The sequence below is a fragment of the Andrographis paniculata genome, unplaced genomic scaffold, assembly GCF_009805555.1.
Source record: "Andrographis paniculata isolate CXL003 unplaced genomic scaffold, ASM980555v1 Contig11END, whole genome shotgun sequence".
Lineage (NCBI taxonomy): Eukaryota > Viridiplantae > Streptophyta > Magnoliopsida > Lamiales > Acanthaceae > Andrographis > Andrographis paniculata.
In genome coordinates, this window is record NW_026137391.1 from 1,496,481 (window position 1) to 1,618,376 (window position 121,896).

The following is a 121,896-nucleotide window of genomic DNA, read 5'->3' on the forward strand; positions in this document are numbered from 1 at the left end:
GCTTCGGTCTCTGTGAAGCTTGAGATTCCGGCTACTTTCATAGTGTTTGAGGGATTCAGGTGAGGTCCAGCGAGTCATAAATGTGAGTGCTGTCTCCATCGTTTCTTTTGGGTTTTCTGTTGTTTTCTCAAGTCTGCGTTTGTTTGGTGTGTAAATAACACGATAAATCGAGTAAGCAAATTGTGGTTTCCTTGTTAAGGGTTTTAGGGTTCGGTTTTGAGTGTTTGCTTGTTTTGTTTGTGGCAGGTTGTGAGGTTTTCGGGTTGGATTGTTTGTGTTTGGGTGATTTTGGGCTTGAAGCCGATTGATTAACAAAGGTTTCACTAAGAAAACCAAAGTTTTTTCGATCCTAAAATCATACCAATACTTGTATGTTGTTTTTAGATTAAGGAACATGTCTGTTTACTTGTTCAAAAGTCATAGGACATAACAGATGCTTAACAAACTTGGCTGAAGACTTCCTTTGCAAATTAAACATGAACACAGATTTGGAATTTTAATCAATGAGAATGGAGAAACAAGTGTTTTATTAGTAAATAACCTTATGTATGTTGGAACATGTATGTTTGTTCCCTTAAACCCCCTCAGTTATGTTGGTATCGGCATTACTTTTGGCACTTGAACAGGAAATTTGTGAATCTCATCCATCCATACATTCTTCTCCTTGGCAGGATCAACCGTCTTTAATGCTCGCCAGACACCGGTGTTACACTTGAATCCAGAACCAAATGCTATTTGCCAGACACGATGACCCTTTTTAACCCGCCCTTTGGCCTCAGCATATGCAAGTTCATACCACACCGAACTGCTAGAGGTGTTGCCAAACCTATAGAGAGTCATTCTAGAAGGCTCCATGTCCCATTCGGTGAGCTGGAGGGTCTTCTCCAGCTCATCCAACACTGCTCTCCCACCCGTGTGAATGCAGAAGTGATCGAAAGCAAGCTTGAAGTCCGGAACATACGCCTTGATTTTCATCTTGAACATCTTTTTTGCAGCCAAAGTGGCTACAAATAGGAGCTGCTCTGACATTGGAAGTACCAAAGGTCCGAGTGTTGTGATATGTGCCTGTAAGGCCTGTCCGGCGACATTAATTATGTCTTTGGACAATGACATCCCGAGATATCCTTCTTCATCCTCCACTTGGCTCACACAATTGTATGCTTTGTCGTCAGCACCTTTGTGGGTACGTAGTGTGCGAGTGAGTTCATATTTTGAACGCCTTCGATCAGAAAACCTATTCGATAACAGAATCGCTGCCCCTCCCAGTCTAAAGAGGCAGTTCGACAGCAGCTTTGAGCGCTCTTTACCTGCATAATAATTGCTTGCTACGCTCTCCAAACTCATAATTAGAGCGTAAGTGTTCGGTTGCACCTGTAGAAGTTGAAAATTTGATGTCAGTTACAGTTGCAAAGACATATATAGTTTACTTGTTGAATGTACATCTCTTAATATTTGATGTGTATAGCTCACTTTCTGTTATGTTCTTGCAGATACACATTCGGAATTCATAAATGCTGAACGCAATTACCTGTAGAAGCTGCTTTGCCAGGTCTAGAGCTATTAATCCAGCACTGCAGCCCATTCCACCTAAGTTGCAGCTCACCACATCACCTCGTAGCTTGTAACGGTTGACAACGGTGGCCGAAAGAGAAGGTGTTGGATTAAAAGCAGTAATGTTTACTATCACAATGCCTATATCTCTTGGCTTCACTTTGGTTTTGGCAAAAAGTTCGTCAATAGCTCCAAATATAATCGTCTCAGCTTCCTCCCTGGCATCCTCGAAGGGGCGTTTTAGGGGGAAATTATCGAGACAAGTCATGTAGGTATTGTCCCCCAATCCTGATCTCTCCATAATTTTCTTTATAAACTCACCACTTTCTTTGCTGATAAGATCAGATGCCACTTTCACAAGCTTCTCTCGGGGGCACACGAGGGGGGACTGATCATCAGGCTTGTAGCAGGCGAAATCCACCAGGTAAACTTTTCTTGGCCTACTCATTATATAATACGTTGCTAAGGTGAACATTAGAGATGTGCTTATGATTACTGCGAAAACATTATTGTATTTGAGATGATAATTGCATAATTGAAATATCTCGAATATGTGCTTTGTTGATATGTTTGCTGCAGCTGTAAGGAGGAGGATAATGATAAACAGATACGCGACATTCGAAATCACATAATGAACACCAAGCTTTACGTATTTTAGCCTGATCGAGGCCTGGAAACTGGCTTTGTTTTTCCCAACTTCAGGAATCGGGGAAGATGCTGTTTTGCCATCAGGTATTCTCTCTTCTCCCATGGCTTTAATTTCCTCAAGTTTAAGTTACATGCAAAAATAGATGCTTTATATAAGTTTAGGAGCACATGCTTTATGCCACCCTATTTGTCATAATTTTAAAAAAGTGAATATTGCTCTTGCCAACCCTATGGATGGCCAAGACATTCAAATTATCGGCAGTACATATAAATTTTCTAATTACCTTTCTGTCAAGTTATCTGTGGAATTGATGTCTACTTTAGACTGAAATAGGATTAATTGCTGAAAATGTAGGTTGTGTTCTTCCAAGCCAAAAAAACTCATACAAAAAAATACTACCACAGTCCGCCAAGTTTATTCACTTTCATTTTTAGTCCGTCTCTAAATTTATTCTTGGTTCAATACTTATTTAACAATAAATGTCACTACCTTTGTTTATATTATTTCTCTTCACTTTCTAAATTATTATGTTTCATTCAATATTTTATTTAATAACAAATGTCACTACCTTTATTCATATTATTTCTCTTCATTTTTTAAATTATTACCTTCTATTGTTTGGTTGGCTTCCCAACTTAAGTTAACACTATGTTTCCAATTTTCTTTTTTCAAAATATGTCATATGGGATCCACTAAAGTCCATTTAAAATTTTTTATTTTTATTTCTTTCTTCAATAAAAAGTATATTAAAATACCTTCATAACCTTTCATTTATTTGTAAAATTAATGTATGTTAATTATAAATAAATATTTATATTTTTTTATTTATTCCATATTATATATTTTATAAAAATATAGTCATTAAAATAATTAAACACATATTTTTAAATTTTTTAATATTTTATATATTACATCATAAATTAAATATTAATAAAATAAATTACTTCCAACTCATTAATCGAATTGGTAACCAAATGCACCCAATTTCCAAAAATACTCCTAACTATGTTTTTAATTTTATAACTATTTTCATAAAATATTCAGTTGCAGTGAGTATGTTATCCAACAAATACATTACATATAGGGTGTTTTTGTTTGTACAAGATTTACAAATTTCTACTATTCACTAAAATTTTACCTAAAAGAAATATAAAATCAAATATCTATTTTTTATTTTCTATATTATACTCCATCCGCCTCATATCTATCTATTCGTTTGCATTTTGCACGAAGTTTTAGAAATATTAGTATTATATTGGGATGTAGTAGAAATAAAGGTAAAAAAACTAAACTAACCTTATTAGTATTGTATGATATATAGGTAATGACATTTGTGTAATATTTTGTAAATTGAAACGATATTTGCAATGTTAGGTAGATTGAAATGGAAATGAATTTTTTGTTATGGACGAACCAAAATGAAAAAATGGATAGTTTGTTAAGGGACGGAGGGAGTACTAAAAATTAATTTGACATTCAAAATATTACATCAATACCTATTTATATCACATCATACAACTATTCAAATTCAAAATTTTTTATATTCAAATCCAAAATCAAAATCCAAACCCCCAAACAAACACACCCTTAATAAAAGTGAACAACTACACATATACAATCGAGGTCAACAATTCAAACGCTAACACCTTTACAATTTTTCATATTTAATAATAAAAAAGCACTAAAGCTATAAAGTATAAACAACTTAAACACCAAACAAAGATTTTGAATTTTAAATAGTAGTAATATTTTGAATCGAAATAGTTGTTTGATATGATATAAATATGCGTTGATGTAATATTTTCATTGTAAAATTAATTTTTAGTTCAATATAAAAATATAAATATTTAATTTAATATTTTTTAAAAGAAAAATATTAGTGAGTAGTAAAGTTTCAGCTGAGAACCCACAAACACAGAGAGCCATACGAGTTAACAATCCTATTTGAATATGAATTTGCACATAATTCTAATTTCCAACAAATTTTTATCCTTTGTTCGAGTAATTTACTAATCTGTAATTTATAATACTTCATGTTCTTAAAATAATACTCCCTAGGTCCGTCAAACTTATGGAAAATTTCTTTTGTAATAAGTTTGGCAGACGGAAAGAGTAGTTAATATTTAGTTTTATAATCTTGTGTGATTATTTAAAAATTTTACATGTGATTATTTATCATGATGGAATGAATGGTTTTATAATGATGTGTATTAAACACATTCTAAATAGTGTTAAATATGACATGATAATTGTGATTTAGTGTTTGTTCTTTCCGTGTTTGGTTTAAATGATGGTTGGATATAATATTTTGTGAGATTTCACAGTGGATATTGCGAAGATTGCATAGCAAAGAAATTGAAAGAAACAAAAAAACTTGTCTAAACATAAAAAGGTACTATATTACTGGTGTTTCTAGTTGGTGATTATTTCATAATCATGTTTGTCCATAAAAAACTAGTAAACATTTGATTACTGAAGAAAATATATTCTACACTTGATCAACTTTATCTAGCTGAGTAGGTTAGGCAATTGATTATGAAGTCTATGATATACTATGCAATTTATCAACTCTGAATAACATCAATCAAATTTACCAAGTCAACATGTATATTAAACCTAAGGTAAGTCTCTACTATGTTTTTTTTTAAGATTTGGTTATGATTTCTCACTATTCATAAAAATTTCCCCCACCCCACCTCCAAAATCAACTCGAACATCTATTTTTCATTTAATACATCACATGAAAATAATTTTTCATAAAAAACATTACATCAAATACCTATTTACATTTGTTTCAACATAAAATTTTACTATGCTCAAACACTAAGCCCATATCCAAACTTTAAAGGAAAATATGTGTTTGTTTGTGGGTTTGGATTTTTGAATAGTAAAAAATTGAATTTGAATCGTTATTTGATGTGATATAAATAGATGTTGATGTGATGTTTTGAATGTAAAATAAATTTGTAGTATAATATAAAAAAGAAAAGAAATTGTTTGATTTGATATTTTTTTAGAAAGAAAAGAATTTGAATAATAAAAAGAACACAACCTAGAGTACTTCTTTTGACTTCTTAGAGAACACTTTAGTAGACTTTAGTTCAATGAATTAGCCGACCTATATATATACTCTTTGTTTTAAAAGTCATCTATGTTTGAACATAATTAATACTTCATTTATCTCATAAGATAAGTAGGTTTATAGCTTGTTGCAAATAATATGTTGGTTAGGGAATTTTAAGATATATATTTTCTCTTAGAGAAATACATAACTGTTAGTACTTTTAGGGTCATATGGAACAGTATGTAGCTTGTTGATGTTATAATTTTTCACATAATGCACCTTGGATTCTATTGAGAACATTTTGGGATTTAGCACTAAACTACTATTGGTATATGTGTCTCGTCATAACCCGAATTGATTTGACCTGATTTCCGCATGTTCTTGTCCAAAACATGTTTGACTCAATTTGTTTCTATCATCCATTCTCCATCCGACTGCGTTTGTTGTCCCCATTGTCGTCGGATTTGTTCCAACCATTCAACCCTCCGTGTTTTCTCTTGGTTCTATCCCGCCTCTTTGTGTGTTTGTCTACCTCTTTGTTGATATTTTGGGTTTGGGTTGAGTTGAGTTGAGTTGGAAACCCATAAATAGGCACTTGTGGGTGTAGGTCATGTAGACGACTTGGAGTACATGTGATATGAGCTTACGTGTTTTTTAATATCTTTTTAGCGTTATTTTTTATTCTTATTTTCTATTAACTATTTTGATCTGTTTATTTTGTTTCTCTTTATGAGTTTATTGACTGAAAATAGCCGAATGAGAACCCAACAATGGTATTAGAGCTTTGAGTGCAAGAAGGCTAAGATGGATGAATATGCTTATTCATCTATTATTTAGATCTTATATGATTTTGTGCTAAGAAAGTTTGAAAACTTAACTCCGTTAAAGAACTTAGAGGAATTATATACTAAACAAATTTTGCCTAGCAAATTGTTTTATACTTGATTTCTTTTTGAAGATTTCAAGACTTTTAATATTTAGATGACTTAATCTTCAATACCATAATTTAGTTTTATCATTAAAAAAAAAAAAGTATTCACATTTGACACAATCAAATTTAACAAAAACAAACATATAGGTTATTTCATTTGATAGCTATGAAAGTAACTAATAACTATTTATCACCAATTGCAACAACTTTGCACAAATTTTCATTAGCCATGAAAATAGTAGCATATGGCACAGACTTATAGAGTACAAATTTCTTATGGGAAACATATGAAAGATATATACAGAATATTATGGGGTCGGGTAAGGTCAAGATCTATACTAGAAGGGGGAAGAAGGACCCTATTCACCTAGGACTGATTGTGGCACAAAATTGAAGAATTCATCATTAATTATTATTTCTCTTATTATTATTTTTTTTCTATTTAGTTCTTGAATTATGAATCTTAGATTTGTTCATGAGCTCATGCATCTAGGTTATGTTACGATAGATTTGTTCATGAGCCCATAAATTGATTTTTTTTTTTTTTTTTCTGTGGTTCTCTATTTCAATTTATTCGAATAAAGTAAAGTTCTTTTTTCGATTATAACTAAGTTATAACACAAAATTATTTATTTATTTATTTTTTATGTGGACATTGCTTAATAAAGTGATCTCGGTTCCAACTATTTTTTTAATTCTTAGTCCCAAACTTAAATCTAATTTTCCTCTGCCCTTATTTACTTACAAATATAATTTTTTATTTTTTTAATCTATTCAAGATTGTTTCAAAGCATAAATACTAAATAACATATTTCACATAAAACAAAAAGATAAAGGAATAAAAGTTAATAGCACAATAGGGTATGTTCATCAATATATTTATATAACTTTTTTAATATCTTGAACAAATTTTGTAGATACATTAAGATTTTTTTCTAATAAGTTTAGGATAATATAGGAACAAGAACATTCATCCATTTCATCCTTGTTTTCATCAATTGAAAAAGGACTGTTAGTACCATTAATAGCTTTGAATTTTTTTTGTACTACTAAAATTCTTTTTATTTTTTGTTGCCCAAAAAAAAAAAAAAATTGTTTATCTATCAAAATGTGTCATATTATATATGCATAAACAAAAGTCATATTGACAAATATCATGTAGAGTTGGCTATCATGGTCAGCTATTTACTCACTTTTAGAGCAGCCAGAATCGTAATACTACATTTGTCCGGCTCTAAAGTCTCATTTACTTTTTGCATATTGAAACTATTTTTGAATATTAATTATTATATAAAAAACGTAGTACAAATTAATAAAAAATTGCAAAAATACTTTCATTAGTATCTTATAAAACTAATAGAAGAATATTTGGACAAAAAGTTATACAAATATAAAGATATTTTTAATGTTTAATACAATGACACAAAAGATAAATGTAACTTTAGAGGCGGAAGGAGGAAGTAGTTAATATCACATTACACCGGTAGATCACACAAAATATCATTTTCAGTAGTCTGTTACTTATATGCTCTTGGAGCAACCAAATTATTTGATAGCAGTGTCACGCAATTTCAAGAAAATTTGAAAAGTTTATTTTGATTTCGGATCGAATTGAGTAGAAGATCGTCTGGTTTGTTACATGCTACCTATTTGTTACCGTTCTTGATTCGACCGTTGGTGATTCGCCATCCTTGTTGATGTTGCCGCTACTAAGTTGCCTTCATCTGCTCTGAACCGTTGCCGAAATGCCGTCACGGCCACTTGAGTGGCCGGAGTCTATTCTTGTTTGCGGTTTATTTTGTTATGTTTTGGCTACGTACCATTCCCTTTAGATAAGTGTGAGGAAAACACATGAATGAGAAATTTGATCTATACAATCCCAATCATAAGGTGCGACTAGTCGTTCCAAAGTTACTCATCGTTGAAGAATGAGTAATTTTATCGATTCATGTGAGGGTTTGCCCCGGAGGCTTTGGTTGAAGAATGAGTCAATGGATCCATAAGATCCCCGAAAATTGGTAAAGCTTCACTTAACTTCATTCCATTCAAAGGTATAATTTTGGCCTATATCTATATCTTCTTAAAGTGTGTTTTTTTGTTCGATCTTTGTTGATTAATTATCGCCATCTTTCAACAACCAAAAAAAACATATTAACCACCTTTGTTTCCTTGTAGGCCTGTAGGTGCAATGCATCGCAATAAATAGGATGTGGTTTGCCGCGGAAAATTCAAAACTTGAAAGCATATGAGGAAGGTACATTCTTACCTTATTCTTGATGACCAACTCTCTTATATAGACACCCTAATGCAATCTTTGAATCTAGCTCAACCATGTTTACTAAATGCTATTAAATAAACAAGACATAATTGCGTAGTGTTTCTCTCTAAATTATAGAAACTGCGCAACCCTCCTCTCTGTATTTTAAAAAATATTGCATAAATTTTTTAAACTGTAGTGCTCGAATAACAACGGCCTCTACCAATCTATCAAGTTTAGACTTTTAGATGATTTTATCTAATATTTTTTAAAACACGAGAGAAAATTACCAACCTAGTTTCTAAACCATGAGAGGAATTATAAGGACTTTTCAAATATGGGTTGAATTATAAAGAAAGACAACCTCTCCCATGGAGGAACTTTTTTCTACTTAAACATAAGATAGGTAAGAAAAAATGTTTGTCTATTCTAGTTACATATAATTTGATGAAATTTTGGGCAAGAATGAAATGCAAATACTTTTACAATTAAATGCACAAGAGAGTGGACTATTCAGTATGGTAGCAACTTGCAATGTTCAATTAAATGCTAGATAGGTGAACTAACCTGTCAATCTTTATATATATATATATATATATATATATATATGATCAATATGTTGAGAGTAGGCATGTGGCCTCATTCCCACCTATGTTCTTCATTTAATTAATTATCACCTACTTTTCTCTATTAAAATTAATGCTTGTTTTTTAAGTTTTGAAAAAATTTAGAAATAATAAATTAAATATTTTTATATGACATTTTGTGAATGAACATAAATATTTTATGTGATATTGTTTTAAATTCTTACTTTTTTTTTTCTTTAATGAATAGTATCGCGTTTTGTTAAAAATGTAAACGTTTTTATCATTTGAATATAATACTAATAATAGAACAACTGGTTCCATCTTTCCTATCAAGTAGGATATGCAAGTTGATGACATGAATGAAAGGTTTAAGATTTTGCACTATTTATTGTTAAAAAAAATATCGTGTAAGTACATTTTTTTTCTCACAAAATATTAAATCAAATACTACCTCCGAAAGAAGAATGATATTTACTTTTTGCACGTAGATTTTTGAATATTAGTATTATATTGGTTTATAGTAAAAAAAGTAATATATTTGTGTAATATATTGGAAGTTGTAAGGGTATTAATTATGTTAGTAAGTAATGCAATTACTAAATAAGGAAATAGTAACCATGTTTTAGGACATACAAAAATAGAAAATGATATCCTTTATGGGACGGAGGTAATACTATTTTTTTTACTTTTTTTCAAACTTTAAAAATTTCAGAAATTTTTGAAAGACTCTTGTCTAAACAAACTTTGTACTTTTAGACAAATTTTTGTAAATTTTTAGAAATTTTGAAATAATAAAAAGTTAGTATTTGATACTATATTTTATAAGAAAAAACATATGTGATGTAATGTTTTTAAAAATTTATAGGGTATCAAAAATTTTAAATTTGTTGTTTAAATTGTAATTTGTATTGTTTTATTATATATTTATATGAGTTAGCTTTATTAAATTAGAAAATGACGAAAAGGCTATGCTAGTAGCTAGTCCATGATACTGAAAAAGTTAATTTACTGATTGAATCAAATCAATATGATATTGATTTTTCCCGTCAATACTTCATAAATAGGCATACGACACATTGTTTCAATTAATACAATATATGTTGTGGTAATTGAAATCATGTGTGACAACTCTATATACAGGGGTATTGTATAAATATATTTTATATACTGAAATTAATAATAGTATGTGTTGTATTGACAATTGTTAGATATTGTCGGTTCATATATAATGTATTTGTAACATACATGTTAACATAAATGATATGTTATTTCATGTACTATTTGGAAATATTAGGGTTTTGAAAATAATAAAATTGAACGTAAATATTTATTTAATTTGATGTAAATAGAGGTGCTGAAAATAGGTATGGTTCGAAATTTCGATCCGAATTTGTGTTTGGAATTCTAAAATAGACTCAAAATTTTTGGGTCGTGCTCGGCTCATGAGACTCAGGCCGTGCCTGCCCCGCCCAGTTGATTATAATTAATTTTACGAACAAATTAATAACACAAGTCAAGTTAGAGCTTGGTGGTAAACCATTTTAATAGCATTTTTATTAAATTTATATAAAAATTTTAAAAAGAAAAAAAAAATAATTTGAAGTTAAATAAAAAAAAAAATGAGCCGACACAACTCGATTTGAAATTGGATTGTGCTCGGGCTTAGCCTTCAAGGCCCAATTTTAAACTGTTGGGCCGGCCCAAATGTTGTATAGGTACTAGATAGACGTGATGCTTTGTATATGATATAAATTTTTAATGTAATATTTTAAATAAAAATATGTATTTAATGTAATATTTTAAAAAGTATATATATGTTATTGATAAATAATGTCAAAAACTGATTTGAAAATATATTTAATAAGAAATTCTCTAAATAAGATGTCAATTGAGGTGTAGTGAAGTGAGATTTTATGTAAAATTTAGATTTTACATTTTTTTTCTTTCTTTAATTATAAGTAACCACATTAGATATAATGAAATTCATATAATTCTTAAATTAACATATGTATTAAATTCGTTATATTTTCTATTTTGTTAAGTTAATACAAACATCGCTCAATTGAATATATTGTTACACCGACATTTATAGTACTTTCTCCGTCATTCAAATCTATTCTCACTTTTTTTTTTTTTTTTTTTTATTGTCATCCAAATTTATTCATGTTTGCTCTTTTAGTAAAAAATACCACTTTTTTTTACCAAAAAAAAAAAAGTAAAAATTTTTATTTTTACATATTTTTCTTAAAATCCGTGCTCGGTCAAATGAGCACAGAATTGAATGACGGAGGGAGTATATGAGATACTCCATCGATCATATATATTGTCTTATTTTACTATTTTCGTTACTCCTAAATCAGTTGTCCCATTATTATAGAAGTAAACATATGGTTATGTTTGGTTGAGGATTTTGATAGATTCTTGCTATTCATTCATTTTTATTTTTAGTTTTTACAAAAAATATCAAAGATATATATTTATTTTTTATATTATATTAAAAATTGATCTTATATTTAAGGTATTATATCAATACTTATTTATATCAAATTATACAATTATTTTAATTTTTTTTTATTATTATTCAAAATTCTAATTTTCAACCCAAACACTCTCACATCATTATAAAACTTTATTAATACATAAATGTAACATTTATAATATTAATACATAAATGTTACTTTATTTGTTATCTAAATATATGCTATTTTTTTTTATTATCATTAATAATATTCCTGTTTTATTTTTATAGTAAAAAGAAAACATTAATTTTCTATTTTTTACTATAAAAGAAACAATTTCTATATTTACCGAATTGACATAAATATTGATGATGAAAAAAAGTCTTGTTTTTTTTTTTTATATCCAAATTACACACATTCACTAATTTAACAACAAAAATGAATAATTTAACATTATACAACACAACTATCATTAAATTATCAATATATATATTAAAAAATACTGATATTAGAACTTAGGGCGTGTTTGGCAATTAGCTGATAGCTGATTCAATTAGCTGATAGCTGTTAGCTGATTCAATTAGCTGATAGCTGTTAGCTGATTCAATTAGCTGGTTTGACTAGCTGATTTAATTAGTTGTTTGTATTAAAATGTTTGGTAAAACAACTGTTTGATATTAGTTGTTTATACGTAAAATGAGAATCGAAGACATTAATATTTTATTTTTGTTTCTAATATATTCAGTTATGTTCTTTTGAATTTAGAATGTTTAAAATTTTTTGTTATTAGTTATTGAAAATTATAAAAGTGTTATAAAAGTATTTATTTTTATTACAGTTAGATTTAAAAAAATAATATATTTTTATTAAAATATATAAATAGTTTTTTCTATTGAAAATGATGTAAAATATAAAATAATAAATTTTTCGTGTATATATTTATTGTGTTAGTTATCGATTAGTTCATTATATTTATAATTTTCAATAAATTTAATTTATTTAATTTATTTTTAGTATAAAATTTATATAATGTAATTTTAATATAAAAATAAATTATTAGTATTTATATTTTCTATTTTATGTTGATTTTAATAAATTTATATATTTTACAATTAAAATAATTTTTATATAAACATTAATTATTTTAAATTTATAAAAGTAAAACTATATTATAATAAAATATTCTAATATAATTAATAAATAATCAAAATATATTTATTCATGTAAAATGCATAATAAATTTTTAAGGGTATACAATGAATAAAATTTTTTTTTACAGAAAAAGCTATTTCAAAAGGTTGGGTAAGTTAGCTATTCAAAAATTAGTTTTTTTGTCCAAAAAGCTATTTCAAAAAGCTAATTTACCAAACACCTAAATTAGATTTTTGACTGGTCAAATAGCTAAAAGATCTTCAAAAAGCTATTTGCCAAACACCCCCTTAATCTGATTGTGTTTAGTACGAGATTTAAGAAATATTGATATTATATTGGTAGTGGGTAAAAAGTACGTGTAAAAGACTTTTTTGTCCTTGTGAGTGTATTAGTGTAAAAAGTAATTGTAATTGTGTAATAATTATGAAAAAGTAAGGATAATTTTATAGTGATATAATTATTTATAAAAATGAGACTATTGTTTTGGAACAAAATAAAAATGGTAAACATAACTATTGTATTGGAACGAAGGGAGTAGTATATTTGTGTATTATGTGATATTTTCCAATAAATTTACATGTAATATTTTTTTGGGTACTTCTATTAATTAATAGTAGTTGTTAGACTATTTTGACTTGGTAAAAATTAAATAAATAATTAATAAAAACCGAATTTATTTTGGTCAGTTTATGCATATGTTTGGAGTGGTTTCTTGGTGCACTTTAAATGGCCGACTTCATTGTGTGTACACATTCACACACATATTATATATATATATATATATATCGGTTTGGTTTTCGTAGTGCATATTTTCACGGTATATAATAATACAATATATAATACATATTCTTACAGTATATACTGTAATTATTATATATTTTTATATGATACAATATTGTGGTACGTTATATAAAAGAATTTGCAGACTGTCTTGATTATATGTATTGATCGGATCAAATTGACACTCTAACTAGAATTATATGTACGGTGGCGGCTACAGTGCTGTTTGACAGTACATAATATTACTATGTACAAACACTGCATATTTTAATATAATACAAGTACATCATATGAACAAAGAACACATGTTTTAGTCTCAACAGCACATTATATGTTGTCTGACATTGTACAATATTATTACAGACAACACATTGTATATGTTAATATAATACAAATACAACACATGAACTAGCAGCACTCTCATACAACACACACAATAATTGATTTTAGTACATGACGTATTCTTATATAACATACTTGTTATTATAAAAAACACCACATACCTTAATGTAACGATGTTTACAGTTGTTTGATTCAATTGAATATTACCACCAAATCTTATAAATATATATATATATATATGTATATAAATATGTATCCTAATAACTAATGATTAATGATAAACTCAAAATTAATTAAGAAGTTAAGATGTTCTTCTCAGCTGTAGTAATAATGCAAGGTGTATAGGGGGCTGTTAATTAGTCGTAATCAGTCTATCAATTTACTTTTTGCATTTTAATTTTTTAATATTAATTATTATATCAAAATATATTACAAATTAAGAAAAAATGATAAAATACTTTTATTAATGTCTTAGAATATTAATGTAATGATATTTGTACAAAAAAAAATATACAAATATAAAATTATTTTTAATTTTAAAAAATAATAACACTAAATGCAAATTAATAAATTAACAATGAATAGAGATAGTATAACTTTTAGTATAATCTAAATTGTAACATATACAATGCTACCATATATTCCTTCCATCATATTTTGTTTACTATTTTCACTTTTATTTAAAATACTATAAATATTAACATTTTGATAAGAGTGTTGAATACGTGAAAAACTACAGATACGATATATGAAAATATAAAAGACAATATATATTGTATAAGTATTAATATGTAGTGTTACTTCTATTTTATATGTATATTGTAAATTTATATTTAATATGTTGTCTGGTATACATTACGTGCTATCAGCCTAATATTAAAAAGAAAAAAAATTGAATATGAAAAATAAAATAAAATAAAAAATCTCAAAAAGAGAATAAAAAGTCCTATAGCCCTTCAACAATTAACGACATTGAAGTAAAAACTAATAAGTACAATATATTGTACAAGGTGATAGATGATTACATCCTTAATAAAACCACCTCTACAACCAATGTGTAATAGTAAGCCACCACAACTTGTCCAAAACACATAAAAACATAATCTTGAATTTGTCCAAAAATCATCTTAGATCCAAAATGACACCAAAAGTTACTCTCAAAGATCTAGATCTAATCAATCAATCTTTGTAACTCTTGGCACTTCAATAGGGAACTCATCAATCTCATCCATCCATGGATTCTTCACCTTCTCCGCCGTCGGATCGATGCGCCGGAGCGCTCTCCACACGGCGCTGTTACACTTAAACCCCGACCCGAATGCAATTTGCCATGTCCGATCGCCTTTTCGAATTCTCCCCTTAGCCTCGGCGTACGCCAACTCGTACCACAACGAGCTACTCGACGTGTTCCCAAATCTGTAGAGCGTCATTCTAGAAGGTTCCATATGCCACTGACTCAGATCGAGATTTTTCTCTAGCTCGTCCAACACGGCGCGCCCGCCCGCGTGGATGCAAAAATGTTCGAATGCGAGCTTGAAATCCGGGATGTAAGGTTTGATCTTCATGTTGAACACTTTTCTTGCGACGAGGGTGAAGAGGAAGAGGAGTTGTTCGGACATCGGGAGGACCAACGGTCCTAACGTCGTGATGTTTGTCTTTAGGGCTTCCCCGGCTACGGCCATTAGGTCCTTGGAGAGGGCGACGCCGACCTGTTTGGCGTCGTCCTCTTCTTGGAATACGCAACCGTAGCTTTTGTTGTCCGCGCCCTTGTGGGTCCGGACTGTGTGGATGAGCTGGTATTTTGATCGTTTTTTGTCAGAGGGTTTGTTTGAGAGGAGAATTGCGGCGCCCCCCATTCTGAAGATACAGTTGGAAACGAGCATCGATCGATTGTTTCCGAAGTACCAATTGAGAGTTATGTTCTCCATGCTTACTACAAGAGCGTAGGAGTTTGGTTGCACCTGCAAGAAATATTTCGATTTTATTTAAAATATCACATCTAAATTACTAGTTATGATTAAAAAATATACTCCTTTAGTCTCAAAACATATGAACATTTATGATGGACACAAGAATTAAAGAATAATAATATTATATTGATAGTTGGTGTAAAAATATTTTTAAAAGATCAAAATCCATATTTTATATAATTATGGTTAAAAAGTGAGGATAATTTTGTAAAAAAGTGAAAAGTTAGTTAATAAAAATTAGAAATAAGATCATGGAACGAAGAAATGACAAAATAAAAATATTATTTTTGAAAGGAAAGAAGTATTTATCTATTCAAAATTTTTCAAAGGAGGGAAAGTAGTATTTAATGCTTTTATGGGTATGGATGGATGATAAAATAAAAAATATTGCCAAAAAGTAAAATTGGTAGGTAATAATGAAATGACAAGAAGTGCCTTTTTAGGTCAACACTTTTGTTCTAAAATTAAAATTGCCTAGAAAAAAAAAGGATAAAATAAATTTGGTGTATTTTTGTCTTTTCCTATTATGTAATGTCTAATAAATTAATATTTATTTTAGAAATATATAAGTTTGTGTGTGTATATATATATATATACATAATTCAATAGTTATATTTTATACAAACGATTATATTTCAAAAACATCATTTTCTTTAGGAAATATTATGTTAAGAAAAACTCAAAATTAAAATATAAAACTAAATTGCAAGTTAATAAACCCTAATTATTGCAAGATACTCTAATTATAGAAGTAACATATACTCCGGACAGTCTTGTTTATCATTTTTTCCCGTCTTAAAATAATAGTCTTATTTCTATAAAACTACCCCTACTTTTTCATTTTTATTACACAATTGCCACTATTTTTTTACACTAATACACTAAGAAGGACAAAAAAATCTTTGTATCCATACTTTTTACCGACTACCAATATAATATAAATATTCCTTAAATCTCAAATCCAATCCAATTAAAACTATATTTATGAGACGGAGGGAGTATAATTTTCAAAGTTATTAAGTAAACATAGCCATTGCAATAAATGATGTCACCATTTTCACCAATTAGTTCCAGCAATAAAATCGACTTGAAGGTAACCAAATATGGAATAGAAAACAACAAAAAACTAAAGCAAAAGAACTTGTAGCACAATTCTATTTGAAAAGTCTACACAATTTTTCTTAATTTAAAACTTATATATAATTATTATTTTTATATATTTTAAAGAATATTACATAAAATCATTAAAACATTTAAACTTAAAATATTTTAGAGATTATTGTTGCTTGAACACTAAAATTTAGTGAGTGTTGTACAATATTTATAATAACTAGACTATTCATTAATTAATTAATTTTTTTTTTAAAAAAAAGATTAAATCAAATATTTATTTTTATTTTTTATATTATACTAAAAATTAATTTTATATTTAAAATATCAAATCATGTACTATTATTAAGCCCTAAACACAAAATTCAAACCCTCGTAATACACGACATGTTTGTGTGGATTTTGAAATTGAAGGTTAGAATAATAAATTTTGAAATTTATATAATATTGTATATAATATTTTAAATTTCAAAATAATATCTAAACATAAAATAAAAATTGATTCAGTATTTCTAGTGAACTCCATCCCGCATAAACTATTCATATGTTGTATTTTCATCCGTCTTTATATAATTTGTAGTTTTTTTAAAATATAATTATACAATTTAAATTTCATAATTTATAATTTTTTTTAATCTTAATTATACTCTCTCCGTCCAATTTTTCATATTGACAAGTATCTTATAACACTAATATAATAACATTTATAAAAAAAATAAAAAAATAAAAAAAATTATATAAATCTAAGAATATTTTTAATATTAAAAACAATGACGTCAAATATAAATAAAAAGTTTAGTCTCAAAAGGAAATACTATTATTTAATTAATTTTAATTTATAATTATTTTTATTATATCATAATTATTTTTACTAATAATATCAATTTGTCTGTTTGAGGAAGTAGTAAAATCCAAATAAAAATAAAAAGAATCAAAACATATAAATATATACCTGCAAGAGCTGCTTGGCCAAATCAATGGAGATCAGCCCTGCACTGCAACCCATCCCTCCCAAATTATAGCTCAGAATATTCCCTCTAAGCTTGTAATGGTTGACGACCATGGCGGACAGCGACGGCGTCGGGCAGAACAGGCTGCAATTCACCACCAGTATCCCAATATCCTTCGCCCTCACCCCCGTCTTCTCCAGCAGATCGTCAATCGCGCCGAACATCACCATCTCCGCCTCCTTCCTCGCCTCCGCCATACACGGATTCGCCGGAACCCTAAGCAGCGCCTCCGGAAAATACGTCTTCTGCCCTAACCCCGACCGCTCCAAAATCCGCTTCTGAAACTCCAAATTCTCCGCCGTAAACGTCTCCGCCGCCCTCGACCGCTCCATAAACACCTCCTTGCTGCACATCGCCGCCGCCGCCGGCCGGTAGCAGGCGAAGTCCACCAGGTAGACGCGGCGCGGCCGCGTCATGAAATACAGCGTCGCCACGAACGCCGCCAGCGCCGCCGCCGCCGCCGCCACCGCCACCAGATTGAACCGCAGGTGGTTCCAGAGCTGCGCCGCCCCGTCGCCGGAGATGTTGACGGAGAGAGCGCCGACGGCGGGGACGAGGAGGAGATACATCGCGTTGGAGATGAGGTAATGGTAGCCGAGCTTCACGTACTTGAGGCGTACGGATTGGAGGAAGTTTGGAAGCTTTTTATAATGGCCGGCGCCGCCGTCGACGGAGATTCTCGCCGCCGTGGATGAGCCGCCGGAATCCGCCATTGGTTAGGGGAAATATGATAATTTGAAAAATTAACTGATTATTTAATAAATATTGAAATTTGAATATATATATTTATATTTATATAAAAATAAATATTGGAAAATGGTATGTATGAATGTATGTAGTAAGAAGGGAAGTATTATGTGTATATATATATATATAAAGGGAAGGGGAGTAAGTTAGTAAGTAAGTTCAACTACCCCAACGAACTTTTAATGCTGAGAGAGCATTGAATTTTGACAGACAAATATTAGCTTGCCCTGCCTTCGGACAACCTCCCCACGCGTTATCTACTATTTATTTATTTATTTTATTTATTAGGGTTTATGGGATAAATAGTAGGACATTTATTACTCCATCCATCATCGTCGGAAACATCGTGGTTGTATTGTATGGTAAGAGATGATCCGGTGGTGTAAGGAGTGAACTTGTGATCATGAGGTTATGAGTTTAAATTCGGACGCTTTTAGATTTACTTATTACACCTGGTTCTCCCAGTGTGACTTGTCTTATCGGACTTAGTTTGCAGGGTATTAGGTTCAGCCAAAAGTTTACTTAGTGCGTAGAGGCTGTTAGTAAAAAATTTGAATTTGAATAGTAATATAATTTTATATAAATAACTAATGTTTTAGGTATTTGATACGATGTTTTTGTAAGAAAAATTTTGTATGAATAATAAAAATTCCTCCAAATCCTTGAAACAAACACACCCTATAATTAATGACACGGACATTAAGAAATAATTACATATATATATTTTTTATTTTTTTAATAAATTATCTATTTTTCTTATTTTAGTTTGTATCAAAATAAGATGTTCATTTTTCTTTTAGTAACTTCAATACCTACTTACCGCTAAAAATATTTTTAAACTCAAACTATATATATTACGAAAATATCATTACAATATTTATAACTAATTACAAAATTAAAAGCATAATTACTAACTAATCAACCTATTACCTTGAACATCCCCCACACTCGACTACTCAATTTAGAGTTTTTGAAACCCTTTCATATTCGCTTACCGACTCTCCTCCTTCTTTCGCTTTCTTCATTGTCGTTGTCTTCTTTTCCGGAACCTCCACCAACGATGTCCCTCGCCCCCTCGGTCTCTGGCGCCGGCCGAAGGGTGTTCCTCATTTTAGATGGTTAAAGCTCCTTTCAATCGTAGTGTGACTTTCTAAACACTTTCATTCTCTTTTTAGTAACATTACTTAAAATTTTTTTGTTAAAATTAAAGATTTTGAGGCTTCATTGAAAATTTGTCGAGTGTTAATGTTGGGCTTTGATTATGTTTTTTATAAGCACCATCACTACACGTTCTGATTAATGATTGAGAGTCCCTCAACACTAGAAGTCAAGCTGGATGGTTGAGATATATTTTCAACTTATTGTATGCTTTAGCTAACTTGAAATCGATTTTCATGTGTGTGTGGCAAATATTTGTTATTAGTTGGAATAGACAACCTTAGATAATGATATATGTTTCCTCTACAATAAATCTTAACGTGCCTCGCATTAATTTGAGATTTAGAGACTTACACTAAGTATAATGCAATCATTATATTTTGTAAGCATTATCCTTTAATGAATTTATTAAATTGCATAATAATTTAGTAAATTCTAATAGTCGGTGATCTTTATTATGTGAAAGTATTTTTCCTTTGTTCCATACTCAATGATGATATTACAATCTAAAAGTCAAGTGTCCCAATTCTCAAAAAAATTGTTTCTCACTTAATATTTTACAATGCAGTGTCGTCCATACTATATGATGAAAATACAATTTGAGAACGATTGCTCCTCTAATGTTACATAAATACTATATCAAAAGTGAAATCAGGAACATTTAGTTGAGGATGATGGACTTTCTTTATGTGTTGTCACTACAAATGTTAATGACTTTGTGCTACAACTACGTTTATATTATTTGCTAACAACATATTATTAGTTGTTATCAAACTCATTTACAGAAGGATATCTACTTACAAACATTTTATAAAGTTCCACAATTACTTACAAAATGTGAAATTTGGACAAAATAAAGATTTTTTTGGTCATCTATATCATTCCCTCAACGTACGTAATAAGATCTCTCAAATCTCGAGCCTCATTTGCTTTAATAAATGTGTCACAATACTGAATTTAAACAACTCTCAATCAATCTCCAAGATTGTAGGCAAGTTATTATTTCTTGTCATAGCCGCTTTACCAATGTGAGAAGGTTTGTAATTATTTTTACCATTGCATGCCATGATTTCTCCAAGACATGCCTGCAAATTTTAAAAATATTATTCAATGTTGTGTGGTAAATTCTTCAAAGGATTTTGTAACAACATCTAGCAATTCATCCACAGTTCATGTTGTTGTTGTAACCTGTAATGATTGTATTGTCCGAAACCACTCAAAATTATTTATGTTAGTTTTCAGGCTGAAAAAAAAAAAGGTAAGACTTGTTTGGGCCATCATCCAATAATTGTTTAGCTTACATATAATTCATTTTAACCACACTTCGGTATGAATAAACCACATATGTTTATTTGTTGATTTTATTTTTTTATGTCTAAATTATAAGTTGGATATATATTTATATAAGACTAAGTATATTATTTTTATAATGAAATAGTAAGAGATGTATAAAAAGAAATAACAATAATAAATATTTTAAGTAAACTTAATTAATATAAAAGAAAAAAAAATTATAATTTTTTTATTAACAGAAAATTAAAAAATCATTAATTGGCTCATAAATATGTTTATTTTAGGAAATGTAAAAAAGTGATCGTTGTTTTGTTTTGAAATTTTTTGAAGTAATAACAGTATATTGATATGATAATTTGTCGACAAAAAATAAAAATCGGGTGCATGTGTTTTAATAATAATAATAATAATAATAATAAGAGAATAAAAATAAAAATACAAAAAGTGTATTTGGTTGGGGTTACTAAATTTTTTTTTTACTATTCATTAATTTAATTTTATTTTTTTAAAAAAATAGTATTGAACTAAACATATAATTTTTATTTTTTTTTATATACATTAATAATCAATTTATATTTAAAATATTAAATCAAAATTTATTTATATTATATTGAATAAATATTCATAATTAAAATTTTATTATTTAAAACTCAAATTCAAACTTAAATTCCTAATACACACACAAGAGAATATAATTTAAATTTTCGTAATAGCCTGAATAGTATGAGGGTGGACTCGTGATCGTAAAATATGAGTTCATACTTTCGACGTTTTCAAATATTGTCTGTCGCATATGATTCTACTTGTGTGACTTGTTTTGTCATGTTTGTTATTGCAAAGATTTGGGCAAAGAAAAGAAAACTAGAAAGAAGTACGTGTGGGTTTTGTAATAATCTTGAACGAAATATTAATAAATGGATATAATTGGTAGTTGGTGTACCAAATTTGAACTGTACAAAATTTTGGGACAAGTAATTTGAGTTTGATTAGCTATTTAATTTAATTTAATTTAATTAATACTTTCTGTAAATGCATTATAATGGGATACATTTGGTAAGAAATTCCGGTGTGTGTGTTTTCTTTTTATAGATATCTTTTTTTAAAAAAAAATTAATATATTATACATATTTATTATTTTTATATTTTTACACAGTTTTTTATACTTGATATGAATTTTTTTTTCAACCATTTAAAAAAAAAAAGGAAAAAAAGACACCCTAGATTCGGGGTATATTCCATTATTTTGTAGTTTAAGTGTGTTTGTTAGTTTTAGGGTTTGTTTTCTTTACATTTTTGTTTTAAAATTTTTACTTACTATTTATTATTTTAGTTATTAATAAAATATATTATTATTTTTTGACAAAATTTTATATCAAATAACTATATAAATACCAAATACAAACACACACAAAAGTTTTAGTATGGGATAATTATACCATTTTTTTTTAGATATCTGCAAAATATATACATAATTTATTTATAGTAAATAATTTTATTATTCTTACTTTAACAAATAATAATCAATTTGCTTTGAGGGAGGGAGTACATGATAATAGAATTAAGAAGGAACCTAAAGTTTCATCTTAAAACTAATTGGTGATAAAATAAATTGTCATTCACTTTTATAAACTAAGAGAACTTTCAATATAATTTCTACATGGAACAACTTAACACTCCTCATTCGAAATGATATCATCTCGAAATCCTAACTAAAATCCATATCCATATCATCTCGAAATCCTAACTAGAATTCATATCCAATATATGTAGTATAACTCTGATATCATATTAAGAAGAGATTCAAAGCTTTATCTTATAACTAGTCGTTGATAAAAAGGAGTTTCTCTTAATTCTTATAAACTATGAGAGCTCCCAACACATTTTTATGTGGGACAACTTAACACCCGTCACTCGAGATGATATTATCTCAAAATTATAATCAGGATCAATACCTAATATGAACATTCATAATTATGATATCATCTTAAGAAGGGATCCAAAATTTTGAAATGGAATCCCAGATTGCCTCTTAACAAATAGTTCACAAAATATATATAACAATTGATATCAGCGGAAATGTTATTGTTAATATAATATAAATACATGATATAAAATACATGATATAAACCGACAATATATAATAATAGTTTATATAATATATCTCATAATTGATCTTAATACAATATACATATTAGCTGTTGGAATCAAATTTTGCGAGGTTCTAAGTCCTCTTACGATTTTCAGTATTGCGCTCTTTGATCAAGCGATCATCGTCGACTCGAAGATGGAAGTCGGCTTAGGGTTCCAGCAAGTATTTCAGAAGCCTTTATGATAGTTGACGTTTGACATCCTTAGGCTCGGGAGGTCTCGAATTATTGGATACGGTGTGTGTACGGTCCCTAATCGGAAGGCCAACGGATGATTGTGGTCCTTAGCCTTAGAGGGCCTCGAACGGCTTGAAAGTAATAAGTGTGCGGCCCTGAATCGTGAGGCGAATAAATTGAGTGATTCCTATGGATCCAAGCTTGAAATAGGATTCAAAATTTTTTTACTGATTGCACAATATATAAACTTAAAAATAAAATAAATTATAAGACTCAATTTATTAAAAAATAATAATAATATAATATTATTTTGTATATTTATGTTTTAAAATATAAATAAATTATTTTTAATTGGATTAAATTTTAATTATTTGGTATAGATGATATTTTAAAATTAAATTTTAAATAATTCACCTAATTTGTTTTGGATAATAATGCAATTTTAAATTTTAAGTGGGAACACTAAAATTTTTCAGTGATAGCACATTTATTAAATCATACAAAATTTCTTTTGATATAATAAAATAACAGGTGACACGGGCCACCATTCCACCAATGGTGGATCCGCCCCTAGCTTATGCATTGGAATGAAATAAACTAAAATAAATGTAAAAATGGACTAGATTAATGTAAAAGTCTCGAATTAAAATGCCATGAAAGTAAAAAACGGATTGGAATGGTAAATGTGCGAAAAAGGTCAAGTCGCTGTCAGGGCTTACGGCCTGGCTTATATAAAACGTTGTATGATCTAATCTATTTATTAAAAAAATCATATCAAAATATTTTTTAAAACATTTTTTTATTAAAACAGAGTAAGTTTAGATTTTTTTTAAAAAAAACTTTTAAATTAACAAGCTGACTTATTTATTTATTTATTTATTTATTTATTATTATTATTATTATTATTTTATAAAAGTATTTTATTATTATTATTTATTAAGAATAACTTTATATCTAATAATAATATTATTAAATAATTTTAATTATAAAAAATAGAATTATTAACTTTATATATATTAAATAATTGCATTTATTTTATTTTTATTTCTAGTACTAAATTTGCAAAATAAAATAAAAAAAAAAAGGTGTAGTCTTTTAACCAAATTTATAGATTAGATCAGACTTTTAAAAAGGTCAGACTTAGACTGTTACACGTGTCCTTCGGCAAGTCACATGGGTGCCATGTAGGCATCTCCGGCGCCAGATGATTAAAATTATGAAAAAATTTCACGTACGAGACTAGTTTGCGACAAACTACAGTTACGAGATTAAAATAATAAAAAGACCCAATTACAGGACTAAAGAAACAATTTACCCAATTTTTTTTTTCACACTTATATGCCAGGTTTATGCTACATATTTTTAAAACAAATTAGCTTATTTAGTTAAAGTCTGACCTAGCCTAATTATATGTACTAATTATGACTATTCATTTAAATATTAATTAACCCTAATCACCCATTTATATATAGATTTTTAAAAATAGTGAGGTTCCAAATACATGTAAATATGTAATGATACTTGTACAATGTGAATATATTTTTATTATCAATTTTTCTTGACCCTTGCTCCCATTTTATGCACATTTTTGTTTTATTTTATACTCCGTCAGTCCCACCTACCATGTCCATATTGTCGTTTATGTCCGTCCCATATTTCATGTCACTTTTCTTTTCTGGAAAATGATTATGCATTTTAATCTAATTTTAAAATTTTTAATTTTAATTAAACTAATTAGTTATCTTAATCTTAATCTATAATATAATACATTATTAATTATTTACTAATTATACTTATCCTAAATTCTTGTGTCTACCGTAATCAAGACTTCCAACGTGGGACGGAGGGAGTATTATATTTTGAAAATACAAACCAATATATATGCTATCATTGTACGAGAGGAGATAAATATTTGAAATTAAATAAATAAAAAACGAAGCTCAAAATTACTAATTTCTTGAATAGTTGGAAGATAAAATAGTAAGTTTTAGAATTATTAACATTGGATGGTGGTTTTAGAATTTTTTATATAAAATATATTTTTTCCTAGCAAAATTTATCAAATACTTAATTTTATTATTTTCAATTTCTTTTTTAAATACTAATTTGATTAGTTGTTATTTGAAATTGATGAAATAAAGTGTTTATTTGAATTTTCATTTAAATAATATTTTGATATGATATTTTATTAGATAAAATAATATGTATTTATTGAAAATCGTACGAAATAAATGGTCTTAATTTCGATTTAGAATTAGAAAAGAACAAACAAAAACTTCAAAAATATTTATCTAAACAAGCTAAAATAACTAAATACCAATATAATAAGTAAATAAATAAATAATGATATATATATATATATGTATGTAAATCCCTTCAAATACACTCATAAGCACCTAAATTTTAGCACGAAAAGTTTGTTAGAGTGACATCTTATTTTCAATCAAGTCTCACGTGCCTTGCACATGCAAGTTACGATAATAGGAAATTCTCCCGATTTTCTTGTGTAACACAAATCTTATATATTATTGAGTTTTGTATACTAATTTTGTGGCAATTTATTTATGATAAATCAATTCTTTTTCTTTTTCTTTTTCCTTAGATTGGCTAAAAACAATTGTTACAATAATGATCAATTGAAGCAAAATATGCATTTTTTTTTTTAATCGAATAATGGAAGTAGAAAAGCTCGAAACTCGGCAAGTGTATCTTCTACCTTTCATTGATAGTGTTACGAATCACTTCTACATATCGAAGAGGATTGTTGGCTAATAAATGTTACGTTATTACGTCCTTTTTCTTTACCTATTCTCGTTCTAGTAACATAGTTTTTGGGTAAAATAAAAATATAATCTTTGTGGCTTGCGAATGAAAAGATTTTCTAGTCCTAAAATTTTATTTTACTTATTTGTAGTTCATAAGATTGTAAAAAATAAAAATAAAAATACAACACTCATTAATATTTAGTGAAAATTGTAGTAGAAGTGTTTATAAATTCGTAAATAACAAGGGAAGAAGAAAACTAGTTTTAATAATACATAGGAAGATATTTTTGTAACTTTTTGTCTAGTTATCTATGAATTTGTAATAATTTTAAGCGTGTATGTTATAATTTCCATTAAGTACTAATGAGTGAGATATTTTTTTGCTATATTATCTGAACTACAAGTAGGTAAAATGAAATTTTACGATCACGAGTCATTTCATCAAATTTTGTAAACCACATGGAGTTTTTAGTTATTTTACATAGTTTTTGTATTTCTTTAATAGTAGTCAAACAAATTTGTAAAATTTTCGGTATATATATTGAAGCGATCAACACAAGTTGTATTATTATTATTATTATTATTATTAGAGAAAAAAATTATTTTTTGTCTAATTCAATATCATAATTATCAATTTTAGTCACATTCAAAATTTTTTATCAATTTTTGTCCAAATCAAACGAAATTTATCAATTTTGGTCCCAAAATGGTTGAATGAGACTGAACACGACCGTGTTGGCTTGAATACGGCCGTGTTGGATGACTCAGAAGGTGACTGGGCGTCCCAGGTAGCCCAACAAGGTCGTGTTGGATGGTTCAGAAGGTAACTGGGCGTCCCAGGCAGCCCAACAAGGTCGTGTTGGATGGCTCAGAAGGTAACTGGGCGTCCCAGGCAGCCCAACATAGCCGTGTTGATTACCCTGCACTTCTAAACACGGCCGTGTTCCTGCCTGCCCGTGTTCTGAACACAGCCATGTTACTGCCCATATTCTCAACATAGTCATGTTTTAGGCCATGTTCACGACCATGTTCTCAACACAGCCATGTTTTATGCTATGTTCACGACTATGTTTTCAATATAATTATATTGCATATCATGTTTATTATTATTTTCACTTCTTAGTTAAAATTATTTGATATATATATATATATATTTATAATTCAACAAAAATATTTTTTACAATTATTTCATAATATAAAAAATAATCAATTTTTAATATTTTAAAAAAATAATTGCAAAAAAATATATATATAAAAATAATAATATATTAATATATATTTTTACTTTGATATTTTTAATATTCATCATTATATATATTTTTGCAATTATTTTTAAAATATTAAAAAATGACTATTTTTTATATTATGAAATAATTGTAAAAAATATTTTTGTTGAATTATAAATATATATATCAAATAATTTAACTAAGAAGTGAAAATAATAATAAACATGACCTACAATATGATTATATTGAAAATATGGTCGTGAACATGGCCTAAAACATGGCTGTGTTGAAAATATGGTCATGAACATGACCTAGAACATGACTGTGTTGAGAACATGGACAGGAAGATAACTGTGTTGAGAACATGAGCAGGAACATGGTTGTATTCAGAACACGGACAGAAACATGGCCGTGTTTAGAAGTGCAGGGTAATCAACACGGCCGTATTGAGCCCAACACGGCCGTGTTGGTTGCATGGGACGTCCAGTCACCTTCTGAGTCACCCAACACAGCCGTGTTCAGTCCTAGTTAACCATTTTGGAACTAAAATTAATAAAATTTCATTTAAGTGAGACCAAAATTGATAAAAAAATTTTATGGAACTAAAATTGATAATTCTGATATTAAATACGACCAAAAATAATTTTTTCTATTATTATTATTATTATTATTATTATTACTATTATTATCGTGGTCGTCGTCGTCGTTGTTGTGGTTTATATATGCATATTTAGTAATTTTTTAGGTAGGTAATTTGGTCTTATAAGTGGGTGTTTATGGCATTATCGTTTTATTAAAAAGGCATGATTAAAACTTCGAATCCATAATAAAAATTGATAATTAGTACAATGCGTAGTTAGTGGGGTCAAAGTGTGTTGGGCCCTCTTAATTATTTTAATTTTATATTTTTATTATATAATATTTGTATAATTTTTAAATTTTAAGTAATTTATTGTTCCTATATATTTAATAAAAATATTATTATTAAATATTTTTAACTCAAACATCCCAAATATTTAAAAGTATCTGAAAAAGATAAAATGAGAGAAAATCTACTAAAAAGATTATTTGTAATTTTTTTTAAAAAAAATTAATTATGTCATATAATTTTAAATTTATTAGATATTGTTTTATATAAATAAATTTTCGGCCCACCAAAGTTATTTTCTAGCTCACCACTGATCAAATTTTTAATTTTTTTTGATAAAAAAAAAAAAAAAAAATTGCATATATAGGCTCTCTCATAAAGTGATTTTTATCATTTTATTGGTGTTTATTGTTTTTATCAATCAATTGATTCTTTGATCACTTTTTTATTTACCAAGAAAATTTTATAATTTCTTATAAAAATATATTATTTCATAAAATATTATAACCAATTACCTTTTTATTATAAAATTTTATATTTTGGACACAAATTTTAATATAAATGAATAATAATGTTAATTTTTATTTTTCATACAGAAAAAAGTACTTTTTATTTAAAAACATTTCAAAAATAAAACTAAGCATAAACTTAAATAACAAAAAAATACTATTTAAACACAAATATAAATATAAAACACAATAAGGCCAAATTGGCGTTGCAATGTAGGAACGTCATTTTTTGGCATTTTGTTATTTTTATTTTTATTTTTAATTTTTTAATTTTTAAAATTATAAATTTAATTTTATTTTTAAAATTTTTTTAAAAAATTACTATAGAAATTGCATATTAGGAGTTAAAATTGAATAAATAGAGTTGATGGGTTGGAGATGACCTATAAAAGACAAATACATCCTTAGTAATAAAAAAAAAAAAAAAAGAGAGAGAGTAGCAAATAAAATTATTTCAAAATAAATTTTTCTATAAATGCTTTAAATTTTAAATAATTTCATATATTCTTGTAACAATGTGACATGTATTATCTTGGAATTTCATTTTACATTTAAATGCGGATAGTAATTTAAATGTGATATTTTTTATTAAATAAAATAAAATATTTTCATAAAAATTGCAAAACATTAAAAATAAAAACCATACCCTAATACATCATAGACAACAGTTCTAATTTTAATTAAGCATATGAATATTGATACTAATATGTATTGAAAAAATAGTTAGAAGTATTAATTGGAAATATATTATTTCATGATACAAAAATTAGTCAATGGTTGCTTTCTTTTATAATTTTAAAAATAATTATATTTATTTATTAAAAATTGTAAAAGTATTTTAGGAATTGTAATATTATTTGAGTTGAAGTAATTTTTATTATTTTTTTAAATATTTTATCTATCTATCAAATTTATGCATATATATATATTTGTCTAAAATAAATATATGCTTTATATTTATATCTAATATTTCTTAAAGCATTCTTTAATTTATACATATCAATATTGATTTTGTTCATTATTCTTCGTGAATGTTTTTTATTATTATTATTTTTAATGTTATATATGAGAAATTGTCTTGATAATATTAAAAATATATATATTATATTAAATTTTTAATTTTTTATGAAAAATAATATATTATATTTTTTTAATTAATATTTATAAAAAATTGTTCCATCTAAAAATAACTACATTTTTTTGGGATGAGTTTAAATAAATTTGATTTGAATTTAATACTTCTTCCGTCCCGAAACTAAATATCCATTTGCTTTTTACATGTAGTTTTAGAAATATTAGTATTATATTGAGATATAATAGGAATAAAGTAAAAATAATTAAAATAACCTTATTACTATGTGTGATATAAAGGTAATGACATTTGTGTAATATATTATAAGTTGTAAAAGTATTTGTAATGTTAAATAGATAGTACAGTTACTAAAAAAAAATGAATACTTTGTTATGGGACGGACTAAAATGAAAAAATAGATACTTTGTTATGGGACGGAGGAAGTATTAAAATAATATTTTATTAAATATTTTGTAAGAAAAACAAATATTTTTTAAAAAAAAAATTATAAGCTTCAAAGAGTAAAATTTGAAGAATTTTGAAAAAAAAAAATCCTAATATATAATACTTCATCCGTCCACCTCTAAGGGTTACATTTAAATTTTGCCGTCATTGTATTTAACATTAAAAATATTTTTATATTTTTATAATTTTTATACAAATATCATTCTATTAGTATTATAAGACACTAATCGAATATTTTTGTAATTTTTTTAATTTATATTATATTTTGATATAATAATTAATATTTAAAGATAACATGCAAAAATTAAATAAAACCTTAGAGTCAGAAATAATATATATATATTTTGTAATATATTATACGTATATTTGTTTTCTAATTATTTCAAGTTATTTTATCAAAATGTATTGATTGGATGTTAATAATATAGTGTAAGTATATGGACACGTGTTGTTTACATAAAATGTTTTAGTTATTTTATCAATGTGTGCCGACTGAATATTAATAATGCGATTATATATATATATATATTTACAAAAAAATTATATAATTACGAGGATATTTTTAATTAAAATGAAGCAAAAAATAAATGTGACATTAGAGACGGACGATTATATTTATACTTATTTACATAAGAGTAAAATAATTTTTATTGACAAAACTATTATTAGCTGTCGTAGAATTAAAATACAAAATATTATCCAGTGTCCACTTTCAGGTAGCAACTGCGGGTTACCATATCATTATAAAAAAAAAAAAAGAAAAATCCTTTAAATGTCACATAAAAATTAAAAGTGCAAAAGAGAGAATATTATTTTAATTAAATAAATATTAACTTTTAAATTAAAGATAACAGTCATAAATAATTCCAATTATTTAGGGCTAATGAGCAACCGCCCCGAAAGTTATTTGTCACAATCATTAAATGAGCAATAAATGTGATGGAATGGAATGCGTGTAAGCATGCCCCTTTATTACATTTAATTATTTAATTAATTAATATGTAAAATACTCTAAAAATTAATAAGTGGGCATGCAAAACAATCAATAAAATGAAATGAAATGCAACTTCCCAACAGTCATCTCCCAACCGTTTCCAATATTAAAAATTACTCCCCTCCGTACCACATTGGATGTCTGGGTCACGGTAAATACGAGAATTAATGATAAGTATATCTAGTAAAAAATTAAAAATGTATTAGTAAAAATAATTATTTCATAATATACATATTATAAATTAAGATTAAAATAACTAATTATTTTAATTAAAACTTTTTAAAAAATAAATTAAAAAATTTAAAATCAGATTAAACTGTATAATCATTTTGAAAAAAAGAAAATGACATGGGATGTGGAACGGATAGAAACGGTAACGTGAAAATGGTATGTAGGACAATGGAGAATATAATAGACCACATAATATATAATATATATTTTATTTATTAATAAAAAATTAATAATTCAATATAAAATATTATTTAAAATATATCTATCCAAAAACAAATGAACAAACCCTTATGCTACTAGGTAATCCATAATTAGGATCAATTATGTCGAGTTGTGCATGCCAAATCATTATAATAACATTAATATTAGATTTTATTATTTTTAAAATAAAATAATTATTGAAAGTAATATTTTATTAAAAAAAATAAAGGGTTAAAAGATATATGGTTAAATTGCACAAAATTCACGTGTGATTTCACAAAATTGCGTCAAATCTCCTGTACTTTTAAAACTGTGTCAAACTCCTGTGATTTCATAATCTCTGCGTCTAACCTCATATGCGGTCCTTATATAACATTATTTGACATAAATGTGCTCAAACTGCGAATAAATTATAGAATCTCAATTTTAAACTCCTAAAATTACACACATTTTTTTTTTATATTTAGCCTAAAAAAACAGTAAAAATAAATTCTTAAAACCTGATAAAAATAATTATTTTTTAATATATTTACTATTTTTTTATGCTAAATATATATAAAAAATGAATATATTTATAATTTTAAGTGTTTAGAAATTGAGATTAAAAAGCATTTAGGTCAAATACCTTTAGATAAGGACCGTCGAGGAAGTTAGACGCAAAATTTATGAAACCACAAGGGAGTTTGACGCAATTTTAAAAATATAGGGGATTTAACTTAATTTAATGAAATCACATATAAATTTTGTACTCCCTCCGTCCCAGATATCATATCCACGTTGCCGTTTCTGTTCGTCTCACATACCATGTCACTTTACTTTTTTGGAAAATGATTACATACTTTAATCTAATTTTAAATTTTTTAATTTTTTTTAATTTTAATTAAACTAATTAGTTATCTTAATCTTAATTTATAATTATTTATATTATAGAATAATTATTTTCACTAATAGATTTTTAATTATCTACTAATTATACCCCTCTTAAAATACTGTGTCTACAGTGTAGCAGACACGGTATTTAGGACGGAGGAAGTACAATTTAACTAAGAATATATATATATATATTCAAATATTGGGAGATTGAAGTACAAATAGTTACAAGATTGACAAGTAACCTAACTCTAATTAATAATTTAATGTAATAACCCTAATGGGAAATTTATTTATTTATTTATTTTTATATAATGGATAAGGAGAGTGATTTGTGTTTGGAGAGGTAGACAAGAAGCAGAGTAAATTTTTGTTTTTTTGTATATTTTTTTTTCTTGACTTTGACCATCATTTGTCACTTTAATTAGTTGAACGATTTTGGGAATAGTAACTAAAAAGCCAATTATGGGCTTTTTTTTTTTTTTTTTTTTTTTGTTATCATCTAAATAATTTTATCATTATCTCAAACTGCCATTGTACTTTTAGGTTGTCTCTCTAAATAATGATTTGATCAATGCTGATTTGATTCAATTAGTATATATATATATATAGATATATATATTAAAAATATTAATCGAGATGTGACAAAATTCGAAACTACAAATTTGATAATGAAATTAAATACTATTTCTGTTCGGCTCTAAGGGTTTCATTTATTTTTGAAATGTTGATATTTGAATAGTAATTATTATATCTAAACGTAGAATAAATTAAGAAAAAATTACAAAAATACTTCTATCAGTGTCTTATAATAGTAATAGAAAGATATTTGTATGAGCAATTATACAAATATAAGGATATTTTTAATATTAAATACAATGACGTAAAAATGTAAATATAACCCTTAGAAACAGACGGAAGGAGTATCAGATTTAAATAATATCCGAGCTTTGCGTACATGCAATTTTCTTGAAACGAATTTGACCCGACACCGATCGTCTCTCAAAATAGAACGAAATAACGAATTTCGCGAATCCAATTAGGGGTAGAAAATTTTTAGAGGAAAATTTTTGAGAGAGTGAAATTACCTATATATATATCATAAGAAAAAAATAGTTAATTTATTTTGAATGATTGTTTGAGAATTTTTAAACTTGCAAGTTGCAAATCAGTTGCAATAAAATGCAAAATTGGATTTTCTTATAATTGGGCTTAATCCACAAGCCCACGGCCCATCTTAAATATATATATGTAAGAAAAATAATAATATTTCAATAATTTTATTTTTTAATTTTTTGATAACTCACAATATTTATTTTTGGTAAATATGATCTATTTTTGTTTTGTTCCTTCTATAAAAAATAGATATTTTTTTAAAAGTAAATTTATCATCTTAAATATACTTAACAAATATATATCAATTTAATTAAATTTATAATCTCTTATACGTTAGAACTACTTAAAACTCCTTTATTTATATCTCTTAGTGAACAAATGTTTTTATATATTTAAAACTCTTTTTTTTATATAAAATTATTTATTCATAAATAAATAACTATATTTTTTATTTTATTCTTATTATATAAATTTTTATTATTTACCAAATAATATTTATATTGTATATATTTTATTAAAATATACTCCCTCCGTCCCAATACAATAATCTTATTTACTATTTTTATCTGTCCCAAAACAATAGTCTTATTTTCATAAATAATCATATCACCGTAAAACTATCCCTATTTTTTCATTTTATTACACAATTGTCACTATTTTTACACTAATACACTCACAAGGACAAAAAAATCTTTTATTTATATTTTTTATCAACTATCAATATAATATCAATATTCCTTAAATCTCATGTCCAACCTAGTTAAAATTATAATTTTGAGACAAAAAAAAATAATATTTAAAATATTAACCACACTATTTATATAAAAAAATAATAAAATAATATATTGTTAATAACTTATTAATCTATTTTTTTATATAAAAATAACTTATGGGTTTGTACCTTTGAAATTTTTTTCTTTCAATTTTGTTTTCTTTTTAAGTTTAGATCTTTTAATATTTCAAATTAAAATTAATCCTCCGTTCGTGTTATTGAAAATTGTCATTTTTCATATCTGTTTTTGTTCGTCCTAAAATAAGATTATAATTTTATAATTTAACGATTGTATTACTTGCCTAAAATAATAAATACATTTTCAATTTACGATATATCACACAAACAGTATTACTTTTATATTACACAATACTAATATAGGAGTATTTTTATTATTTTTACTAAAACCCAATATAATGCTAGTATTTACATAGTCTACATGTAAAAAATAAATGTCATCATTTCGGTAGGACGGATGGAGCATATTCATTGAGCATAGCTTTTAATAAATTTTTTTTTTTTTTTTTACAAATATTATGTAACCGTTAGGTTATGGTTCAAACCCGACGCCTCAGGTAATTTGTCACACGTGGTTCATCTTATGTGACTTGTCTTACCGGACCCAATTTGCAGAGTTTTAGGTTCAACTGGGTTAAACTCAAGTACGCACTCTCAAGCAACGACTGCGGATTCTCATATGTCTGTAAAAAAAATATAATAAATAAAAAAATTACATAATAATTCAAGGTAATTTAAAAATTAAATATATTACATAATCACTCTTATTTAAACTATTATTATTATTGTTGTTTAAATATAATATTTTAATTGAAAAGATATATTAGCTATAATAATTTCACGAATAAAATATTTTATTATAAAATATATTATTAAAAAAAAAAACCCAACAAATCAATATTCTCATTTTCCGGTCTTATAATTATAATAAAATTGGGCCGGCCCAAATTTGGTAAATCTTGTAGGTATAATGGGCCTTATTTACCATGCAGGGTTAATATATATTTGTGTTAAAATGCAGGATTTTTTATTTTTTTTTAAATCTAAATAATATATAGATAATATATTTTATAAAAAAATATTTTTTTATTGAGAGTTGCATATATTGAATAATGAAAATTTGTATTAATTCATTCATATATTTTTAAAATCATAATTAATCAATATAATGTTATATTCATTTAAGTACGTATCCAATCAAAATGAACATACAAAGGAAATAGGTAAGAGTCAGAAGGAAGCCCAACGAAGTTATCTTAATAAGAATTGGGTTGTCGTTTGAAATGTAAAAAATATGCGGTTATCTATGGATCGATTAAGAATAAATAATTAATTGGATGAAAAAGAGTTTTAACGAGCGATGATTTATCAGAAAAATTTTTTTTTGATCAAATTTAGTGTAATTTTTTAAAAAATAAAAAAATTATATATATAAATATACTGCATAAATATTTATTTCTCTCAATTTCTTTAGATATGGGTGAAAAATAAAAATAGAAGAATAAAAATAATTTATTTCTCAACTTTAATTTTTTTTTACTCAAACAAAGAAAACAAATAAAAAGATTTACATTTCTTTGCTCTCAATTTTTGTACCAAACACACCATTTAATAATTTTCTGTTGAACAATACTTCTTCAATCTCAATTCAAAATATTATTTTTGTCATTTTATTTGTCGCATTCAAAATATTTATGTCACATTTTAGTAAAGATAACTATAAATTAATACATTTTTTTTTTAATTTTTACTTAAAATACAAATATATTATAATATACAATTACTTTATATATAAAGTTCAAAAATAAAAATATCAAAATTTCTTACACATTTTTATTAACCAATAAAATACTATTATCTTTTAATTTACTACAAAATCCTAAAAAATTACATTCGAGTGTGACTAATAGAGTATAACATGTTCATTGAAACTTTAATAAATGATGAAATTAAATAAAAATTATATTGAACTATAAATTAAACACCTATGATATGAATTGACTGGCATACAAATACTATACAAGTCTTTTAAATCACATTATTCACATCATAAATTTTCTTAGGGACGGATAAATTTACCGAACATACCGACTTATTATATCGTATCTTGTCGAAAATATTAAAAATTTCGGTATATCGAAAATTTCAGTACAGTATGGATATCGTACCGAAGTTTTTGTTACAGTATCGGTATGAATTTTCGGAAAGTTCGGTATGATACCGTACCGATATTATTTTTATTAAATAATTTAATTTTTAATATAAATAATTATTATTAATATTTTTTAAAATTATAACAAAAAAATATTTAAACTATTGAAAATTTATTGGTTTTTTTCGTAATATTTTTGTGGCGGAGAATAGTGATATTTATTAATTTTTTTAATTATTTTGAAATTTAAAATCATATTTTCGGTATAATCGGTATATACCGGTATCTACCGAAATCAAAATTTTTCGGTATAAGCGGTATATACCGGTATCGTATCGAAATTAAAATTTTCAGTATAAACGGTATATACTGGTACCATACCGAAAATTTCGGGATACCAAAATTCAATATATTGAAATTTTCGGTACGGTACCGATATGCATTTTAATCTTACCGAAAAATTCAATATAATATCGATATCGAACGGTATTTTCGATACGATACTATATGTCATCCCTAAATTTTCTTACTTGAACACAGAATTTATACCGATATTTGAAGCTTCAATCCTCGACTAAAATATTTATCAAAATCATATTTAAATAAAGGTAAGGAAAAACACATGTTTTGTTTGTGGAACTTTTAAAAGATTTTACTATTTCAAATATATAAAAATTAATTACTTATTTTTTATTTATTATATTACTCTAATATTTAACTTTACATTGAAAATATTATATCAATATATATTTATATATCAGCCTCTATTATCGTGGGATGATAATCTCAAACCGCATAATAACCAAAAGTTTTTCCTTCCGAAGAATTTAGAGTAATTAAATATTTAATTTATAGCAAATGCAATGTCCATACGTTTGATAGTAAATAAACAAAAATGAAAAAAAGTAAAAAACCAAAAAAAAAATAATATAATATAAATTTTGATTCTATTGATAACATGAAATGACGCAACCCTTCAATACATAAATAATAATTAGGAAATTTAATTTATTTTCTAACTTTTCTAATTATATCTAAATTTGAAATATCCAAATACCCAAATTAAACAATTTTGTAATCTTGTAACAAAATTCTAATATTTTGTTAACAAAATTCAAGATATTATTAAGTAATCTAAATTTTAAATTTAAATATTCACAATATAATTTATAATTTAACATGGTATCTAAAATCAAAATTCAATCGTCTATTCGTAATCAAATTAAATTCATTTAATCTGAAATTGTCATCTTTCCCGGACTCATCCTACCTTCATGTATTACTTTCGAGTTATATCTTACATGTCTGCTCCAATTACATGTGACACGCCACACATTCATATGAAAAGTCTAAGGCATCAATCTTAAAAGTCTAATATACCACTCTACCTATCAAACTTTTAAAAGTCTGACATACCATTCCATTGGTCAAACTTTAAGAGTCTGACATGATATTTGTTGCATCCGTGCTTTTTGAAAACGTCCGACACACGACAAAATAAAAGTCCGACATATCCATCTATCCGTCAAACTACAAAGCTTGATACGATATCTGAAATCATTCAGCACGGCAATCGTCTAGCACGTCCGGACATCTTTGTCATATCTATCGAATTTTGGACCTAGATACATCTAATTTTTTTTGCGACTTGTGTCATATTTATTGATATCGAGTCTGGTTAATTTCTGATGGTAACGACATCAAACAATTATTTTCATTCAAAATTTTACCAGTTAAAATCAAAATTCAAAATCAAGAACTTACGAACAAACACAAGTACATGCCTTCATCGCATGTTTTAAATATAGGGAGGATTACCATGCTTATTGGAATAAATCAACATACTATTAATGTATCCCAATCAGTTCATATAAAGCAAACAATATGTTGTTAAATAAAGCATAACACATTATTACAGATGTATTGAATATATCCCATATTGGAAAAGATGTTGTGATTCTTTTGACTTGTAAGGACGAAGAACTATTACAGTTAATATCAATTGATTTTAAGTTTGAAATTCAAATTTCTTTTTAGTGTAGTATCAAATTTATGATGTATATATTGGATATTGATCTTAGTTATGATTTCGTGATGATATAAATCTCGAATGGGAAGTGTTGAATATATTCCACATTGAAAAAATAGAACATTTTTTTTTATTAACGTAGGAATCCGCAACCGCTATCTTTCGGTTGCGTTCTGAATAAACCTCAAGTCAAATTTAATAGCCTGCAAACTAGGTCCGACAAGACAAATCACATTAAGCGAACTACGTGCGGCAGACAAAACCAATTGAGTTTAAATTGTAACTCGGATATATTCTTAGAAATATTGTATGAATATAAATTTTGTATTGAAATAATTACTAGCATGTGTCGTGTGAAATCATATTATTTAGTATATTATATTTATATTATATTAACATAAATTATGTATTGTGATATGAGATGCTACCAGTACTATAATTAACATAGCATAATGTTAGTCAATAAAGAATTAAAGTGTTGTCAAATGATACCAAATATCTATACGACAATTTTCCTAATTTTTTAGATTATTAGGAAGAACCATTTTTAGCCGTGCGCTCAATAAATAATAATGTTCAACAACAACAACAATAATAATAATAATAATAAAAATAATAATAATAATAATAATACTCTCTCCGTCATTTAAATTTATATTTACTTTTTTTTTTGGGTTGTCATTGAAAAAAATTTTCGTTACCTTTTTAAAGTAAAAAATTATTATATTTTTGTATATATTTTTACTATAAAAGAAAAAAAAAATGACAATTATTACTCACTTTTATTAAAACTCATGCCCGATCAAATGAGCACATATTTGCATAACGGAGGAAGTAGTAGTAATCATAATAATAATAATAATAATAATAATAATAATAATAAGAAAGCGATGTGCAACAAATCATATAGTAATAGCAAAAATATCTACAGCTATAGTGGATTCAATAATTCATCTTTTATATTTACCTTTTTAAAAAATTGATTTTGAAGTGATAAGTCCACAATGATTTATTTTTTGAATTAAAAAATACATCGATTAATATACAACATATCAACTCTGTCGTTATTCCACTAATAAACCAATAGGTTGTAGAGTAGTAGTTAATTAAACTGACAAACTATCGTTAAGACCAAAAAAAAATATATATATATATATATATAATAATCAATTAATTACATTTAATTATGAGCATGCTAAAACCTTAATTAGTTGACCGATTGACAAAATTTAATTTTTAATTTGACACTATTTTTTTCTAAAAACAATATTACATCAAATATTTAAATTTTTTTTTAAAAAAAAAAAAAACCTTCAAACTCAAACCAATAATTTTTTATAGAACATTATTTAAAAATTGTTAAGTTATCTTTCTATTGAGAATACAAGAAATTTATCGAATAAGTTCGTAAGGATGATATGGTGGTGTGGAGTGAACTTATGACTGTGGTATTATAAGTTCAGATTTAAGACGTTTTTAGGTTTTGCTTGTCACATATAATTCATTTAGTATGACTTACATTGTCGGATTTAGTTTGTATGTGGAGATTTATATTTCCAGGTCCAGTTTGCATTATAAAAGAAATTAAAGAATAATACTTCCTCCATCCCAATTAATTCATTACAAGAAAATATCATTTTCGTAACGAAGTTTTTTTCTTTCTAAATCTATTTTTTCTGTTACTAATGACATCAGAGACGAAATTAGAGATAAGATTACGTTAGCTACGTGAACTTTAGAGACGAAATATGTTACAAATATACTTTTTTTTTTGTAGTGATTTCTCTCATTTAGTTTAGGTCCATAGTTTTAGGTATTGTGTAATTAATAAATAATTAAAAAATATATTAGTGAAAATAATTATAATTTAATAAAAATAATTATAAATTAAGATTAAGATGACTAAATAATCTAATTAAAATAAAATAATTATAAATTATGAATTTTAAAATACGATTAAAGTGTACAATTATATTTCAAAAAATAAAGGAACAAATTATGTAAGACAAACGAAAATTTAAAAAGCTGACAAATTAAATGAGACGGAGAGAATAACAATATTATCGAACAAGTTGAACTGACTATATAAATTTGTTGAATCGAAGTAATATATTTGTAGAATGTTGATGAGTTGAACCACAATAATAAATCATATAAAAAATTTATTGAATTACATATAAATATGTTATTATTACATTATTTGACACTGTCTATATATAATACAAATTTGGCAGCAAATCCTAATTATTTATTAGGTTGATGAAATAAATTATTCAATAAAATACTTGAGATCTAATAATGTGTAAAGATTGGGACAATTGGGCAGACCTCAACCATCACTTAAATTAATGTGAATTTAAAATTATAAGTATATAATTAGGGCGTGTTTGTTTGGGAGTTTGGATTTTGAGTTGGGATTTGAATGGTAAAAATTTTGAATTTGAATAGTTGTATGATGTGATATAAATAGGTGTTGATGTGATGTTTTGAATGTAAAATTTATTTTTAGTATAATATAAAAAATGAAAAATAAGCGTTTGATCTGATATTTGGAGGGGAAAAAAATTAAATGAATAGTGTAAATCCAATCCAATCCCCAAAACAAACAGCATTCAAGCATATTTTTTAATATATATATATGTTTATTTATAAATAATCAACATCATTTCAGTAGTTAATTATTCTCATGAATCTAATGAATTCATAAAAAAAATAATTACTTGAATAAGTTTTTAGATATTTTTTCAATGTATTTTGACATTGATGGCTTGAAAATAATTAAAAAATTGAATAGAAAATCAATATTTTATAGCATAGAAACTAGTTTTTAATATAATATTTTAAATAAAAATTGAGTATTTGATGTTATTTGAATATTTGGGAAAAATAGAAATATTAAACCTAAGAGAATGCATATATATATTGAGCGAAATGGCAATATATAAAAAATATGCTAATAAATATTTTTTTATTTTTTACATTTTTTTTTTAAAAAAGAACTATTGATAATATTGCGAAAAAAAAAAAAATGGTAACAAGAGCAAAATTGTTTGATTTGTATTTCAAATAATTATTTTTACTATTTATATCGTACGATTTTAATAGAAATACATTATTATTATTTTTCTTTATTAAGTATAACTTCAAAATATTATAATCATGAGTTGTTCTTTTTATATTGTTAATTTTTTTATTATTTAATTATATATTTTTTTAAAATATATGTACATATATATTATATATAATAATTTATTTTATATGTCTTGATTTTTTGTTCTATGTCTGAGGCCGCCCGGAGCAGAACAACGAGTGTCCAAACAAAAGTAAACACATTTATATAAAAGTTGGATGAGTTTGGATATAAATTTTAATAAAAATAGATAATAAGTACATGTTATTTTTTATATTTTATAAAAATATTTAAAATAATATATTTTTAATTAAATTAAAATGTTTTTCTATAAAAATCCATCCGTCAATGAAAAATTGATATACTTTTGAATAATACTCCATCCGGCAATGAAAAATTGATACACTTTTGAATAATACTCCATCTGTTCCACCGCACTATTTTCAATTTTATCTGTTTCATAATAATTGATACATTTTTCTTTTGGATAAAAATTATTAAATCAAAACATATTTAACAAATATAAATCAATTTAATTAACTATATAATATACAATATCAATAATAATATAGATTCACTCAAAACTCCTTTATTTTTATCTCTCTTAAAAAAAATAATTTTTTTATCTATATTTTATAAAATTAATTTATATTAATTATAAATAAATAAAAATATTTTTTATTTATTTGTATTATAAAAAATTTTATTCTCCGTAAAATGATATTCATATCGCATATTTTTTCATTGCTATATAATTTTTAAATATTTATATACATATTTTAATTTTTTAATCATATATATTAAATTTACTTTAAAACTTTAAATATTATATAATAAAATAATATAATAATTCATTATTATTAACTAATTAAATATCATTCTCTTAAATACCGTATCTCCATCCAAATGGTTCAATTTTGGTGAAACGGATGAAGTATATATTTTCTATTTTAATAAATATAATTTTCATATATAAATAAAATATTACTCATTCTGTCATGCAAATGTGTGTTAATTTGAATTGATATTTTTTTTTATAGGAAAAAATACAAAAATTTAATGATTTTTTACTTTAAAAATAAAATAATTTTTTTTTATGACGACCGAAAAAAATAATTTTGAACTATAGAAAAAATATTATAATTCATATAAAATTAAAAATATACTACTCTTTGTGAATTATATTTTAAAAAATATTTTAATCAATAGATTTTTAGACACCATATAAAAATAAATGGATATAATGTTTGGATTACAACGTTATCCTCCCTCATTCAATTGATTTTTTTTTTTAAATTCTATTTCAATAATTTATTTTATTAAAATAAAATATATTTAACAAATATAAATCAATTTAATGAATTTAATAACATATAAAAAAATATTAATCATTTAAAACCTGTTATTATTTTAAAATTTCTTTCTTGTTTTACAAAATTTACTTATCTTAATAAATAAATAAATAATGCTTTTTATTATTTTATGATATTTAAAATTTTAATTTTTACTAAATAATATTAACATTCCATATATTTTACTAAAATATTATATTTAACATATTTTAATTTATTTTAATTATATATATAAATTCTTATTTTAAAACTATCAATAGGACTACTACTCGTATAAAAATATAGTAATAAAATAATATCAATATTCACTGGTATTAACTTGTTAAACCTCATTTCAAATCAAATGAACTACTCCCTCCGTCCTAAATAAATTGGCGTATTACTGTAAATACGATAATTTAGGTAAAATATAATTAGTAAGTAATTAAGAGGTGTATTAGTAGAAATAATTATTATTTAGTAAAAATAATTATAAATTAAGATTAAAATAATTAAATGATTTAATTAAGATTAAAAAAATTGTAAATTGTAAATTTTAAATTTTAAAATTTGATTAAAGTGTATAATTAATTTTTGAAAAAAGGAAATGACAAATTATGTGGGACGGACGAAAATAGAAAATAAGAACAAATTATATGGGACGGAGGGAGTATTTGAAATAAGACGAAGAGAGTATAATATTTTATTTAAAATAAATTTAAAAATTATATTAAGTATTCTAAAATTTTACCTTACTACAAATTTAATATTGATTTGTTTTATAAAAAATAAAATTTTATATTATGTGTAAAAATAAATATATTTTTATATTTTTTTGTTTCGAAACAATTGATGCATTTGATTGGTTAAAATATATATTTAAAGTAATGAATTTAGTAAATTAATAATAATTTATTGTAATATTATTTTTTTTTTGCGAGTGATATTGTTAATATTTTAAAATTATGAATTAATATTATATGATTAAAAATAAGTTTAGAATATGTTTTAAAACATTTTAAATATTATGTCTGAATAAAATATACGCAATGTAGATATAATTTTATAAATAATAAAATTTTATATAATACAATTAAAAAATTAATTTTTTATTTATAATTAAAATAAACTAATTTTATAAATAAATGAAAAACTCTAAATATGAATAAAAATATTTTTTTATTAAAAATATATAAAATCGAAGAAATTTTAAGTGATCACACATATAAAATGTCAGAGATATAATTAAGTTGATTTATATATTTTAAATTTATTTAAAATTCATAAATTTACTAAAAAATATAAATATGTCAATTGTTATAAAACAAAATGAAAACATAATTTATATAAATTAAATTTATAAAACTAAAAATAATTTTATGAACAAATATTTAAAAAATATAGTATATTTTTTAAAAAATAAATAAACATTACATATTATAAATAAATTTTATTTAAAGAATAATTATGACTGTGAAGCTGTAACAAGGTGCATGCATGCATACATCATCTGTGAAGATTCAGAGAAATAGCAGCAGAGGTTTGTCATTTCTTGCAGCCGCTGGACCATTTTGACTGTTTTAGTTTGTTTTCTTTTGCTTTCAATTTCAGTTTTTAATTAATTTTAAAATAAAATAATATTTTACTTCCCTTCATCCCACGTACCATGTCTGCTACACTGTAGATACAATATTTTATTAGGGGTATAATTTGTAAATAATTAAGAATGTATTAGTGAAAATAATTATCCTATAATATTAATAATTATAAATTAAGATTAAAATAACTAATTAATTTAATTAAAATTAAAATTTAAAATGAGATTAAAGTATGTAATCATTTTCTAAAAAAAGAAAATAAATTTGGAAAATGAAATGGTAGGTGAGACGGACAAAAACAGCAACGTTGACATTGTATCTAGGACGGGGGAAGTATTTGATAAAATAATTTAGATATTCTTTCTCCATTCTACGTTAATTGTTCATATATTTTATTTTTATCTATCTTCTATAATTATACTATTTAATCGTATTTTAAATTTTATAATTTTTAAAATTTTAATTAAATTATTTAATTATCTTAATCTATAATTATTTTTATTATATCATAATTACTTTTATTTGAATTACTTACTAATTATTCTTTAAATAAATTTTAACGTTAACAATTTATCCCAGACTGAGGGATATTTAATTTTGATTTAAATAAAATTTTGATATTAATTTTTATAAAAAATAAAATTATTTTCTTAATAAATTGTGTACAAGATAAATAAGGTTAAAAATACATTTGAAATTAAAAATAAACAATTATTAAAAACATATGATTGAATATTGAAAATGTAAATTTGAAATTTAACCCAAACACACTGCTTTTCGAGATTTGTTTGGTTATAGTTTAGGGTTTGTTCATTTATAAATATTACTTAAAAAAATACTCTGTTAGTCTCAAATACTGTGTAATATATATTATCAATTTATAAAAAAGCTAATAATTTAACAAAAAAATATTTTTTTATATTATAATACAATTTTTTATACTTCATAAAAAAAATATATTCATAAAAAAACACGAAATGAACAAACCCAATTGTCTATATTGCAACTCCTTTTTTCCTTTTTTTTTTTTAATCTCAATTAATTTTTCTAAAATTATTTTGAAGTGAATATATATTATTATTTTTATATATTTTCTAAAATATACACAATTTTTAATACTCTTTCCGTCCAGCTACAAAGTATATATATTTCTATTTTGGAACGTCCAATTACAAAGTAACCATTTCATTAAATACCCTATTTTTTTCCACAAATACTCTTATTTTACATCACATCATTACTTTTATACTAAAAAGTAAGGGCAAAAATATCATTTCACTACTTTTACCTACCCACTATAATTAGAATACTATTATTTTTTAAACTTCGTGCCAAAAGTAAATATATACTCTATCCGTGGACGGAGGGAGTATCTTTTTACTTAATTTAAAACCCTTAAAATATTTTTCAATTTTTTTTTGATTAAATATATTACTAGTATATTAAAATTATATCTCAAAAAGTATTATTCAACACTGAAAGTCTGAAACTAATGTGGTGTTTTCAAGGAGATAAAAGACTACTACATATTGACTACAAGTGGCGGCGAGGTTGTAAAAATAAAATAAATTTAAATTTAAATTGTATTTTATATCTTATTAAAAATTACTCGATCCGTTCCACGTACCTTTGCTATACCGTAGACACGATATTTTAAAAGGAGTATAATTAGTAAATAATTAAGAATGTATTAGTAAAAATAATTATCTTATAATATAAATAATTATAAATTAAGATTAAGATAACTAATTAGTTTAATTAAAATTTAAAAAAAAAATTAAAAAGTTTAAAATGTGATTAAAGTGTATAATTATTTTCCAAAAAAAGAAAGTGACATGATATGTGGAACGGACATAAACGGCAACGTAGACATAGTATGTGAGACGGATGGAGTATTTTTTTTATTAAAAATAGTATAAATTAAATATTTGTGTTTGAACATGAGTATTAACAAATCTCATTAAATATTTAATTATATACTCACTCAGTTCACAAACTAACGTCCTACTTTGAAATTATTGTCTTCTTTCTATTTTTATATACAAAATTTACTTTTTTAGTCTTACTTTATTTATTCTTTTATTTTCTATACATAAGATTAAAAGTAAATTTGTCATTTTATAACAAAAATTCTAATTATCTATAAATACGTATAAATATCAAATATTACATTAGAAAATGAACTTTGTGGGAGTATAAAAGATCATATTAAATTATTTATTTATTTATAAAGTAAAATTCAAAATATCTTTGATAAAAAATCTAATAAAGATATATGAGCTGTATAGAAGTAATTAATTTTCGACTTAGTGGGAAATGATGGTTAATATTTAAATAAACGCAATAAGTAGTCTTTGTCGTCTAAGAAATCATTGAGATAGTTATTATTCAAAGTGGCGATTATTTATTTATTTATTTATTTATTTTTATCATATGTGTATTGGGGTCACATCACTATTATCATTGGAGGGTTGGAGTTTATTTGGCAATATAATTATAGTAAATATTTTAATTATTAATTTGCATGGCAATTAATGTAAATTAATTAATTAGGAAAGCTTAATGACAACTTGAAATTGCACCCTTTAGTGGGTTGGGTTGCTCATTAATTACCGCGTGAGTGTGACAACTAATTTATTTATTTATTTATTATTATTACTCTTTGTGAACGGTGACGTTTGCTTTTTGCACGTAGATTTTTAAATATTAGTATTATTTTGGATTATAGGAAAAAATTTAAAATACCCTTATTAGTATAGTGTAATATAAAAGTAATGATATTTGTGTAATATATTGTAAGTTGAAAGTATATTTATTATGTTAAGTAGGTAGTACAATTACTAAATTAAGAAATGATAACCTTGTTTTGGAACGGACGAAAATGAAAAATGGTAACCTTTCAATGAGACGGAGGGAGTATTATTATTATTATTATTATTATGATTATTATTATTATTATATGTGTTTTTTTGTGAAAAGCTACTTACATATTTTTCAAACAAATTAGCATACTATCCATATTCTATAAAAATGATATTAATTATTATTTTTTTATGATATTATACTTAATATTAAAAATATTTTATATTTGTATAATTTATTTTACAAATGTAATTGTATTTGTAATATAAGATACTAATAGAGATATTTTTGTCATTTTTTTTTTATAAATTTGTACTACATATTTATATAATAATTAATATTAAAAAATATACGTACAAAAAACTCATAGTATTCTTTTTATGAGACAGAAGAAGTATTATAATATTTATATTATTTACACAATTTTTTATATTTTACGTAAAAAAATATTTTTTAAAATTATTGCACAAAATATATATATATTTGCATTCTATTCTATCCATTCCAATTCGATATTTTTATACTTCTTTCGTCCCATATTTTGTATCCAATTTACTGTAAATACGATAATTTAGTTAAAGTATAATTAGTGAATAATTAGAAAATATATTAGTTAAAGTGTATAATCAATTTTTCAAAAACATAAAAGAATGTGTGACGGACGAAAATAAAAAATAGAGACAAATTACATAGGACAGACGTAGTATATATACTCCCTTTGTTCTATTTGAGTAAAAATAATTATATACCAATATCAAAATACTTTTAATTTTTATCTAAATTACAAAATACAATTATTTTTTATATATGTTACAAAACTCAAAAGGCTCGTTTGTACCGGAAGAAGGGAATATATATTATTCAAATAAATAAAATCAGACACAAATCAAACATTCTTACCTATAAAAGGAGGTTAGTGTTTCTCCTCCCGTGTCCTAATAAAACACTCCCCCCCCTCTCTTCTCCCACCAACCCCTCCGATGGGCCCCCCACCAGCCGCCGCCACACTCAGAAGATCCGCCACCGCCGGCGGCAGCGGCTCCGTCATACTCAACAAGTACCTCCTTGGCCGCCTCCTCGGCCGCGGCAGCTTCGCAAAAGTATACCTCGCCCGCCTCCTCCAAGACGCCGGCGCCGACGCCGAAGTCGCCGTCAAAGTCATCGACAAGGCCGCCACCGTCGACGCCGCCATGGAGCCGCGCATCCTCCGGGAAGTCTCCGCCATGCGCCGCCTCCACCACCACCCCAACATCCTCAAACTCCATGAAGTCATGGCCACCAAATCCAAGATCTACCTCGTCATGGAACTCGCCGCCGGCGGCGAACTCTTCGCCAGATTGAACCGCTCCGGTGGCCGGTTCTCCGAGCCCACCGCCCGCCGCTACTTCCGGCAGGTCGTTGCCGGCCTCCGATTCTGCCACCAGAACGGCGTCTACCACCGCGACGTCAAACCCCAAAACCTCCTCCTCGACGAAAACGGCGTCGTTAAAATCACCGACTTCGGACTCTCCGCCTTGTCGGAAAACCAGAACAGCAATTCCTTGATCCACACCGCCTGCGGCACCCCGGCGTACACCGCGCCGGAAGTCGTCTGCGGCGGCGCCGGCGGCGGAGGATACGACGGCGAGAAGGCTGACGCCTGGTCCTGCGGCGTCCTCCTCTACGTCTTCCTCGTCGGAAATCTCCCTTTTGACGATTCCAATTTATCGTCTATGTACCGCGCAATGCACCGCCGGGCGTTTGAATTTCCCGGCGGGATTTCGAAGCCGGCGAAGCTCGCCATTTACAGACTCCTTGATCCGAATCCGGCGACGAGATTATCCCTAGACGAATTGACGAAGCTTTCCTGGTTCAAGAAATCGAATTCCCAAATCAATTTGATTCAAAACCCCAACCCTAATTCCGATCCGAATTGGGGATTTAACAATTACGTCCCCAAAGCGACGGCGTTCGACATAATTTCGATGTCGGCGGGGTTGGATCTGTCGGGGCTTTTCGACGGCGGCGGACGGAAGGAGATAAGGTTTACGACAGCGACGGCGGGGATCGAGGAGGTGGTGGCGAGGGCGGGGGAGGAATTGGGGTATGGGGTGGAGAGGGGGGGGAAGGGGGTTGGGTTGAGGATGGTGAAGGGGGGTAGGGTGGTTTTGGAGGTGGAGGTATGGGAGGTGGCGGTGGAGTTGTGGCTGGTGGAGATGCGGGTGGTGGACGGCGGCGGAGTGGAGTTTGGGGAGTTGCAGTGGGCGGAGATGAGGTCGGGGATCGGCGGGGCGGTTGTGACGTGGTGCACTGGGGAAGAAGAAGAAGGCGGTTTGATCTGACGGCTGGGGGGCGACACGTCAGCGGCTGTGGAGGGTTAGGATTAGATTTTATTCAGATGTGATATAATTTTGTAATAATACAAGCATGTAATATACATGATTTTATTTTTATTTTTATTTTTATTTTTTGTAATTTGAGTTTCTTAGTATACTCCATGTTGTGGCTGTCTTTTTTGATGATATGTTGTAATAGGTTTATAGGGCTAGCAATAATAGCTTCTGACAACGTAGTACTAGCTGATCTATCATACTTGACAGTCCAATTGCAAGTTGTGACTTGTATTCAACCTAAAAAAAAAAAAAAAATTTGTTATTGAACCACATTCTAAAATTTAAATTAAATAAATATAAATATGAATTTTATAAAGCAAAATAAATTCAATCTCATTTCAAATAATTTTGTTACATTGAAATGAACCATTCGAATTGATTTATAGTGGTATATTATATTCATTCACGATTATACAAAATTTTGTCATGTGCATTTACTCAATTCAATCGTATTTCAAATAATTCAATGTGAAGTTGAACCTCGAATGGTAAATTTTGTGTACAAAATAGAATAATTTACGAAGCAATTCCACCTTACTCATTTCAATCGAACGGTGTTATTGAAAGCAAGAATCACACAAAAAAAATAAAAAATTGATAAATGCAATGTTGTTAAGTTATAGACTATCCACGTCAAAAATCAAATTATGATGTTAAAATCGCACACCAAAAGAAATAATCTGAATCTGAACCAAGTCAGGAATCTGAGCTTAAAAGAAGCAAGCGAACAAGATTTGAAAAGTCACTTGAAGATGATTATTTCACATATCTTCTTGAAAACGAGTTTCAAACGTATGTTGAGACTATAAGATCTTTTGAAGCACCTTTTTGGAAAGAAGCCGTAAAAAGTGAAATCAATTATATTATTTAGAATCACACTTGTGGATCTCTCACTTGACTCGAAACATCTCGGATCAAACTGGATTTTCAAGAAAAAATTAAAACCAAATGACACAATAAACAAATACAAAACCAAACTTGTAATTAAAGGTTGCAAGCAACAAGAAGACCTAAAGTACTTCGACTCATATTATTCAGTCACGAGAATAACATCTATCACGGTGATTCTGGCGATAGCCGCTCTGCGGAATCTAAAGATACGTCAAATGGATGTGAAGACGACCTTCTTGAATAGAGACCTTGATGAAGAAATTTACCTGGAACAACTATAAGGTTTTATTATTCCAGGAAATGAAAATAAATCTTTAGATTTGTGAAATCAATGTATGAATTGAAATAAACTCTAAAGAAATGACATAAAAAATTTGATTATACCAAGATAAACAATGGTTTCAAAATCAATGAATACGATAAGTGTGTATATGTAAAGATCGCTGACTCGGGTTATGTAATTATATGTTTTTACGTAGACGATATACTTATTATAGGTAGCAACAACAAACTCGTCAAGTCTACCAAAGACATGTTGAATTCTAAATTCGATATGAAAGACATAGTTTTGCTGACGTGATCTTAGGAATCAAGATCGAAAGAACCGAAGATGGTCTAATACTGATCATAACTAAGGTTATTTCCATATAACATGTTGCATCAAAAGATAATCTAGCGGATTCCCTAACCAAAGGGTTAAATCATGATGTAGTTTACAAGCTGACTAGAGGAATAAGTGTTAAATATGCTGAAATATAAGTTTTATAAAGAAAAATTCAACCTAAAAATATTGAAGATCACAAGAATTAGGTTTAATGGTACAACCTACCTACAAGACTTATGCACGTCACTGTGGGGGCTAATAATTTCGACCTATTCTTGTCAACAAATGGTGACAGGTGGATAGCAAATTATTGCTTTAATAATCACTAAGAGAGTGTTGTATAGCCCGAAAACTTAGAGAGATCACCTATGTGAAAGTAGGGCCACTTTAAATGATAATTGGTCAGACTCAGTTCTTTAGAAACTCTTGCAGTATTACGACGAGTTTCATGACTAAAACAAATCAAACGATGAGAACAAACATGAATTCTGTGTCAGAACGTAGTTCAATTACTAAAAAAATTGAACAGTTCAAGGACAACGCCTCCATTAGACAATTGATGAAGACTACGACTATTTTTAAAAAAAAATTCAAAGAAAAATGTAATTATCATATGCAAAATTCATCATTATTTCATTGAATCATCGTTTTTTCTCTTTCATGTGAGAGATTGTTGAATATTGGTGAAAGAGGAAAAGTGTGAAATAGAAGAAATTGTGTCTCGAGAAACAAAACCTTCACTCTTCTTTATATTGAATTGGACCCCTATCAAGACTAGATGGAAAATTGGATTGATGGCTCGGGCTTGGATTGGATTTGACTTAAATTAATCTATATTTATAATCAACACGTGGCTTTCAGGGTTTTTGGGCCAAGCCCAATTGTGTTAAAATTTAATTATTTTAATTTATATTTATCTGATTAATTTATTCTTACATAAAAAAATTCAAAAGAATTATATGAAAAATAATTGTTGTGAATGCGACGTGCTTGAAGTGGATGCGAATTTGATGGAAAGTGACTTCTTTCTCTTCAAAGTGATTAAAATACAAAAAATCCCTAACATGAAAATCAATATATATATAATTTTCTTCCTCCCTTTTAAAACATACGAAAAACTATTCAAAAATACGATTTGCTAATTTTCTCTTCTAAAGACCTCTTAAAATCTTTCTGGTTCCTTAATTCAGTTCGCGGAATTTGTAACTCCATTCGATTTGTTCTATCATGAGAGGCGATTGAAGGTAGGTCGAAATTGTTTCAAGGAACTCTCGTGCAACGCGAGGTTCGGATTCAATTTAAATATGCACATCAAATTTCTTCTAGATCGGATATGTTTCGATCTTTAGATTTCGCTTATTTTGATTTTTCACTATACAATTTGCTAATATTGTTTATCTCACTTTTATATTAAAATATTATTGTTTATTAATCCTCGTATTTGAATATTGTTGCATATTTAGTCCGGACAGAATAAATATTATATTAGTGAATAAGTTAATATAAGATGAAAATTTTCAAATAATTTTAAATTTAGTGAGTGAAATGTAATAGTATTGTATTTGAGTAAATAGAAATAAAAGTGTTTGACAAATTGGTAATTGTATGAGTATCACATAGATTGTACTCCCTTGTCCCAAAAATTATTTTTACTATTTTTGTCTTTCTTATACAAAAGTATTTATTTTTTTATTTAATAAAAATAATCATAACTAATATCAAAATACCTTTAATTTTTACTTAAATTATAAATATTTTATTACACATATAATTACTTTATATATAAAAACAAATAGCAAAAATAACAAAATCACAGTTCCACTAATCAATAAAATAATATTTTATTATAAAATTCCAAATAGTTACATTCGAGTGAGATAGAGAAAATATATAGAAATAAATTATTTAGATGAAATAATTTTGAATAAAGAATGAGCTAGACTATTTAAGTTAGACAAATAAAATCTTATATTTGTGAATAAATTTGTGTAATTTGTTAGATTTCCATTATTATTTAAAATAATTTTCCTCTAAAAACATCAAATCAAATATCTTTTTTTTTATTTTTTTTTATATTATAGTACTAAAAATTAATTTTATATTCAAAATATCACATCAACACCTATTTATATCACATCATATAACTTTTCAATTCAATTTTTATTTTATTCAAATCTCAACTCAAAATTCAAACTCGCCAAACAAACTCACCCTAAGTTGCAAGAGGGAATCCTCTCCGTGTGCTTGGATAGAAAAAAATAAAATATATATACAAAAAAGGGAGCCCTCCAAGTTATTATTATTTTTTTGCCAATTTTTATTTTAAACAAAATATATGTATATATAGTATAAAAATAGCTAAAATAAATAATACTAAAAATCTTAAAGTTTGTTTAGTAACTGTTATATGAATATGATTTTCTAAAATAATACAAAATATATATAACAATAAAAATTAATAAAAAGAAGTGAAACATATTTTTGTATGATACTTTAACAATTATTTGTATCTCACAATAAAAATATATAAAATTAAAAATATCAAACAAACACACTCTTAATTGTGGGAGTGAGACAATTAATAAAAATTTAATTTAATTCATTTTACTTTACTTTTTAATTAAATTTTCAAAAATACCCTCAACTATCTATTATTTTTTTAATAAAATATTCATTTTTCTTAATTTTCATGCCGAATCTAAATGACTAATTTTAATGAATGTAGAGAGTATTATATATCGGTCATAATTGAATTATAATATTGTTTATCAATGGACTTCTACGAAATAATTTTACAGATATTCACTCAAGTATCTTGATTGTCAAATATCATTGAAAAATAAAAATTCCTGAGTGTAATTTCTTTTAAAAAAAAAATACAATTCTTCAAAAATATATTTTCTCCAAAATATTATATTACACACATATTTATTATTTTTATATTACTTACACAATTCTTATACCTTACATAAAAAAAAAAAATATACCAAATTATTTCACTAAACAAACAAACGTGTACATCAATTACAAAATTTTATTATTAGACAAAACTATTAGTTCGAAGATTAAATTTATCGACGTCATTACATGTTATGATGCTAATAAAGTTAGGCGTCTCTGTTAGAGGTGACCTATAGCAATGCGATGAGTAAACTTGTGACCGTGACGTCATGAATTTAAAAATCTTTGATGCCATTTGGTCTTATAATCTACAAGCTATAAGATATGATCGAAGATTTATCCAAAGTGTATCCGAACAGTAGTAGCTTCAGATATATAAAATAAATTGAAACTTAACTCTAAAAGAACACGCTAATTGAATACGACATGACATCACGTCCCTAAGGAAAAAAAAATCATAATTAATATTTGATTTATGATGTACTACCTCCGTCCTGGCTCTAAGGGTTACATTTACTTTTTGCGTGTTGATATTTGAATATTAATTATTATATCAAAACGTAGTACAAATTAATAAAAAATTTTAAAAATACTTTCATTAGTGTCTTATAATACCAATACAAAGACATTTGTATACAAAATTATAAAAATATAAGAATATTTTCAATATTAAGTACAATGACGATAAAAGGTAAATGTGACCCGAGGGAGTAATATATATAAGATTAAAAAAATTAATAATGTGTTTAATTATTTTAATAATTATTTTTAATAAAATATATACATATAGATATTATTTTATAGAGAATAAAATTTTATATAATACAATAAACAAATAATATAGATATTTATTTATGATTAATATAAATTAATTTATAAATAAATGGAAAGTTTTGAATTTATATAAACATATTTTGTTATTAAGAAGAGATATAAAAATAGAAATTTTCGAAGGAATTTTGAGTGAGTCCCATATGATGTAATATTTTGAAAAAAAAATTGGGAGCATAGCGTCAACTTATACCTCATTTCTTATAGTACTTTTTATTTTTAATAAATGTTAAATATAAATATATTGTATTATTTCTCTATTCTACTTAATTTGTCTATTTTTTCAAATCTGTCCCTCATACATAAATTGTCTTTTTTTTAAAAAAAAAAATATATAATTATACACTTAATTACATTTGAAAATTTATAATTTATATTTTTAAATTTTAATTAAAATATTTAGTAATATTAATTTTAAAATATTTATACATATGTTTTGAATTGTAACAGCTTATACACTTATAGCTCAATCGCTTTGGTTACTATGCTGATTATGTCAAATAAGTACGATGCAAACTTGCTGATTCGATCCAATTCACATATATTTAAATTGAAGACAATACATATCCAACATCACATGTTAATACTAACATATTTTGATAGCATATTATATAATTTTATAAAATACAATATATTAGAATTAAGCACAATAAACAAATTATACATCATAGATAATAAATAACTCACGCAACACATTTATGTAGCAACAAATATTGTTTGTCTCGTGGTGAAATGCTAATTGTTTTAAGTTAGTGTATGACTTAATCAAATCAGCACGAGTCAACATCCTAATCCCCGCCTAATTCAGCACGAATTCCTTCGAAGTTTTATTAAATTAAAAAATTCCCAAAATGACCCGATGACATTAAAATTATCAATTCGGATTTCGACGAGGAATTAACTTTGAAAAATCATGAGAACTTGTGGCTCAATCTCGAACCAAAATGTGTAAGTGAGGATTCAAAAGGAGCATCAATGGAATAAACATAAATTTGTAGAAAAAATGGACACTACAAAAAAAAATAGTATATTTGTAATGGAATTCTGTCCATAAAGATCACGTAGTTAACGCAATTCCATCATTAATTCCATCTCTAATATCATTAGTAACGGAAAAAATGAATTTAAAGACGAAAAAATCTCGTTAGAAAAATGATATTTTCTTGTAGTGGGATGACAATAATTGTATTCAAGGCTAATTATTATTCATACATTTGGCCTTATGAGTTATGAAATCATTCATTCAAAAAATATCTATTTCTATATAGGTGAACCACGTGAATTTGGAGGTATAAATTTGAATCTATGACCTCACGATCACAAGTTCATCCCACACGATCATATCATCTTTTGCTAGACACATCAAATATATTTTTCTTGTTATAAAATTTCACATCAAATATTTATTTTTTTATTTATAATTTTAATATTTTTTTAAAACTCTAAAAACTTGTGTATCATAGAACCTAGTTTTTGGCCTTACAGATTAGTTATCACCAACAGACAAAACAAGACTCATTTTCAAGTAGACATGCAGAACAATATTTTTAATTTCGAATATTGCAAAATATTTTAGTCCATAATTTAACGCCCTCGCGAGGCAACGTGCACCCAAAATAATAATAATAATAATAATATAATAATAATAATATAAATAATATTAAAAAAATAATATAAAAATAAATATTGGACGAGAGTTTTAATAAATATATATATATCCATATAATAATTTTATAATTTTGAATATAAGAATATATATTTATTTTATTTTATACTTCAATTTTCTTATATATATTGTTGGGTAAAAGGATTTTAGTTATTTATTATATTTTTCTATATATATATATATATATTTTTTATAGTAATTATACGTCCTACTTAACATTACAAATACCCTCTAATTTATAATATATTACACAAATGTATTACCTTTATATCATACAATAGGTTAATTTAGTCTTTTTATCTTTATTTCTACTTTATCCCAATATAATACTAATAATTTTAAACTCCGTACAAAAGGCAAATGGATATATAGATATAAGACGGATTGAGTATTATTGAATATTTTCTTTATATATATATATATATATATTTTATAAAGTAATATTCCATTTGTCTAATATTTTTTGTCTATCTTGTTGTTTTTATTCACTAATAAATTATAATTATTTGTATTATAATATAATTATTTTTATTAATATATATTTTTTAATTATTTACTGTTTATACTATTTCGATACTCTTCTGCGGTCTACGGTGTGCATGACTAAGCTCCAGTAGTTAAGTATTACCAATGTATGTCTCTTCTTAATCATGATTATGAATAAGTGTGAGATATTTTACAATTGTATTTTTTCATTATTTAGGGTCCAAATCCATTAAAGTTTTATATTAATTACATATATTCTTTGTATTATCTGAAAATTAAGATTGAAAAATATATTAGTAAAAATATTTAAATAATTATTTGATATGATATAAATAAAAATTTATGTAATATTTTAAATATACATTTTGAATTTTAGTATTATATAAAATATAAGAAAAAATGTTTTCTGATTCCCATTAATAAAACTTGTGGTGCTCTTAATATTTATTGGGAAGTATTTTAGTACTCATTTTGTCCCACATATGTTGTCATTTATATTGTAGATACGAGATTTTAAGAGAGATATAATTAGTAAATGGTAAACTGTTTTTTCAGTCCCGTAACAAGACAATTTTATCATTTTAGTCCCGTAAGTGGAGTTTGTCGCAAACTAGTCCCATAAGTGAAAAATTTTCGCTGTTTTAGTCCTCCGACGCCGGAGACGCCCGCATGGCTCGGCGGAGGTGATGTGTTCGCCAGGTCAGCGACACTTGGCGGACACGTGGATTTATTTATTTATTTTTTCATTTTTTTTATTTTTTTAAATTGGACCAAATAAAAAAATACAAATAAAATTAAAAATAAATTAAAAATAAGTTTTAAAAAATGAAAAAAAAATAAAAAAATCTACGTGGCCGCCAGGTCAGCGACACCTGGCGGACACGTCACCTCCGGCGAGCCACGCGGGCGTCTCTGGCGCCGGAGGACTAAAACAGCGAAAATTTTTCACTTATGGGACTTGTTTGCGACAGACTCCAATTACGGGACTAAAATGATAAGGGAGTCCAGTTACGTGACTAAAAAAACAGTTTACCCATTAATAAATAATTACATTGCAATACAAATAATTATACACTAAAATTTAATATAATTAAATAATCTAATTAAAATTAAGAAAATTAATATTAATAAACTTAAAATATAATTAAAATATATAATTTTTTTCCAAATGAATGAAACATGAGATGTGAAACGGATTCAAAGAGCAATATAGTCAAAAAAATGTAGGAAGAAGAGAATATTATTTAAATTGATTTATACTAAAAATAACATTAAATAGGATAAGAGAAATAATTTTTGTTTAAAAAATTTCATTGTTTGTGTCAAAACTAGACAAAAAAAATAAAAAATAAAAAAAATCCAAGATATATATATATATATATATTTATCTGAGGTATATAAAAAATGCATGTAATATAATTTTTATGAGGAAATATGTGTGTTTTGCAAAAAAAAATACACACACATTGTGTGTGTAAATATGTATGGTTTTGATTTGAGATTGTATTTTTTTATTTGATTTGTTTATATAACATTTTATAAAATTAAATAATATACCATATTTTTATTAGAAATAATGCGAGTTGTCATCGAAAATTATGTCTATTTGATTAGTACATATGTTTTTAAAAGTGAATAATAATAGTAAATTATTTTCTTTTATAGTAAAAAAAAATATATATTCTATTCATCTCAATTCAGAGTACTCTTTTTACTATATTATCGTTGATCCTACTTCAAAGTATTTTTTTCTTTTTTAGTAAAAAATAATTATATACTAATATCAAAATATCATTAACTTTTATTAAATCACAAATATATAATTATTTTTTCCAGGATAAAAATATAAAAATCTATTACTCCATTCGTCCTACATACCATGTCCGTGTTGCCGTTTTTGTCCGTCCCACATCGCATGTCATTTTTTTTTAAAAAATGATTACCACTTTAATTTCCTTTTAAACTTTTTAATTTATTTTTTTTAATTTTAATTAAACTAATTAGTTATCTTAATCTTAATTTACAATTATCTATAGGATAATTATTTTCACTAATACATTCTTAATTATATCCATTCTAAAATACCATATCTATAGTGTAGCTGATACGGTATATGGAATAGAGAGAATATTTTTTAATCTATTAAAGAAACCCCAAATGATCCATTTAGTGCGGGACGAAGGGAGTTTTATATATATATATATATATTAAAAGAAATGAAAATATATTTTAATGACAATTCAGAAAATAATATAAAAATAATTTTTAATGATAATTAAAAAAAATGGATATAAATTTAAGTGAACGGAGTTTATTTATTTATTTATTTTTTTGTGTTTGGGGCCAAAACCAAATGGACCCTATAAAAAAAGCAATAGACTCAACTTTAATGTTTTTCATCCTCTATAAATAGAGATGACACTAATTCATTCAAAAACTCGAGCAAGAATATATATAAAAAAATTAAATTAAAATATAAACATGTTGGAAGTAATGATCATAAGCGCCGCCGCGGTCGCCGTCACGGCGGCGGCTGTGTGGTTATGGCAATTTCTCGACTGGGCGTGGCGAAGGCCGAGGAAAATAGAGGCTATGTTTCGGGCACAGGGCATGAAAGGGAATTCTTACAAGTTCCTCGTCGGAGACTCCAACGACACGGCGCGCATGTACCGGAAAGCCTTCTCGAAACCCATCAGAATCGTCGACGACATCGTGCCACGTGTCATGCCTAACATCCACCAAGCTTTACACCAACACGGTACAAGCTATACATACATATATGTGTATATATATAATGTGGAGGGTTCTAGGTGTTTTTTTTTTTTGTCAATTTGGATTGAATTTGGATGTTTGAAGTTTGAATTTTTGGTTAAAATAATGTAAGATGTTTGAATATAACGAGATAAAATGACATTAAAACATTGAAAAAAAAAAACATTTTGAATTGAAGTCGTTTAATTTTTTAATCAGAACTGTCAAAATCGAAATTGAAATAATGCCATGGTGTTCAAATGAACTCTAAAATATAATGAAATATATTTAAAATATACCTTTTTAGTCCTAATTCAACCATTCTTTTTTATTATTTTTGTTTGTTTCAAAATAATATTTTATTTTAAAAAATAATCATATGATTATATAATTATTACCTATATTTATTTATTTATTTATTATTACACAAAATAAGACTACTTTTACATTTAAATTAAAATATATTTACAATGATAAAAAAAATCTTTATATTTTTTACAAACTATCAATATAATATTAATATTTTTAAAATTTTGTATTTCGTACAAATAAACATATTTTTTTGAGACAGAAAGAGTATGATTTTTTGAGGATTTTATTTTAATGAAATATACTCAATATACTATTATTTTGTATAACATAAAATATTATATACATATACAAAATATATATAATTAATTAATATTACGTTTCTTGAAGAGAATAACTTTTGAATTAAAGACAAGCCAAAAGTAGGATATGGTTTTTATCATAAGATCACAACTCAGTGTGTGGACAGAATTTGTTTGGATAGTAGTTATTTGTATTATTTTCAATTTAATTTTTTTAATGAAATAATATATTTGAGTTAATATTTTAAATGAAAATTCTTAAATTAAATTAAATATAATATGTAATTTTTTTAAAAAAGTATGTTTCTTTTGATAGATTTGAGAAAATTTTGACTTGAGTTTGATATTAGAATAATTTATGATGTGATGTTTTGTAATAAAAAAAAAATATATTTTTTTCGAGAAACACATTAAAACTATTAAATGCTATTTCAATTTCAACGCCTTCCTTTGCTTTTGTTTATATAAAGATTATTTTAAGTGATATAATTTTCATAACTTTTAAAATTATATTCTTTTTTTTTATTTTATTTGAATTGTATTTCAAAATTATATTTAGAAAGATTTAACAAAAATATGTAAATAAAGAAATTACAAATTTGAGACTACAGTTTAAAATAATAACAAAATTATGATCCAAGATAGTATAATTTCCTTTGTTTGAATACTAACGAGGGTCAAGACTAAATATACAAAAAAGGATCACAACAAAATTCCTAATAATGTGAAAATATTTGTCTCATTAGATAGTAGTTTTTGGACTTTTCGAACAAATTCGAACCAGCAAAAATTAAAAATTAAGTATTTGATATGATATTTTTTTAAAATACTATTGTTGATTAATACTGTCAAAACTTTCAAAAGTATGTATAAAACGATGACTTTTATAGGGGATTTCTGCTTCACGTGGGCGGGGCCTCGGCCGCGCGTATTCATAATGGATCCCGACATTGCGAGGGATGTGTTGAGCAAGCGCCAAGTCTATCTAAAGCCCTTCACCGCTAACAACAAGACGTTGCAAATGTTGGTGACGGGGCTCGCTATATTCGAGGGCGAACAATGGAGCAAATCACGGTCACGGGTCAACCCCGTCTTCAAGCTCAACAAACTATGGGTACATAGAGATCCCTAAGTTTCAATTATGCGTGTACATTGTAGCTTTCGATTATATACAAAATCACACGTATACATATACTTATTTTTATAGTCAATAGTCCCGAGGATCCAAATATGTGGCGAGGAAACTATGAAGGTGTTGAGGGCATCAGTGGCGAAGGGAGGAGGTAGTGCCGAAGTCGATATTTGCCCTCATACAGCAATCGTGACGAGCGGAGTTTTGGCAAGATTGATGTTCAATTGTCCCTACACTGATGAGATCAAAGAAACTTTTCGACGGCTAGATGAGCTCGCGGAGCTTGCAAGCTTGCACGCGAAAATATGGTCATTTCCCGGTGAAAAGTGTGTCCTAATTCTTTGACTCTAGTTTCTTTTTTTTTTTCGATATGTCAGATGTATAGATATGAATGAATGTAGATATGATTTGACTCGATTAGGTACTTCCCGACCAAAACAAATCGAAGAGCCAATGCGATTGACAAATATGTCCGAGGGATATTTACGACTATGATCAACAAAAGGTTGAAAGATCGAAAGCCCGAGGATGTCGAGAGTGGGTACAAGGACTTGTTGGATGTGTTCTTGGAGGAGTTATACGAAGGGAAGTTTTCGGAGAAAGAGCGTGGAAGACTTATGGAAGAAGTCATCGCGGAGTTAAGGATATTCTTCTTCGCGGGCTTCGAGACAACGTCAAATCTTCTTACATGGTCCCTTGTCTTGTTGGCGCATCACCATGAATGTCAAGATCGCGCTCGGGAAGAGGTTCTACAAATGTTGGGCGACAAGAAAGAGATAACTTCGGACGATGTTTCCAAGCTCAAATACGTAAGTAGTATCATTTTAGTACTTATAATCAACTCCGTACAATCGAATCAACCCTAGTTATGTTTCTATAGGGTACTAATTAACAGCTACAAATTTTATGTTGATCCAGCCAAGTCAGCATGGTGATGATTTGATTGGGTCAACATATGTCATATGGACGACAAACATATGTTTATACATATCTTAACATATGTTATATTATAAGATAACATATGTTGAGTTATAATATAATATATGTTGTATTATAAATATGCTGAAATATTTATAAATATATGTTGATCACCACTATAGTACATGCTAATCCAATCAAATCAGCACCAACACCATGTTGACTTGACCAGATCAGTAGCTGATCCATGCCCCTAATCAACATTTGATCGAATCACTATTTTTGCGACAGATAACAAATGTTGTCAATGAGGCGTTGCGTTTATATTCTCCGGGGATGGAAATCTCGAGGCTTGTGGGCGAAGATATCTCGATCAAAGGGTTCAAAATACCAAAGGACACATTGCTCACATTCCCAATACTAATGTATCATCGAAACACGAAATATTGGGGCGAAGATGCCGGCGAGTTCAAGCCAGATAGATTCTCCGATGGAATGATGAAAGCGACCGGCGGAGAGAATGTGTTCTTTCCTTTCGGTTGGGGGCCTCGCATTTGCATCGGGATGAACTTGTCGTTGATAGAATCGAAAGTGATGTTGGCTATGCTTCTTCGCGAATTCTCGTTCGACCCGTCGCCTTCGTACGTTCATGCCCCGTGTGTCGCCTTCACTGTTCACCCGCAGTTTGGAGCTCCTCTTTTGCTCAAGAAGCTATAGACTTCTACGCACATATTCGTCTGTTGTATCTGACATTTATGCGTGTAATAAGTTCCGCCTATTTGTATTTGCACTTTAAAATAAGCTTAAGTACTAAGTTGTAATTGAAATTTTAATAAAACTTCGATGCAATATAAGTATTAGAAATCTCATGGTTGTGTTCAGTGGCAGAATCAACACTTCAATTTTTTTGGGGAATGCAAATTTATTACCATTGATCCGACACCATCTTCTTTGATTTTGTATGGCACTATAGTAGGAAGAAAAAAATAAAAAGATAATAGAATAATAAATTTATAATCAAGGGACAATTTAAAATAACTATATATATATATATATATTCCTCGTGCTCCACTCAAATTCAAAGTATATATTTGTTTTTTCTTTTTATTGTATATTAAAAAATAATAGAATTTTATTGGTTAGTAAAAGTATGTAAATTGATATTGATATTTTTACTCTTACAAGTATAAAGGAAATAAATAATTTTATAAAAATTAAAAGTATTTTAATTTTAATATATAGATTAGTTTAACTATAAAAAGAATAAATACTTTTGAGTGAAGGAGTATAATAAAAAATATGATGTGAGAGGTATAAAAGTATTTATTTAAATAAGTATTGAAATAAAATTATTTAATAAAATATAATGAAAATTATCATGTGATAGATTTAGGTACAATAAAAAGATTTGTTTACTGGTCATGCTTTTTATTATTTAAATAGTGAATTGAGTATAAACAATATATATCTTCTTATACAATAGTAAAAATTGCATAAAAATAAGCTGAAAAAAGTCACTAAAAGTATATATAAGAATATTTTAAAAATACTCGGATATACTCCATCCGTCCTACAAAATTTATCCCTATTTTCTATTTTTATCCGTTCTACATAACTTGTTTTTTCTATTTTTGAAAATATAATTATGCACTTTAATTGCATTTTAAATTTTAAATTTTATAATTTTCTTAATTTTAATTAAACTATTTATTTATCTTAATCTTAATCTATAATTATTTTTACTAAATAATAATTATTTTTATTAAATACACTTCTTAATTACTTACTAATTATACTTTACCTAAATTTTCGTGTCTACAGTAATACACCCATATTACATTGGACGGAGAGAGTATTATTTTGACCATCAAAATTGTGTCAGTCTGTTTGTCCGTTAAATTCATGTATAATCTTTTTCTTTTTAATAGTAAAACACATCAATTTTTTCACATAATTTCTTTTATGGGGACGATTTCCTATGGATATTATAAAATTTATAATATATATGCATATTAATATAATAATATATAATACTCCATTCGTCCCACATAATTTGTTCCTACTTTCTATTTTCGTTCGTCCTACATAATTTGTCCTTTTCTTTTTTGAAAAATTAACTATATACTTTAATCATATTTTAAAATTTAAAATTTAATTTTTTTTTAATTTTAATTAAACTATTTAGTTATCTTAATATTAATTTATAATTATTTTTACTAAATAATAATAATTTTTACTAATACATTTCTTAATTACTTACTAATTATATTTTACCTAAATTCTCGTGTCTATAGTAATACATCCATATTACATGGGACGGATGAAGTATATATTTTATATACTCACAAAAAGTTAATAATTTAATACAAAATATTATCTTTTTATATTACCAATATGATTCATCATATCTAACATAAAAAATACATTCATAAAAAATAAAATAAAATGAACAAACCCCGTCATATATATATTATCCACTCAATTTAATTACCCCAATTTTAACAAATACTCTTCATTTAGACTCTTTATGCCATATTTGTCCAGACACGGACACTAAAATACTCCCTTCATCCCAAACAAGGTACAACATTTGCTTTTGGCACGAGTTTTTAGGTGAGTAGTATTAAGTAGGATAATTTATAAATTAGGTAATGTGATGGAGAGAGAAATATATATTTTATTATTTTATTTGGATGATATGAGGGGATAAAGTGTGGGGTAGAGATTATGTATAATTAATTATTTCCTATTTTGAAAATATTGCATAGTGTTTGAGACATACCAAAAAAGAAATGTTGCAGGGTGTTTGGGACGGAGGGAGTAATATTCTCTTTGTTACTTACAAAATATATATTTTTATTTTTATTTTATTAATTACAAAGTAATTATTTTTTTTAGTGGTTATAAAATATAATTTTTTTTTACAAATATTTTTATTTTACAATCACATCCGTTATTTTTATACTAAACAAAAAATTGTATTTTCACTATTTAAATACCTATTATAATTAAGATATTATTATTTTTTAAATTTTATATCAAAAATAAATATATATTTTTAAAATAGATAGAGCCACGAAGGAGTATTATTTTAATGTAAAAATAAGATTTGTAAAAAGTAAAATAGGACTAACATGAAAATTTTATTAAATAGTTAATAAAAAAATAATTGGATATGTGAAAAAAATTAGTGACAAATTAGTTATTATTTATTAAAGTATACGTGAATAAAATTATTCAAAATAAATGAACTATTTATAAATTTATTAAAGTATACGTTAATAAAATTATCAAAAAATGAGAATGTGACATAATTATCTTGGATGAGAGAGTAATAACCAAGTTGCTACTACTATTCCTACTTACTAAACTGCTTTTTATTAATTTTTTAATAATTTTTTATAATACCCGAACTTTATTTTTTAACTAATTTTTTATTAAAATATTATTATTATTTTAATTTTGTATCCAATCAAACAAGTATAAATATAGCGGACGAAAAAAAAAAAATTATATATAATAATATTTGAAATAATACAAATATATATATATATACACGTAATTCATATAAAATATACTTAAAAAGAGAATAATTATACTCCCTCCGTTTCATATAAATTGTCTCTATTTTTTATTTTTGTCTGTCTTATATAACTTGTCCTTTTTTAAATTTTATAATTTTCTTAATTTTAATTAAACTATTTACGTATCTTAATCTTAATCTATAATAATTTTTACTAAATAATAATTATTTTTACTAATACACTTCTTAATTACTTACTAATTATACTTTACCTAAATTCTCGTGTCTACGGTAATACACTCATATTACATGGGACGGAGGGAGTATATATCTAAGTAAGAAAGAAAAAAAAAATCATAAATATGAAGAAAAAATTGAGAATATAGTGGAAAATTGTTATTGCCATATTGTTTTAATAATCATCACCATAGACAAATGAGCACTCACTTTTGAAAAAGACATGCACAAAACCGCATTATAATTTTGAAAATTACAAAATATTTTATTTTATAATTTAATGCCCTCGCGAGGCATGCGTTCCCTAAATAATAATATTATATATAAATAGTTTTCGGATAACGTAAAAATTAGTATTTACTATTTTTTAAATTCGCTCTAAATAAATTTTTATTGAATTTTACAAATTAGGTTTCATAAGATAAATTTCAATTAAATGTGACAGACAAAATTTAAGATGTCAGAAATTTAATTTTTATAAAATATCTTTTTAAAGTACTATTTGAATACACAACACAAAATTAATGAAGTAAACACAATCTTAAAATTTCATTGTATATAATTATTTTAAAAAAAAATTGATTATCATATTATCATTTTTTTTTATATTTTTAAAATAAAATAATTGTTTAATGTTAAATTTTACAAAGAGATAAAATTTTAATATTTTTTAAAATAATTATTTCAAATTTTGAGCCACAAGCTCAAGCTGAAAATAGTTTTTAGGTCCGATTGAATTGACTTAAAAAATAAGTGCTAAAAATCTCAATTTTATATTTGGAAAATCATTATAAAAACAGTTTTTTTTTTTTTAATTAAAAATGCTTTTAAACATTAAAATTAGTTAAAATGACATAATGTTAATATAATTGTATTTTTGTATAAAACTTTTATAATTTATTTTTAAATTTTATAACTTATATTTAAAGATTTTAAGTTAAAGTATGATATAATAATATTTCCTCCTTCCCAAAACTATAGTCTTAATTGGGTTGTACACGAAATTTAAGAAATATTGATATTATATTGATAGTTGGTAAGAAGTATGAATAAAAGACTTTTCTGCCCTTTTAAGTGTATTAGTGTAAAAGGTAGTGACATTTGTTTAATAATAATGAAAAAATAAGATAATTTTACAGTGATATGAGTATTTATGAAAATGAGACTATTATTTTGATACGGACAAAAAAGATAAACTAGACTATTGTATTTAGACGGAAAACGTATATAATAACACAAATATAGTATTTGCTTTCTGACGGAATCCTAATTCCATCAAATTAATATACTATATTATCTGTTTTGTAACGAATTTATAATTATTTTGTGCTAATTTAATCAAATCAGCATATAGGGGTGTCAATTCGTATTTTTGGGTCGTATTCGTGTCGGGTTGAGCCATGGTGATAATAAAAAAACTGTCAACCTGAACCCGAAATCTGACCTAAAACCCTAGACCCAAACACGACACGAATTTTTTCAGGTCGGGTTCAGATTGACCTGAATTAGTTTCAGATCACCCGAAACCCGAACAAACCGGATGCAAACCCGACACGAAACAAACCCGAAAATTTTAAGAAAAATTAAATTGACCTAAAAAATATCATTTTTATTTTTATTTTTATATTATTTATAAAATAATATAAATATTATAAATTAAAATAATAATAATAAAAATTTCAGGTTAACCCGAAACACGAAACCCAAAATCTAACCTGATTTTTATATTTCAGGTTATCAGGTCAACCCAAAACACGACACGAATTTTTTTCATTTCGGATTCGGATCGACTTGATTTTTTTCAAATCCGAAATATCCAAATCCAAACCTGAAAAATTTCAGGTCGAACGAGTTCAATTTTTCGGGTCGGATTTACTTTTGACACCCCTATCAACATAGCACTTAAACCGCGGCCTACATTAGGTGATGGGAAATTGTTTTTAAGGTTCTATTGTGGAACGATATTGTGTACTTTTTCATTTGTGTAATTGAGACATTTATTCTTACTTGCTTTGAGCCCATACAACTTTAATTTTCTCAAAAAATATTATTATACAATGTTCAAAATATTCAATTTTAAATTTAGTAAGTCTATATCTGATCTTATTTACTTAGATTTCAGTCTATCGAGTCTGTTTTGTATTAGCTATATATAGACTCTTTATTTTGATGATAAAAAAGACAATTTCATTATTTTCTCCCAAAATTTCTAACTTACAATATTAAAATTTTTCGGGTGAAATTTTGGCATATTTAGTTATTGATTTTTTTTTTTTAATAATAATAAAGACGTGAAATTTTATAAAAATAAAGATATTATTTTTACAATGACCATAGTACGGATGTAATGTAGGGCAAGGGGCTGCAGCCCCCTCACTCCACCCCACCTCCTTATTTATTATTATATATATTTTTTAAATATGTGTATATTTAAAATTGATAAAAAAAAAAATTAAAAATTAAAAATTATATAATTTAAATTAAAATTATTAATATTATTATTTAGTATGTATAATTTTAAATAAAAAATATTATATTAAAATATTATTTAAATAAAAAATTAAATATAATATTTAAATTAAAATTAAAATCAAATAAATTTTTAATTGTGAAAATAAAATAATTTTAATGTTTTTTTATTCAAAGTAAAAATTTCTCTTAACAAATAAATATTTTACTTGTCAATTTCAAATAATAATGAAAAAAAAATATCTACAGTATATAAACACGTTATTATTTATCAATATTTTTAAAAACATTCAACAAATGTATATGATATTGCAATTTACTAAGCAATGATTAGTTCTAACCAATATAATAATTAGCATAATCTTTTTATATATATTTTTATATGTATAAATTAAATAAACTTTATTATTTTGAATATTAGCTCCCTCTTCAGCTAAATTCTGGTTCGTTCTTAAATTTGTTTGTTTAATATTTTAATTTAAAAAATATATTTATGTAAAATGTTAAGTTAATAATATAAAAAATAATATTTTATATTGAAAACTAATTTTTTATGAAAAAAATAAAATATATATTGTACATATATAAAATTGTGTCATTAAATTTTTTTGTGGGACAAACAAACTTGTATTTAAACAATGCCATTCTTTTCAACCCCACCTATTGTTATATTTTAAAAGTATCATACCAAATATATATTTTTATATCTAAAATATTACATTGAATTTGTCTTTTTAAAAAATATATATAATATATATCTTTTATGTTTCAATGTAGTTCGAGCAATATCAAACTATTTATATCATTTTAAAAATTTTATTTTTACTACTTTAAAGAATTCAAAATACCAAACACACCCAACGATATAGCAAAAATAAAATACAAACTTCTGGCAGGTGAACTTATGATTACAAGATCACGAGTTTAAAAATCGATGTTTTCTTGATTTATCTTGTCACATACTAGAATTTATTTAGTTTGCTTTATTCTACCGACATAATTTGTAGATTAATTTTTTTTTCAATATATATTCTAAGAGCAACGATGACAAATTTCGACATAAAAATACTTGAAGCTCGAGGGACACGAGTGAAAGAAAAAATAATTCTCAATACTCCAAACCAAGCCCACATATAGACGTAACATATATAGGACAAATCCACAATAATTGAATAAATTTAAATATCTACATATGTAAGTATATAAATAGAACATATGAAGAGTAGGGACATACACACAAATTCGACTTAAAAAATATCGAAAACAATTATGTGGCAATTTGTAGCAATCTCGATTCTTACAGTGTTCTTGGTATGGCTATGGAAGGTGTTCGACATTTTCTGGCTCGAGCCTCGAAGGATCGAAAAAATATTGCGAAAACAAGGCTTCAACGGGAACCCCTACCGGCCCCCCTTTGGCGACACCACCGAGATTCAAGAGATGTACGCCGATGTACTTTCCCGGCCTCTCGGGCTTCATGAAGATATTATTCCTCGCGTCATGCCTCACGTGCAAAAAACCATAAACCAATACGGTATGGTATAGTTCGCATCAATATACAAAATACTTGAAGATTATATAATACTGACTCTGTCTATTTAATAAGTTTACATTTACCTTTTACATCATTGTATTTAACATCTAGGGTGTGTTTGTTTGGGGGTTTGGATTTTTAGTTGGAATTTGAATAGTAAAAAATTTGAATTGAAATAGTTGTATAATGTGATATAAATAGGTATCGATGTGATGTTTTGAATGTAAAAATTGATTTTTAGTATAGTATAAAAAACGAAAAATAAGTGTTTGATTTGATGTTTTTGGAGGGAAAAAATTGGGTGAATAGTTTAAATCTTTACAAATCTTCCAAACAAACACATTTTATAATATCATTATATTTGTCTAATTTTTTATACAAGTGTCATTATATTTGTATCACAAGACACTAATAAAAATATTTTTATATATATATTTTTTTTATCTTGATTTGTATTATCTTTTGATATAATAATTAATATTTAGAGATTAACATACAAAAAAAGTAAATATAAAGTTTCAAAGTGGATGGAGGTAGTGTATAATTAATAATGCATTTTTCTACGAGATTTGGTTTTTTTTCGACACAAATTTGACAAGCCATATTTTATTATCGTATCTTTCATAAGAAAAAAAATGAAAAAAAAGTCTTGAATGAAATGTTCATTTAACATAATACCAGAGCGGGAGATCCCGTATCCTTTGTAAAAAATTGTCCGCATGCAAGGTTCGCATGGCGTAAATCCACATTGCACGTAAGATGGTCATTTAGCGTAGAAGAACTATGATAGAAAAGTTTTTTATGAAAAAAGAAAAAGTATCGAATATGTTTATCGATCATGGTTGAAGCATGGATGCCTTTTATGTGATAGGTAAGAACTCGTTCACGTGGATGGGGCCGAGGCCACGGATATATGTGACCGATCCCCAATCGATGAGGGAGATTATGTTGAGGCACGTCGTCTTCAACAAGAACTTCAAGGTTTCGAACAAAATGATCAAGCTTCTTGTCCGTGGCGGGCTAATTGAGTTCGAGGAGGAAAAATGGGCGATGCATAGAGCGAAGATGAATCCGGGCTTTCACATGGATAAGCTTAAGGTCGTTCCATTGTTTGTTTGTAAATTATCGTATAAATTACATACATATTAACCGTGTGCTGACATAAATACATTAAATATTGTATGTAAATCGTATTGCATAATTCATCGGCATTTTAGTAAAAATGATTCGATAAATTTACATACGGTTCTCGTATTTATGTATTGAACTTGCTTCATTATTGGACTAAGGTACTTATTTTTCCGTAGAATATGTGCCCAATTTTTGTGGCGCATGCCGAGACCGCTTTTGATAAATGGCGATCGAAACTAAGCAATGGGTCGGGTGTGGTGGACGTGTTCAAGGACATGAAGATCTTCACAGCTTCATCGATCTCCAAAGCATTGTATAGCCGTCCCTTCGACAAAGATATGCAAACGTGTTTCTTCTCGCTTCTTGAGCTATCGCATATGGCGAACAAGAACATCTCCGTCAAATCCCTCGATCTCCCCGGGAAAGAGTGAGATTTTTCTTTAAGCTACAAGTTTTTGCCATGATCGAAATTCATAAATATACTTTAAAGTAGTACTCCCTCCATCCCACATAAATTATCCATATTTTCTATTTTCGTCCGTCTCACATAATTTGTCCTTTCATTTTTTTGAAAATATAATTATACATTTTATTCACATTTTAAATTTCATAATTTATAATTTTCTTACTACTAATTATACTTATCCTAAATTTTCGTATCTACAGTAACCCGGAGAATTTATCCGGAACAGGGACGGAGGGAGTAGTTTTTATGCGAGAGAAACCGAATGAAAACAATAATTGATTCAAATTTTTTTCGATTCCTTCGTAGAACATTAGCCCTTCTCGACTAATATTGTGTCTAACGCTTGAAACATTAGATTGTTGCCTACGCCGATGGTGAAAAAGGGGGAGAAGATGGAAACAGAACTATTTAGTATATTTAGAACGATGATCGTTGAGAGGCTAAAAAAGAGACGGGCCGGATTAAAGGATAAGCAAGATTTAATCGACATATTCATAGATGATCTATACGACGAGAAGAGAGCAAAAGAACTCGATGAAGAAGGAATCATCAACGACGCTGCTGGTAATTGCAAGGTCTTCTCATTTGCCGGATTCGAGACCTCCGCCAATTTGCTTGTCTGGTCTATGATTAGCCTCGCCATCTACCCCGAATGGCAAACTCGCGCCCGAGAAGAGGTCCAAACCGTCCTCTCCGGCCGGAGCAAGCTCGAGTCGGATGATTTGAGCAAGCTCAAACTTGTAAGAAGAATTAGACTCTGTTTATATAGATATTTTTAGAATTTTTTACACTATTCATCTACAGTATATTTTTTTAAAAAATATCGTATCAAATATATATTATTTCTCACCAAATATCATATCAAATGCTTAACTTTTTATCTTAAATTTTCTAAAACCTCAAAACTCCAAAAAAAATTTACGTGTGTACTTGTTGGCGGGGTTTTGGCTTTGCATTTGAGTTTTTAATAGTAAAATTCTGAAATGAAATAGTTGTTTGTTGTGATATAAATATGTATTGATATAGTATTTTGAATGTAAAATTAAAGTTTATTGAGCCTTAATATATGTGTTCGCGAGTTTATTCTTAAAACTTTGTAATAGTCCGTATTGAGCTAAAGTACATCGCCTTTTGGCATTCTACGCATGCAGGTCGGCATGATATTAAACGAGGTGTTGAGGTTCTACCCGCCGGTGTTTGAGCTGTCGAGAGTGGTGGGGGAAGATGCGCAAATCGGGAAGTACGTATTTCCCAAGGGGGTTTTATTACAGCTTCCGCTGATTTTTCTTCATCGGGACAAAAATATTTGGGGACCCGATGCAGATATCTTCAACCCGATGAGGTTCTCGGAAGGTGTCATGAAAGCGGCAAATGGACAAGCCGCGTTCATGCCCTTTGGTTGGGGTCCGAGAATTTGTTTGGGAATGAACTTCTTGTTGATCGAAGCTAAGGTGTTCTTGGCTCAAGCTCTCAATGCGTTTACTTGGGATCTTTCGCCGGAGTACATTCACGCGCCGTTAGCCGCTTTCTCTCTTATGCCGCAACATGGCGCGCCTCTTATGCTCCGTGAAATTTAATTCACTTGGTGCCATCTCGTGGTCTTATGATATCTCCTTTTGGTCGTTGATTGGTTCTGAAACTATGTTGGAATAAAAAAATCTGATTGGTTGTTTTTATTGTTTTTAAAAATACACGAGATGCATATGCTTACTATACTTTGTTCTCTCAATGAAATTGTATGACATTTGTCAAAATAATCAATATTTCAGCATAGTGCTAATAATACATTAAATAATTACAAGCAAATGCAACAAATGAACTACCAGACGGTCATGATAGAGTCTCACATATTATAATCTACCAATTATTTCAGCACAATAAATATATTTATATACTGTATATATTTTATTCAACATATATGTATTGCATTAAATAAAGATGTTTTGTCTTCTTATTTTATATGCTCTGGCTGTAATAAATCATGGTTTACTTGTACAGTAATCATCCTCATATATATATATATATATATATAAACTGTGAGTATGTGACATCTATTTTTTAAATGCCTATTAAATCACACTATAAAAAAATCACACTATAAAAAAATTATAGTGAACTTTTGAAGTGAGTATTAAATCACACTATAAAAAAATTATGGTGTCACATTATAAAAAAATTATTTTTCTACATATTTGTATATACATGTATATATCTACGTATACTCAAATGTACACATGAATGTATACGTACGCATAGATACATTTCTTATACATATATATATATATTTTTTCAATTATTTTTAATTGAGATATTTTAGAATCTATGCAACTTTCCTTCTCTTATGTTTATTTTATTATTATTATTTTATTCACTTTTACCATTTTAATTATAATTTACAAACTAAACCATAGGACTGAATATTAAATAAAAATATCCTACAAATTCAAGAAAATTACAGTTTGGTCCTTAAAAGGATAAGACACGAAACGGTTCTTCATCACTCAATTCATACAGGCCGCGAAAGCACGTAACGAAAGTAACAGCCCAATTGCACGAGACACGTGGCGAAATATAATTGGACGGTCACACACACAAAAAACACACCTCAGTAGCTCAATCATCGTCGCCCCGTTCGGATAAATAACGAAAATCAACCCCACGTTGAACGAACCAATAATGGCGGGCTCATCATCCACAATCGCAGTTCTCCAAACAAATTCAATCCCCAAAAGCTTCTCCCACGACAAATCTTCTGAACTGCACCAAACCAAGAGAAGGAGCTTCACCGCGAGAATCCGGCACTCGACTTCCCCGAGAATCGGAGTACATTTCGGCCGACGTAATCCGACGAAGCTGTCGGCGGGGCTGACGGAGATAGAACCTGACCTTAACGAAGATCCGAGGGACGTTTGGGCGACCAATGGAATCGATGCGGTATTTTCCTTTCTCAATTTCAGCTGAATTTTTACTCTCTCGGCGATTTCAAAATTCTAGGGTTTTTTTTTTTAGGAGGATTTTGTGTACGGGATTTACGACGGGCATCATACCTTCTTCGAAAGCGACGATAAAGGTATGGAAAAGTCAATTTTAATATTGAAGTATGTATACATTGAGTTTTGTGTTCTGTGTTCTGCTAGAAGCTTTAGGATTATCTGTGCTAGTTTCTCATCGATAGGATCTTTCTTACCCTCAGAAAATTTTCTAAGTGTATGGATGTTAGGATATTTGAGCAATCCGAATAAACAACATTGTTATACAAAGTAAGAACTGATTCGAGGAGGTTTTGCAGCTACATGATCGATAAGTTAACTGGATAGCATAAATTGTGTAGCATGAGGTTCTGTTCACGCGTGAGGTTCTGTTCATGCAGCATTTTGAGATGAATTTTTAGATGAATTAATTTTTTATATATGGTACTAGAAATTGTTGCAAAAATATAAAAATATATTATTTTAAGTTGAATATTTAATTTTTTTAATAAGTATTTGAAGGTTTTTTTACTTTTTGATTTTTATGAAAAACAGTTTATTTTACTTATAATTATTTTTTTTGAGAATTGCAATCGAAAAATAGTGTTGTGATCACAGAGCGTCTTAGTTTTTTTTTGGGGTAATTGGTGTTAGAAAATTAGCCACGAAAAGATTAATTCAATGTGGTAAATAGCGGAGTCGAAGATAGATCCTATTTCCACAACATTAATTACTCTTTAACTAACTTATGGTCTGTTTGGTTGGCTTCCCGAACCCGTTTAGCACTATGTTCTCAATTTTCTTTTAAAAATATTACATCATATGAGATCCATTTAAAATTCATTCCAAATTTTATATTTCTTTTTCAACTCAATAAACAAATATATTTATATTCATTCAATTTTTATTTTTTTCTTATCTTTTTCTTCAGTAAACAAATATATTTATATTCATTCAAAACTCTCTATTTATTGTAATTATATAAAATTTTATTCCTTACTGTTAAGTATCCTACATTGGATGTAATGTTGGGATTCTCTTACCTTACAAGGGGTGAAGGGCTACTCCACTTACAGCCAATTGGTTTTAAGTTGGAACCCCGGATCCCTATATCATTGTATTTTATATATTTTATTAAATACACATCTTTTCAATTTTCTTTAATTATATATATATTACATCATGAATTAAATATTAATTAAATAAATCACTCCCAACCCAACTTACAACTCAATAAGTAAGTAAGGGTGCGTTTGGTTACCAAACCATTGTTTAGGCAACTAAAAGTAAGGGATAGTCTGGTGTAGAGGTGGACTCGTGACTTTAAAATCATAGGTTTCGTCTAGGATGATTTGTCCATATACGTTAATAGCCTAGTTTAATATCTCTTATATTGTGCTGAAATCAGAAAAAAAAAAAAAAAAAAAAAAAAAAAAAAAAATCAGTTCGATTCGAGTATTTTCTACATAAGATATGTCGGGGGTTATGCTCTCTATAGTAATGAAACTTGCTGTCCATAGTTTCTTCATGTTTTTATTCATTGATCTTGACACAAAAATTCCGATTGCATTTGATCAGAGATAATCAACATCAATTTCATTTGCAGCGTCGTTTTGGGAATTGGTTTCTAAAGACTACTGGGCAGTCGGACCTCCCACAGGATTTCAGGGTAAAAAGTTATTGTAATTTTCCATAGACAAGTGACACTTATTTTTCTCTTCGTCCGCCTCTAAGGGTCACATTTACCTTTTGCATCGTTTTACTTAACATTAAAAATATCTTGTATAATTTTTTGTATAAATGTCATTCTATTAGTATTATAAGACACTAATTAAAGTATTTTTTGCAATTTTTTCTTAATTTGTACTATATTTTGATATAATAATTAATATTAAAAAATCAACACGCAAAAAGTAAATGAAACCCTTAGAGCCGGACGGAGGTAGTATTTTATCTTAGTAAAATTAATCGTTGTGCTTAGGTGTCATGTCATGGCTATTCCCCCCTGCAATTGCGGCCGGGATGTATTTCAATGCGCCGGTAATGTAGTGAAGATTATTACAATCCTTAAACCTTGTACCTATCTTCGACCATTGTATGTTAAGAATTATCGCTTTTTTTTTTTTTTTTTCGTGATTGTCTGTGCAGGGAGAGTATTTGTACATCGGCGCAGCTGTGTTTACGGTGATTTTCTGTGCGATTGAGATGAACAAGCCGAGCGAGCCGCACAACTTTGAGCCGGAAATATACAACATGGAGCGAGGGGCTCGCGACAAGTTGATCGCGGATTATAACACGATGGATAAATGGGAATTCAACGAGAAGTATGGAGACGTGTGGGATTTCACCGTTCAGAAGGATGACATTGCAAAGAGATAAAAGTATCTATACATGTATATGTATATGTATGTATAGGTTTGTGTATGCTAAATTTTTATATAGAAATGTTTCTTGATAAATCCAAAAGCCAAAATGGTAAGTTGAATCGTTATCTTCTTGCAGGCAGCAGTTACTGTGTTGACGGACAATATATAATATTATAGTCTCAGTACAATACATGCAACAATTAATATTAGTAATATAACATATTTTTATACACCACAACGCTCTAATTATGAACAGACAATGTGAGTTGATTTTCTCGAACTAGCACCACCAAACCATAAATACTAAATTTTATAATTCAATATAATGCTTTACTAAAATAAATAGCTCACGATATAGGTTAATCTCAACAAATTGTACACATCACAAGATATTATTTTATTTAAAACATGTAAATATTATGTTAGTTAAAAGTTTATATTGTCAGTCTATTTATTATATTTCGACTAATTTATCACAATCAACACTTGAACACAAGCATCACAACATACTCTCTTTTTTAGTTGAATTTATTTTAATCAAAAATATTTATCTTTTTAATTGTTATAGTAAAAAAAATGTATTATAATATTAAAATATTTTTAATTTTTATCTAAATTATAGATATACCATTATATAAATACATAAAATATAGAAGGTAAAAATATAAAAATTATCTATACACTCAAATAACTAATAAAATGCTATTATTTTACAATTTACTACAAAAATTTAAAAAAGCACATCGGTCTTGGGATGAAAGGAGTAAAAAATACTCCTTCATTTAATTTTTTCTTTTTTTTTTTTTTAGAAATATAATTTATAATTACTTTTATTAAATTATAATTATTTTTATTAATATATTTCTAAATTATTTATTAATTATCTAATACCCTGTATCTAAGTAATTTAAATGGAACGGAGGGACTATCTCCAATTGTTAGCATATGTCAACTAATTAGATCTATATTATGTAAATTGAAATTATATAGTATTTTATTTATTTTTATGTGAAGATTTGGGTTTTGTTCTTCCAAATTAGATACGTTTATTATTTTTATATTATCTATATATTTATCCCCTAAAAAAAAAATTAGCCTAAAATGGTATTGTCTCGTTAACAATTATTTAATTTTATTTTTGAATTATTATATTTACAACTATCATTAAAAATAAAATATAAAAATCACCATTGAGCAAGTCCAACTGCATTTTGCCATCAACAAACTACACAGGGAAGGAGAGGAGAGGAGAGGGAGAGCAGCCCAAACCCCATGTGAATGTGATGTGCAGTTCAGGCGGCAACCAATGAACCCATCACCAGACCTGCTCTGCTCCTACTAGATTCCTTTCGATTCCAATTAATCCCATCTCATCTATCAAAACATCCAAATCGTGTTGTACAACGACGATGACAACAATGTCGCTTATCGATTATGTTCGAGAGACCAATCTTGTGTTTTCAGGGGTCCCTCCACTTTCCTATGGCTTCTGAGGCATGCGTTTGTCTGGGTGGGTGCGTTTGCTCATTTCATTTCGATACACACAAATTGCCCCACTTTCATTTTCTTCCATTTCTATGTTTGATGTGATATATACGAAAGGAAATCCACCTCCAACGAACAAAGGAACAGTGAGGAGATGCTGCAATTGCACGCCTTGAGGCCGTGGATTTCATCCCCAGGTTCAGAATCGAGTTGGATTTATTATAAGAGGTGAATTCTGTATCTGAAATTCGACAATTGAGCAACTTTCGAACTTTGCGTTGATCAACAATGGCCTTTTTGTCGATAAATTGCCAGTGTGAAGAGAATGCATATATTATGTTTGTGAAAATGTCTTAACCAATTTCGGGTCTGTTTTTAATTGTTTTAGCCTGTATATGTGTATTCCCACACTATATTTCTGTTTTACTACTGAGAATTCCGAGTGTGGAATTGTATTGGCGATAATTATCACTTGTTTGAAGATTTGAAAATTAATGAAGATTCGGGAATTGAATTTCAGATGGTATGTTGGCTCAATAGAGTATCATAACTTTGTTAAATGAAATTGTTTGTGTTGTCAGGCGTGTTGGGCTCGGTTTAGATAAAAGTTTTGAAAAAAAATTGGTAATAGTAAAAAGTTCTGTATTTGATACAATGTTTTGTTGAGTAAAGAAAATATTTTTGAGATTTTTTTTTTTTTTTTAAAAAAAAGTCATTGTTGATGAATAGTGTCAAAAGTTCCAAAGTGTTATTATAAAAGTTTAAATGGGAAATAGTTTTTTGATGTAATATTATTTAGAGGGAAATTTATGTTACTGTAGAGTTAATAGTGAAAATGATTTCGAAAACATTAAGAACCACAATTTTTTTTTTCCCATGGCAATCGTAACTTTTTTTTTTTTATGACAATGGTGATCATAACTTTAGGTGTCTTGCTTTTGTCTTCTTTGCAGTCAGGTGATGTCCCGACACCTGATGAGTTCATTTACAATTTTATTTTTGCTCTAAACTTACAAGAAAAAGATCAATGGTTTATAATCCTTAGTAACAATACTTTTAGGTGCACTCACCTCATTTGTAAGTGTTAACGATAGGGAGATTCTGAGGCTGTATAAATCTTTCCAAGCTGACAATGTTGTAATGGTTTTCAGAAAGTCAAGGCTACTTCCCCATGGATGGATCCCTGTTTCGATCATTCTTGTAGATAATTTGTTAATAAACAATACAGGTGAGTTTGGTTTGCATCGAACTACAAGTTTCCGTTAGGTGACACAGTAACTTTATACGCCAAGAATAACAAACATTAAGGCATTATTACAACTTATGATTGCCTCCACCACAATACCTACTTAATTCACTCACTGAGTATTCATTTATTAATCTATCATGTTTTATTCAAATTTTGGATCTGCTAACTTTGCCAGAAAAATGGAACGCAAGTACGAGAATCTCATGGAAGTTGGACCGTCGAATGAGAGTTAATAGTTTGAGCAAGCTGAATTGTAACCCGACGGAGATTGATTCATGCAATGGTTTTAAGGTACATGTATTTCAATAATTGGTGTCATCACTGAATTTTTTAGTTTTTAGTTGTGTAGAACAATTAGAATGGGTTTGGTATGTTAGTTAGCATTCACATAATGTTCGTGTTTTTGAAAGATTGAATAAATATATTATTCAGAGAGATATCTGTGGGCTTCACCTACATTTTTGTTAAATGGGTGTGCTTGGAGTAGACAATCAATTTTTACTTGGTTTAGTTAGATTATTGTGTTTACTTGTCCTTTGGGATGTTGTGGGTGTTTTGAAAATGCTTGTCGGATGCGACCTTTTGTATAAGGTTTAGTGTTGTATATTATGTACTTTGGTGGGATTTCTACTTCGAGTGTAGCAAAAAGGGTGTTGAAAACACAAAAGGAACAAAGCATAGGTTTCTTCAATGTGATCCCTTGTACCATGGCTTAAATAATTATGTTCTGTTTATATATGTTGTGGAAGTATTTTAGAATTTGGATTTTTGGAATAGTAAAAAGTGAATATAAAATAGGTATTTGATTTGATGTAAATAGGTGTTGAATATGATGTTTTGTATCTAAAATAGGTTTTCATTGTAACATTTAAGATAAAAAATAGTGTGTTTGATTTGATATTGTTAGGAGAAATTTTCATGAATAGTAAAAATCTTGTAGAAAACCCCAATCAATTAGTGTCCATAGTTTTAGAGGTGCTTTTGTTGTAAGGTATGGGAAATCTTGAAAGTATTACAGGGAATGATATTCTATATGTTTATGTTGACTTTTATTATTATGTATATATATATATATTGTATATTATACATTGTATTTTTTGGGTAATATTTTTGAAGAATTGTGTATATTAAAAACACTAATACATAGGTATTTGATATGATCTTTTTTTAAAAAAAAGTACTATTGAGCAATGCCAGAAGTAATTTAGAAATATATTAAACAGAGCCATAAATAATTATTATTGTGCTTTCAAATAATTTTTTTTCATTGTTATTCACTCAATGATTGGGTCTTTGTCTTGCTTTAAAAGTTTGTGAAATAAGCTCATGTTTGGTTACCGGACCCTGTAGTTTTTTCAATGTGATGTAGAATTCCACTTTTTTCCTCCATAATTGCTAGAAAGTATCTGTGCAACTAATGACGGATTAGAATTATAGGCTGCACAGGTTTGTGGAGCTAAATTCATGATGGCATCCCTTTCGTCATGTTTTAGATCAATACTTCCAAATAGTGAAGATACAGTGATGAAAGCACTCCATGAAGCAGTCACCTATGCAATTCGAACAATTACAGCTTCAAATTCACCCTTTGGTTGTATGTCTAATTCCCTTAGTAAGCCGGCGCCACTCCATTTGGATGTTTCTCTTCCTTCATTGCAAGACATCAAATGGAATTTTGCTCGACTAGCTTATTTGTTCAACACGCAACTCGAGAGAAATGTTGCCATGTAAGTGTAACAAAATTCATTTCTCACTTACACTGTTTTCAATTAATTTTGTGTACTGTCACTTGGTTATGCTTTTTTGTTTCTTGAAAAGTGTATACTGCTAATCTCTGGTTGTTCGATTTCTTTAATTTACTTTATGCTTTATATATAACTTACAAAATCACAATGTGGGTTTTCAGGATATTTATCGTGCTCCTCGCTGCATGCTTCTCATTTGTCATTATTGGAGGCTTCCTCTTCTTTAAGTTCAGGTTAAGTTTCTCCATACATTCATAAAACAATGCTAACAATCTTAGGTTATGAATGTTTGTTCCACAGGCAATCTTCTGTTTCCAATCCTTTTAACCTTGGTTGTCGTCAAATCATATTATCTAATACAAAATGTACATTACCTCCCCCCTGTCTTATCATTTAATGCGTAATGATTAATAAGGATAAATACAGGGGTAGCACCCACTCTCTCGAGGATTGCTTTTGGGAGGCTTGGGCTTGCCTGTGTTCATCATCTACTCATCTCAAAGTACGATAACATCTTTCTCAATCTGGTCACCATTACATACAATCTAGCTCGTTTATTGCTAGATGATGAATTAACATAGTAATGTCTACGGCAAAATACCATTGTCTGACTACAACCACAGCAACGGACTCGAATTGAACGTGTGATTGGCTTTGTTCTTGCAATATGGGGCATACTATTCTATTCCCGGCTGTTGAGCACGATGACTGAACAATTGAGGGTAATTTCTTTAGAAAAAAACATTTACGCTTTGCTAGTTCAACAGGATCATACATTCATACTCCTCATAAGCATTTCGATAGAACAATATGCACAGGATCAGAGAAGGGGCACAAATGCAAGTTTTAGAGGCAGATCATATAATTATTTGTGGGGTTAATAGTCGTCTCAGCTTTATATTGAAGCAGCTGAACAAGTATCACGAATTTGCCATTCGCTTGGGCTCTGCTACTGCTAGGTGGTTGCTGCTCTCTGTGATTTATCAAATCTTGGAAATGGTTTCGAGACAGTACTGTGCTTACTGTATTTAAATGCGTGCTTGCAGAAAACAACGTATTCTTCTTTTGTCTGACCTTCCAAGGAAGCAGATGGACAGAGTAGCGGACAACATGGCCAAAGATCTCTATCATATTGATATTTTAACAAAAAGGTATATTCCATTAACCGAAGTAATATTATGCTTATGCTTAGGAATGGTTATATGAATTGGAACTCGTACATCCAAGTATGCACATTTGTGCATATGGCTATACTGTAGGCCAAAGATCTGTAAATCATATTTGACATTCCTTCAGTTTCACGAATGTGGTTTGAAATATGCAACAACAGACGTAAATTTATGTTTATGGATTTCTATACCTTTATCACAAACCTAAACTCCCCTCTTGCAGTTGTAGTCTAAGTTTAACAAAATCCTTCGAGAGAGCCGCAGCCAATAAAGCACGCGCTATAATCATATTACCAACCAAGGAAGATAGGTGCGTATTAGATCGTGATTTCCTTGTTATTTGCAATTATGCTATTCATGTTTCTTGTTTTTTGTGGATAATGTATACATAAATAATAAAGTGAAATAGACTATGATGCAATGCATAAGATGCCGCAATTTATTAGCTATTTTATTCATTCAGGTATGAAGTCGACTCCGATGCATTTCTATCTGTACTTGCTCTTCAACCCCTTGCTCTGATGGGCTCTGTGCCTACTGTAGTCGAGGTAGTTTCTTGATCTTTTTTGTTCTTGTATTACAATGCGCAAGCTTTATTCTATTTTTGTGGTAAGGTTTCTAGTCCAAATACAAGCGAGCTTTTGAAGTCCATCTCCGGCTTGAAAGTGGAACCTGTGGAGAATGTTACGTCTAAGTTATTTGTTCAGTGCTCCCGGCAGAAAGGACTTATAAAGATATACAAACACTTGCTCAATTATCGAAGTATGTCCACTTCTTTAGTTTTATCAAAAACTTATTTGGTCTGATATAATTTTGTGTAGTAATGGATATCTTGAATGTCAGAAAATGTATTCAATCTATGCAATTTTCCTCATTTAGAAGGACTGACTTACAGGCAATTGAGACGCGGGTTTCAAGAGGTAAAACCATAAACCATTACAATTTTCTTTGATGCATTGATGATACGCTAAACTGGCTGTTTTGCAAGTTAATTCTTGGTTTCATTACTTTCAGGCCGTTGTATGTGGTCTTTATCGAGGTGGACAGATTTATTTTCACCCAAAAGACAATGAAGTTCTGAAAGAAACTGACAAGGTACAGAACCGAGTTGTCGTCAGCAATCCCTCTTTCGATCGCCAATGTTTGCAATTCATTTCACTTGCAGGTGTTATTCATTTCGCCTGTGCATGGGAAGAAGAAACCGCAGCTCTCATATCCACAAGACGCCAAAGAATGTATTAGCATAATCAGTAACTCGGAAACTGCTACGAAAAACAGCGAATCTCCCCTGAATAGAGCTCGCGATGTTACAAAAAGGCTGGAAAGTATTGTCAGAAGACCACAAAGATCGCGCTCAAAGGTATACATATGTATCTTCCAACTGATGTTTATGATGGTCCTGATATTTGTCAATTTTCTGCACACAGGCATCCGATTGGAACCTTGGACCGAAAGAGTATGTACTAGTGGTGGGATGGCGCCCCGATGTCGTACAAATGATTGAAGAATACGACAACTATCTTGGACCTGGCAGTGTGTTGGTAAAATTTTTGCCGAAATTTGTCACTGCTAAATATACGCGCATCCCCAAATTAACTGAATTATGTTTAATTGTTATGTATAAGTGCAGGAAATATTGTCGGAGGTTTCGTTGGATGAAAGACGAAAAGCATGCGAGCGTGCTGGTCAAGGAAAGCTGAAAAACATATCCGTGTCGCATAGGGTAAAAGTGCAGTCTTTGTGTTTTCTTGTGCTTTTCTTGTTTGCCGACAAATGAGTTTCTCAGCTTGTGTTTTTCATAGGTCGGAAATTCTATGGACTATGAAACATTGAAGGAAACCATTATTAACATTCAACGGTCCTTCAAGAAAGGCAAAGATTTCCCATTTTCAGTTGCTGTAGTTTCTGCTAAAGAGTGGCAAGTTGGAGGTAGAATCAATTTGCCTTAGGCTTAATTTACGTTTGAAAAATCACTTTTCATGTATTTTAGTGTTTTTTTGGTTTAGATCCATCGAGAGCGGATAAAAACTCCGCGTATTCACTCCTCCTTGTTGAAAATATTTGCGGTAAACTTGGAATAAAGGTGCGCCTTCTTGAACTATTTTGATGGTTGAATTTTAATCTCTTCGCCAGTCGAAGGAGCTCAATCTTTTGCTCATTACTTCTTGGTTATGCATATATATATATATTTCCTTAGGTTTGAGTAACTTTCTTCGATTACTTGTAGGTGCAAAACCTTGTTGCCGAAATTGTGGATTCAAAATTGGGGAAACAGGTAACAAAAAATTTTGAAATAGTAAAAGATTAGTATTTGATGCGTTTGTTTTTTAAAAAGTTACTGGAGATGAATAGGATCAAAAGTTTAAAAAATGTCTTGCAAACAGACCTTCTTGTCGTCATTAATGAATTATATATTTGTTCATACATATCCATATGTCCCGGCTTCTTACATTTTCTTGCGCATCGGTTTCCCTTCGACTTGTCTATGCAGATCACACGGTTCAGACCATCTCTCACGTACATTGCAGCCGAGGAAGTAATGAGCCTCGTGACTGCTCAAGGTCTTGATTTCCATATTAATTCCTAATGAATTTCATACTCCATCGTGTCTCACACCGTCATCTTTCCAATTTGCAGTGGCTGAAAACAGCGAACTAAACGAAGTCTGGAAAGACATCCTAAACGCCGAGGGAGATGAAATATACGTAAAGGTTATAAATATGCTTGCTTAACTTTTCTTTCTTTTTTCATTGATGGTGTGGAAATTCACCACCGTTATTTTTCGAATGCGCTCTGGATAAATTCCTGACTGAACCTAATAGCCTGCAAACTAGGTCGGCAAAGCAAATTACACTAAGGGTGTATTTGTTTGGGGTTTGGATTTTAAATTATGATTTGAATAGTTATAATGTAATAGGTGTTAATGTGATTTTTGAATGTAAAATTGATTTTTAAAATAATATAAAAAATAAAAAATAGGTGTTTGATTTGATATTTTTTAGAGAAAAATTTGATGAATAGTAAATTTTGGGGAAAATCTTATGAACGAACACACCCTAAGTAAATTATGCGTGACAAGCAAGATCTAGACGCGTTAGGGTTTCAACTTTTTTTTTTTTTTTTCTTTTCTGAATAACGCGCACTGGATAAACCTGCAAATTAGGCCCAACAAGACAAGTCACACTGGGATTAGTAAAAATTTTAAATTGTAACAGTGGTATGACCTGACATAAATAAGTATTGATGTGATGTTTTGAAAATATAAAATTAATTTTTAGTATAATATAAAAAAAAAATAAAAAATAGGTGTTTGATTTGATATTTTTGGGGGAAAAAATTTGGATGAATAGGATTTTGGATAGATCTTTTAAACGAACACATCCTAAGCAAACCATGTGTGACATGTTACTTGTGGCGTCGAGGTTTGAACTTTTGAACAGGCGCGCTATGGTTATAGTGTATTTTTTTTTCATGTGAATGTAATATTTTGTGAACAGGACATTGGCCTGTACATGAAACCGGGAGAGAATCCGTCGTTCAACGAGCTATCAGAGCGCGCAAATCTTCGAAGAGAAGTCGCAATTGGGTACATCAGAAACAACAAGAAGGTACCAAATTAAAGGCTTTGTCTCGATTATACCTTCGCCGCAGAGATCGTTTAGCCCCTTTGATGGTTTCAGGTCATAAATCCGGTTCCAAAATCCGAGCCCCTGAGGCTCGACTCGACGGATTCGTTGATCGTGATATCGGAGCTCGAAGGAGAACAACCAGTAGTTGTGTAATGTTCATTTTTCTCCATTTCTGGAATGGGAAGAAGCCTTCATCTACCTCAGTGTGCCTATCTTGTTTCAATATATTTAAATTATATAGTATATTATATCCAAGTAAATACTTTTACTTTTTTGGTCGTCCAATTATATACTCAAATAATTGGATACGAGTTTTAATAAAAATGAACCATCATTTTTTTATTATTTGTAGTAAAAAAGCAGAGAAAAATAATATATATTTTTTTTTTTGTTTAAAAGAAAAACAAGAATATTGTTTTATAATTAAAAATAAGTAAACATAATTTTGAATGAAGGGAGGAATATTAATTAAAATATTAAATATATGGTACTGTCTAATTTAACTTTCGGTCACATATTCAACTATCAATCAAATGCATCGGTTGTTTCCTTGATTTTAATGATGTTTAGTAAAAAAATAATCGATTCGTCTCGAATTAAAGGGGTTTTCTAGAGTATTGTATTAAATTAAAAAATATTATTTTATTAGTTAGTAAAAGTGTATAAAAGATTTTGATATTTTTGTTTTTATCTTTGTATGTTTGTAGTTTACTTAAAAATTAAAAGTATTTTAGTATTAGTGTATGATTATTATTTTTAATAAAGTAGATACATTGATGTGTGACAGACTAAAAAAAATAGTACTATGAAGGACGAGGAGAGTATAATTTATTTCTAAATAATTTATAAATTGCATAATATGTTATTTTAAAAAAGAGGTAAACTGTTTTTTTTGTCTCGTAACTGACCCCTTATCATTTTATCATTTTAGTCTGTCGCAAACTAGTCCCATAAGTGAAAAATTTTCGCTATTTTAGTCCTCCGGCGCCGGAGACGCCGGCGTGGCTCGCCGGAGACGCCGGCGTGGCTCGCCGGAGGTGACGTGTCCGCCAAGTGTCCCGTCAGGTCAGCGACACCTGGCGGAGCCGGAGACGCCCGCGTGGCTCGCTGGAGGTGACGTGTTCGCCAAGTGTCCCGTCAGGTCAGCGACACCTGGCAGACACGTGGATTTATTTATTTTTTTTCATTTTTTATAATTTTTTAATTGGACCAAATAAAAAAATAAAAAAATACAAATAAAATTAAAAATAAATTAAAATAAAGTTTAAAAAATAAAAAATAAAAAATCCACGTGTCGTCACCTCCGGCGAGCCACGCGAGCGTCTCCGGCGCCGGAGGACTAAAACAACGAAAATTTTTAAGACTAGTTTGCGACAGACTCCACTTACAGGATTAAAAATAATAAGGGATCATTTACGAGACTAAAAAAATAATTTACCCTTTTAAAAAATTACCAAAGTAAACAAAACTTCAGATTTATTTGGTAACTTTCCAAACTAATACTCCAGTATTTTCATTACTATTTTTTAAAAATATATAGTACTATAAAAATTCTAGTTAAATTAAAATTTCAATAAAAACTTGGATTTGTTTGTTTGCATGTTTCTTTTTGATGAATTTGGAAAAGTTTTAGTTTAAGTTTGATATTTGTTGAGCACAAAAAACCAATGCGTAGGGTTTTCGAGAATGGACCTCTATTACATTGGGTTAAGGATTGACATAGAGTTTAACGGGCATGTTAACAGTAGCAGGACCTTAAAAAGGGGGTCCGAATATAAGTCCAAGCGCTGTTAGGAGAAATGTTTCCTCGGAAAAGACGAGGTCGGGCACGGAGGTCAGACAAGGTCGTGCACGGATGTCGGGCAAGACGAGGTCGGGCACGGATGTCGGGCAAGACAAGGTCGGGGACAGAGGTCGGACAAGACGAGGTCGGCCATGAAGGTCAAACAAGGTCGGGTACGGAGGTCAGACAAGGTCGGGCACGGAGGTCGGACAAGACAAGGTCAGACATAGAGGTCGGACAAGACGAGGTCGGGCACGGAGGTCGGACAAGACAAGGTCAAACACAGAGGTCAGAGAAGACGAGGTCGGGCACGGATGTCGGGCAAGACAAGGTCGGGCACGGATGTCGGAAAAGACAAGGTCGGGCACAGAGGTCAGACAAGATAAGGTCGGACAAGACAAGGTCAGACACGGAGGTCGGACAGGATAAGGCCAATACAGAGGTCAGTCGAAAGAGGAAGTCGGACGAAGAAGGGTGAGACCGTCAATATGGAGGTCGGTCAAAAGAAAGGTCTATTAGTTGGTCGCCTGATAGATTGGCCGGTCACTTGGTCAGACAGTAGTTCAGTCGCTTGATTGGGCGACCAATGAATCGTCTGGACGAATGGTTGTTCAGCCGATTAAAGAGACTTGATGGTGGTCGCCTGATTGGGGTGACCAATGAATCGTCTGGACGAATGGTTGTTCAGCCGATTGAACAGAGTAGATGATGGTCGATTGATTGGGCGACCAATGAATCGTCTGGACGAATGGTTGTTCAGCCGATTGAACGGACCAGATGGTGGTCGCTTGATTGGGCGACCAATGAGTCGTTTGGTCTAGCGATCAGTTAGTATCTGGATTGGTCGGTTGGTCAATCGTTGAGTTATTCGGTAGGTTTAGTTGGTGGGTGGTCAAGATGATTTCTCAGTCGGATGGTGGTTTATGATCTGTCTCAAAAAGTATTCAGAGGCGGTCGGTCAAGGCAGCTAAGTGCTGTAACTGGCGCGAGCGGTCGGTGAGTCGGTAAAGACACGTGTTGACAGAGGAGGACCTTGTAGGCAGTGGACAGGTGTTTGCTGTAAGTCGGTTGAGAGAAGTTACAACCGGCGAGCGGGTACGAAGGCACGACCTGATTGTGGCGGTTAACATAGGTTTTAAATAGGTATGTTCATGACTTAAAAGAAACCATCTTCAATCGAGAGAATTGCTTTTGAGGATCACCACTTTACTTTTTCATTATGTAGTTTTTTTCTTATTTTACTTATATATCTTACCGTGCCTAGGGATTCCTAATGTCAGACATTTATTTTATCAAGTTCGAAGATAATTTCTATTTTTAGATTTTATTTTTTATTGTTGAAAATCGGCATAACAGTCTTACAATAGTGTATGATAAAATATTTTGTGACAAAAACAAAAATGTATTTTTTCCTTAAAAAATATTTTAGTAGAAACCTAAAATTTGAAGGGTAAAGAAACAAGCGTTTTGATTTAATCTTTTTTAAAATGAAATATAAATATTGTATTATTAGTATAAAAAGAAATTATATTAAATGTTATTTTTATAAAAAAAATAAAATATATTATATATTAGAATCGAATAAAAAATTTGGCAAATAAATTTTTAGATCAAACTCCAACCCACTGCATTTATGCACAGTGGAGTAACAGTGGAGTGGAGTTTTTGTGGTATTTTTTATATTTTTGGTATTTTTTGAGTGTATTGTGTAATTTTAATTTTTTAGTAGATGATATATAATTTTATATTTTAAAAAGTTATATGTAATTTTATTTTTTTGAAAAATAATGTATAATTTTATTTTTTAAAAGTGATATAATTTTAATTTTTGGTAAGTAAGTATAATTTTATTTTTTAAAAAAATAATGTATAATTTTATTTTCTAAATTGATATATAATTTTACGGTTGAAAAGTAATATAAATTATATGTGTATGGATCTAATATAAAAATAAATTAAAATTGAAGTGTAATTTATAAATATGAAAAGTTATATAAAATAATATAAAAAAGGAATATATAAATAATATAATTAAAGTTTATAATTAAAATAAAATTAACGTAGATTAACGTAAATGTAGCAACTGCAAAAAAATGTGGAGGAATGGAGATTGCTTTATAATGGAAACGCAACTCAACAAACCATTAATAACATTTCACAACACACGTCACTATTTATTGCCACTTTAGCCCCATAAACTAAAATTTACTTTTCGCCCCTGAAAGTACACATTCTTATCTATTGATCGCGATACAATTAATTAATATCAATTCGGCCCCATGCCGATTAAGTCGAATTTTTGTTCTTGCCGCAGTCCGAATTCGGAATTCATCTCTCCCCCCCAGACCCGCCTGTCTACTTCACGCGCTGGGAGAGATCGATGGGCGTTCCGAGGAAGAAGTATCTCTGGTTGATTTTGCTAATACTTTCGGAGAAATTTGTGTGCGGTGTTCTTGCGGAAAGTGTCAGTAAAGAGGAAGCTAAGCTGCTTAGAGATGAGGTCTGTGAATTCCCAATTTGTAAAGTTTCAGAGATTTGAATGGTTTTGTGAAGCGTATGGATGAATGTCTGTCCAAATAACTCGTCTTTTTCAATGCAAGATTTGTTTCTTATATTACTGGGCTTGTTGGAAGTTTTATTAGATGTTTATGGAAGAAATGAATGATGAATGAATCGAGTTTTTATTGGTTAGTTATCGAAGAATCAACTATGTTTTGAAGAAGGTATTAAATTCTTGTTGTGATATGACAAAACTTGGAAATTTGATTGTGCAAGTGTTCTTAGATGGTGTGGTTTCATTCATTGAGAAATCTTTTTAATGAATCGAGTTTTTATTCGTTAGTTGTCGAAGAATTGACTATGTTACGAAGAAGGAATTAAATTCTTGTTGTCATATGGCAAAACTTGGAAATTTGAATATGCAAGTGTTCTTAGATGGTTTGGTTTCAGTCATTGAGAAATATTTTTGAATCTGATGAAAGATGAATGAATCTAGTTTTTATTGGTTTTTTTGTCAAAGAATCGACTATGTTTCGAAGAAGGAGTTAAATTCTTGTTGTGATATGACAAAACATGGAAATTTGAATATGCAAGTGTTCTTAGATGGTGTGGTTTCAATCATTGAGAAATACTTTTGAATCTGATTAATTTAGGTGCGCGATATGTTTTATCATGCGTTTGATGGATACATGAAGCATGCTTTTCCGCGGGACGAATTGAAGCCGTTGTCGTGTGGAGGGGAAGATACACTTGGAGGATATGCATTGACATTGGTGAATTCAGCAACCATTTATGTCTATGGCCGATTGTTTCTAGAGTTGATTATAATCAGCTATTCTTTGCTATACTCAGATTGATTCCTTGGACACGCTGGCTTTGCTCGGTGATCGGGAACAGTTCACCTCATCTGTTGAATGGATTGGTAAAAATCTTCGATTTGATATTGTGAGTACAGATTTCATGTTTGTCTAGGAAAAGAACTTTTCGATGACTATCTTGTTTCCTTTATCCTGTTTGAAATTCCAATTCTGTCATTGAATTATGTGAATGACTGATTGCTCTTAGCATATTGTGGATGTGGAATCATAAAATTGGGTGCTACATTTCCGGACATGTAGGGTGTGTCTGTTTGTGGGTTTGGATTTTTTAATAGTAAAAAATTTAATTTAATAGTTGTTTGATATGATATAAAATAGATATTGATGCGATGTTTTGAATGTAAAATAGATTTATAGTCTAATATAAAAAAAAGAAAAGTAATTTTGATTTGATATTTTTAAGGAAAAAGAGAATTTGAATAGTAAAATTTTGTGGTAAAATCTACAAAAGAACACAACCTTAGGGGATGAATGGAGTTTTGAGTTCATTGAAATGGAATTAGGGTCTAGGCATTTCTTTCGTGTTTTCCTTTGCTACGTTAGAAATTATGAATGGAGTTTCAAGTAGATTTAAGTTTCCAGGCCTTTTCTGTTTATGACAACTAAAAAAAAAAAGCCAGCTTATGGTACTTTTGCTGCACATAGAAGCTAATTCTTGGTAAGATAGCTAGATTTGCTGACTCCTATACGAAAATGACATATTAAATTGTAAAAGCTACTAGAGTCTGATGTCTGGTTATGTAAGATGCAGTAAATGTGATCATATATATATATATATATATATATATGTATTCATCTTGGCATGCCATTGACTTTTTTTTTAATTAATTGTAAGTGGTTAAATATATAAGTTATCGTACTGTTCTAATGTAAGTATATTGTTACTCTAGTCAATCAGAAGTTGACTCGTAATATATTTTGATGACATTGCCACATTCATTGCTAGCCGCATTCTGAAAGTCTTATCCTTTTCTTTCAGAATAAAACTGTATCGATCTTTGAAACGACAATAAGGATACTTGGTGGCCTACTCTCCGCACATCTAGTTGCAAGTGACTATAACACGGTATTAATTACTAAATTGACAATTATTCTTCTTGTGTTTATACAGTTCCTAGTATCACATTACATCTACTGTTTGGATCGCAGGCTACCGATCATTTCCACGCCTTTTTGTTCTGTGGTGCCTTTGAGTTCTCTAGAAAACCTTATTACTGGATGTTATTTATTGTTACTTTTTCTAGCATGTATCTAAATCCTGCAATAAATTAGAATAATAGCGACACTGATGTCAAAATTCGCTTTAAAGCGTAGTAATTGTAACTGCTTTAAGTATACTCATCATACGTGGATCCAATATGAAGTAAATAAATTTACCCATACTAATTTTTACTGCTGCAGGGTATGAGGATACCATCATATGACGATGAATTACTTCACTTGGCAGAGGATTTAGCTCGTAGAATGTTACCTGCTTTTGATACTCCTACAGGTATCATCAGTGACATCTCTCTTTCAACATCTGCTTTGGAATGTTTCCTCTCTTATCGTTTTTATACACATTTTTTTACCTGCATGTCCATATGGAACCTAACATTATATTGAAACCATGTATTTCGCCTGTACTTCCCATGGCTAATATAATCTTTCCTTTTTCCCTTCTTTTTTTTTTTTTTTCTTGATGGACTGTTTTGTATTTTATGCTATCTACTCCGTGGCTTATAAGATTTCACATTCTCTTTAACTTTTATATGTCAAACAGACTTAAAATACTGATCCATTAGTAACATCATACTAATGAGTAACAACAGGTATCGCCGAGTATTCTCTTTCTGATATTTATAAATTGCATTTTTCTGCAGGAATTCCTTTTGGGTCAGTGAATCTAATGCATGGAGTAGATGAAAATGAAAGCAAGGCAAAGCCTCTTTGTATTTACTTCACTCTCTCAACATGCTATTCATTTTCTATAATAATTATTATCCACATTAAGAAGAAAGAACACATTACTCTAGTTTATGTTTTTCTATTTAAAAATTTCAGACCCACAGGTTGTGTCTTGATGCCATTTTGCATTAGATTCTTAGGGAGCGTAGTATTATTTCTTACTTCCATTAAATTCAATTGTGTAAAATTGAATTGACAAGATGAAATGGATCCTTTTATTATTCTGTCTAAGAAGTTGTCTTCTTAATGTTCCAAGTTTGTTGATCTTGAAGCCATTTCCTCTGAAGTAGTATATGACACTTCTTAAAGTATGATTATTGAAATATTTCCAAATTACTTCCTTCTTATATCTCATTGAAACTCTGAGAAGTTCAGTTGAAGGTTTATCTTTCTCCATCTCTGATTTGTTTTAAGAAGTGTATGGAGGTATAGCATATGGTGATAGACACTGCACACAATGAATTAGACTTACACTCTGATGACTATGGTCAATTAGCTACATGGTTTGTCAATTGATGCGGGAATTTGGTTCTTTGTTCCTAGATAAAACAATTTGGGATTATGTATTCTCTTTACCATCACTTTTTGGGATATAAAGAATATAAAAGATCTTGTTTGTGTAGATTACATCAACAGCTGGTGGTGGGACCCTGACGTTGGAATTTGGAGTGCTCAGCCGCTTGACAAATGATCCCAGTAAGTATAGTAGAGTGATATAGCATCGCACATTGATTTTTACCTATCTCACTTAGGCTTTATCATCAGAGCCTGAGTTTGTGTGCACATCTTAAAGTTAATATGTATTCTTTGATTATCCCTAAATGTTGGATTGTATGTCAGTATTGTTGCTTCTAATTGCCTGATGTCATTCTTTTGTACACAAGATCACATCATCTTGTGTGTGCCTTCTTTTTTTTCGTTTAGACCTAAGATTTTCCAAGGGCAAGTAGCGTGTTATTGGATGTGATTGACTACAATAAAATCAGCATAAGATATGTGATTTAATTCACTTTCTTCCATTGAATATGTAATCTGGCTAAATTTCTGTGAGATCTATAATACTAAGCTGTAACAAGATATACAACAGATAACTTTGTGTGTGCCTGTACAGTACTAATTGGCCCATTGTCTTCCCTGTGAATGTAGTTTTTGAACAAGTTACAAAGAATGCAGTTCGAGGACTATGGGCTCGGCGTTCAAGGATTAACCTAGTTGGTGCTCATATCGATGTTTTTTCTGGTGAATGGACCCAAAAGGTAATTCGTGCAACATCTTTAAGTGTTTTGAATGAAGATTTCCCCCCCATAGATCTGATACGTAATTCTGTTTCAGTGTTTCGCAATGATGGGTGTAATTTAACATATCTGGATTCTATTGTAAACTCCATGAAATGTTTGTTAGAGATATTTGTGCTTATATTATCATATTCTTTAACCATTGACTTCTATCTGCATGATGAAATCTTTTCCTCGTAAAACATAGTTGAAATTGTGAGATACTTATCTATATGCTTGTTGAATTGCAGGATGCTGGTATAGGAACAAGTATTGACTCTTTTTATGAGTATCTACTAAAGGTATGTTTGTTAAGGGTGTGTTTGTTTGGAGGATTGGATTTAAATTCAACTATTCATCCAATTTTTTCCCCCAAAAAACATCAAATCAAACACCTCTTTTTTATTTTTTATATTATATTAAAAATCAATTTTACATTCAAAACATCACATCAACACCTATTTATATCACATCATACAACTATTCAAATTCAAAATTTTTACTATTCAAATCCCAATCCAAAATCCAAACCCCCAAACAAACACACCTTAAGTTGATTAATGATGCTGCTTTGAGAAAAACATTTTTATTAAGGCGTGCTGTTCTTTATTTTGCTAAGCAGCACAATTGAAGTGCTTACATTCTCTTATCACGGCTCTTATATGTTTAGGCTGATTATTTGAAATTTTATAGCTGTTTGATGAAATAATGTCATTTGTGATTGGGAAATTGGGGTTGAAGCTTACTGCCCATGTCGAGTGATTTGCTCTATATTTGTATATGTATCTGTTTATAAGTCAATAATTAATTCATGCCATGTTATGGGTTCTAACAACCTGGCAGTAGCAAGAACTAATGACTAGACTATTTGTTTGACAGTGAAACTTAAAATTCTCTTTGTCTCTTACATTATTTAGACAAGTTTAATTACCTTTAATGACATTCAGGACAAGAAATGTGGGAAATCTTATTAGATTTTTGTATGATCATGCTCTTTTTGAATGCTGAAATCTATTTTATGTTGATCTTTAATTAGCTAACAACCAAAATTTTCTTGCTCCCAAGCTTGCATAAAATATCTCAACGGTCACTGCTTTTGTAACAAAAATGAAAGTGATAATAGCCTATTTAGTTTTGAGTAGGTTTGCAATTTGATTGAAAGAGGGGTGGTGCAATTCTTTGTTACAGTCATTTAATTTGTACCCATTTGATAATCCTATTAATGTAGTTTCTTGAAGTTTTATATATTATCGAACTGTGAACATGTTGCAAGTGTCACTCCTTTTTTCTGATAATTGATTATTGACTTTAGGCTTATTTATTGTTTGGCGATGAAGAGTATCTGTTCATCTTCCAAGAGGCTTATAAGGCTGCAATGTTATATCTTTATAATGATCCTTGGTAAGTCGAATAATTGATTAGTTCTTCCTAATTTATTGTTGACCTTTTTGTTTATTCATTACATGTTTACATCTATAAATTTATCCTTTTTAGGTATGTGGAGGTGAACATGAACTCTGCTGCGCTCGTCTGGCCATTATTTAATAGTCTGCAGGCATTCTGGCCTGGCCTTCAGGTATTGATGCTGCTTATCTCAGTTTTGTAGTTGTAGTATACTTGCGCTCTTCTCACACAGTGAAAGCCATTCATACTAGGTTCTTGCTGGGGATATCGAGCCTGCAATTAAAACTCATGCTGCCTTCTTTAGTGTCTGGAAACGGTATGGTTTCACTCCAGAAGGTTTCAATCTGGCAACTTTCAATGTTCAGGTGGCTTTCTTATTTCTATCTTTGTCATAACTGTGTGCAATTAAAAAGGGTCCATTTTCTACACCAAATATTTGGTGTGGGAATTTTCGATCATTTTAGATTTGATATTTATGTTCGAATTAATCCTTACCATGTTTAGAAACCTGCAATTACACCTTGTATTTGATCGTTATTACTCAATTATATATGTATTTCACATATGTAATTACAAATTAGCAATTGAAGAACACCATAAGTTTGGTACACAATGATTATTATGCTTTTTGTCGATTGATGTAATCTTGTGCAGTAATTAAAAAGTGGGTGACTTATAGCAATGCCCATCTTATCTTATTAGATTAAGTATGCTTTTGTCGATGCTCATTGATGGGGTGTGATTTTTGGTAATTTCTCTTGCTTCTTCTTGATTTCCACGGCATGTGATTTGTTTTTGCATCATCTAATGTAATTATCTTATTGTTGCATTTCAGCAAGGTCAGAAAAGCTATCCGTTGCGTCCAGAGTTGATAGAAAGCACATACTGGCTTTACAAAGCTACCCGAAACCCAAGGTTTGAATGCTCCATTTTCAGTAATTTCATGTCTCGTAGAAATAAATTTTTTCTGAAACTTTTTATCTTGATTCTAAAAGCTGGGGCGATAGTGGGTTACCTGATTATCGAAAAATGTAGCAAGAGAGTCCACACTTGTATTACCATCTGAAAGAAACTCTTTTCCAAATTAAGTTCTTAACGGAATAATCAGAAATGCAAAACATGATATGGAGGATTAATTCCTTATTGCTTTGTGACACTTACTACACCCGAACGCTGTAATTGGATCCATTGTTGAATCGAGTGGGTAGCCTCAGAAGTCAGAACTAAATGTTAGTAATATGGATAATTTCTTATTCCCCCGTTAACCTTTTCATGTTAAGCGAAATTTCTATCACTTCATTTTCAACTCCCTCACTGGCATCATTCTGATAAATAAACACGTAGTTTCTCGTCTGTAGTAATATCTTATTTCCTTTATGGTCGTGTGATCTGAACCTTTACCAAAACTGCATAGATTTCTGGATGCCGGAAGAGATATGCTTGCTAGCTTGCAATATGGAGCTAGATGCACGTGCGGGTATTGCCACATATCAGACGTAGAATTTCACCAGCAGGAAGATCACATGGAAAGCTTCTTTCTGGCAGAGACTGTAAGTACTTTGCACACCGGTTTGCATAAATGCGTTTCAAAATCTCCATGAAAGCCTTTTCTACGTTATAAATGTTATAAGACATCGTAAAACCTCTGTTTTGAATCATCAAAACGAAAGTCCTTTCTTGAAACGCTGAATCTATTGTGGAAACTTTTGAACAGTAGCACCCATTGAAGATATGTCTTCATTCTTGCTGTTTATATATATATATATATATATATTGTTCGTTAATATTAATTTAACTCTCAGGTCAAGTACCTGTGGTTGCTATTTGATTTGGCTGCTGGTCCGGATAACCTGGTCGAGAATGGCCCATACAGGTTAGCTATTTAACATCAAAGTCATAAGTTAGTTTGATCCAATCCACGTCTGTCATTTAAGTTCTTGAATTCATTACATGTTCATTTGAGTTGCATGATGAAGTTATTTACATTTAATTATCTTTCTTGTTCGAAAACAATGCAGACTTCACATTTCTACGTGCCGGCTGTTTAATTAATGTTCATATTTCTTCTGCATCATATATCGGAAATTACAGATACATCTTTAGCACCGAAGGCCACTTGCTTCCAGCAACTCCACAAATATCGTTGGTGCACGAGCATTGCGCATACCTTGGAGCATACTGCCGAAGCATACAAGAAACAGATTCACACGACACTATAAAAGACTCCAGAGGCACAAATCATTCCGAATCTTTTACAGACACAGATAACATCAATTTTCAATCGTGGCCCAGTTTTCATAAGCCTCGATCTTTAGGATTGATGAAGGTCAGTAGTCAGTAATAAATTTCATGTACTTTTGTTTATGCGGATCGATATTATTATTTCATAAATCAATGAAGAAACTGATATGCGCTTCTAATATATATTGTATATATATATATATTGAGCCTTTGTATGTTCAATGCACAGGGATTTTGTCCCGGGTTAATGCACGGGCAAAAATACGGCGTATCATACATTTCCTCAGACAATCCCATTGTCGACGAGTCAGCTAGCACTAGGCAAGGCCCTGTGGTCGAGAATTCTCCCACCGTTATATTGATTTCAAGCAACAATTCCGATTCTCCTTCTGGCGATGTCTCTGAAAGTAATAAGGATGTCGAAGAAAACCAGCTTCCAGTAAATGAAACAACAGAAAATGTCGAAGAAACAGATGCAGAGTCGGGAGGTTCTTCCGAAGATTTTAGCGAACGCGAATGATTGAATTCAGTTTTGAAGATTGTAAGTTAAAGCCACCAGGTAAGACTGATTCCGGGATTCTTGAAACTCTTTCGAGATGAACTATTTGACAACATTGGGAAATCATTTGTCGGGTGGGAAGCCATACAAGGGACATTGTTGTCAGGTGGGAATCATGCACGGATCCGTAGCCAAGAACTTGTCGTGTTGTGTATTTTAGTGTTTACGGCCATTGAAGCTGTCGATCGATCTGCTCTAAAAGCTCGAGTCGACGGCTTAGTGTACAAAATTCGCCGGCAGCTGGAAAGAGGTAAAAATTAATGGCTCTAACATTTTGAGGGCCCTTTTTGTTCTTTGTAAGGTTTTTGACATTGCATTGTTTCAATTGAATGATTTTGGATCACGATATTTTGAATGAAAATCTAATTTTAGGAAAAAAATTTGATACATAACATGGTATTGAAATGAAACCTTAGGTTTACTGAGTAGTAATGAATTTGAGATAGTGTCTTTGTTATTAGATATCCACAACGAAAATGGTTTATAGAGTGTTAGATTAGGATAATCAATAGAATGTCATTATTCTTAATTAGTTTATATATTTGAGGCTAAATTGAACAAAGTAGTTTCATGAAATTAGTCTTATAAACTCATGGTCAAATTTTTTCATGGATTTATAAACTTTGCGTTAACCCCTCTCGGCGGCGTTTGCGCGCATTGGGTAAACCCCGGTCAAACCTGCTACTTGCAAATCAGGCTCGACGGGAAAGTCACACTAGGCGAACCATGTGTGTCAGGTGACCTGAAGCGTCGGGAATTTGAATCCATGACCTCACGGTCACACGTCCATCCCCTACACCACCAGGTCATCCCTTACGGGACTAATATATATCTTTTATTATAAGAGGCGTATGTTGTGTATTTTATTAGTTCTAATAAAAAATATATACTCTCTCTTTACACGTAAATTTTTTAATATTAGTATTATATTGGATTGTAGTTAAAAAGATGAAAATACCCTTATTAGTATTGTGTAATATAAAGGCGGTAGCATTTTTGTAATATATAAAAGTATTTATTATATTAAATGGGTAGTACAATTACTAAATTAGGAGATGAGGTTCGAGTGTTGTGTGTGATGGAGTATGCTCGTTACTTATAGGCATTGAGGGCAATGCCTAGTTCGAGTGGGGGAGGATGTCACGGACCAAAGCTTTGGCCGAGCAATGCCGAGAGAGCTGCAAAGGAGCGCCGAGGAGGGGCCTGCGGCATGCGAACACGGAAAGGCTAGCAGAGATCCTTGAAGATGTTCCGGAACCTTCTGGATTACTCTGGAACATTCTAGAACTCACAGATACGCTGCTCCATCTCGTCGAGCTTGTCGTGGTGATCTCCGACAGTTAGCTCTACCTTAGCCAACCTTCCGTCAAGAGTCCCCATGACTTCAGCAACCTTATCCTTGGCGTTCTTCCTGGTCCGCCTATGAACTTGGTTCTGTATTTGACATTTGATTGTTGTTGAAAGGTACCCTTGTTTTAGACGGACGAAAATAGAAAATGAAACACTTTTTATGGGACGGAAGGAGTATATTTTTTTATTTTCGTCTTATTTTTAAAAAGAAACTTTTATTAGAATAAAAATGATTATATATTAATAACAAAATAATCTTAATGTTTATATAATTAAAATTATTATTGATAATATATAAAACATTAATACAATAGTATTAATTTTGTATATTTATATTTTTAAAATATAAATTAATCATTTTAATTGAATTGAATTTTAATTCTTTGAATGTTTGTGGCATTTTAATTTTTAAATATGAAATAATCCATCTATTTTTTTGAAATAATGATACAATTTTAAATAGAAAACTATGTATTTTAGTGGTAACACAATTACGAAATTATAAAAAATTACTTTTGATGAAATAAAATCACTGCTGCCACTCTCCTATTAGTGAATCCCTTGTTTGCGAAGAACTTACGAAGCTAGTAGGCCGTTTCTTTAAAATTTGGACCTAATTTTGCACTATTTGTTAAAAAAAATTATTCTTAAAATTATCAAATCAAATATCAATTTTTCATCTAATTAATTATAAAAAAATTCAAAATATCATATTTAAAACTATTTTAATTTAAATTTTAATTATTAATTCTTAAATTCAAAATTAAGCCTTAAAAGTCTTGTTAGTTTAAAATTTGAATTTGGATCTAGAATTCCAACAATATTAAAAATGTGAATTTAGTATTTTATATGATATAAATACGTGTTTTATACTCTACTTTAAAAACAATTTTTTTTTTTATCATGTATTAAAGGAGAAATATGAATATAATTTAATAATTTTATAAGAAAAAATCAATATATAATACATATATAAAATTAAATGTCAAATAAACAAATTCGCGTTTTTATTTTATTATTACATGTGTCTTTGCATAGCAATGTATACATATGCATATAACAAATACTCTTTACTCATAACTTAGTCATGTGAAATATCTCGATCAACATGTTTATTACAATTTTTTTTTTCTTTTTTAGTTGACATCGTATCGAGTTTAGTCAATCATAAATACTAGGAATGACAATTGAGACGAGTTTGTCCTAATCTATTCCGTACCCTATGCTAATGAAAAGGGTTTGAGTAAAAAAATTTACACGATGAATTTCAGAGTCTTGTAAAATTTATATCGAACCTTTCCATTGTCATTCTTGATAAATTTTTTAACAAAGAATTTTATTTGGCATTTCAACATCTTCTTACATGATTGATTGTGGGTAAGTTTGAGATTAGTACAATGCCATTTACTTAAGTTCCAAATTTGAACGAGTCTTTGTACTATTTAGATTTTCATTCAAGTGATTTAAATCATTTAATACTATCTCTATATGCTTAAATTTTCACTTAAGACGGTATTCCGACCATCTAATATGATATTAGAGTTATAAATTTCGAGTTCGAATCCTTAAAAAAAATAATTAATGATGTTCCGATCATCTAACAAATAGGCAGCGCAAACCAACCAAACTAACACAATTTATTTATTTCTTTTATATTAATTATACGCACTATTGAAGTACTTCTATCATACCTTCATAATTTTTTTATGTATTTTATAGAATTTTTAATTTTATTGAAAAGTTTTCAAATGGCTATGAATAATTCATGTTAGAGTTGTCAAAATAAGTAATAAAATGTATTAACATGAATGGATAATATATAAATATAAATATATATTGTTTAATGTGTGTATATATTATATTTTTTATAGATAATATTTATGAAAAAACTGTGTTATCTAAAAATAAAAAAATGAACAAAAAATGATCAATTCACCTTATTCAATCCATCAACTACATGTAATCAATACAAAATAAATATTTCATTCGTCCTTCATTAAATGTTACATTTACTTTTGTGTCATTGTATTTGACATTAAAAATATATTTATATTTATATAATTTTTATTTTTTTTTATAAATATATCTCTCTATTAGTATTATAAGATGCATAGAAGTATTTTTTATAATTTTTTCTTAATTTGTACTATATTTTGATATAATAATTAATATTCAAATATTAATATACAAAAAGTAAATAGGACTCTTAGAGCCGGACATATATAGTAATAATTTTAATGTGAAATTTCTCCAATATGTTGATTTTTTATTATTATTATACTATACTCAGTCCCAAAATGATTGACCTATTTGTATTGGACACATATTTAAGGAACATTAATACTCTCTCAATACCATAAGAAAGAGTGATATTTTTCATGTTTCAAAATAAGAGTATCATTTTCTAATTTAGCAATTGTATTACAACTTAAAGCACAAATATAATTACTTTTATATTACACAATACTAAATGGGTATTTTTGTTTTTTTTTTTACTACAAACTAATATAATACAAATATTCAAAAACTACATAGAAAAAACAAATGACACGTTTTTTACAAGACGTAGTTAGTACTATTATATCGATAGTTGGTATAAAATACTAGTAATATTTTTTTTTGTCCCTGTAATAAATGTGCTAGCGTAGAAAATAATATTATTTGTGTAATAATAATAATAAAATAAAATTACTTTTATGATTATACGATTCTTTGTAGAAACGATACTATTGATTTGAAATGAATAAATATATATATATATATAAAAACAAGGCTATTTTAAAATAAAAAAAAAAAAAAAATTTGAGATGAAGATAGTATATTGTATTTTATAAATAGTGCTATTTCTTTTTAGTTTAGACAAGATTTTTCCAAGAAATTGAGTTGCCTCAAAATCTTGCAAGAATTGAAGATTGATAAATTAAATAAAATAAATCTAACAGAAAAGCTGTCTTTGGTTAGCCAAAGCAATTCTGACATTTGTCACCAATTACAATTCTGAAAAATATCTTTAAGTGAACCAGAAGCATAGTGTAAATTAATACTCCCTCCATCCCATTATTATTATTATTATTATTATTTATTCATTTATTTTTTCACGTAATTTTAAAAATATTAATATTATATTAAAATATAATAAAAATAAAATAAAAATGATTAAAATAACTTTATTAGTATGATGTGATATAAATGTAATGACATTTGTGAAATATATTGTAAGTTGTAAAAGTATTTGTAATGTTAGGTAAATAGTACAGTTACTAAAAAAGAAAATGAATACTTTATTACGAGACAGATTAAAATGAAAAAATGAATACTTTATTATGGAACGGAGGGAGTATTATATATATATATAATATTGTACAGTATTATCTCAAACTATTTATTGTTATTATTTTTATTTTTCAAAATTCTCAGAAATTTTTTTATTATTATACTCCTTCCGTCACATAATAAAATATCTATTTTTTCATTTTAGTTCGTCTCATAACAAAGTATTCATTTTCTTTTTTAGGAGTTGTACTATCTACTTAACATTACAAATACCTTACAACTTACAATATATTACACAAATATCATTGAATTTATAACAGATACTAATAAAATTATTTTATTCATTTCTACTTTATTCTTACGACATCTAAATATAATATTAATATTTTTAAAATTACGTGCAAAAAACAAATGAATATTTAGTTATAAGACGGAGGGAGTATATAAATTTAATTTCCATTTAAATTATTTTATTAAATTTTTACTTATATTATATCAAGTTAATTAAAATTTTTACTATACCACTTCGTCCTTTTTTGTCTTTTTGTTTGCCGAAGTTGAAACATGGCCTCCAATTTCTTACACACGTGAATATTTTTATATTTTTTCAAATTTATTTTGATATTACTCCCTCCATTCGAGATAACATGTCCAGGTTGCCGTTTCTGTCCGTCTCACATACTATGTTATTTTTCTTTTTTGAAAAATAATTACACACTTTAATCTCATTTTAAATTTTTTAATTTTAATTAAACTAATTAGTTATCTTAATCTTAATTTATAATTATTTATATTATAGGATAATTATTTTCACTAATACATCCTTAATTATCTACTAATTACACCCCTCATAAAATACCGTGTCTATAGTGTAGCAGACACGGTATCTAGGACGGAGAGAGTATTTATTTTTACAAAATACATCGAATATTAATTTTAAATTATTCTTCAAAAAAAATCAAAATTTCAAATATCCTCTGCAACAAAAATTTAAACTGAATCTCTATTTAGATAAATATTTTAAATATTTAAAAAAATTGAAAATAATAAAACATTTATAATTGATATTTTATTCGCCGTGAATAATTATCTCATATTTTTTTTATGCATAATTTAGTAAATAACCTTATACACCACAATTTGTCATTATTTTTCTATTTACCAATTATATATATATATTTTTTATTAATTTTTTAATAATTTTTTTATAATAAATCAATTTATTTTTTTAAAATACCGTGAAATCCATTGAATTTGTGCAGTATATATAGGTAAGAGCTAGTATTAATTATTTAATTTAACACGCATCTCTAAGTAGCCATTTGGCATATTTAAAAATTTAATCAACTCTTTCCCAGGAAATTAATTTAATTAAAGTTGGCTTTTAACACCAAATTAATTAAAATAGCTTATCTTGTAGAATCTACATTCAAGATTTTCTGTTCTTCACAAAACACAAAATAAATCTTCTTTTCTCAAAAGGATTCTTGCAAAATAAATTACTATTAAATAAATACTCCTTCCGTCCACGGATACAGTATACATTTAGTTTTGGCGCGTTGGGTAGTTAAACGTAGTGTAATGACATTTTTGTCCTTATTTTTTGGTATAAAAGTAATGATATGATACAAAGTAAGAGTATCTGTGGAAAAAAGTGAGGTATTTAATGAAATGTTTACTTTGTAATTAGACGTCCCAAAATAAATATATGTATACTTTCTAGATGGACGGAGGGAGTAATAAATAAATAAACTAACTTTGGATGCTCAAGTTTATCCTTAAATACATGAAAAAATTTGATATTAATACGAATCTTTTCTTTCCCCTAAACTAATGAACTAATCTAGAAATCTTTTGAAAGTTTACTCTATCAATTCATTTTTTACGAGACTTAATTTAATTTATTTTTATTTGTCTAAAATTGTTTAAAAAAAATTGATAATTTCATTTTAGGTAAATTAGATTATAAAAGATTGCAAAAGTATGATTAAATAATTTCAAGAATATACAGAGAGAGTTGTCAAAATGAATAGAATTTGTCGGGCTGACATGTCGAGGGTTTGGTTTAGTAATTTTAACCTACTTCCATCATAACTAATTTCCCAGCCAAAACTAACCTAATTATGGATTATAATGGATTGTTAGTTGTTTGAACAGTCGGCCTATCTCGACAACTCTAGATTTGATTTTATAAATTATTTGGGTAAAATTGTTTATAATTTTTCTGTAATTTCGAAATTCAGCGTAAAATCTCATTATACTTTAAAATTGGATGACACCCCCTTATAATTTAAAAAACGTGGCATAAAATTCCACCACTATGTAATCTCCCTTGTACGATGAGAAAACGAGTTCATATCTATATGTTTTGCATTGCAGGGAGTTTCATGCAATATTTTTGAAAGAATAAGGAGACGTCATGCAATTTTTTTTAAAGTAAAGTTGGAATTTACGCTGAGTTTTAAAACCTAACTTTTATTAAAGTATAAGAGAGCTATGCAATTTCTAAAGTAAATAAAAAATTTACGCTGAATTTCAAAATTATAAGAGAGTTATGAACAATTTTGCCGATTATTTGTTTATAACATATGTAATGGAATCCTAAGTAGTTTGTCGTAATATTGAGATTCGAAATCACTTCTAGATTACAAGATCATATTAAATTATTTGAATCAAGTTACAAACTATTGTCTTCAGTCGAAAGATTATCCAATACCCACTTGACGAATAACAGCTACAGATTATATATCAATAAAAATAAAATAAAAAAAAAAAACCGATCAAGATATATATGAATCCTTTTATATATATTTATATATACACAACAACAATGTCTAACTTTGGTTCGATGGATTGAAATTACAATACAAGTGAAAACACTTAGAACATTACATGATCTCGAAACCACCAAGGCTTCATTCCATGTTGTAATAGTATAAAGAAACCTATAAAATTTACTCTATATGTTTTTCCGCAGCCGTAAGACCTCTCAAACTCAAATAAATTTCGAAATCTAGATTCTTCGACAGCCCAAGCTGTAAGAAGACCATATATGATCATATAATTCCAAGAAATACGATCCCTCGTCCTCTTCTTCTTCTTGGCCCGTCAAATGTAATAATTATCGAACGTATTCTCATAGAACACAACCGCCCAACCCTCTAGCCTCCGGTCCCTTCATGATTCGGAGTCTCCGGCACGACGACATGAACATGCTGCAAGAAAAACACATAAACATGAATTGAGTATTAGTATTATACTTTCATCTATCGACTAAAAACAGACACACTTTCTTATTTACTAATTGTGATCTTTCATTGAAAAAAAAAAAAAAAAAAAAGGTCGAAAATGAGAAAATGGGCGTAGTATTTATGCCTTACAAAATTTTTGAATTTTTTCTTGACGAAATCATGGATTCCGTAGGATATTTTTAAAAATCTTATCGAACAAAAATGAAGTACAAAAAAAAAAAAAAAAAAAAAAAAATACTTGAATACGAATATAGAACTTATAATGTTAATAAAATATCTCATTATTTCATATAAAAATACTTACTCCCACGGCACATCTCCAACAAGCATTAAGTCGCCATCTTTGTCTTGGTATGCCGGTGCATATTCCGATCCTTTGTAGCCTTCCCTTTCCGAGTATTCGCCTGATCATCGAAATCAACAAAATTATTAGAGCACGGTTCGCCAAATCGACCGAGTTGGAATTGGAACAAAAAGCTTCCCGATCCATCAAACCCGATATTTCTCAAGTGTTTTCCTTTTCCTTTTTTTTTTTTTTTTTTTTTTTTTCTAATAACGAATCGAAACGACAGAGGACTAAATATCAGCGGACTAAATATCAGCAGAATTAGAGCTTTAAAATGAATAAATTTTGTGGACACTAGTTTTGAATATGAAATTTGTCTCTTTATTACATTTTATCATCTATAATATTCGGATTTGTAATACTTAATTTTGTAGCACATTTTAATTACTTATTATCATTTATTTTAAAAAAAAAAAATTGCAAAACTCTATATTAAAAAAAAGGAAACAAATTATGCGCAACCCAAACATATAATCCTAATTACCTATGGTGAGCTTGAACATGGTCTCCAAAGCTTTGAGGAGCTGGGGATAACCACTGTAAATTTTCAGATCGATCTTCCTGAGGTAAGGCGCTCCATCCATGCTCACTTTCACATACATTCCCGATTCCGATTCGCCCTTCTTCGCCTGGAAGCTGTTCTTCACCGGCGGCCATCCAACAATTTGTGCCCTAATTAACATCGAATTCCAATTAACCAGGTCAGCCATGAACAGTTGGATTTGTTTTTTCTAATTAGATGTTTAATTTATTTAAAGAAGAAATTAGGCTCTTACTTGGGGGCTGGGGCAGTTCCATGGTCGATTGATTTGGTAGCAGAATTGGAGCTCGATTCACTCTCCTCCGGCGCGGCTCGTTTGTTGTTGTTGTTGTTGTTCTTGCAACCAGAATTGATTTTGTCGGTTTCATCTGTTCCAGGTAACCCTAATCTGAGCTCAGTTGCCTTCAAGTTTAGATCACTTTCATGGATCTTATTTATGCTCCCCATCTGTTTGATGAAATGCCTCTAAAGCGCTAAATTAATCACAAACAAAGCTAAAAATTCTTGAACACAAATGGTGTGTGAATTAATCACTGGTCAATGAATTTCTGTAGCTATGAGTTGAAGATTTATTTCTAGGAGATTAAAGGAGGTGTTCTTATAGATATATAGATATATATATATATATATAATGGATGTTCATCTTGGAATCTGAGTGAATGAATTTGGGACAAAGGAAGGTTAATTATGTCGGCAGAAAATGGAGCAATTTAAAGACAAGTGGTGCTGTATTTGGGGGACATGAGAGGGACAAGCTCAGCCGCCCATATGGAAAAGACTTTTCTTTTATGTAAGAGAATCATCAATTTGATTACTTAGAAATGCACGAATTGAGTTATAGTTGAATAAGAGAGAAATAGAGCTTTAAAATGAGTAAAATGGTCGCCGGCTCGGCTCAGTTCGATTCGTTTCATCTTGTTCATTATGCTAAACGATTCGAACATGAATAAAAATATTTTAATGAGCTGAATTTAAACAAATGTTTTAGCATGTATCTTTTAATGAACGAATACAAGCTGAACTCAAATTTTTATTGAGCCGAGTTCAAATATGAAGAGCCTAGATTGGCTCGTTAAGGACTCTAGGTAAAATTGTTTGATCAAATTTTGAAAATAAGCTTATTTTAAAAAATAAAAAGAAAAGAATTTGAAAATTTTGATAATAGTAAAAATTTAATATTTAATATGATATTTTGTGATAATATATATATATTTAACGTAATAGTTTGGGAATAGTTACGGTGCTTATTAGCCTTAATCAGAAAAAAAAAATATAAATAAATAAATAAAAAATCAATACATAATTTTAAAGCACACAGCACATGACACATAATTTAGTAACAACCATAGTTGTTTTTTAAGACATTTTGTTGATAAATAGTATAAAAAAGTTTAAAAAATCTCTCTGTGTGTTTATTCGTGAGGTTTTAGTTTTGAGTTTTAATTTTAAATAGTAAAATTTTGAATTGAAATAGTTATTTGATGTGATATAAATATGTGTTGATGTGATATTTTGAATGTAAAATTAGATTTTAGTGTAATAAAATAAATAAAAATTGGGTGTTTGATTTGATGTTTTTGGAGGAAAAAAAAAGTTGGAATAGTAAAATCAGGTGTAAAACCTGACAAGTAAACACATGCGTTTTAGGACTTTTAGCTTATTGAATAAGCTTAGGTGTTTGACCAGTCAAAAAGCTAATTTAGGTGTTTGGTAAATTAGCTTTTTGAAATAGCTTTTTGGATCCAAAAAACTAATTTATGAAAAGCATCTACCCATCGTTTTGAAAGAATTTTTTCATTTTAATTTTGGTTATTTCTTATTTACCCTTAAAACTTAATTATTTATTTTATACATATAAATATATTTTTATAGCAGTATTTATTAATTATTTTTAATATATTTAATTTATTAAATTATATTTTTATTTTTGTAAATTTAAAATAATAATTATTATTAATTATTACATAGTAAAATATATAAATTTTTAAAACTAAATCAAATAAAAAAAATAAAAGTTATTAATTTATTTATATATATTAAAATAAGAATTAACATAATAAAAGTAGATTTACGATTTATTATTTTATATTTTACATAATTTCAATAAAAAATTATTATGTTTTAGTAAAAATAATTTTCTCAGACCTAAATAATAAAAATAAAAATAAATATTTTATAATATTTTTATAATTTTCAATAATTAATAACAAAAATTCTCATAAATTTCAAATTAAAATGAACAAAATTAAATATTTTAAAAAATAATATATCAATATCTTAATAGTCATTTTGTGTATTTTACCAAATACTTTAATACAAACGGTTAATTAAATAAACTAATCAAACCACCTAATTGAATAAATTAACAGTTAATTGAATCAGCTAACAGTTAAAAGCTATCAACTAATTGCCAAACACATTCTTTTTAAGTATTTATATATTCGAAAATCTTAAATCCCAAATAAAAAAGCTAAAAATTTGCCAAAAAGTTTAATAATAATAATAATAATGGCTTCAAAAAAATAGAAAAGCTTTGATTTGGACCCAAAATGATCTCAAACAACCGAAAAACCGTCGGACTTCGTTGCAATAAGTTTGATTTTTTTTTTTTTTTTTGGCTGTTTCAGATAAATCGTATGAATTTTATGATCCGAGCACAAAATAAAATAAATAAAAAAGGGTAAACTTGCAGTTGAAACGAACGGTCAAGATGCGTATTGGGGGGTCCGGGTGGTTGAATCTTGATCGTAGGATTTGTGGGGTGCACCCCATGTGAGGTAGGGTGGGTATCGTATATACTCACGCCAGGCATGTGGGCCTTTTAAGAATTCTTGGCAGGATTTAAAGACATCTGGTTAGACTTGTTCAAACGGTTTAAACAGCCGATTATTCGATTACGATTTGTGAAAATATCAACTCAAAATCGAATCTTCTGAATGACGGTTTCGATTACGGTTTATAAATCGAAAGTTTCGGTTTAAATACCGTCGGTTTCGGTTTGTACCGCCGGTTTATATATATTATTTTTTATATTTTTCTTTTATATTTTCTATATTTGAATTTTATTTAAAAATAATTAAATTAAATTTTAATTTTATTTAAATATATTTATTATGTAAAAATTATATATATAAATAATTATTTAGATTATTACAATATAAAAATAATTAAACTGATAATAATTTAGTTAATAATTAAATTAAATTTTAAATTTAAAAATAAATTATAATAATATTAGCATAATAGATAATAAAATAATTTAAATTAAATATAATTATATAATAAAAAAATTACAAAATTCAAAATATGAAAAAAAATATTATAATATTATCAATTTTCAATATATTAATAATTATTTTATTTTTATAAAAATTTAAAATCTATAAAAAAATAAATATAAATATAATATGCACACAAACACAATCTTACTTTTTACCCTAATCAACATTTACACACCCAGATACCGCCGCCGCACCAGCCACCGCCAGGTTTCCCCTCTTTCTTCTCCTTCTCCTTCTCCTTCTCCTTCTCTTTCTTTCCTTCTCCTCCTCCCTCCTCCTCCTCCTCTTCCTCTTCTTCTTCTTCTTCTTCTTCGGTCTGCTCCGCCTGCGCAGGTGGTTTTTTTTTTTAAAAAAAAGATAATTCACCAAACCGGCGGTTCACGGTTTGTAATTTTTATGTTTCAGTTTGAACCGTAACCGCCAGTTCAAAAACCGGAAAACCGGCGGTTCGAAACCGAGGCAAGTCTGAAACCGGCCATGCCATTGATTTACGGTGATTGATTCTTTTTCTTATTTTTAAGTGTTCTATTTTTTAATGTGTTTTTAGTATTATTAAAAACTAATAGTATTAAATTTTGAATATGAAATTTTAAATGAGAATTTATTATTATTATTATATACACACACCATTTACGTACATATAATACTAATAATAAAATAATAATAAGTAAAGGAAGGATTTGATGAGAGAATTAAAAGGAAATGAACGATGGATTAAAATATAGATGATTTTGGAGAGAATATACATTCAACATCCAAGATAGTGCATTTTTATCTTTGTTTAAAAGAAGAAAATAATCAAAAAATAAGAACTCAAAACAATACTAATACTAAAAGAAATTAACATAATCAAAACAAAGCATCAATTTTTGAATTGAAAACCAAATTGAAATAGTCCTACGAGAAGCAGAATCGATCGAGATTGACCGACGATGATCGATGGCTATTTTCGTCGAGCAGTGTTTCAATGATCAGACATCGGACGGAGACTTTGGGCAGTTTCGGTGATCCATCCTCCGGTGACTGACTACACAAATAGATCAGATCGGAAAACAACAACGGACGGACGGACGGACTACAGCGGTAGCCGGTCTTGAGCACTCCGATGGCGGTCGAACCGCCGGTTCGAAACCATTGGCATGTCTACGTTCCATCCACCATACGAATTCCATTTCCATCATCATGTCGCCATTTGATCCTCCATTGAAATTGAAATGCAAATCTCTCCCACTCTCCTCTGCTCCCCTCTACGTTCATATATATAGATATATATATATTCTCCCCCTTATTTCGGTTTCTTATCTATGTTTCCTGCCTTCCGTTCTTGCCATTGATTCAGGAATCGCGCGCTGGCTCTCCATTCATTGTCTTCTACGTCGACGTGTTTAATTTCGGCGGATTTGTTATGAGATGAAGCTCTTCGGCGGTGTCTCAATGTTTTGATCATTCGCAATTCTCGAATTCTCCTGTATCACCTGGGGATTTTGCATATTTATTGCTTTGACGGACAATTATGAATCTAGCTACAACGTCTATATTTTAGTTTTTTTGCTCCAAACCTTTGAAATGTTGGTGAATGGATGAGGCAGTGTTGGATGGAACGATTTCAAGGAAGGAGAAGTTGACTCCGACCGAGGAGCGTAGTAAAGTGGTGATGGCTAAATGCGGACACGAACGATGGATTTTCCCCTTAACGAGTCTGCAGATAGGGTAAGAACTATTGAACATTTCGTACGGATTTGGTATTAATTTGCTTTGCATCGTTCGATTGCTTTGAATTTTCTCTACAAATTTCATAATTCATGTCATGAATGATTTGACTGTTCATCATCACCATGCTCTCAAATTTGATTACCTTAACGATATGCAGGGATATGCAGTCCTACTTCGCACATCTCAACTTATTTCTTGCTTTTGAAAGTGGAAAATTCTACATATTAGTCGAGAACAGACCACGTTCGAAAGAGCATATGTCAGATCCTACGCATTGGTGGCAGTTGATGGTCACTAAGGTTGTTTTTTTCCCCTTCCAAAGCTAATCTAGGGCTTAGATATGAGTCAGGCTTCAATGATTAGTGCTTCAAATTATGCATAGTTTATTTCCATGAACGAGAGTCAATAAACCTGAATGATTAGTGCTCAAGTCATGCTCATCTCAGATTCTAAGCATATCATTTATATCCGAATGAAGTAAGAATCTATAGAATCGAATTCTGTCGAGAATAATAAAATGTTGTCTAATAGTTAGTGTCATTGAATGCTAGCTGTTTAAACGCAAATCCTGAATAGTCTGAATTTGCTTCGACTGGTTGGTTTCTCTGCACTATAATCTTAATGCTATTCAAAACCAATGTTTTGAAAAATACTTTCTCATATTTGTACAGTCCAGGTTATCCCCATTCGTGACTACAAGAGCCAGAAAAGAGGAAAAGATGCTTGAAGAACTTACAGAACTGCAGGGTTCTTCTGCTCCCGGTGCTAGCCTTACACCCGAGAGAAAGTGGTTTGCCTTGACGGATGCCTTGACATTGTCCCGGCACAGAGCCCTTCAGCCCGTACACAAGCTCCGGAATGCTTTGATTGAAAACAGCAAGTTGCTGCACCAAACATTCAGTGGCTTCATTGTGTTTGAGGTCACTTGGAACAATGTGCGGGGTATTAACTACCTAAACGAACTTCAGGTAAATAATACTGTTAAAAGCCAATAATCAATCTGAGTGATGCATTTCGAGGTTTTATCACATAAATTGTGAGTCTCAGTTCTTCTGATGATTACGTTATTTAGACCGACACATTGCTTGCAATTGAAGCAAAACTCATGAGAAGATGGGAATTCGACAGTATTGCACAAGCTGCAGCAAGCACAAGTACATGGTTTTCGGGGACAGTGAGCGAGCATATAGTCTTAAAAAAGCATCTGGATGCCGCTATAGGTATTTTATCCATGAGGGAAAACAAACATTTTCTAAAAACAGCCAACTAACTAATATGTAGGCTATTGCTTTATATCTGAGTTTAAAGCTATTATTGCTGTTGCAGGGGAAGTCTATCATGATGTTCAAGAAAGGCTACCAATGATTACTGAGGATGATATGGATGACGTACCGAATGAAGCCAGGAACGACTCTCCTAGTTGCACTTCTTGTTCGAATACAGAGACAACTGAAAATAAACAATGGCAGGAATGTGAAGAACCAATTGAGACAACTGTCTACAAGAATGTTTTGATTTTGTTCCGATTCAATGATCCGGAGCTACCCTTTAAATTGAAGGACATAATAATGTCAGAATTGTGGCTACTTACACTACTTGAGGCAGGACTTCCTCCTTGGGCTATATTCCTACAGTCTTACCCTGGATTCTCGCGACTTTATCGTCCATGGATGTGCCCGCTGGCACGAGCTTTGTACGTGCTCATCTCATTCGTCACAGTTGCCATTGGCTTCTATGACCTGTACAAAAACATACCACTTCTTAAAGCAACAGCTTCCCATTTATTTGGACCTCTTTTCGATTGGATAGAAGCATGGGAAATGGTTTCGAGGATCCAGTATTTGGGAACTATGCTGTTTCTACATAACTTTCAGAAAGCTGTGAAATGCTTTCTTGTGGTGGCACGGACCATCTTCTCATTCCTTTCTGTCTTTATTCTCCCCATGGCGCGACCATTTATCCGAATATTGGAATTCTTCCTTCCTCTTGTGAGCATGCTTATGGACATAGCAGAGGATTTCTTCTCTGTTATTTGGATGGTTGTCGAGACTACGTTTACAGTGGCAGGAGACATTTTAGAGATTTTGTTGCTACCATTTTGGTATGTGTTTGCAACAGCTTGGAATATTGGTAAGTTAATAAAAGATATGGTTAATCATAATAATATATCTATCTATCTGTCTGCTCTGATTATGATTGAGATTTTTTGTTTATTAAGCTTTCTTTGTTTCTCCTCTTGTGTTGTGTCTGATGCAGTAATGTCTTTGATATACCCTATTGTTTGGATGGTTTTTTATGCTCCATTTAAGCTGGTCCATGGATTATGTAGAATTCTAGCCTTCTTCTGTGCTTTTACGTATAATTTTCTTGGGACTATATGGCTATCTGCAAGGGGCCTCTTTCAGCTTTCGAGGGGTGTCGAGACAACAACAGTGATCACATATGAGGCTTCACTGTGGCGTTCTCTTTGGAATGATCTTTTCTCTCAGATCTTTCGTGCCCTGAGGAGTATTCTGAACGGCTTTGCGGTTTTCTTCATGGCATGTAACAGACATCGTCTTAGGTAAGATATTCTAATGGCTCGCTCTTAGGTTGGTTATCCATGTTTCTTCTTCTTCTTCTTCTTCTTATAAATTACAATTGAAAGTTTATTGTCCTGTCAATGCCTATGCATTATAGACCTTCGGTATATCTATCTATCTATCTACCTATCAGAGCTCTTGGGAATTGCCTTGCATGATCATAAGATTTGTGTACAAAATGTTGGCATGCTAGATGAAAAACTAATTGCACCCGCCATACTCTTTGATTTCTGTCCAATACTATTTAAGTCATAAAGATCACCAAACCTAGGAAGTGATGCGATAGCTATATGTATATATATATTTGAAATAAGACCATGTGCTTTTTGTTCATATTTATAGCGTGTATGATTTATAAGGAGTACTAACTTTATATGTTTTATGTGCTATGTGACTAAACTATATCATATTCATATGTTTTATTTGTATTATATTAAGTCATATTATATAATGTTGTTAGCACACAACATAACACAGAATTTAATTTTAAGCGCCTTAATTTCAGATGTGATGTGTTGACTAGTAATTTATATATATATATATATGAATTTAGATATTTGACTTTTATTTAAATAATTTTAATATAATATTTTATAAAAAAAATTATATTTTCTTAGAAATATAAATTTCAAATAATAAAAAAATGTATTTGTTCATTTTGGATTCAATTCAAAACATTAGGTAAATTTAATTTTAATTCAAAAATTGTTACGATTTAAAATATCATATCAAATATTGATATATTTTGAATAAAAAATTTAATTTGTATTTAATATACTCCCTCTGTCCCCCCCCCCAAAAAAAAAAAGTCTTATTTTGCCATTTTCCTATATTTCATATCAATAGTTTTATTTCTATTTTTAATAACCAATCTCTACCCTTTTTTACAAAACTATCTCCAATATTTTGGCAATAATTATATAAAATGAGTCAAGATCTACTATTATACTCAAACGTTAAACTTAGAGGTTTATGTGTTAGAATGTTTTGGGGGTCCAACTAGGCCATAAGAGAAAAAGTTTCAAATATTAAGGATAAAAGTTAAATTGTGATTAAGGTTTAAATATTTTGAGAATAATAATAAAATTAATATTTGATGTGATGTAAATAAATTGTGAATAGTTTAGTAAAGGATGACATAGTGACGTAAGAATAATGAGTTGAAACTCGGAAGAAGCTCTATGGTATAGTATGTCCATTATCACCTTCTCTCTTTCTCTCTCTCTCTCTCCTGACTGCAATTCAATTCAGCATCTACAATCATGTGAAGGAGTTCATCAAGATACTAGTGCATGCTATGAGGAGTGCATGTTCTAAAGGAACCAAGACCAACCACACCCAAACCCAACAATCTGACTCTCAACTACTCGTAAGTCATATTTCTCACATTAATTAAAAATTAATTAGTTAGTGTGTTTACACAAAACTAGAGCCACCATATTTGTCACACATCTACTCAAACTGTGTTTACTTAGATTGAATAATACTCCCTCCGTCCATTTACAAGGATTATATTTACTTTTGGCGCGGTGTTCAAAAAATAATAATATTTTAATTATAGTGAGTAGTTAAAAGTAGTGTAATGACATTTTTGCCCTTATTTTTTTTTTTGTGTAAAAGTAATGATGTGATGTAAAGTAAGGGTATTTGTGGAAAAAAGTAGGGTATTTAATGAAATGTAAACTTTTTAATTAGATGTCCCAAAATAGAAACATGTAAACTTTGTAAGCGGACGGATGGAGTATTAATTTATATTTTAATTGATTGAAACCTGAGAATGAGAATGATTAAAATGTGTCTTAATAATACACAAGTCAAAATAATAATTAATTTATCCTACAAAATATAGTATGCTATGTTGCTTTAAATTCACTTATTCATTCTTAGCTCCCATTTTACTTCAGGAGAGTAGAAGAAGACTGTCAAATTACGAATTGAAGTCCACCAAGTCCATCTAGATAGCTAGCACCCAGCCCCAAGGCCAAGGTGCGACTTTTACAACATTAATTTTCATTTGGGAATATGTGTACCAGGTGTGTGTGTATATATATATATATATAGTGCAGAAAATATTATCATCAAAATTCGTGTATTCATTCTACTATAAAAATATATGTAGATATAGAATTAGCTCTCATGCACTCGGACAACGTATAAACTCACCATTGAAGATCCTAACTCTACACCATATCAACTAATGGAGAGCTTCTTTTCACTCAGCCTAATTTTTACAAACCGAAACCCAACTGTCAGAACGACGGTTTCGGTTCGGTTTGAACACGGTTTCGGTTTGAACCGTAACCGCCGGTTCGAAAACCGAATGGGCAAGTCTGATCTGGTAAGTAAGTAATGTGGATTGGATTATTAATTAATTTAGGCAGTCTTGTCTTTGGAAGGGTGGGTGGGTGGGGTGGGGTGGGGTCATTTTTTGTGTTTGTGTTTGTCTTGGCCTGAAAAGTGGGATACATATACATACATATATACATACATGCTTGGAAGATTCAAATTTTCAAAATATTTTAGAGATTGGTAATAATAAAGTTGTGTTTTTGGTTGTCCGGAAATTAAAGACCATCGAGGATGAGGCTGCTACGAATTTTCGTATTTACTGAGTACCATTTATATATTACCTCCGGCCGGCTGGACCCATTTATTTTTTTCATGTTGTTGATATTTGAATATTAATTATTATATGAATATGTAGTATAAATAAAAGAAAATAACAAAAGTATTTATATTAATGTCTTATAATACTATTATAATGACATTTGTGCAAAAAAATATACAAATATAAAAATATTTTTAATGTTTAGTACGCAAAAACTAAATGAAACCCTTAAAGCCGGACGAAGATAGTATGTTTTATTCTTATAACTAATTTCAAATTTTAGTTTATTTAGGAATAATTAAAAAATTAAATAAAAATTAGAGTTTGTTCACTTTGTTTGTTTTATATATATATATGGTAGTTATATATAATTGTGTTAATAATATAAAAAATAATATTTTGTAATGAGTTATTAATTTTTTAGTGGATAAAATATATATTATACTACTATATATTTTGTTAACATTTGTATATTGTATTTCTTTAAAAATAATTTATGGACAATCATTCCATCTAAAAATACTACATAAATGAACAGACCTAAGATTTCAAGCTTAATATAAATAAATGTTGAATATGATATTTTGAATAGATGATTGATTTGTTTTAAATGAGTAGATATTTGATTATATTTATATTTGAATTTTTGGATTGTTATATACTAAATTTCAATAGATTCGAAATTTAAAACATATTAATTTGTTAAAATATAATATCCACATGTCCCATGTTGTGAAGTTCTTGTTTAAAGTTTTTTTTTTTTTTTGTATTTAGGGTGTTTTTTTGTTTTTTTTTTTTTTTTAATTTCAAATTAATTTTTTCATTATTTATTTTATACGATTTTTAATAAAATATATTATTTTATTTTATAAAACACTACGATTTGAAATACTATTTAAATCAAATTCCAAATCACCATCTCAATTTCAAATCAAAATAAAAAACATCAAAAACATATATATATATATATATTGGATGAACACAAGATGAGAAAATTTTATTTGTAATCAATACATACGGTGAAATTAAATAAAAAAGTTTCTAACACAAACATAAATCATTTATATACTTAAATAAAATAAAATAATTTTTCCTTCATTATAAATTTATTAATTCTAAATATTTTAATTTACTGATTATAAATAAAATAATTTTTTCATCGCTATAATTATATCAGATTTTTTTCTCTTTATTGTTAGCTAAATTTATGCACAATTTATTTATAATAAACAATTTTATTACTCACACTTTATTTAATAAGTAATAACTATTTTGTCATTATTTTTTCTAATTATTACATTATCTTTTATCAAATTTTTAATAAATTTTCTATAATACATTATTTTATATTTTATCTACTCCACTTTTATATAAAGTATCATTACTTTTTAGTTTTTGCCCGAGCAAACCGGACGGGAGAGTAATTTTTTATTACAAAATTTAAATAATATTTTAAAACTATCAATAATACAACTCACGTAAAAACATGTTATGAGAAAACGACAAAGAAAGCAAATAAAGAACATAAAAGTTTTACGTAGTTCGATGACAGTGTGTCAACCTACGTCCACGGGCAGGAACCGAAGCAATTTTATTATATTGATTCAGAGATTTACAATTATGTCATCCAACTAAGAATCATAGTTGTCTATTTATAAGCACTCCAAAACACCCTAAACCCTAAGTCTATTTGTTATTAATTAGGATAAGCCCAAAAGGAACCCTGTCAATTGAAACAACCCTTTTCGCTTTGGTTTCGGGTCGGGTAGACCGCTAAATCTAAGTCACGTTTCAACAAATTCCACCTTGACTTGGAGTTTCTCCAACCGCCAAAGGTTCATCAGTATCTCTCAGTCATCTCCTTTCTGCCAGATGCCCCGAAGGCTTTACCTCCTGCAAATATTCACCAAGTTCAAGCAGTGCTTAAACTTCTCCGTCGGTAGCACCTTTGTCAACATATCAGCTGGATTGTGTTATGTAGCTATTTTCTGAATAGAAAACCTATCTTCCTCCAGAACATCACGAATAAAATTCAACCTTACAGCAATATGTTTGGTTCTTTCATGATACACTGGATTTTTAGCCAAACTCAAAGCACTTTGACTGTCACAAAATAACACCAGTTTCTCCACCTTCAGACCCAAACTCTGCACCAGACCATGTATCCAGATACCCTCCTTAATACCTTCATTCATTGACATGTATTCCGCCTCAGTCGTTGACAGTGCAACCGTAGGTTGTAAAGTAGATTTCCAACTGACTGCACATCCAAACAAAGTAAAGATAAAACAAGTCAGTGATCTTCGTTTCACCAACTCACCCCCGTAATAAGAGTCTGCATAGCCAACAAGACCATCACCAAGGCCTTTATCATCATACACCAGACAAATATCAGACGCTCCTTTCAAATATCTCAAGATCCACTTTACAGCTTCCCAGTGAGCTTTACCCGGATTAGCCATAAACCTGCTCACCACATTAACCGCATAAACGAGATCCAGTCTCGTACATACCATTGCATACATAAGACTTCCAACTGCACTTGAATATGAAACCGTCTTCATGTAGCTAACCTCTTCATCTGTACCCGGTATAGTGTTTCGATCAAGTTTAAAGTGTGCCGCCAAAGGGGTACTTACCGGTTTGGACTGATCAACAGAGAATACCTGCAAAACTTTCTCAATATACTTTTCTTGAGAAACCCATAGCCATCTTGCTTCTCTATCACGCCAGATCTCCATACCAAGTATTTTCTTTGTCGCACCCAAATCCTTCATCTCAAACTCACCCTTTAGTAGAGCCTTCAAGTCATTAATTACAGTCATGCTTTTAGCTGCAATTAACATATCATCCACATACAACAGCAGATACACAAAGGAATCAGTAGAAACTTTCTTCAAGTAAACATAGTTATCAAACTGATTACGAGTATTACCATTAGACACCATGAATAAGTCAAATCTCTTGTACCATTGCCTCAGAGACTGCTTCAAGCCATACAAAGATTTCTTTAACAAGCATATCTAGTCCCTTTTAGAACTGTAGAACCCCTCCGGTTAAGACATGTAAATCTGTTCTTCTAGATTACCATGAAGGAATGCTATTTTTACATACATCAAGCTGCTCCAGCTCCAGATCAAAAGCACCCACCATTGCCAAAAGAACCCGAATGGTTTTGTGTTTAACCACAGGAGAAAAGACTTCATGGTAATCGATTCCTTCCTTCTGTGAGAACCCTTTTGCCACCAGTCTCGTCTTGAACCTAGCAGGTTCAATACCAGGAATTCCCTCATTTCTTTTAAAGTCCCACTTGCATCCCACTTGCTTCACCTCTTTTGGTAGTGCAACAAGATCCCAAGTCTTGTTCTTTTCAAGAGACTGCATCTCTTCATTCATTGTCATAATCCAGGTTTCTGCATCTTTACTCGCCATAGCTTCTTTATATGTCTTTGGCTCATCAAAGCCAAGATCATCACCAACCGTCAGTGCATAAGCCACATAATTCATGTCACATGTATTGACACATCCTGCAAACCTAGCTGGTTTCTGAATATTTCTCTTCATTTTCTTGCTACTATGGAATCTTCAACTCCACTACCAGTGATGACTCCAAATATGAGCATATTCTTAGCTTGACA

General features: G+C 28.7%; 10 protein-coding genes and 1 long non-coding RNA gene across 19 annotated transcripts in view; 8 read left to right on the top strand and 3 right to left on the bottom strand.

Annotated features, from left to right (window-relative positions):
- Positions 1 to 10,790, top strand: part of LOC127250111 (uncharacterized) — an 11,645-nt gene extending 855 nt beyond the window's left edge. The window contains exons 2-7 of one of the 5 annotated variants that reach the window (XR_007838543.1): positions 1 to 82; positions 672 to 1,353; positions 1,491 to 1,819; positions 1,897 to 1,975; positions 2,131 to 2,283; positions 8,371 to 10,790. The exon at positions 1 to 82 is cut by the window's left edge and continues 6 nt beyond it. This is a non-coding gene — a long non-coding RNA (uncharacterized LOC127250111). Of the gene's footprint in view, positions 83 to 259; positions 318 to 671; positions 1,354 to 1,490; positions 1,824 to 1,896; positions 1,976 to 2,130; positions 2,284 to 8,370 lie in introns of those variants that run through there. The other 4 variants (XR_007838531.1, XR_007838540.1, XR_007838542.1 and 1 more) reach the window with 4 other exon arrangements.
- LOC127250102 (3-ketoacyl-CoA synthase 11-like) lies at positions 396 to 8,224 on the bottom strand. Its single transcript, XM_051273262.1, has 3 exons — positions 7,842 to 8,224; positions 1,529 to 2,304; positions 396 to 1,371 (listed from the first exon to the last, which is right to left on the bottom strand). Exons 2-3 carry the CDS (start codon positions 2,300 to 2,302, stop codon positions 589 to 591), a joined length of 1,557 nt encoding a protein of 518 aa, XP_051129219.1. The 5' UTR covers positions 2,303 to 2,304; positions 7,842 to 8,224; the 3' UTR covers positions 396 to 588.
- A 3,914-nt stretch (positions 10,791 to 14,704) lies between the features above and the next one.
- Positions 14,705 to 18,702, bottom strand: LOC127249528 (3-ketoacyl-CoA synthase 2-like). The gene is made up of 2 exons (XM_051272361.1): positions 17,805 to 18,702; positions 14,705 to 15,733 (listed from the first exon to the last, which is right to left on the bottom strand). Exons 1-2 carry the CDS (start codon positions 18,573 to 18,575, stop codon positions 14,948 to 14,950), a joined length of 1,557 nt encoding a protein of 518 aa, XP_051128318.1. The 5' UTR covers positions 18,576 to 18,702; the 3' UTR covers positions 14,705 to 14,947.
- A 29,824-nt stretch (positions 18,703 to 48,526) lies between these two features.
- LOC127251028 (CBL-interacting serine/threonine-protein kinase 7-like) lies at positions 48,527 to 50,150 on the top strand. The gene has a single exon (XM_051274572.1). It carries the CDS (start codon positions 48,574 to 48,576, stop codon positions 49,912 to 49,914), a length of 1,341 nt encoding a protein of 446 aa, XP_051130529.1. The 5' UTR covers positions 48,527 to 48,573; the 3' UTR covers positions 49,915 to 50,150.
- Positions 50,151 to 59,777: 9,627 nt separating this feature from the next.
- On the top strand, positions 59,778 to 63,637 carry LOC127247454 (secologanin synthase-like). The gene is made up of 5 exons (XM_051269291.1): positions 59,778 to 60,102; positions 61,597 to 61,820; positions 61,914 to 62,164; positions 62,260 to 62,647; positions 63,048 to 63,637. The coding sequence occupies exons 1-5, from the start codon at positions 59,826 to 59,828 to the stop codon at positions 63,471 to 63,473; spliced, it is 1,566 nt and encodes a 521-aa protein (XP_051125248.1). The 5' UTR covers positions 59,778 to 59,825; the 3' UTR covers positions 63,474 to 63,637.
- A 6,589-nt stretch (positions 63,638 to 70,226) lies between these two features.
- Positions 70,227 to 73,901, top strand: LOC127247523 (secologanin synthase-like). Its single transcript, XM_051269390.1, has 5 exons — positions 70,227 to 70,519; positions 71,391 to 71,617; positions 71,827 to 72,077; positions 72,472 to 72,856; positions 73,268 to 73,901. The coding sequence occupies exons 1-5, from the start codon at positions 70,255 to 70,257 to the stop codon at positions 73,691 to 73,693; spliced, it is 1,554 nt and encodes a 517-aa protein (XP_051125347.1). The 5' UTR covers positions 70,227 to 70,254; the 3' UTR covers positions 73,694 to 73,901.
- An 864-nt stretch (positions 73,902 to 74,765) lies between these two features.
- LOC127250945 (photosynthetic NDH subunit of subcomplex B 5, chloroplastic) lies at positions 74,766 to 77,576 on the top strand. The gene is made up of 5 exons (XM_051274443.1): positions 74,766 to 75,050; positions 75,126 to 75,186; positions 76,692 to 76,754; positions 77,067 to 77,125; positions 77,234 to 77,576. The coding sequence occupies exons 1-5, from the start codon at positions 74,793 to 74,795 to the stop codon at positions 77,462 to 77,464; spliced, it is 672 nt and encodes a 223-aa protein (XP_051130400.1). The 5' UTR covers positions 74,766 to 74,792; the 3' UTR covers positions 77,465 to 77,576.
- A 1,097-nt stretch (positions 77,577 to 78,673) lies between these two features.
- Positions 78,674 to 87,070, top strand: LOC127250456 (putative ion channel POLLUX-like 2). Its single transcript, XM_051273758.1, has 25 exons — positions 78,674 to 78,965; positions 79,054 to 79,164; positions 80,088 to 80,164; positions 80,361 to 80,476; positions 81,623 to 81,912; positions 82,092 to 82,163; positions 82,357 to 82,432; positions 82,554 to 82,652; positions 82,735 to 82,889; positions 82,977 to 83,081; positions 83,323 to 83,409; positions 83,563 to 83,647; positions 83,714 to 83,861; positions 83,943 to 84,019; positions 84,114 to 84,194; positions 84,265 to 84,459; positions 84,527 to 84,640; positions 84,730 to 84,822; positions 84,902 to 85,028; positions 85,106 to 85,182; positions 85,327 to 85,374; positions 85,591 to 85,660; positions 85,737 to 85,810; positions 86,597 to 86,707; positions 86,780 to 87,070. Exons 1-25 carry the CDS (start codon positions 78,886 to 78,888, stop codon positions 86,879 to 86,881), a joined length of 2,670 nt encoding a protein of 889 aa, XP_051129715.1. The 5' UTR covers positions 78,674 to 78,885; the 3' UTR covers positions 86,882 to 87,070.
- A 3,727-nt stretch (positions 87,071 to 90,797) lies between these two features.
- On the top strand, positions 90,798 to 100,807 carry LOC127248957 (alpha-mannosidase I MNS4). Of its 2 annotated transcripts, XR_007838216.1 has the most exons (18): positions 90,798 to 91,011; positions 91,664 to 91,783; positions 91,863 to 91,955; positions 92,868 to 92,954; positions 93,290 to 93,380; positions 93,751 to 93,806; positions 94,459 to 94,531; positions 94,982 to 95,091; positions 95,361 to 95,411; positions 96,422 to 96,510; positions 96,604 to 96,685; positions 96,765 to 96,878; positions 97,349 to 97,428; positions 97,928 to 98,063; positions 98,316 to 98,386; positions 98,605 to 98,839; positions 98,984 to 99,563; positions 100,416 to 100,807. XR_007838216.1 is itself a non-coding variant. In XM_051271562.1 (17 exons), the coding sequence occupies exons 1-17, from the start codon at positions 90,892 to 90,894 to the stop codon at positions 99,272 to 99,274; spliced, it is 1,899 nt and encodes a 632-aa protein (XP_051127519.1). In that variant the 5' UTR covers positions 90,798 to 90,891; the 3' UTR covers positions 99,275 to 99,793. The 2 variants fall into 2 exon arrangements, 1 of the variants encoding a protein (XP_051127519.1); XM_051271562.1 differs by lacking the exon at positions 100,416 to 100,807 and having other exon boundaries at positions 98,984 to 99,793.
- Positions 100,808 to 106,767: 5,960 nt separating this feature from the next.
- LOC127248977 (auxin-induced protein 22B) lies at positions 106,768 to 108,747 on the bottom strand. The gene is made up of 4 exons (XM_051271564.1): positions 108,310 to 108,747; positions 108,018 to 108,205; positions 107,492 to 107,591; positions 106,768 to 107,151 (listed from the first exon to the last, which is right to left on the bottom strand). The coding sequence occupies exons 1-4, from the start codon at positions 108,519 to 108,521 to the stop codon at positions 107,073 to 107,075; spliced, it is 579 nt and encodes a 192-aa protein (XP_051127521.1). The 5' UTR covers positions 108,522 to 108,747; the 3' UTR covers positions 106,768 to 107,072.
- A 2,919-nt stretch (positions 108,748 to 111,666) lies between these two features.
- LOC127247777 (uncharacterized) lies at positions 111,667 to 118,001 on the top strand. 4 transcript variants are annotated; one of them, XM_051269793.1, is made up of 9 exons: positions 111,667 to 111,848; positions 112,316 to 113,065; positions 113,226 to 113,367; positions 113,740 to 114,036; positions 114,141 to 114,288; positions 114,395 to 115,631; positions 116,902 to 117,019; positions 117,555 to 117,636; positions 117,770 to 117,998. In XM_051269793.1, the coding sequence occupies exons 2-8, from the start codon at positions 112,932 to 112,934 to the stop codon at positions 117,606 to 117,608; spliced, it is 2,130 nt and encodes a 709-aa protein (XP_051125750.1). In that variant the 5' UTR covers positions 111,667 to 111,848; positions 112,316 to 112,931; the 3' UTR covers positions 117,609 to 117,636; positions 117,770 to 117,998. The 4 variants fall into 4 exon arrangements, with proteins under 4 accessions (XP_051125750.1, XP_051125759.1, XP_051125767.1 ...); XM_051269810.1 differs by having other exon boundaries at positions 111,668 to 111,848; positions 114,395 to 115,198; positions 115,325 to 115,631; positions 117,555 to 117,998; XM_051269802.1 differs by having other exon boundaries at positions 112,695 to 113,065; positions 117,555 to 117,999.
- The last annotated feature ends 3,895 nt before the right edge of the window (positions 118,002 to 121,896 follow it).

What these genes read in the sequence shown, in the direction of transcription:
- LOC127247777 (XM_051269802.1), top strand. Translation starts at nt 112,932, where the DNA reads ATGGATGAGGCAGTGTTGGATGGAACGATTTCAAGGAAGGAGAAGTTG. An exon ending in TTAACGAGTCTGCAGATAGG is followed by an intron (nt 113,066 to 113,225) that starts GTAAGAACTATT and finishes AACGATATGCAG; the next exon opens with GGATATGCAGTCCTACTTCG. An exon ending in ACTACCTAAACGAACTTCAG is followed by an intron (nt 114,037 to 114,140) that starts GTAAATAATACT and finishes TACGTTATTTAG; the next exon opens with ACCGACACATTGCTTGCAAT.
- LOC127250102 (XM_051273262.1), bottom strand. Translation starts at nt 2,302, where the DNA reads ATGGGAGAAGAGAGAATACCTGATGGCAAAACAGCATCTTCCCCGATT. An exon ending in TGGCAAAGCAGCTTCTACAG is followed by an intron (nt 1,372 to 1,528) that starts GTAATTGCGTTC and finishes CAACTTCTACAG; the next exon opens with GTGCAACCGAACACTTACGC.
- LOC127247454 (XM_051269291.1), top strand. Translation starts at nt 59,826, where the DNA reads ATGTTGGAAGTAATGATCATAAGCGCCGCCGCGGTCGCCGTCACGGCG. An exon ending in TCAAGCTCAACAAACTATGG is followed by an intron (nt 61,821 to 61,913) that starts GTACATAGAGAT and finishes TTATTTTTATAG; the next exon opens with TCAATAGTCCCGAGGATCCA. An exon ending in ATGTTTCCAAGCTCAAATAC is followed by an intron (nt 62,648 to 63,047) that starts GTAAGTAGTATC and finishes TTTTTGCGACAG; the next exon opens with ATAACAAATGTTGTCAATGA.
- LOC127250945 (XM_051274443.1), top strand. Translation starts at nt 74,793, where the DNA reads ATGGCGGGCTCATCATCCACAATCGCAGTTCTCCAAACAAATTCAATC. An exon ending in ACCTCCCACAGGATTTCAGG is followed by an intron (nt 76,755 to 77,066) that starts GTAAAAAGTTAT and finishes CGTTGTGCTTAG; the next exon opens with GTGTCATGTCATGGCTATTC. An exon ending in GGATGTATTTCAATGCGCCG is followed by an intron (nt 77,126 to 77,233) that starts GTAATGTAGTGA and finishes TTGTCTGTGCAG; the next exon opens with GGAGAGTATTTGTACATCGG.
- LOC127248957 (XM_051271562.1), top strand. Translation starts at nt 90,892, where the DNA reads ATGGGCGTTCCGAGGAAGAAGTATCTCTGGTTGATTTTGCTAATACTT. An exon ending in AAAATCTTCGATTTGATATT is followed by an intron (nt 91,956 to 92,867) that starts GTGAGTACAGAT and finishes CTTTTCTTTCAG; the next exon opens with AATAAAACTGTATCGATCTT. An exon ending in GCTTCTTTCTGGCAGAGACT is followed by an intron (nt 98,064 to 98,315) that starts GTAAGTACTTTG and finishes TTTAACTCTCAG; the next exon opens with GTCAAGTACCTGTGGTTGCT.
- LOC127247523 (XM_051269390.1), top strand. Translation starts at nt 70,255, where the DNA reads ATGTGGCAATTTGTAGCAATCTCGATTCTTACAGTGTTCTTGGTATGG. An exon ending in AAAAACCATAAACCAATACG is followed by an intron (nt 70,520 to 71,390) that starts GTATGGTATAGT and finishes TTTATGTGATAG; the next exon opens with GTAAGAACTCGTTCACGTGG. An exon ending in ATTTGAGCAAGCTCAAACTT is followed by an intron (nt 72,857 to 73,267) that starts GTAAGAAGAATT and finishes CTACGCATGCAG; the next exon opens with GTCGGCATGATATTAAACGA.
- LOC127251028 (XM_051274572.1), top strand. Translation starts at nt 48,574, where the DNA reads ATGGGCCCCCCACCAGCCGCCGCCACACTCAGAAGATCCGCCACCGCC.
- LOC127249528 (XM_051272361.1), bottom strand. Translation starts at nt 18,575, where the DNA reads ATGGCGGATTCCGGCGGCTCATCCACGGCGGCGAGAATCTCCGTCGAC. An exon ending in TGGCCAAGCAGCTCTTGCAG is followed by an intron (nt 15,734 to 17,804) that starts GTATATATTTAT and finishes TATTTCTTGCAG; the next exon opens with GTGCAACCAAACTCCTACGC.
- LOC127250456 (XM_051273758.1), top strand. Translation starts at nt 78,886, where the DNA reads ATGTTCGAGAGACCAATCTTGTGTTTTCAGGGGTCCCTCCACTTTCCT. An exon ending in GCATGCGTTTGTCTGGGTGG is followed by an intron (nt 78,966 to 79,053) that starts GTGCGTTTGCTC and finishes TATATACGAAAG; the next exon opens with GAAATCCACCTCCAACGAAC. An exon ending in ATTCAAAATTGGGGAAACAG is followed by an intron (nt 85,375 to 85,590) that starts GTAACAAAAAAT and finishes TTGTCTATGCAG; the next exon opens with ATCACACGGTTCAGACCATC.
- LOC127248977 (XM_051271564.1), bottom strand. Translation starts at nt 108,521, where the DNA reads ATGGGGAGCATAAATAAGATCCATGAAAGTGATCTAAACTTGAAGGCA. An exon ending in GGAACTGCCCCAGCCCCCAA is followed by an intron (nt 108,206 to 108,309) that starts GTAAGAGCCTAA and finishes GATGTTAATTAG; the next exon opens with GGCACAAATTGTTGGATGGC. An exon ending in CATGTTCAAGCTCACCATAG is followed by an intron (nt 107,592 to 108,017) that starts GTAATTAGGATT and finishes TTCGATGATCAG; the next exon opens with GCGAATACTCGGAAAGGGAA.